This window comes from Bombus vosnesenskii, unplaced genomic scaffold, assembly GCF_011952255.1.
Source record: "Bombus vosnesenskii isolate JDL3184/JDL3185 unplaced genomic scaffold, Bvos_JDL3184-5_v1.1 scf7180000013266, whole genome shotgun sequence".
Lineage (NCBI taxonomy): Eukaryota > Metazoa > Arthropoda > Insecta > Hymenoptera > Apidae > Bombus > Bombus vosnesenskii.
The window spans coordinates 6,154,350-6,298,528 of record NW_022882926.1 but is presented as its reverse complement, the minus strand read 5'-3'; the positions used below and the strand labels follow the sequence as shown (position 1 = coordinate 6,298,528).

General features: G+C 35.1%; 3 protein-coding genes across 4 annotated transcripts; 2 read left to right on the top strand and 1 right to left on the bottom strand.

Annotated features, from left to right (window-relative positions):
* Window positions 1-6,630: 6,630 nt before the first annotated feature.
* Window positions 6,631-14,490, top strand: LOC117230229 (proteoglycan 4-like). The gene is made up of 4 exons (XM_033487410.1): window positions 6,631-6,689; window positions 7,154-7,227; window positions 9,019-10,809; window positions 11,373-14,490. Exons 1-4 carry the CDS (start codon window positions 6,644-6,646, stop codon window positions 13,566-13,568), a joined length of 4,107 nt encoding a protein of 1,368 aa, XP_033343301.1. The 5' UTR covers window positions 6,631-6,643; the 3' UTR covers window positions 13,569-14,490.
* Window positions 14,491-36,327: 21,837 nt separating this feature from the next.
* LOC117243488 (glycine-rich cell wall structural protein 1.0-like) lies at window positions 36,328-124,580 on the bottom strand. The gene is made up of 5 exons (XM_033511015.1): window positions 123,999-124,580; window positions 122,123-122,287; window positions 43,682-43,836; window positions 40,740-41,132; window positions 36,328-37,317 (listed from the first exon to the last, which is right to left on the bottom strand). Exons 3-5 carry the CDS (start codon window positions 43,725-43,727, stop codon window positions 37,187-37,189), a joined length of 570 nt encoding a protein of 189 aa, XP_033366906.1. The 5' UTR covers window positions 43,728-43,836; window positions 122,123-122,287; window positions 123,999-124,580; the 3' UTR covers window positions 36,328-37,186.
* Window positions 44,968-83,898, top strand: LOC117243487 (breast cancer type 1 susceptibility protein homolog). 2 transcript variants are annotated; one of them, XM_033511014.1, is made up of 7 exons: window positions 44,968-45,212; window positions 46,595-46,809; window positions 50,131-54,020; window positions 55,025-55,089; window positions 55,897-56,716; window positions 57,405-57,522; window positions 83,619-83,898. In XM_033511014.1, exons 1-7 carry the CDS (start codon window positions 45,130-45,132, stop codon window positions 83,678-83,680), a joined length of 5,253 nt encoding a protein of 1,750 aa, XP_033366905.1. In that variant the 5' UTR covers window positions 44,968-45,129; the 3' UTR covers window positions 83,681-83,898. The 2 variants fall into 2 exon arrangements, with proteins under 2 accessions (XP_033366905.1, XP_033366903.1); XM_033511012.1 differs by lacking the exon at window positions 83,619-83,898 and adding an exon at window positions 58,348-62,389 and having other exon boundaries at window positions 45,130-45,212.
* Window positions 124,581-144,179: the final 19,599 nt, after the last annotated feature.

Here is a 144,179-nt window from a genome sequence, read left to right as displayed (position 1 = left end):
GATAGCTCTCAATCAGTTCTATTTGACCTTTGATGCACGCTGATTCTTTACTATACAGTGCATGTATAAAATAAATCAGTCTTATTGTTGTTATTGAGAAAATACGAAATATACCTAACCTGATGAAAAACAGAAAAAAATACGAATATAATATTTAGTAATTTCTAAAAAAGAAAAAAATGACGAAACATTACAATTTATCATAGGTATGTTATTATATTATATTATATATATTATTATATACCTTGGGGAGATCTACAGTTCATGGTATATATATACAGTATGTATGTATCTTTACTTATTATAACACGAAGAGAAGTTCTGGAAACTTGTTCACACCACTGTATGTATTTGTTGCTGAAAGCAACAAACTGTATATACTATAAACAGTATAGATAGTTATCCTGAAATTAGGGTAATTTGATGATTGAATTTTTTCGGTCGATTTTCTCTTTTATACCTTTAATTATAATTTGAAAAGGACATTTACAATAAATTTTATTTAATTTATATTCAAATATCTCATATTTAAATGTGACATAAATCACTTTCAATCTGGTACGTTTTGTGGATATGATGAATCCGGCCGCCCCCCAATTTCAAGGTAAATTTCCATGTCAGAATACTTGAAATAGCTTAAAAAAATAAAAAAGTCTGCCAGTTCAATTTCTATAGAAATATTCCACGTTTAAAAGCAACATAAATCACTTTCGACTTTACTTTAGAAATATACTAAATTCTTCAATTGTAAGACCTGTGCGTATTTCTGCATAAATCATTTCTAATCTTTGCGAATACTGTAAATTCTTCGATCTAAAAATAAGTTCTGCCATATTAAATTACTTTGGAGTCCTAAATATCTTAAACAAATGCGATTTAATAACATATGTATAAATATTTCATGTTTAAAAGTAACATAAATTAGTGTTCGAGCCTGGCATTACAAATGTAATACATTTTTATATCAAATTATTACGAAGAATAATAATAATCTCAAGACCTTTGAAACAGAAAATCACCTTTTCTTCTTTACGAATATTCTTACAAAAATATATCGGTACTATCCTAACTTTATTATTTTCGAATTTAACAATACGTTTTTCAAAGGTATTACTGCAATATATGTATACTTTTTATTCAGATAATTTAATTCACAAATTTTCATTCTCACACTTCACGTAGAGTTACAAAAAAGCTTTTTTTTCTTCTTTATATTGAAACCAAGCCAAAAGCTATGAAGCCAGAATCCACGTTTAACGTATCGTTAAGAGGCGAGTCCCAAGAATGCAGACAAGCGTAACGAAGCACAAAATTATTTTTGTAGTTGTTCAGTTTAGAGGACAATATGAATTTATAGAGTTACAGATTTATAATTTAAGAATTTTACATCATAAATACATATATTGTGTAACTTCTCCATTTTCTTATTTTTTTTTCCTTATCTGAAAGCGTTACAATAATTTTACGAAATTTGTCAACGTGACGATATTTCCAAAGAAATATCGTGATGCGTGTATGTACTATAGAAATGAGATACATAGAATTAGGCGTTCCATTAAAAGTTTCGTCAAGATAACAGGAAAATACGAGTATTTTTCCCGACTTCTCTTCAGTGTGAGAAATATTTCTCTTGGCGAAAAAACATTTTTTGGGAATCGAACGGAAAGTCATATTCCAAAATAGTACGAAAACTTTTATGGCACGTTTCCTCTATTCCCTTCAAAATTCAGTTGAAAATTTTACGATGAAAACTTTCGACTCTGAATGCAATATATTTTAAAATGAATTAAAAATTACATTCATATTATTAACTTAAGTCAACAATTATTAATAAGTGCACGATGAAATAATTTGATACAACCAAGAAATGTTTTTTATAGTATTATCATTTAGACATGTACTAATTGATTGTTAATAAATTTATTCCAATATTCATTATCATGCAACTGCAGTTACGATATATAATACTAAGACAAATTAAATTTTCTCATCTGTCATGAATATCCATTATTATTGTTATTATGTGTATCGTATACACGGTATATATATGTAATTTGTTATATTAGCATAATATAATATGACTATATAATGATTGATTACATCTATAATTAATTATAAGCAAACATGTATTGTTAAAATATTATAATAAAACACCCGCATATAGAATAGGCCGTGCCAATAATATAGATATTACTATGTGACGTCATTATAAACTAGTATTTGTTTCGTAATACAAAATCAATATATGCTGCTAGAAAGTTCTTTGAACATGTAATTAATTAATCATGATATGATGTATATTGTAATATTGATATCTTTACTCTGGTTTACTGTATCAAATTGAACAATCATTTTTAAACAATAATTTTTACTAATTTTAATTCGTTATCTACAAAATGTAATTGTACATACAAGTTACACTTAGACCCTGAGATTAAAAAAGATTTGAAGAAAGCCATCAGAAAATTTTGCATTGCATGTTTCAGTAAAATCTATCGGAAACTGCAGTAAAGCTCCAAAAAGTGATAAAGGTGAATTCCATGACAATTAGTTCACACACGTCCAAAGCCATTTAATCAGCTATTCAATTTTCGCTTATTACTATTCCACCCGAGCACTTGTCTCAATAAGCGCTCAATAAAACACACATACACACGCTCAATAATTTACAACAAAATGCTCAATTTATCTCAACAAGAAGCAGCGAGGCTTGATAATGATAAATGTACACTGTATTTCTACCAATTTCCATACATTCGAACCTCCTTAATCACTCACTTGAAATTTCCCAATATTATCATTGTCCCGACTTTTCTCTCAGTTTAAAAAAAGGAAAAAAAAATGTATCTAGTAACTTTGTTGAGAAATTGTATCTATCCTACATCAAAATTTCGTATATGGAGAACTGAAAACTGAGAATTCGAGAATTTGGGTTTTGCCATATACCTGATATACCTGGTTTCATGCAAATTCGTATTTCACTGAACAATTAAAGAAGTGAAACCTACATGGATACAGATTCGTTTCGCATTCTAAATATTAGAATACCTAATTTGTTTTGAATATCTTCAACATATTTACATATTATGACACACGCGTTCGATGCGTTTCTCCACATCCGCAATTCCCATAAATACCTACAAATTGACGATCTAATTCGCGGAACGTTTGAGTTCAAAGGAAGAGAAACTGAAGCTGCCGCGGTCCAATTACACGAAACGACCAGTAAAACTGAACTCTAAATTAGATATTCACCAAACGCGCAGTTGGAACATTTCTTTCTGTGATACTCTCATTCGGTGCAGTGGACCGTCCAGCTACGTGATCCGACCGGTTATTTCGCGCGTTGCAATTGCAGCTGGTAACCTGTGGGTAATTCAAATAACGCGCGCAATTGCACGGTCGGAAGCCGTTCGGAAAGTTGGCCGGAGAGGTTGCACCGAGCCCCAGGGGCAGGCTAATGCTGGTAATTAATTCAACTGGGGAATCTGTGTGAAATTTAAATGCACCTGCTCTATTGATTTTCCGATTTGAGGGCAATTTTCACCGCGTAGGGGGCAGCACCTGATCGCCCCCATAAAATTCGCGCAGACGCGGGAACGCGTGCATAGGCTGGCTGCGAACATTCGATTCGTTATTCGACGATATTTCAGCCACAAAAAAGAAAGAAAACTCGAACGTTGATAAGCGGCGGAAGAGTAGAAACGCAATTGCGTAATGGCCGCGGCCATTGTTTGCCCAGTACTTGAGCGAAAACGTAACTTTCGGATAGAACAGACACCCGATATGGGATGCATCAGGCAAAGTAGATTTTTCGGCCCTCTTACGTGGAAAATTTGTATCTGCCAAAAAGTGAAGTATTTCGGTTTATCTTTTCGCCTATTAATAGAATTAATAGAACGTTTGATTAAATGCAGGCGCTCGATGCACATAGGCACACAAGGCAAAAAGGCTTTGTCTTTTTTTTAATTATGATGCAAGGGAAATGTTTAATGCTAACGTTGGAAAGTGAAATTATAGTAGAATTTTGATTTATATAGAATTAACTTGTTTACCGAGCAAGAATATTAGTTACTCGGTTATTTTAATTGTTTATTTGCCAGATTAAATGTATCTCATATAGGCTGCACCAGGAAATGATGCTTCCTTTTCTTCTTTATGCAGATGAACAGGAAAATTACACTGTGATATTTGCTTTATATCTGTTTACTTATTATTGTAGAATTCTGAAACATTTATGCTACTGATAATGGTATGAAATTTTAACGAACATTTAATTAAATACAAACAGTAGACATAGAAAGCACCAGACAAAGATGTTTCCGATTTTTAGTTCTGATGCGTAGGAAGTTCGTAGCACGGGAAAAAGTGAAATGTTCATTTTATTTGATTGTTTATCGTAGCAGAGATTTATATTATTTGTTGAAATAAAACTTTAATTAGCACTCGAGTAAATGCAGTCGCCTCATATGGAACGCACGTGGAAAATTGTTTCTCCCTTCTTAGTGCAAATTTCTGCGTGGGTGTCTAACTACCGAAGAATTAAATATTCATTTCATTCGTTTGTTTGTTACGGTAGAATTCTATATAAATAAATATGTATTTATTGCAGCTGTATTTATTAATTGCTACTCGATTGCGTGAATCCCACGTAAAGTTTACTGATACGTAGGCAAATTCTACTATTTTAATTTAAAATCTATCAACTGATTGATTCGGTTGAACACAACCGGTTGACATATACACGTGCACCTATATGAAATGTTACATTAACTCGTTTAGGAAACAGAGCTGTTAACTGTCTCGTCTGGAATGCGTCTTAAGAACGCTGATTAGAAATACTACGTCCATTAGAAGCCAGTTCTACAAACACTTTTCACTTGCCCTCCGCGTGAAAAGTGTACCAGTACTTACGCCATAGTTCGGGCCTAGAAAATTAATGAGAGAAAGTCGAGTTTTTCGAAACGATTAATTCATTCCTCATACTCACGCCCTTGGAACTTTCCTGTACAATCAGCGACTGCTGGTTGATCGTATACTGCTGGTAAATAAGTTAATTGATCTATTCCTAACAGTCCATTACGAATAAATCGATGAATAGCGGTTGCCATTACCGTAATGTTGACAAATTAACGAACTTACGACTCGTTGGCTGTTAAACTCGTTAAAATTTAACTTCCCTTAAAATGTTCCTGAAATTTTCATTAATCATTTGTAACTTCATTGCAGTAGTTATATTATAACTGGACTTGTAACTCAATAATTTGCATAACTGAATAACTGAGTGACTCAACCTGACTGGAATTATCATTAAAATTTATTTCAATAATTCGTTAAGCGGAGGACCTGTTGACATCACGATTTTTCTAGTAGTAAATCGACGATTACAATTTTCTGTTGGACACTATATTAAATACGAACTGATAAAATATTTATATTTACATAAACTGGATAATTTCCGTTTAGCGATTCTCCATCCGAGGAATGAAAATTGAAGTTGAATTAAATTATACCCTAAATATAACACTTTTCTAGAATTGGAGTGGAACAATCCACGCTAGAAATATGGCTCGACGTTATAAGGTTAGAGGTTAACTTTGCTCAAGCAGGAAACACGTGAATTCTAGTTCATGGATTAAAATAGTGAGAAAATTGAAAAATATCAGAAGAAATATTCTCCGACCTACAATTTCCTTCCATCGATTAATTTCTAATAAATATCAGCTGCGAAGAACTTCGGTAATTTTCTTCAATAAGTCTGCTAATTACCAACGATCGTTCGTTTCCGATTTCGTGCACAAATGAAAATTGGAAAGGTGGAAATTGAAAATTACAATTGCTCTGCCTAGTTTCATTCGACTATAATCCCTAGCCCATCGATAATAGTAAGAGCAAGAGAATTGCAAAATATTCGAGAGCATACAATGACCGAAAATTTGTCGATCATTTGTCGACCAACATGATCGCTCAATAAGTTCGATTTCACGGAGGAATGACAGCTCGTTACATTAAACGCGCATTTCGCAAAATTAGGAACATCGAGTGATCGAACGGTTGCTTCAACTCCGCAGACATGAATTTTAAAACACACGCTTCTCAAAATAATCAGAAAATTTCTAACTGTCGGAGAAAATATTCTTCGAACAAGAATTTCTTGCGCTCGAATCTCAAACTTCCAAGAAACTGAAATCGCTAGAAGTTTCAATAACTCGCTCAAGACAACGAGTGCCCTCTACATCGACGATCGTTGGAAACTCGTTCGTTTCCGGTTTCACACGAGGATGGAAGCTCGTGCAGCATCAAGTGGAAATTTCTGGATATTACGACCAGCCCGTAAAAACAAAGTGCAGTGAAATTCTTCCGTCTTCTCGCGAGTTTCACTGTTACCTTGATTCAAAGAGAAATGACAAAATAGCAGCGGAAACAGCCGCGATAGATGCAACAACGGCTTTCTATACTTCCTTTCTCTGCATCACGCTACACTTTTCCTGTCCTCGTATTCCGACAATCGAAAGCTATACTCGTTATATCCGATATACTTTGATCTCTACTTTCGTAATCGAGCAATTTGCGATATAACGAGAACGACGTGAATTTGCCTAACGATCGAACATTTTTTTTCTTTCGCAGAACGCTCGTGTAAATGGTCCCATGGTCTGTCACGATGCGGTCGACACTAACGTTGAATTGTAAGTAGATCAAACTTGGACGCGTTTCGAAAACGTATTCGAAAAATGAATATAACCTGATTAGAAATTAATTTTGATATTAGACACGAGATTATCGTTTGATTCGACTAGATGTTATTTGAAAATAATTTCGAATTAATTTATTTGAATAAAATTATTCCTTGAAGCGATCTCGCTTCGAATTATTTCATTTAGTTATCAAGTTAAATAATTTTTCATTTTTATAATAATCATCTATTATGGTTTATTACTTCAAACTACTTATATTATAATTCACTATTTCATTATTATTCTTTATCTTTATTTTGTCCAAGCCTAACGTAAAGCCTTTCTTTGTCTTTTTTGTTCTATTTTAATGTATCTACTTCTTGGATTAATTGCTTACTTACGTTCTTTCTTCGTGAAATTTTTTAAAAATATAATTAACATTTTCTCCATCTGCGTGATATACAAAATACTCACAGGTGTCCTCGCGATGGGCCTCTTTACCTGCATCGGCGCAATCACCGTATCGATAGACCGTTCCGATAACAAACCTGTAAGTAATCGATACCTAAGTAATCGATAAGTAAGTAGATACCTGTAAGTAATCGAGTTGCGGCAATTAATTGTTCTTGCGTGTGCGCAAGCATCGTTGCCTCGATTTGTTTATTTTTACCAGTGTTAACGAATAAATTATGATATTTAAACGAAGAAAATACACACAGGAAGAGAACTTCTCTTTTTTATTAAAACACTTTTCATTTCTGTTGAGTTGATGAGAAATAATGTCGGTTTTTTATGAACTGGAAGTAACAGGATGAGTTTCATAAAAACACTTTTGTTTCAAAGGTAAAGATCATCGTATGAAATTTTACAGTATCAATAAGCTTTATTGGTAAATTGAGTAAAACCTTTGTAATATTAGGTATTCTGATTTTTTTATTCATTAGATATAGAGTATCAACAATAATTTATAATTTCTATAAAATGTTTACGTTTACAAGCTATTAGTAGAAGGCATCAATCTTTCGACTGCACATAATGCGAGGGGAAGAACTTCTCCTTTTTCATGTACAAGAACTGAGTTATGTAAACAGTGACCCTTTTTGTTGAAACTCCTAAAACGTTTAACTTCGAAACTGTTTTAATCTAATGCACACTGCACACGATCCATAACAGTCAAGTTATGTACACTAAACGACTCTTCGTTGGCTGCAAAGATGACGTAAATTTTTAGCTAATATTTATCCAATTTCTTTAATCGATTCTTTGCTTATACAAAAAATTGTTACAAAGAATCCTTCGTTGTAATATTAAGTCGGGTGCTGAATATTTAAAAAATTGATGTTATTCTCTTGTCGACTCAACGTTTTGTCATTATGACAATCTATTTTATCACTATAACAGTTTATAAGACAAAGTTTAGTCATTAGTGTGTTTGAATGTCTAACGTGAAACATCAACTAAATTTACTTAAACACCAATACATCAATTAACCAATTTATAAAACAAAACTTCAATTCACAGGACATTCGATTAAGATAAAATAACACTACAATGGCTTTTACAAAATATCTAATTATCGTATCAAAAATTACAAACATTTTCGCGAAATATTCATGGAAACTAAACATAATTAGACTGAAATCGAGCCGTGTACAATACAATTGGCGAATGAGATACAGCGAAATTGTAAAATCATTTTGACGTTTAAATTAATTTATTTCAAATATTTGATAAACAATTTAATAAAAACCTGAAAGATAGGTAATCAAAATGCCAGTTAAGATTGTAAGAACTATAGTAAAATTATATTATAGAATTCATGGATATTGACATATCAAAATTGCTTTCTAACTAGCGATTTAACGCTAGTCACGTGGAGTTACTTGACTTCCATAAGATCTATTGTGACGGAGAAAATTTATCTCAATTACACCCTTGAGATAACTAAGCGGAGTAAGACGTTTGGAAACATGACGACCAAAACAGTCAATCATGATAGGAATTAATCTCAGCCTCGAACAGTCAATATCCGTAAATTCTACTATACAGGGTGTCAAAAGAATGTGATTATTGTTTTTAAACTACGTTGTGATCATTGACATTAACAAAAACCCAAAGCTTGTGAATAAGAACGAAAGAAATTGTTTCCTATTCTTGTTTCTCGATCTTGTTCACAAAAAGTCATTCTTAAATTTTCCAATAATCATATTTACACGAATGATATTCAGATAACACATAAAGGCTTTATCATTCCATTTAACGCTTCACAACCTCGCTACATTTCATCCGCTAGTTAAATCCAATAAATCCAACACACTACTCCTCTAACTTCACTTCACAGCCACCAACGCGATCATCGATGATTGCAAACGGCTGGCGGCCGTTGACGAACGGCTACGAGGAGACGATCGGAACGAACGTTTCCCCATCCAGCAACCTCGAGCGGAATGGTCCTCTTCATCCAGTTCTAGGCAAGCTTCAAGAACACATGGCCGCCTCTGAAAAACTGAAACCTCAACGGAAGGGTAAACCATCTTCCTATCACGACTACAATCCGCCCAGTATACTAGGCAGCTTCACGGTCCTCGGTCATGCTGCCGCGAAAGCACGCGGCGAAGCTCAATCTAACCACAATCATCCTAATAAACATGTCGCTTCTGAGACGCGGGAGTACACGTTTCTGATACCTCCGCCGAAAGACGCGTACCGTTTCGACCTGGACCAACACCGGAAGCCCATTTTACGAGACAGCTCGACGTACTTGCGACAGCCACAATTTGGCCCGCCAGTGCATCAGCCTCCGGATCCAATAAAGGCTGCCACGTATTTTATTAAAGGATATACCTCCACCACGAATTCTCCGTCTTCACCATCTGCACCCACGAAAAATAGACATTACGCTGAACCTTACGTCCCTCAGTTGCTGCAACCACCCAGGTATCACGTGAAGCCCTTTGAATCTCTAAAGGTGTCCAACAACGCGAAGCCATATTTCCAACCACCTGGTACAGCGCCGGCCAACGATTTTGGAAAGGATAAACGACTATCAGATTACGATCACAGACAGAATCATGACAAGTATCCTGGACAGACTCACAACGATCACGTTATTAACCCAGCTAGTACAGGGAACTTTTTCAGCCAAGTGAACCATCCTTCTCATTCTTTCAAGACGTCGTTCGAGAGAGATCCCGCGTTCCTGGTTCACGAAAGCCACGAAATTAGTTACATCACTCCACCTTCTGTCTACAATCCGTTCAACTTTAGACCTTCGTTGCCTTACGAAACTCTACTTCCTCCTGATGTGTATTCATCTTCTACTCCCGCACCCACTACTCCTCGTACGCAGGAATCGAGTAAATTCCAACAACAAAACAGAGATGCTGTACAGGATTACAAGAGACCAAGTCAAAGTAATACGAGTAAGCAAATAGAGAGCGGAATACAAAGTGAACTGCTGCCGACAGCGGGTGTTGGTAATACCTACTATGTGTCAGAAGCTCAGGATCTAACTCCACCACCCTCTTCATGGCCAATTCCGAAGAACAAGTATCAAACGTCCGACATAAATGAGGTTCTACCTCGATTGAATCCTCCGTCAAAGTTCAACCAAGAGCCTATAGTGTCTAACCAGATCCCACAGGCACCAAAGGTAGTGTTCATCGGCCCTCAATCTCAGCAGCCACAGTTCCAGACTTCTGTTTTGCCGATCGATATTCGACCAGAAAGCGGAGAGACGGAATACGAGACTCCAGAGAGTATTTCACTGAAACATTTCAACGAACAACAATATTTGATCCAACAGCAACTGCTGCAAAGAGATCGGCAAAGATTGGCTGAACAGGAGAGGCAACAGCAATTGGAGATCGAGAAGCAACAGCAAGAGGAGTTGAAGAAGAGGCAAGAGGAATTGAGGCAGCTGTTGGAGCAGCAAAAGGAAGAGGAAGAGGCTAGGCTGGCTGTGGAATCCGCGAGGAATCAGACGCAGGAATTGGCGAAAGTCACGGAGGAACAATCGCCTTACGCGATCCAGTTGGCAGGATACGAGATCCCGAAGGTTACCACAGACCTGACCGCGGTGATTACCGAGCAGAGCAGCCTTGGCGAGCAGCCAAAAGTTCAACAGTCTCAGGTAGTATTTGTTCCCGTGGAAAGAGTGCTTTATAAAATATTTGGCTACTGCGGAACTCCCGGAAACCGACAGTTAATTCTCCACGGCTTTACTTACGAGATTGGGGGACAGGTTGGGTATTGTTTGGACAAGAACAGCTTCGGGGAAATGCGCAATAAAGCAGGTTTCTTATATCGTAGGAAACTTTCGGAATTAATTTTATTGTGCTACGAAATACGGTTTCTCGTATAGTTCGTGCTAAAACCACTAGACATTTGTTTAGAGTTTTTCTTAGTTTGGAATTTGCTTGGGATGGAAGTAGGGTTTTTTGTATTAAAAAGTTATTTAATGATCTTTTTAATAGTTCTTTATTTAGGGAAGAGGGACTTTTAGAATTAATTAATGAGCATTGTAATAAAGATTCTAAAATACTACGTTTCAAATGATTTAATGGAATTGAGTTTGAATCGAATAATAACAAAACTCTTGCCAAATACAATTAACTAATCGCAAGATCAAAGCTACACATAGGTCTTAACCACGTTTCTCAAATTTTCTAACAAACTTTTAAAATTCCATTGCAGGTAACCCAGCCCGACTACGTGTTCTCGGAGCGCCCCACTGGCCAGGGCCAACAGTATCAGGATTACTCGCAGAATCAGCAAGAGCAAGTGAATTATCGAGAACAGCAGACTGATATACGGCCTCAAAGACCGCACAAGCCATCGCGCGAACACTATAGGCGACGAAAACCGAGTACCACGTCGTACGAGCCAACGCCAACGGAAGCTCCGATCCAAGTTCCAGAAACCTCTGCTCCGGTGACGTTGCACGTTGAGGAAGTGCCTATACAGACGACCACCAGAACCACGCCAGAAACTGTGACTCTGGCGACAGTGAGCACGCAGAAACCCAGGACTCGAAGACCAGGTTCTCCAATACGTCGAAGAAGACCAACGACCACTACTTCTGAACCTGTCACTGTACCATCTGCAGAGGACTTCCTGAAGTACGAAAAACAGGAAGAAGCGATACATCACGTAGACGCTACAAAACGAAAACGAATCAAACCTACGCAATCTGCTTTTGAAGATACAATAGCCGAGAAGAAAGCTAATATCAGAAAACGGCCTGGTCATAGAAACAGGGTGAACCCAGGCGAACCCTTCGAAGCTGAGATCGTCACAGAGATCGTGCACACTCCTCTAAACACGTACAAGAATCCAACTGAATCCATTCAACCCTATAACGAATACACTACTCGTTTCGTGACCAATCAACCTAATCAACAATTCGATTATACGTCTCCAAAATTTGCGACAGTGGAGGATACTACGCAGACCATACCGCTAGAATATTACACTGAACCAACAAAGGCAAGACCAGAAGAAGATCCAAACAACGAAAGTTATAAACCGCAACAGGGTTTAGATGTGGCCACGAATATTCCCCTAGAGGATTTGTTTATCAAAACAGAGGGTAATTACTTCGATCGAGCGACGGTGTTATCCACCAGCGCAAGTATAAGTACAAGCCCAAGTACAAGCCCCAGCGTCACCACGATCGCCTCAACGACGACATCCACGGTGCAATCGAGCACGCAAGCGCCACCCTTAAGCTCCTCTACGAGCAGATCCCACAAGATCCGGCCGATCAGGTACGGGAACACGACCAGGCCGCGCTTTAGCATCAAGGACTACAAGAGCCGGATGGATTACAAGAGCAGATTAGCTCAAATTTCGAGCACGGAGCCGTCTGCGACGCCAGCGCCACACACGAAGCAAAGAGGTTCTAGTCTAAAGAGTCAACAAAGTCAGCAGCAGAACATAGAAGGAGCAAGGGAGACGACAGGGAGATACAAGTACGTCTCGAGGGTAAACTATAGGACATCTTCGCCGAATCCTCCAGTGGTGAAAGATCAAGAGTTGGTGGCTGAAGATACAGCTTCTTCGACGACCGAAAGAACCAACCGTTTTGTGCCAAAGAGAAGACCTATCAACGGTAACGTGTACAGAAGCAGAATCTCAGGAACCACCAGTAGCCCCAATAGATCCCAGAATCATTACGAGAGTGACTCTCAGTCGAAGCCAAGCACAGTTAGAGCCGAGAACGTATTTTCTTCGTCGGTTCGACGACGACCTGTGATGAAAAGCAGACTGTCAACGCAGAGGGAGAGTTCGACCGTAGCGTACACGGATAGAAAAGAAACGGAAGCCACTGAAATGGCCGCGGAAGAAACCAGTTTCTATTCGTCGGTCACAACCACTGGCACCACCAAAGTGGCTGCTAACGAGATCCCCGTTGAAAAGGAAGAACCAGCTCCCACGAACGTTCCAATGAGATCGAACGTGGACGAAGAGGTGAACGAAGCGGAAGAAAGTGAAACTGGACTGAGTTTTCACCCTGAAAATGAGAAGCCTGTAGGACCGGTTCATACCAGTACTGACAAAAGTGTAGACGAAAGTCAACTGAAAGAAACTAGTATCACCGAGCAACATTTTACGATGAAGACAGAGGAAACCACGATACCAAACGATAATAAAAGCACGGAAGCTACGACAGCGTTCGAAGTTCGATCGGAAGAGGAAGAATTGTTTGCGAAAGCGTCGCAAAGCGTAGCGGACCTGACCAGTTCTGCTTCTGCTCTTTACGACAAACCTGGAATGTTCAAGGCCGTGTCCCCAGAAAGCAGAGTCATCGCCTCGCACTTCAAAATCCCCACGGACGAGCCGACTCTCCCCATCGAGGCCTTCTTCCAGGAATTGTCGAAGAAGAGCTAAGTGAACACTTTAGAGCTTTTTATCCTTTCAAGAGATCTTTTTCTTAATCGAGAAGGTCGATGATGGTAGCTCTTTAGAGTACCATTTTTAGAGGAACTTCGAGTGTTTCACAGTCTACAATACGTGATCGTGGACGTAACATTTCTTTGTGGAAATTAATCGAGGTATTAATTTGAGTTAAAAGGCGATTGAATGGTGATTTCTTTATTTAAGGAAGGTGATGGTGAGATTAATTTATTTAAGGAAAGAATGCTATATTAAGTATAACAAAAGATGAAAGTCACTCACTTAGACTTTTTAGATTTCTAGATTCATTCTTTTCGTAAAAAGCTTTTATATAGATCCAAGGTGTATCTAAAAAAATTAGCATGTTTGTAGTTAATGAGTTTCATTTCCTCGACAGAGATTCGTTATTCAACATAACTTTATTCGACTCACATTTTTATAAACTCACACTGACCAATTAGAGGCTTCAATATTATTCTTATATAAATTTCTCGATGGAAATTCTATAAAAGATATATGGTTTATTATGAGACATAAATTTCGAAGAAAACATATTAATAGCTTTAGTACATCGTATTCGAAAGATATGGTGATCATTATCTATTTTATACGTTCAAACTTTATCAAGCTCTATAATCGTTAATAGAGGAGTTTGGACTCTCTCTCTCTCTCTCTCTCTTTATTGGCCCATTAAAAGTCAACGATGTATGAATATAATATTTGTTTCAGAATATTTCTCAGTTACTTTGCATTGCTGAATTGTGTCTTCCAAGAATGAATTTCAAGGACTTTCTTGATATCTTTCTCGTTTATATTTCTACCATCTCCTCTTCTTCTTTCTTTATTTTATACTTTCGATCTATATGTAATTCATTTTACGAGAAAGAATTAATTTTCGCAGAGACATCATGTCCACGATCTCCTTTACTTTCATACATCATTTCTTGCGTTGTGTAAAAGAAATTGGGAAAATGGAAAATACAAAGAACATTTATAGAAATGTTATTAAATCGTAAAAAATAAAAATCCTTCGTTTGAAAACTAACGGTTGGAAAATAACGATTCTTCTGCGGATGTAGAAAAAAAGAAACTAAAAAAGAAAAATTCTAAAGAATGCAATATATAGAATATTCACATAAATATTACTAGATCGATTTGTTTGATTCTGAATGAAAATAACGATCATTCTAAGAGTGAAATAAGTTGGACAAATTTGTGGGAATGCAATACGTACAATATGCATAGGAATATCGTTAGATCAATTTTATTAGATATCCTGTGATGAACATTCGTTTTACCATCGGATTAGTAACTTCGTGGAAAAAACATACCAAATGCACGTGCACTCGATTAGGTTTAATTAAAATTATCTTCACCTTAATCTAGATGTATAAATTATTTATTTAAAATCACACGCGCCACGTGACCATTGAATCTCGTTCGATTATCGCGCTGGAGCATCCCTTATTTTTAACGATGGCGTGCGATATAATATTGTTACTTAAGTAAGATGATAAAATAACGGATGCTAACGGGATGTTTCTGTAAATATCAGTAACTTAGAACGTCTATTCTTGTTCCAAGCTAATTCGATGCTCGACGCTGAATGTTATTTAACACCGTATATGTTACGTTATGGATACATTGACGCTGCTGAAAATAGCATTGGACCGTCCTTAATGTTGATAACAATGTTAATATTAATAGATACATGAAATTATATTAAATTATATTATACGTATAATATTACAGAGGGGGATGTAATTTTCGGTATCGAAGTAAATGGAAAATAACGTAGTAGAATCAATATACAGAGATGTAAAAGAGGAGAGAGAAATTCTACGAATACAATAGAACATTGTTCGTGTGAAAAAAGAAATGCACCAAAGAAGAATTTAACGATCCTCTTTCGTCAATAAGTGGAATTCCATGCTTCGTACGGTACCATTCAATTCGTTCCTCTCTTAAACAATAGATTCAAGAAAATGATATTTCCTGCAGTATATTTTCCACTTACTTCGATCTGCCTTTCAAAAAATTATCCTCTTCTGCGTCGTAATAAAAATCGCGGCAAACAACGTCGATGTGTCCGTTTCTACTCGGAACAGTGAAATAACGAATAAGGTCGGTGTATCGTGTTATTTATATATTAATTAAGCAACTCCATGTGTACACTGTAAATATATTATATATATATATACAATAAATATAGAGTACATAAAATATCTCGTTATTTACATTATACGTTTACGTCGTCGAGCGAGGGAATGCAACGTGTTAGGTCACAAGTCGAAACGTACCCAGATAATACGGCATTAATGTTCCAGATTCCATTCACAAATCCGTTTAATGATCCATTTATGAATATATCAGTCCGTTTCAATCGGTAACATGACCAGCCATTGACGGTCGAGTAAAATACTAGTTTGAGTAAAAGCTCCCTTTCGCTATGTAATTAAGTAAATGAGAACACCTTTTAAAGTGTGGGGGTGAGGGGATGAGGGATCACACGAAGCACAGCACGGTCGCCCATCACATTAATTTTCTATCACACTCTGACGAAGACAAAATAGTACTTTACCCGGCTACGTGCATACAATATACATATGTATCTTTATTATAATAAGCGTCTCTTCGCCATGAAGAGGAACGCGTTAATCGAATTATTATTTCCTTACATAGTCCGCATTGATTACATACGAATACTCATTAATAACGTATTACGTGTGTATATATATATATATATAATAGGTGTATAGGCCTACGAAGATTACTTTGATTGTACCTAATTTAGAATTATGCACAGGCCGTACATTACACATCTATTACGCGCGCAACGCGAGATACACTAGTCGACGTCGTCCGATGAATTTCGTTAATTAGTTGTCCTTGTAAAACTCCCATTTTCGTAATTGACAATTAGTTTTTTTTTTCTTTTTTTTTTCTTTATTTCGTTTCTTCCTAATTTGTTCAGTCATCCAAGGTACCCTTGTACAATATTCCATATACGTATATACGATATATATATTTATATATTTATATGTACACACACATATATATATGTATATATGTATATTATAGATAACAATGTATCAAACTATCAGACAAAGTAGGCACACGCATACCAAAGTATTTACACACTGCCCGCGCAAGGATTTGCGCGAGCCAGAAGTGGACGTTGCAGCTAAACTTCCGGTATATGTATATGCACATCGATAAGTATTCACGCGCGAGTACAGTTCTCTATACACGATGACAGATCGTTCAATGGGAGGAGGGGGGGGGGGGGAAGGATCGATGTATCTACGCGTATAGATCGCAGCAACAAATTGCTGCCAGAAGTTCGCAAGGGGAAGTAGAAACGACTATCAAACGGAAAAGCAAACCTGAGATTCGCGAATCTGGTCGTCTAACTTCGACTTTAATCGAGCCTAGAGCAAAAATTTGTGCGTCTGCAATTGAATATTTGTCTTGTTCCTGTTACACGATGCGACGCTGTCGTAAAGGATGTTGGTCTTTCGACAATTTAGCAATTTCGATTTTTATCCTTCTCGTTATAAAGATCTTTTAAATAACATCAACAGTTAAGTACAATTTAGGAATGAAGAAATAAAAAAATTTTTCAGTGAAAGGGAAACGATTATAATTTCACGACCTTCATTTTTCTTCGTCTTTAGGGTGTAAAAATGCGACCAAACAATAATGGACGCGTTATGGTGGTGACGTCAGTAGACAACAATGGGTTAAATTATGGCTTTAATTTTTACAATTCTTACAATGCCGAAATAAATGTCGAGTTCAATTCGCAAGAGGTTAATGTTTATTTTTAAGGAATTGTCAAATTCAACTATATATGAGAAAGAAACGACAAAGACAAAGGCGTCAGACGTGAAAATTTTTACTCTGGACTGTTTTCTCCAAACTAATGCGTAACGATTACTAAGTTACTGTTTTGGTCTATAAACAGATTGGTCCTTGTACGCAACTACGCGGGGGTAGTTTGTGTCGCGAGTGCGACGATGAAACGCTCGACACACGCCTAGGAAACGATGCTACACGCTTATCGATGTACGACACAATCCGCTCGAGAGCTCGTTCTCTCACACTAAGATAATATATTTACTATGAAACCGCAGGCGAAGAATAATCCTTTCGGTCTTAGCAAAATTTAGGGCAGACATGGGCAACTGGTGTCTGTACGGGCAGAGGAATTTCTACTGTAACCTAGGGTAATACGATTTACGAGCACAGAAATCATGAATTCCAGGGAAATATGAAATTTGCATGTGAATTAAGTATATGTAAAAATATTAGAAATTTATTAATACGTTTTAATTATGCAGAGATTTGTCTCTACATTTAGAAACTTATTATATTCTATTTCAACGATATTAGGTAAAGTATATTTAAAGGGTTTGTAACACTCGTTACGAAGAATAACAAACTTTAATGAAGATTTTCTACACTCCATGTAAAAATTTATTGTTCTTTTTTACACTCTGTAGACAAACTGGATCATTTAAGCGTAATCTTCCTTTCTCTTATCTTACGGTTCTAGGCTTCAGAAAGATCTGCAAAAATTCTGTGATACTTATCGTATTACACAGTCCTTTCGATAAGTCAAGTGCTTGAAACTTTTCTCAATGGAAATAAAAATTCTGTTGGATCAAATGCAACGGTGAAATTTCGCTTGGATTATGAATGACCTAGTTTGCTTTGGAAGTTGTTACTATCCTTTAATGATTAAAGTTATTGCAATTTTATCAAAAAATTAAGCTATTTTAAGCGATAACTCAGATCTAATAAATGCGTCTGTACTCACAGTGTTATCATCAACGAACAGACACGAGTTGCCTATGTCTTTTTCGAAACACCAGGATTTTCCAAGCCCACTATCTTTCGTATTCCGTGAAGAATTTTTTAACGAATCGGTTTCACGTGTTCCGATTCGACAATCGGCAAACTACTATCGATTAAAATAAAGATAATACCAGAGAAATACTGAAAAAGTGGAAGCACAATAGCATAATCAGGCTTCGATCTAGAGAAAAAAAGAAGCTGCCTAGTAAATTTGCAACTCAGGATTAATTTTCTTTTACATTAGTTTCTAATCGACATCTTCGATAGTGCTAACGTCGAAATTATATCAAAATACGAGGACCTTCTCCTAGTTTTGTTTACGCGTCATTACAAATTCTCACGTGTCTATGTACAACGAGAATACAAAATGGTAGCAATGTAACAATCAGAACGGTAGAATTTTTTTTTAAAAACGTACTAGAAAAAGGAAGTTGCGCGATATACCGTGTGTGTGTATTGTATATATATAAATACAACGTTATTATGTATACATATAATTCACGGAAATACTTGTCTCCTATAAACCTGTTCTCCATTTGTAGACAGCGTTTTACGATATAACGTAACTAAAGCTGATATCAGGTTTCTGATGCGCTATGCTTAACTATCGTCAGTCCTTCGGCTCGGTCGCTGTTTTCTTCTTCTTCGTTTACTTAATTTACCATCTAAAATCTAAATCTAATTCCGTGCGTGTAGTTATTGACGCGAGCAATGATTCATTTCCTTTATTCTAAGCTTTTACGATGACAGCGTGTCATCAATGATTGGTTTTATTCGGAGGCAATGGGACCACAAATTAGCTTCAGATCTGCCCTGAAGAAGTGAAATTCAACGTCTATGAAACGTCACACGAAACACATACGCGATTACTTCGAAAAAAAACCAATAATATGAGACGCATTTGTCGAATTCGACGTTATATTCGATAATAAAAATTTTGATAATGATTTTTGTAAAATGACAAATCCCTGAAGGAAATTTACTATATTTATAATAAGTTCGTTCTCCCGTTTGATTAAATTCATAAACTTCGAAGATTTCGGTGACGTGCAGATTTTTTCAAGAAAATCAACCTCTTCTATTTCATTTAAACTTTAATTTGATACTTTACAAACAAGATTATTTTAAAAAAGAAAAGAAATTAGGACTTCCATATTCTTGTCTATCCTTTCTTCAAATGGAATTGAAAATTTCAGATAGAAAAGTTCTAGGATGAAGAGATTTCCAATACAATTTTCGATTAAAGTCGTGAAAAATTTCGAGTAGATGAGAATCTTTCGTGTAAAAGAAATCAATATATTTATTTACTATTATTATTATGGACTAAGATTTTGTCCTCTAACTTTCCAGCATTGCAAACGTATAAAAGGTTTTGATATCAGAACTGCAGAAACGAGAGAAGGATAATAAATAATAGAAAATTGCATAGGAGTGACAGACGTAATAAAAATGGCAGCGGCTGTTGGTGTGATTCGTATTCAGGAAGATGCTTTTAAAACGTCAAAGTTTCCAATTTTCAGTTCCCACGATATTAAGTTGAACTGCGGTGGAGGAAAGAGAAGAATTACTTTTCGGCGAAGTATGATACTGTAGGTTCGCAAATATCATGGAAAAGAAAAAATTCCTTCGTTAAATCTGCTGTAAGCGAAAAAGTCATTCTGAAGCGGTCATAACGTCAAGAAAATTGATTTCGCATTATTTCAATAAAATTATAAGAACTTATTGTCCATAACGTAAATGTTATAAAATTACGCATGTATTTCTCGAAATAATTATAAATAATGCAATTCCATTAGTTGGACTCGAAACAATAAAACACTGAATTGATTCGATTTAGTACACCTGAATATATTTTAATATTGAAGAAATTTTGTTGAAGATTAATTTTCCCTTCGAATTATAACTTGTCTGTAGAAATAACGCGATTCGACTTCATACTGTTAATCCGAAGCATTTTAATCCACGACTAATAATCTACTTTCCTCGTCTTCATAACTTCAAGACAAAAGACAAGGAGGATGAAACAATAGATAGGACAATTAGCTGATTTCCAAGTGTTTTAATCTACTTATAGAGTTACTGTTATACAAGAGTACCTAATAAATTCAATCTGTTAGCCCTAGTAACTTATGTCTTGTAACTTGTAAACTTTTTCTAATAAGATTAGTTCAGTCGTGCAAGAAAGTCAAGAAAGTAAGGAAAAAGATCATAGCTCGCCACGAAAAACTCGGATAAAAAGAGCATGAAACACGAAGTAAGTGGAATGCACCAAGTTACCCGCCATACTTCGCCAGATGTTGCAGAATAGGTGATTTATGGTTTAAAAGTGTTAGAAAATTCATGTAATGAAAACTCAGTGAAGAATAACGTAGAATATCACATGACTGAAGTTACTCAGCAGCGCAAACGAAAGCTTTTATCTTAATGGAATATATAAATACTCGACAGGCTGGCGAAATGGGCTTCCAGATCTGTTTTCACGATCAATAAACGTATCAAGGCATTTCTTATTCACCTAACTGAACTTCACACGGTGATATCTCTATGTTTCCTTCTTCAATGCAATATTTATTCGAATATCTGGTTGTTTGTTCCCGTTTCGCTTCGTTCCGCCTTTATTTTCCTATTATTCCTCTAAAACAATACATTTGTGCATTTTCTAAAAGATTTAAGTCCATTCAAATAATCAAAAACCTAGGAATCCTTTCTATTCTTTACACGCGATCGAAATAAAGCGAAAGACGACTTCCTATAATTCTAACTAATTCTTCGTTTCTGAGGTTGAAAATTTGTCAATTTGTTCAAAAGTTCGAACGAACTTATTACGTTTGTGAGATGTGTAATTGGATCTACTTTGGTAAGTAAAACAATTTTAGTGAAAATTCGCTCGGATGAATGTTATACGATTCAGAGGAAACCACGTGGTTTACAATTTTGTATTATTATCAGTTTCTTAAAATTTCAAGATCGTCTACAATTTTTTTAGGTAGAAATCGAATTCTTTTGTGGAACTACTGGATAATATTAAAGAGGCAATTTAGCTGTGTGTATTAAAATGGTCATTAAAGGGGACTTTTAAAGTGCAATCAATAAGTGGTTCCTTTGAAAGTATACAGTATCCATCTGAACCAATTCTTACTAAACTTATTACTACATCGGAATATTTGTAGAAATTCATATTCTTGTGGACATAATTAAACAAAATAAAATGCAAATAGAAATGCTGCAATTAAATATTATACCGAGTATGTTATTTCGGTATATTGTGTATGTATGCATTGTAAATATTTACCATACATGCACGATAATCATCACGTTAAATTTTCCATAAATACACAATGATTATTACGTAGCAGTTATTATCCAAAAGACTCCAATTACATATTTCATGTAATTTATACTAAAATGTAGTATGAAAAAATTCCATTTAATTTAATAATTTAACAGCGTGTCAAAAAAGTTTGTCGATCTTCATAGAATCACTTAATTTCACGAAAGAAAAATTATTTCATTGCCTAAAGCAGACGGTCGTCTGAACAATTGTTAAAAATTGGAAAGAGATGATCGACGAGGCCGAAAGACTGACTCGTGATGTACTTCTAACACTTTCAAGCGGGCCCTTCTATTCTACGACCCTTTTTTTTAGAATTTCCATGTGTGGCTTCGGCGTTGGTCCACTTCAGTACGTTATTATCACTTTGTTTCTATTTTTTTTTCTTACTATTATGTTTTTCCTCTCGTTTCGTTTACCTCATTTTATTTCGGTCGCGTCGATCTACAATTGAAAAATCGAAGCTTAGCTTATCCGAGGATCGTATATCGTCGAAATCGAGCGCAATACGCGTGCAATGAAATATCAACGTCGGAAATTACAGCCAGTTTGTCGGCTAATTTCGTTGATTTCACTCGTTAATCTCGCTTTACCGGAATGATCGTTGTGCCTGCTATCGCTAGAAATGTCTGAAGTACACTATCTCTTCCCTAATTATACCAATCTCAGCGTTGTCTGGATTTCTGAGCTTGTTATACCTTAACTTACGATCGATTATCCTAATCGAATTTCGAGAGGAAACATCGAGCTGTAACGACGAAGCGCGTTAAAAACACTTGTACGTGGAAATAATTGCATTCTGAGCAATAGAATGCTTCGTTCTTAACCATAATTGAGATTTTCTTGCCCTAACTGATAAAATGTAACGACGAGAATTAAATTAACCCAAAGCTAATCTCGAAGAGGACCTAAATCGAACTCCACGAGAGAAACTAAATTTGTCGACGATTAAAAGATCAGAGATAGTACTTCTATATAACGCTTCAAACATTTTCAGAATAAATCTTCCCATAAAGAAATCTTTTATGAGATAATTGCAATTACATACGTCAAAATACACTCGAATTTACAATATTTCTGATCTTTTCACGTACAAGTGTCTTTTGATACGAAGAAAACCACTTCAAAATACCTTTTTCGAAATAGATTTCTCTTAACTACCTTCAACGAAGATCGTATACATACACCATGAGGGAATATGAAAGGATTACTAAAGGCTTAAAAAAAAAAGAAAAAAAATAGGGTAGAGGAAATTGTGCTAGGAGCACAAGTATTCAAGGGACAGTAATCTATGAAGATACATGGAAACTTGAGTATCCTCGGTTCCCGTGATACTTTCACGTAGCTTCAAGGAACATTGTTCATTTCTTGCCTGTGCCTCCATTCACTTTTTGCTTTGAAAAGCTCGGAAAGTCCGCCTTTTTTCTTCGCGCGACATATGACCGGAAAGAATCGCCATGAGAACGAAGAATCGCGTGTCGAGCTTCTTTCATTCGAACCAGACCGAATCTAACTTGCTTAGATTCAATTTACTATACTTTCCCTTCGTACCAAAGACTTGCCTTTCCTGTTCGCTCTACAAAAGTTATTTCCCTCGAGAATCTCTCTTTAAACACCATTTTCTATCATACTGACGAAAATATCAATCCTTAACTAGTAGTATCATTGGATTAGGATAAGCACTTAATTTTAAGCTATTGCAATTTTACTTGACGTTTTATATTTTACGCGACGTTTATCGCGGATACAGAGTGGAAAATATTAAGTAAAATGTATACAGCTTAAAGTTAAACGTCCTAATCTAAATTTTCGTAGTGATCTGCGATACGATGATAGTCGAGTGTCGAAGAGATACGAAACTTTGCTTATTTTTTAAGGAATCAGCTGTCAAGTGATCTAAGAAATAAAATAAGAGAAGAAGGGCGTATACGTATTCGCAGCTAAAAAGCTAACAAATAATTTTAATAAATCTAACGATGTTACTAAAAAACTAAATATAGTAAATATTTAAAGAAAATCTAGCTATGTTTGAAAATTATTTTCGAATAGAAATATCTCAATTACAAGTGAAACTTGTCACAGAAGAACGTAGGAATGCCTTCGGTAGTACGAGAAATCGATCGAAAGAGAGCCAGTGAAAATATTTCGCGAAATATTATTGGAACGAGAATTCTGGAACAACGGGGCAGTTGCATATATTGAACGCATTACAGCTGGAGAGTTCGCAATTAAATTTTCTATAGCGCCGATAACGTAGTAAATATTATTCTTTTCGTCGTGCCAGCGATACGAAATGCCAATCGTATAAAACGAAAGCGTGGCTATTTTTGGAAAACTGAGAAAATCTAGGCAAAATACGGAAGAAAACGAATTCTCTTTTTTCGCAGAAATTTTATAATTCTACAGAGTGACCCGTTTCAATCTGTGTCCCATGTGTGCCTATGCTTCAAAAAGTACGTGTGCCGTGTATCCTCTTTTTTTTTTATCTTTCGTTTCGTATTTTTGTATATTTTGTAGGAATAAAAATTGAATTTGTGAAGATTAAAGGAGGTCGAGGAGGACGCTAGAGTCAAGCAGAGAAAAATCCGTAAATAGCCTCGTGCAGGATATTTAAGCGGGTTAAACTCTTTTTCCAGTCTGCCTCTTGAGATTATGGCTCGATTACTATATACGTTTCTTCAAAGATGCTTTTCGTCGAATTACCTGTAATTACTTCTTCAGATAACTCAGAAGTGTTTTATTAGTCTTATACTGGATAGAGTATGAAAGATCTGTAACCAAGTATAATACAAATCCTATTCATATTCTGCTTTTTAACATTTTTATAATTGAAAGACGCTCTCCTTCAAATCACATACTGATAATTATTTCTGAAAATATTTCAGGAATTTTGTTATTTCTATAGAATATAAAAATCACTTAAGGCTGTGGTTCAAATTTTATTGAAGACTTTCAGTATTCTAATATTTTGCAAAACCTGTAAGAACTTCAAAGTAATTTCAAAATATTACTCAAAATATGATAGAAGAACAGTGAAAATATTGTTGCTTATTTTCATAAAGAATATGTTTACAATTAATTAATATTATTTATTTTGCTGATACTCTGTATTATCTCCTGTCCTCAATTTACATTACTTTTTTCTCAATATTCCAATTCCTCGCAAAGCTCATAGGAGCTCTGAAGCAATTTTGTGTTCCTTTAAATTCAACAGTAGAATATTAAAGAAGTTTGTCTTTCATTTCCATAAATTATTCAGTAAATGATATGTAATCCATAGAATTGTTTCATCAAAGTCTCAAATCTTACACTAAAAGTTTCACAAAAATTATATCATCGCCATGTTAATCACACTTCCAACCATCTAATAAAAATAGAAATTCCACGACCACTTTAAGAGAATCATAAGCAACTTTGAAATTTTTACTCCGGATTCGTCCATCGATTTTGCCCCATAAAATTCTAATGGCATCTGCCATCTCCTCGAATTCCTCCTTCAATATTCAATCCTTTATATCTGCGTACTTTCCAAACTACACATCTGCATTGATATTTTAAAACGGGACACTCCGTATGTTACGCCGGTCGAATTGAATAGCATAAATCTTAACACGTTTCCATAAAAATGTATGTACATACATTATCTCGATTATCTATTATAGTCGAATCTATCGAATAAGCAACATCAACTGCTTTTTATCTGTTATAAAAACGGGCAGAAAAATTGCATTATTGCAATACTATTCAACAATCGTTTTAAAAAGGATTCAATTGCAATATTCCTGACGCCTGCACTCGCTATGTAATTTCTTCGAAACCATCGTATCCTCTTGAGACGATAATAATCCTATACATTGCGTTTGATTGGGGTTATTTAAAAAAGCTTATTTCAATGAAATTACTAAATAAAAAGAATTTACGAAAACGGACATTTAATTTTTGTATATTAAACTGAACATATAACAAATAACATACAAAGAATTAGAAAAGAAAATTTTCATTAGAATGAAAATAGAGATTACAGGAGAAGAATTTAATATACGATCTATAGCTAACATTCTTATCTTTTCTTATGGGGTAGCGATATTAAAACAATAAGACAATTTTATTTACACATTTGCAAACGTGAATGAGTGAATGATATTTCTTTTATTCTCTTGAATATTCTAAAAACTTCTCGTATCTAAAATAAAAAGTCCCGAGGAAGAGTTGAAGAGAAATCTAATGAAAAAATAGTTAAATAAAAAAAATAGAATTATACCTAAAATTAGATCATCTATAATAGCAAAACTGTGTCATATTAACTAATCAAATACAAGTTTGATAAAATAAATATCGGCAAGATGGATAAATAACAAGGGACATTTTCTTTTACCCCAACCATTACGGATATATTTCTTAACTTGCCCTCGACCCAAACACTATCTAATACGTTCTATATCAGTTTCCGTGAACAAAAACAGGACACCCTGTGCAAGCAATCCGCGTATAAGCACTCACGACCGCACGATGAATCATCACGTGGATCATAGTCGAGGCACGCGGCAGATTACAGCGAAATGGCAACGCTCGTTCGAGCGCTTAGTCAACGTTATACGTTGGCTGTGTCAAGTAGTGACAGGCCAACATTCGAAGAGTTTCAGGGTTAAAATTGCGATCGAATTTCACGGAGACAGCGGAACCAACGCGGCGGAAACCGCGCCTTGCCGTGGATCGCACGGCTTAGAATGGAACTTCCGGACAAAGCGATGAATTACGACGAAGGCCCGCCCTCCACGACGGGATTCTCTTTCAGGACCACGGTAACCGATCATTTTCTTTGGCTCAGACTCCATTTGTCGAGCCTGAAGACGTTTTCCCTACTTTCAAGAGAGGGTCGCGAACGATTCGATCTGAATGAAATCTTGCAAACTTGAAGAACAGCCAAAAATATTAGATACCTATCTTTCTCTAACTGAGGTAACTCAAGTTTAAAAGACGAGAACCACGAAGTTCGACTCTTTAAAAGATAACTCGAGCAGGTTAAAGTTAAGGTTAAGGTTAAGATTAAGGTTACAGGATAAAATTATTTGAAGTCGAAATTAAGAGTAACGTTAATGGTGCGATTGCACAGTCGACTTGCAGAGAGAATTTCTTATGATAACTGACGAGGTAGTTATATGTATGTAGCAGTAGGTAAAAGAAATGTTAGATACAAACGGTAAGGACAGTTCGCAGTCCTCCCTCGTTTCGTTAGTCGTCACTTACTCTGCAACGAAGTGCAAGATAGGAGGAAAAGCTTTCCTCCAGTTTCGGTGAATCGATCTTTTTCTTTCTTCGGGGTGTTTCACGTGCTACCTTCACGCACCAGGGTTCAAACTTTCATATCGGATAGTTAAAGGAGGAATTTGGAAGAATTTCGCGATCTCTGATCTGAATAGTAGGTTTAGTAATAGTAAATTAATGTAACTTCAGTTATTAACACTGTATATGAGAAGTGCAACGTTATACAGAGTATTTGCTACATATAATGTACATAGTTGATCAAGTTAAAGAACGATTCTACGCGTAAATATTAAATGTCCAATGCTTAATTGTACGAAGAATTGATTTTGAACATTTATTCGATACGCGAACACCAAATTGTGCGGTAGCTTCGAGTATCTCGATATTCTGTATTTTCAAAATCATAGATGCGAATGAATTCTTTCCTTTAGATACTCTTTATCGTTGTATCATCGGATAGGGTCTTCATTCTAATTGCTATAAATATTTCTGAATGCAAACATGGATGGAAACAAGATATACGTGAAATCAGTGTAAGGCTGGGCACGCAGGAATAAAGTTTCGAAATCGATTCTCTTGGAGATTAAGCTTCGATTAGAAAAATGTTTGTCTACATTTTCAATTTATTTTTGCACATAGAATCATCCCTTAGCTTCATATTATATCGTAGAGAATACTCTGTATATAGAGTAAAAGTGTGTTAATCTTGATTTAGTGTTTGAAAGTTCGAAACAAAGTTGCAACTAACTTGAAGGGATTCAGTGGAATTTAATGGCGTGTAATTCGAGTGCAAGTAATAGATTTTAGTAGTGGCGTAGAAGAAGCATGAAACCTATCGTAGAAATATGCAATTTCAATTTGGTGGAATCGTTGGCGAAGTTTCGAAACACGGTTACAACGTAGTGCTTCTGATTATTATCTGTGATTTGAGTTGCTAATGGATCAGTATGGGATTAGTTTAGTACTGGTATAGTACTAGTACGGCACACGAGGTGTACAGTGTCGTGACAAAAGTATGTAACCGTGATTAAGTGTTTGAAGTTTCGACGCAAGGTTGCGACTGAATTTGCGGATAAAGTTCGTGAAGTGTAACGATCTATGATTTGAATATCATGGTGGCGGATTATACAAAGTAATATTATTCAAAGTGCAATGTTATACGATACCGTAGTGGAAGCATGTAATTTCTATTAGGTGCTGAACGATATGAAATGAAATTATAATTAAACTTGAAAAATATTTTTAAAGAAATTCGATGACCTATGATTCGAGCAATATCGATATTCGTTGTTCGAATGCTTGAAATAAAATTGTAATTACATTCAAGAATAGCCTTAAAAGAATCTGTTAACTCGCGATTTAAACACTGATAGCGTAATATATGAAAAATATTTCTACCGCGATAGAAGTATGCGTTAAGTACGTAAATGAATTTTTAATAACTATTTAAAGTATAAATATTGTCCTGTTTTGTGGCAGTTTGAAAGGAGTATTACCTCTTTTCGTGACTTAATTAACTAACGGAGACCTACATATTTTTATCCAACGTGAACCACACATAAAATTCAAATCTTGTTTGAAGATGCATAAAATGAAATTACAAACCTATAATTTCCTATGTTTGATATTAAAATAATCCTAAACGCCATTCCATTTAAATATGTGATTATGCTTAATAGCATATGACGTACGGTTTGTACGTCAGTCGCGAATGATTTTTATTTATGACGTTGTCTATGGAGTTATTTATTTTACAAAAGAAAAAGAAAAATTATTAATCGTATTAGTACCAGGCAAGATTTCTCGTGGAAAGGAACGCGCGTTAGAATTTTTCCGCCAAAAGCTTTCTAACTTTCGAAAACTCGTACGATTCGTCTGCATTTAGGGTGACTAGAGTGTTTGTTGAACTGATTTACGACGTTTACGTATTCGAGTGAAGCAATATCGCTGGCTGACAAGTTCTCGAAGTTCGCTTACGTCTGTTTGGAAGACTAACGGGATTATTTTATCTGTTAGCGAAGTTGTTACAAAAAGACGGAAGTGTCACTGCCATTTCGCACGGTTCCACTAATTGTGAAAGTTTCTATACGGACGTCACGACGCAAAAAAGGCGACGGTGGGTCTCATTATTAAAATTAACAGTGAAATTAGTTGCTGTAATCGCTATAATTAATCAAAGCTGTAAAACTGATAATTTGCTACGAGGAGAGTGAATCCGTGTGAAACAGACTTTATAATTATTACGAACTGCATTCATTTGTAATTTTAAATATGGGAAAGTTCTTATGATTGCAGCGAAAAAGAAATGACATAGGAAAGTGACATTTACAAAACGTAGAAAACGTGAGAAATACGTGAAAAGTCCATTTTTGTTGATTCTTTATTCCGATGTCACTTGATGGCTAATATAATTGAATAGCGAAAGAGACAACTTTAAAGTCCTTCAAGTTCGCGACAGACTGATGAACTTATTATAATTTTAAAACTGCTGTTTCATACTTTTCCAAGAATCAGACTTCTCTTTTAAAACTTGATGAGAAGATCACAGAAAATCGAAATGACGTTAATAATAAAATGAGAAAAAAATTTCAGCCCTACAAAAAAAAAAATCACAACAGAACAAAGTTAGAAATTGAAAAATGATTTATTCTCGGGATAACCCAAATCCACCACGATCTTTCTTCAAACCACTTTCAACCCTTATCAAATATTCGATCATTCAATCTTTATAAATAACACCTTTCTCTGACCTATCTGTTATACAATATTTCCCCTCGCAAAAAGAATTCTCAATTTCCCCTGAAGCTTCGATATCTCTGTAGCAGTGCTTAATCACGAGACCTCTAATATTTTACTAAAACCTTGTGGATTAATTTCGTTCATAGCGAAACTCGATATGTATGTTCAATTTCATATTGCGGCGAAGAGGATTTACGTGTTCGTAAGCGTACGTTTCCCCCTTTATGCGGCACGTTCTATCGGAATTTCATCTTTCCGGAGGTTGCATCGTTCTGGAGGATACATTCACAGAAATATCGCCAAGCTTCACGGGGCAACGGATAAATTACTCTTATCGGACATACGAGTTTTTCGCGGTCATCTAATCGACGCAAACGAAAGAAAAACTCGATTACCCGAGCTTAACTTCAGCCGCGAAACGTTGGACGAGCAAAAAAGTACCGACACAGCCTTCTTCCCTCTCTGCATTCGTTCCCGCGAGTAAGATCGCAGATAGAAATTACATCCACGACTTTGATAACGAAATCACGCGATAATAGCGACGTTTCACCGATATGAGATTTCATCTTGCGGAGTGTGCTGCTTGAAACGTTGAAAAAGGTTCGTAAGACGAGCGGAGAATGTGAATTTTCGGCTTTCCAGATTTATTAAAATTCTACTCGGCGTTAAGAGAGTTAGAAACTGTTTGAAAAAATTCGACAGATATGAAATTGTACGATATATGTGTTGTACAAATATGTAAGAATATGTGATTTAATGTAAAATTGAAATTTGAAAGATCACGTAATGATAAATTGAGGATAATTAGCGGCCACGTTCCTTTGGATCAGGTTGTTTGATTTTATAGTACTTAATTTTAATTTGCTGTACTTTGTGTTTTACGAGACAAATGCTATTAATATTCTTCGTCATATAAAATACGAAATACAAATTAAAGGAAATATTCTAAAATTAAGTAGCTCATGTCAATTCAATTTTTTGTCCCTCTCGATAACGACTCAACGATATCAATTTAATTCGCCTTTTGCTGCTACTAAAACAGTTAACTAAACCAGATTCTAAACGTAATATCATAGAGAACTTCTGTGTTCTCCGCTGTTCCTATAGCTGTACCTACTCTAAAGATACGAGAAGACGACTTAAAAGAGAAACAAGAGAGGCAGAGAGATGAAAAGAAGAAGCTCCCTCTTCCAGGAAATATTTTTTGCACTTCATTTATGGTCAGCGATCCGACGTTAAATCAGTCGACCGATAGCAAAATGCACAGGCTAACGTGCAGAAACTTTCCTACCCGAAGTTCACAGGAAAAAGACGCGATAAAGCGTCGACCAACAACTGAACTATGATAATAATAATAATAATGAAACGATTTAACCAAACGCCAAAGAATTGAAATAAAGGGAAAGCTTTAAGAAAACCAATAAAACTACCCTGAAAAATGAAGCTAGAAAGAAATATTTTACAGATAAATAAAATTTCCTAGAAATTTAACACGACAACAAACTTAACATTGTTTAATTGGTCATAGTGAAGGTATCGGAGCTTAACCAAAAGCTAAGTAATTTAAATAACACACTATACAATGAGACAACTTTAACTTATAAAATCATCTTCTAAACATTTAAATGCAATAATGATAGTAATTTAATGTTTAAATGGAATTTTCAACAAATTAAAAACAACGATAAATTTAACGTTATTTAATTGGTTATAGAGGAAGTATGTAGTTGAAAATGAGCTTGAAAACGGTACAACCCCATAAATCTGGTCGATCGAACGAGCAGTAGTGGCATGCGTGCACTAGGGTGGCGCAGGTGCATGAATATGTCACGATTAATTCGCCACCGCGTACATAATTCGAAGACACACGGTACTACCGCTGTGACACCGATCGAAGATTGAGTTTCAAACGCGGGCCAGCGATACATGCACTATGTGCGTAAATTTTGCCCGATTGGTCGCAAAGCACAAAGCACCTTCCAACTGCTTTCATTGCGAACGATATCCGAAAGCCTCGCGTTCCCTTCCACGGTTATTAAATTCTTGCTCTGATGAAAATTAACGGAGACAGAATTAAACGTGCAGCTTCTACTCTGCGGTGAAATTCAGTTCTTCTTTTATATCGAAAATCGTTTCTTCTAACAATTTTCGACGATTAATTTTTGACGATTAATTTCTGACGATGGGGAACCTCATCACGGCCTTTGAATTTGATGGAATATTTTTCTAAAATAATTGGATTCTCGGTTTTCAATTTTATAACACTGATACATTTTAACATTCAACCAAAATTGGTAATGGCACCTTCAATGGTCGCTCCTGGTTTCAATAGAATATTTTTGTTAAACAATTGAACTTCACGATCTCGATCCTATACCATTGTCTTTGATTGTTTTAGACAATTTATAAAGTAACTAATCGATGGCGAGTGTATTTTAATGATCGTAATGATGACGCGAAACGCGGCGATCGCCTGTGGATTTGATGGGACATTTTTATGAAATTCCAGATCAAATTGTCGATTTTGTGGGATTATTTTCAGATATTTTAGAATGTTGGAGAAATTACTGAATAGTAGTGAGTGTATATATTACAGTTTTTAATTTTGTAGTAGTATCGTTTCCATAATATTTAAAAAATTGAGAAAGTATACGGATGATGATGAATGTAGTTTAGCGATTAAGATGATTATGGGAAATATGGCGATTATTTGTGAATAGTTGGGTTTTCGATAGTGCAACATTGTTTTGGTATTCTTGTAGAAAATTGGCAAAATGGAAAATTTATAAAATGGCTTAAGAAGTAAAATAATTTTTCAATCATTAACATAACCGACAATCATTCATAATAATTGATGTGATTTCGTTTAGCTTCTTGAATTGAAACAGCTTGTTGAATGTGACTGAAAAGGTAATAAACGTTTCCATAATTAAATATCAGTAAACTATCTTACGCAGAGAATTTACATGGATACAAACTTGGTCTCTGTTTTATTTACGAAATGTGTGACAATTCATTATTAAAGTTTATATTATAAGAAACAATTGTGTGAGATCGCGGAAATGCTCGAACGTTTACAATGAAGGATTACGATGAACAAAGTGTGCATAATTGGTACATAATACATACTGAATATTTCAAAACGCTTAGAATCAAACAATTTTCCTAAATTTTGATTAATTTGATTAGAATAAATTTTTTTTACATTGAATTATCTTCAGCATTATTTCTCCGAATTACTCATGTCACGATCGTATCATACAAATATGTACATTGTTTTAAATTAATATTCCATTTCTCCCTTATCTTTATTCAATTAATATTATATATTTAATACAATTTTTCCTCCCGTATTTTCATACTTCGTACTTTACTCTCTCTAAACAATTGAATGGCAGACAAGGACAAGAAATTATCACCGATCTTGAACACTTGTACGAGTTTTCGTACTATGGCTAGAAGATCGATCGATTCCATCCAAATTAATAGTTCAATTTCTTAGCATTTCATTAGCATCTTAATCCGTCTTTAGTTTGCACTTTCTAATCAACCGACGAGATGATGTTCTAAAATTACAAACATGATTGCCATTGTACATGTATCCTCCTTCACAAAATTAATTCTCGCCAATACTTTAAATCGATTTTCAAAATGATTACTTCAATTCATTCCTAACCAACAAAATGTCATCATAAAATTACTATACTACATTGATATTATAACGTATTATATACAAATTTATTACCCTCCTTCCTATAATTAATTAGCAAGAATATTTTAAGAACATTGATATAAATTACATCCCTGAATGATTGAACGACACAGAGATAATCCGAAATTAACATCAACATTCGACACAGCCTCTCGTAATCATAAAATGACCAGTACATCGGTCGACCATCCCAAAGTTAGTATTTCGATTTAGCAAGTAAACAGCATCCCAAAATTTACCAGACATTAATATCGCCATGCATACGATTATTACCATCATTTCGAAACAGACGATCAAACACCAATAAAGTCCAATTGAACGATCAACTGACTCGATTGCGGCTATTTATGCATCTATGAGCGATTGCAAGGTGGAAAAATTTACAAACTACACATAATATATCCAGCTGTATAATACATACATATATATAAAATATGCAGAAAAATATGATAAATTGCTAGCTATAATGTTCGATAGGCGAAACGAGCTTCTATTTAATATTCAAAGTATTTTCATTTTCCATCGTTGTATTCATAAAAGTATCGAATTGCATAAACGTTCGCAATTTAAACTGCGGGTTCTTATGCAATTACAAGAGACTTGAAGGTGAATAATTCACAAAATCCGCACAATATGCAAAAATATATAAAATATTCAAAGCACGACGCTCTTTATAATATTTCGTAAATAAAACAATTTTCCCCAGTTCCACTTTTCCAATCGTATCGATCAAAATATGAATGCATCGATATCCGCAGTCTGCTTATCACATTTCGATACAACTCGAGCATCTTGTTGTTCATTATAATCCGAGGAACGTTCGAGCACTCACGGGATCCAGTATACACCGAGACAGAATAGAAAAGGTTCGCCCCCTAATGCAGCTTTAAACGATCGTTTACTCTCGTGTGGGCCATTTCGTACAATTTGCGAGGAGGCTGGCAAAAATAAAGTTCGAAGGCCCGGACCCTGGTGCCCGTAAAGCCTCATATCGCGTGTTTTATCCGCCGCCATTAAGTTTGTCCAACGAAGTCGGTAAATTTTCACGGGCGGCGATTAAGACGAAGAAGTAAATCGTACTCGAACTATTCTGTTCTTCTGCTCTTCTCCTCCGTTAGTTCTGTCTCGATGGACCTAACCTGACGTCAATATCGAAACCCATTATCCAGGCTCCAAATGAAATTATTGACCCATTTTGGGAATTCAGCTAACTACGAGCCTCAAAGCGACCATTGCGCTGTCTACGAGCGCGCGTCCTGTCCACACGTCACTAGATCTACGCGAATTAGCCCGCCAATTCGCGAGAATCTTCTTCGATTTCAAGATTTGAGTATGATTATGGTCGAAAACCGTTGCGTTTATGTAACAAGAAGGTGTATGTCGGTGATTAGTAAGCTGATTGATGGTGATGATCGAACGTTAATGACGTTATGGGTATGATAAGATTTAGGTTGATCGATTCTACATCGGCTGAAGCTGAGAAATGGAGAATCGATGAAGAGTTCATACGTGGAACATATGAAAATGGAAGGTTCTCTTGTTTTTTAATAATGATGTTAATCTAGCTTCTTGTCTTATAGTTTAACGCATTCGCTGCTAGTAACATACATACATTGATTTTGATATTTAAATAAATTTATCGACATAACTGTTACATTAGCGTTTCCGTGTGTTCCAATAAAATAAATAATAGGGGTAAATGAGTCCGTGAACAATTAGAACGATCATTGTTATTAAAATAAATAAATTTGTAATAAAGGAAAGAATGCTTGTCTTAAGGATTAATTAATAACAGCGAATGTGTTAATCGTGGCTGTGTCGTTTCTTTTGAAGCTGGGTATCGAAGAATACCTAATTTGTATTTGGTAACTCTTATTCTTCTATTCTATCAATTACAATGAAAATTAGAATTAAGCTTAGCTTTTATCCTGAGTATTTGTACTATTCGAATGATTACCTCCTCCAACAATGTAAATGAGTATCCTAAAATAAGAATTCGAAAGAATTTCATATGGTTACAATATCTCGATTGTTATGTCACAATATCTCGATGTATATGTGTCATGTTTTTTGGAATAAAAAATTATATCGCTTCGAAATAATCGGTTTATGGACTTGCAATATGTCCAATAAGAAATATTTTCGGACCATTCTATTTGATACCCCATATTTCGACATACAATCGTCGTTGAAATTCCCCCTCCTTTGAAGAGAGAAAAAGGATCGATCAGAACTTCACCATCTTCCTTCAACTTTCCCAAAATTTACGTGACCACAACCACATCTTACCATACCCATAAAAAAGCACATTAAACCATCCACACAAAGAAAACCCCTTACTACACCTCAAACTGCATAATCAGCTGTTCTTTCAAAAACCCCTATTCTAAGTTTCTACCACCTATATGCCTCAACCAACTATTGAACGAGCCCGCGAATTAGCCCGCTAATTCACGAGAATCCTTCGAACCGGAAGCTCGAATTCACGATGGAACTACGCCCGAATATTGTCGCGTCCCTATGACGACGATTAAGTGTTGATCGAGTTAACGAGCGAATTATAGCTCACAGACGAACAATGTGTGCGTGATCTAATTCGAGCGTAATTCCACATGGTGTACTCTCCAATTTCGCTCAATTACTGTTTCCTTCCGGTTTATCCTTCAGCTTATGAAAACTTCGATAATTATTCAGAACAGGATGCACTTGATCGATCTCGATCATCTTCAAATATACTGTCGGAATGAACATTTACAGTAACCGTTTCCTATGCACATAACTGCCGATCCAACCAATAAACCAACTTACGTTTAATATACTATGTTTAATAGTATGCACGCTTGTAGTATGTAAATACAGTTTAGCTTTGTTAACGAGATTGATTACAATTTCGAGCAACTAAAAATAAGAGTAAACCGTTAGAACCGGAAACAATTCCTGCGTTGGAATTATTTCGGAATCTCTCTATTAATCCAGCCCAATCTATAACTCAATGACATATCACTTCTCTTACGAATATCAAAAAATGATTATCGTCAGCACGTTAAGTTTAGATCGAGCTATATAAAGGTGCCCATCTATGTCACAACGTGGCGTAATCCTAACTTGCAATCAACTGAAATCCATTGCGAACGTCTCAGAAACTAAATTCAAGGGACGTTACGTACGCAGAAAAAGATTACTCACGATACGGACCTTGACGATTTTCAATGTTATATTCCGAATAATTATCAAAATTCTCTTGTACGAAACGTCGACGCCCTCTAGAGAGCAATGACAAAACGAAAGGGAAATAAAAAGAAGAGTCGAGAAAAAAGACGTCGACGCAATCGGTAATCCGTTTTAGGTTCATAGCACAGCCCTAGCTGCATCCCACGGAGACATGTCGATATTTCGATGAACGTTTGGATTTACGGTCGAGTACCTTTATCGGTGGCGAAACCACGACATTATACGATATTACAGAACGGGGCGATATTCGATCGGCCGCACGCTGCTCGTAATGGCGGCGAACCATGGTTTAATGGTAAAAGGTGTTTTCTTTTGTGCATAAGGTGACGTTGTTCATACGGGTGGAAGCATTGTGTGGTTGTCGTTGATGTCCAGCAACGGTCGTCGGTTCTGCTGGACCAAGTCCTGGAGAATCCTGTAGGAGGGCCCGCGTACTAGTTGTTATCGCCTGGATGAACGGAAGTCTGCACTAGGCTATGCCAGGGTCACCACCCCTTCCGGTTCCGGGGACCAACAGTTATCCGACAGCCAACAGCCCACCACCACCGTCACGAAACCGATCAGCAGCGCTAAGAAGATGTACACTTCCGCCTTGCCTAAGGAATCTGCACCAGGACATCCAGTTTTCACGTTTCGTTTCGACTAGATCGATTTTTTATGAGAACACACACACATGCAGCATGTAGAAAATAAACAAGAACGAAAAACGTGCACAGCGTGCCAGGCTCTCTTTGTGAGAAGGTGAACGATCGACGTGCAAAATGTGGTCACGTGAAAAATGCCAAGATATGACAGAGATGAATTACGGTCGAGGTTTTGAATGGTCACTCGAAGCTTCCGAATGATTTATCGACGATACACGTTGAAAGCGAATCTTACGTGGATCGAAGCGAGCTGGATGGGAGGTTTGACATTTTGGTCGAGTGGAAGCTGTTTCTTTCCGTGTGGCAATTTTTAATTGCATTTTGTGGTTCGTTGATTATTCGGTCAAAATATTACATCTTTTTTCGTATGATAGATTTCTGCAGGCTTTTCCTTCCTTTCGAATTACTGATCATTCCGAAAGTTATCGCAGTTCTGATATATCTGAGCTGAGTGCTGTATGTCACTCGAAAAATATATTGATGGATTGTGATCTATTGATTGAACTAAAACATTAAGGAATATATTGTAGATGTATTATTATTTTCATTTCGTGTACTTCGGAGAGCAAACATAAAAATGGAAAGCTGCATCAGATACAGAATATGCTATACAGAAAGTGCATCAATTGAATATTGAAGTTCTATTTCATCCGTTATATTTTTCTGATTTATTTCCAACAGGTCTTCACTGTGAAATCCTGAATATTTCTTTACTCGGAGATGATTTAGGAAGCAGAAGGACATCGAAAATATCTTTAAACAGTTTATTTTCCATGAAGGTATTTTAAAGGTTGTGATACATCAGCAAAAGTGTATTAAACATTCTAGAAATTATTTTAAATGAAAATGTTCAATTTCAATGATGATTTACAATCTTATAAAAAATAAACAGTCTAAAACTAACATAAACATCTATCATAATTCATTTTTATCGATCGCTATAAAGGCGCAACATATAAGTAGGCAAATAAACCTTCGTTCATGAAAACGATGAAAAATTGAGAAACTGCTCCGAATATAAACTGACTATAATATCTACGATATAATATCCAGAAAAGTGAAAAGTGGTTTCCTATGTCACAAAGGACGCGAGTTCCGAAATTGTGGACAGTCAATAAAACAACTTTTCGACGCTCTTTTTCATTTGAGAAAGCCTGTAAAACAAATTGATATACAGCAGGGACAAAATGTTATTTACACAGTATCCTTTCTGAAATTAAACAACAGGCCATTTTTATTGCCTAGAAATATTTTAACAGAACCGCGAGAAATTGGCAAAATAAATCCATTGATAGAACAAAGTTAAAATGGAGACTAAACCATTAAACGTTTATTTCGAAAAATGAATATCTATAAATCTCCTTTCAATCTATCGAATGTAAAATATCAATTCGTTCTATAAGCGATTTGTAGATGTAAAAATATACCGAATATGGTTTTCGGCGTTCTAGTAAAGAAATTTTTATCAAAAAATGTTCACCGTGTTCTAAAAATCTATCTAAATCACAGAAGTTTTATATGGAGATGAAAAAATTGCGATACGGAGAAGAATTACAGAAAAATTATAGAGGAAGATAACAAACCGACGATTGACCATATAATATTTTTCTAGAATTTCATGTCCAACTTTTGATTAAAAAACAACAAAGCTTAGGAATCGACTTAACGAAGAAACAAATCAAAGATAACAGAGAGCATACATAAGAAACAGTTTGGGAAGTGTACTTTCCACGAGTTTAAAACTAGAAACTAAATTCTCTGTGTATACTCAGGTTCTCCACGCTCTAGTCGCGGTTGTTTCATGCCTATCGCGAAGAAAAGTAAAATTTTAACTTGTGATGAAATATTCGCCTATATAACTCAAGATACATCGATCTACGAGGAAATCTGGAAGTTAAATCAGAACCTAAGATTCGCGAACGAAAACACGCGTACTGTTCATTCGTTTCATGAATTTTTCACGTTCCCTGCTGTACCATCTTCGACGCACAATAAAATTGACAGAGATTCGGAAAAAACGAATTTCACTTGCTGTAATCCTTTTAACTTTCGTTTTAATTTTTATCGAATTAAATATTTGATAAATAAATACAGTCAAATCTAGTTTATACGAACGAGTGAATGCTCAGTTTCAAATATACAAACTCATATAGCGGATTCTTATCTGTCTATAGTATTATGGACAGCTAATTCGAGCTTATCGGGTTATAAAGTCGAGAAGTTCTCGCAGTAATACGGTGAGAATTTGTTCGCGCTAATGAGCTACAAAGCTAACATGAACAGCGTGAAAGTTATACGCAGACATTCAGTAACGCGATCAGTACAAGTTTATGGACGACAATTACTGTTTGATGAACATTTATAGACCGTGTACCGTATGTTTTATAAATGCGGGAAGATGCGCAATAAAACATAAATATGTGAAATGAAATAGGAAATCATTTTCTCGTGGAAATGTGGAATTTTAAATGGCACATGCTTCGCAATTAATATATTCGACATAACAATATATACATCTGTAAATAGAGATCACTCTGGTGGAATAAAACGCAATATACGAAATGAAATTCATTGAATTACTAAGTTATTTTATATTTGGAATAAATAAATATTTGATATTTTATATTAATGCTACAAGTTGTTTCAATAATCTACACATATTCAGGATCACCAGTACGGGAAAAATCGTGTAGGATCTAAAGCAATAATAAAGTAATTGCTCAGGATTTAGCATAAGTTACTAAAAATGTTCTTGACTAATCACAATAAAGACATGCCATATTAGCAGCAAAAAAATGGTTCATATGCAAAATGCTGTTTCTTGCATTCTAACAAGTACACATTATTTAAAGAACATTTTACTATCAGATGTCCCTAATGTAGCTAGAACTTATGCATGCATAGTGAAACATTCCGGATTCCTGCAACGTTAAGACCACATCTCAACGACAATGCAAGGTGAGCTAATAAAAAGTGCTCCCAAATTTTCACATTTCTTGCTGAATACATCACATACGACAGACAAGAGAAAGAACAAGAATGGGAAAAAGGCAAAAGTCTGTACAGAATGACAAACTATTCCATGTGAATATCGTTAAAAACCTACAAAAATTACTTCAAAGAATTCATTGGCCAAACTATTCGATAAATAAGGCAAACTCGCGCAAAGAAACAGTGCATAGAAAATGCTAATCCTACAAAAACATATCAACTTGATCTACCTAAAATTCCTCTACAAACTTTTCCAAATAAAACGTAAAAATAAAACATCAACTATATACAAACACCAACATTCGGCAATATATATTAATTGGGAAAGAAATATAAATGAGATGATATAAATGAGATAAATGTACAGAAGTCATGCAGAACGGAAGGTTTACCTAGAGGTCCCTTCGACTTCCAGAGTCCCTTTATCAGCGTGGGGTCGCCGCGGCGCCAGTCGCGCCACCCTCGGCCCCGACGAGTCGGGCCACCGGGCCAACTTTGACCACCACCGGACCAACTTTGACCACCACCGGCGGCATCACCACTGGCGGCACCACCACTGGCGGCACCACCACCGGCCCCACCGCCGGTAGTTCCTCCGGTCACACCGAAACCAACAGCGCCGCTGCCAGGGCCAGAGGCACTGCCGCCAGCGGCGCCAAAAGTGCTGCTCGCGCCACTGCCAGCTGTGCCACCGCCGGGGCCCGGGGTGCTCGGCGAACCAGCCTGCGGCTGTCCATGGCCCCCCGCCGCGCCGCCACCGCCCTGTGGCAACGGCAATCCCGCCGCTTTTTTTATCCAAAGCAGCGTGAAAAATCAACATACGCCGATCAAATTATTATTGTACACTTTTTGGGTTAGTATCTTTGGGATCGCCTTCGTATCGAGGGAGCAAGTTAAAAAGAGAGCTGTTACGACGGTGTATACATCTGACGATTTTTACGATAGTTGGTGTTGGTTGATATTTGATTCAGTAATTGGTTATGAGATTTAATATGTAGTTTTATATGTAGGTAGTTTTGTATGATTAGGCGAAGACTTTTTTGTTTGTTGAAAGAAACTGACAAGATAATATGATTTTTTAATTCAGCCTGCTACTGTTACTTTGAAAGATTGTTATGAGTTTAGCCATTAATTATCTTGGATTTAATAATTCAGTTACTAAGATACACTATTTTTATTATATATCAAGTTTATACAGTGACTACAAAAGGTATTTATACGCCATTGTGCTGAATATAATTGGATCCAAGCATATCAAAAATTGGTATCATTTAGTGGCACTTTCATGTGATTAATGGAATTTGATACTGTGAAGATGGAATGTAGAATCTGATAAAAGACACCTTCATTCATCTCCCACGTCCTTTTTTTCTTCTCACTCATCTTTATTTCTTGTCTACTCTTTCTTATCTACGATATTGAAATCTATCAGAGTGTCAGAAATGTATTAGAGATTAAGGCAGTAAACAGCTAACGTTCATTTAAGTAGCTTAAGGAATGATAAGACAAGTGATGAAGTTGAGAAGTTACTCTAGCTGTTACTAGTGCATCTATTAACAATAGTATGTATATGTGTGTGCTTGAACTATTGATAAAGTCGATAATAATCGTTCTGGAGGTGAGATTTGTGATAAGTTTCTGAAACAATATGACACTTTGGAACTGTAAGCAACGTAAAGTGCAACTAACTAGTTATTAAGAACCTGCTGAACTTTGAGAAGATCATTACGAGTACTACAGAGTAATGAGTACTCAAAGAGTATTTTGGATGTGGAATATTCAGTATTTGTATATCTTTCTGATTCGAACGAAAAGAAAAATGGAATTGGTTAACAGTAATGCAACCTTCATGTATAGTTAAGTCGAAGAGATAAAAATGAACAGAAATGTATCACCATAGATGTTAATAAAAAATAATGTTATAAATAGAACAAATAACTCGTAGAAGTGATTTTTATGTATACGTGGGAAATTTCATAGCTTTGAGCTTTTGTAAAATATCCAAAACATACAAATTCGATTAAAAAATCGTAAAAAGATATGCGACATATTTTTCCACCAAGTTGAAGACGCTTTACAAAGTCGTTAGGTGTACACACCGTAATGAGGTAAGTCGGGGGAGGAAAGTTGTTGGTAGATAGGATCGTGCTCCTTTAATCACTGCGAGGGCAGTTGATTTCGCTCCCAAGTAAATTTATTCGATAAAGAAAAGTTTCTCGCGAGCGTAACTTGGATTTTCATACAAAGAGATCGTTATGCCTCGTTTGCCATGCCGATAAGTATAATCGCCGAATAAATTTACCGGGTCTCTAGAATCTCTCAGTGCCAGTTTATTTGCATGCAGAACCGCTAAGAAGATAAGAAAAAAATCTATTTTGCAGTGTTATAGAAATGAAATTCATTTCACCCGGAACGTTCGCACGTTTGTCACTGAAATTTTCACGGCACCGTTAATGCATACCTGTTGATGGTCACACAAAAACATTAATTTCATCATACCAAAATGTCGCAAAATATTGGAAGAAAAATAGATTTGCGTAATTTGGTATTCCTCTGTCAAAAATATACGCAATCGTATTGTATACCATTCCAAGTACGGTATCATATACTTTTTTTCGAGTGAAAAATAAAATAACTCAACTGAAGCTTCACTGGTAAAAAAATTACTGCTATACAGTTTGCTTATATATGAATCACATTAAATAAACAAAATCCATTACTTAAAAATTAAAATTTATCGTTCTACATTCTAGTACACGTTTTTCTAACTTTTATATATAATTGTAAAAAATTCATCAAAGGTAAAAATTCAGGCTAATTTAAAAGCAAATATATTGCTATACGGTTCAGTGAAACTTAAAATATGGAAAATTTAGATTGGTTTCAGTTTTCCGCTTTATCCGTGTTTATAACAAAATTTCTACGCTCGATGCACTCTGTAACAGTAATTCCTTTCCTGAACTTCCTTATCGCATAGACGCAGCGTACACGTAATTAATCCCAGAGGAACGAACTTCAACTGCTTTGAATCCGTCTTGACTGCATTAAATTTTTCAAAATAATAACTTTTTGTTTTAAGAAATTTTAACATGGACCTCACGTAATAACCAGTTGTTACATGGTTATCAAATGTAGTCATTTGCAAGAATGCTTACCGATGCAAGAACAAACACCAATTATAACCTTTCCATTAACATCGAATTCAAATTTGGCACCAAAAACAATCGTTTGTTTCTTCCAAAAATAATATTTGCGTCGAAAATTGTGATACTTTTCCATTACACGTTAATACATATATCGCACAATATTCATATATTGTGTTGCCAAGACTTACCGCATAAGCAAAAGAGTAAAGTACTGGCAAGGAAGATCCACCCCATAACGTCATCAACAAGTCGTTTCTGCGAAGCTCATGTTACGCTGAATATCGTCTTTTCTGTCTGTTGGTTAAGCTTGACGATGCTGGGTTAATCATTTGTACGACAATCTCTGTAAAAGAAAAGTATTCGGTTTTGATTAATCATCCTGGCCGGGTTAAACGAGTGTTTAAAACGAAGACTGCAGGAGAAAAACAGGATAAGTTATATTTTTCTTATCTTATATAATGACAGCAATGTTTTAAAATTCTTATCTTATCAAAATTGTTCTTTTATCTAATTTTGAAGTTAAACATATATTTCCCTACACTTTTTGTAATTTAAAAAATATAGCTTTGATAATATTAAAATATTGTTTGTTTTAACGATTATATCTTCGGCTAGAATTAGCAGATTCTTTTCCATTTTTAGCTATTTTATATTAAAATATTCCTTTTTAATCATAAACTGAGACTAAAATAAAAAACAAGAATCTATTTATCATGTTTACCCCTGTGGTTTTGTAACGATTATATTTGTTTGTAACGTAACAATGGCGTCATTGGAAAAGCGAAATGTTAAATTAAACAAAGGTTATACTATCAGTAAATTATAAAGAAATACCTTTGGCGATGTGATTTGCCGAAACTGTATTCTCGACCAATTTCACAACACAGTTTTTGCAAAGATGTTTAATCAGCAGGAATCAATTTAAATGGAAATATTATTCGAAAGGATTCGATTACGTTCCCCAGCAAACCCGTTCAATTATGCAGCTTCTTACTATATGGTTTCCCGCCTTTATCGAGTATCGAAATTTGATACAACAACGCACTCTGTCGTTGAAAAGTATATACAGAGGATGTATCGATAAATCGCATTCTGAATGAAAGAATAATACAAACTTTTTATTTTTTATAAACTGAATGCGACTGTATGTACTTCATAATTTGTATGATTACTCATTAATTACACGATATGATTAAATATTTTAGACTATGACTACAATGAAGTTTTAACGAACTTAATATCCAAAGTAACTATATATGTAGATAAATTTTGACAAACGTATGCAAATCTTTCATTTATCAGAACACGAATACGAATTCAGTAGATTAATCATAAAGTATTCATAGTCTGAAAAATACGAATTAAATACATTGAATATATTAATTATATAATAAAAAATTTTAATTCTATATATCGATTAATTGATCACAGCGCCATCACAAGCACGTGGTTAAAGTCAAAGTAAATCTTGAAGACCTGTTGACAATTTGATAACACAAGTAGTCTGTATTCTAACAATGGCAAGATCGAATGAAAAAGTTTTACGAGATCCCGCGCTTTTGATGTATTTAAACAAAATGAATTTAATCCAATTGTGATAGACATTCGCGATGTGACATTCGTAACAAAGGAAAAGATGATGAAAGAAGTGTTCGTTACTGCTGAAAAACTAGCAGAGGAAATTAGAAATATACAAAAATGTTTACAATGCACAATTTGGTAAGTTTTTAATTGTCATATCAAAATCTATGAAGTAACTTAAAAGCGAATAATTCATACATTTGAAACGCATAATGTGTAATACATGTTAGATCAATGTTCATGTTAAGATTCAATTCATTTTGAGAAGTTCTGTTATAGGTTATATACCTATAACTCAGTATTTTCAATGTTCTATGCTTTAAGTAACCTCAAATAAATAGAAGGAGATAAGTATATTTGTTTAGTTTCTTGACTTAACAAACCATTTCTTTTAATTCCATTTGTACCATAAGTATTGTTTTGTTAAAGACATATTGACTTTAATTTATTACGTGAAACTGTTCAACTCATCATTTAAATGGACTCTAATAAATTCACGGCCATTAATCTTTTATCATGCTTATTTATTATATTAATATAATAGTTTTCATTTTGTATCTATGGTGGAAGACTAGTTAGTAATTAGACTGAATGAAAGCGACTTAATATACATTTAATAAGATAGTTATATTTTATTTTTATATTCCTTTACGCTATGTATGTAATTTTAATATAGTTAGTTTGCTCACTTATGAAACCTTATCTATTACTGATTAAATTTTGTATTTTCTGATTCTAATATAATATTTGCATACTATATACAAAAAGATAAAAGAATGCGATATAATACATACAAGAAGATTAAGACTACAATTAAGGTTTCAACAAATGATATTTTATATAAAGTTAAGAACTGAAGTTCTTTAAATATTTGATCATACATTCTTCATATATTTTTATATACCTATAAAAGGTTACTTAAAAAACTATTATTTAATTCTTTTATTTGAAAAGGCAATGTTCTTTGATTCCATGTATTTTATGACGTTAAATCATTCTCCATAAAGAAATTATTGTATTGAAATATTATTGAAAAATTATATTATATTGCAATTAATATTTTGTATACAGTAAGAACAAGAATTATTTGTTCTTATTTTCTAATGACGGATCTTTTTATTAAGTTTTAAATTTTATTTTCATAGTATCAAATTTTTGTGATCATATGAAAGTACTAGTAAATGATACAAAGTTTAATATACTTGGACCTGATTAATTACTATATAAATGCATACAATAGTGTGCAAATACATTTTGTGACCTTCGTATATCAAACATTATATATACTCAATTTATTAGAATCTGTTATCAAGTTTTATTGATCTTATAGCATTACATTTTTACTTCAGTGATTATTAGATATTTCATTTTGATTATGAATTGTTCAAAAATAAATAATTTTGTGAATTTAAAATATCCTAACATATACTGTTGTCTTTACTAAATTTATTTAATTATTTATTCTATTTGAAATACTCAAAGCTTGCTTATATAATGGATTATGTGCCTCTCTGTTCCAGCTTGAATACCATATCTGAGCCAGTGAAAACCCTTTGTGGGCATCGATTCTGTCGCCAGTGCATTCAAACGCTATTGCAAAGTAAAAATGCTCTCTGTCCACTCTGCAACCGTGCTATACAGCGTCGCAGCATTTCTAAGGACGAACACATGATATTATACATCGATGGACTGCAGAAACTAATCGAAGCGGTGCAATCGGATTCAGGCATCTGTAGTAAGTACTTTCGCCTTATTTAGGAGATAATAACAATATTTCGTAGATAATATCTGATGTTCGAAAACTACATTCTTTTATAAATAAGATTGTTATTACATATCGTCGTTGAAATAAAAAATGTACGATCAAAACACTCGACATAAAAATACTGATTGAGTAAAGAGAATGTTTTAATGTTAATTATTACAAGCGTATAATAGTATAACAATATCCAAAATTTGATGAAAAAGTATTTGAGCACATTTGTTGTAAATAATTTCTGATTGATGATATTGGAGAAAATATTTAGATGAAGACAAACTTATTTATAGTAGATGACTCATTTTGTTTGGCATTCAAGTATACTCGTTGGAAGAAGATGATAAAATGTTGAAGCAATAGAAGTGACACGTTCGTATATTTTTTGAAAGCGGAGAGAAATTTTATTTTTCACACCTTTCTGCAAAAAAACGAAAATCTATCTTTTATGAGGAATACCTTTGTAATAATTAGTTATATAAATAATCGTAAGTAAGATAATTCTACATGTAATTAATTATATAAATAATAGGCTTATATAATAATCACCTTAATACACTATAAACAGTCCTAATTGATCCAATAATAACGCTGCAATAATATATTGCTATATTTGAGCGATAAATTCGAGAATTTCGTACATTACAATATATCTTACATTGATTTTTATGGTGTAATTTATTTCTCCACCGTCCATGCAATACACAATATAACACACAAGATCAAATTTCTATTCATGAAAAAAATAAATATATTATCACGTACACAGTATTACACATAATATAATATGCAAAACAAATACCTTCTGTATGCAAAGTTCTATTATCATAAATGCAAATGAAATTTCTGTATAGTTGTTCTCATAACACAACTCTTTAGAAGTATTTCCTCTTTTTTTTAAAGATCTTGTATAATAATAATGATTTAAAACGGAGCTTATCTATGACTGACTTATAATTTTTATGCTCAAAAAAGAAAAAAATTTCGGTTATGAAATTTCAAATATAATATTTACATTAATCGTCCTGTTAAATAGAAAACGGTAGGAAAAATTCGCGAAGAAGAAATATCGGGAAGACGATAAATTTCTCAACGCAGATCACTACGTTTAAATGGAACTAACGTTCCTCCGCGATAAACTTTTTTCCCTGCAGTCTTAAGTAAAACATGAAGTTTAAAGTACACGTGCTGGTACATGTGCCACAACATCATGTTCACTCGAGTTGCCTATCTGTTTCACCTGTAGTGTAGCCGAATGTTTTCAAAAATTTAGGTCCTAGTGTTCTTTGGTATAGCAACGCATCTCGATGGTATCCAAAACTTCAACGTTTTACGAGCACTCTGCGTTTACGTTCTGGTATACGATCGAACGTAGAGAATTTGCTGAGTTTTGTTGCTTTCAAATGTTATTCATAATGTTCATCTTTTGTTACTTTCCTCTAGATTCTCATAATGCTTTATTACTCGCATGATTTATGTAGAACATGGGAGATGATAGGAAAATGTTTCATTCAAGAATTGGCAATCGACTTCATTAAAAAATACTAGTTTTTTTAACAGGGATGTTTTTGAAAATAATAGTTTTTTATTTGTTTTCTTATTATCTTCTCATTTTATTACCCGTTTCTATTGAAATTATAAATAATAACCAATTTCTATTAATAATAATAAAAAACCAAATTTGCCACACCGATCAAATTCGATTCTGTAAAGCTGAAGAATGACTCTGAACACGTTTTTAAAATTTTATCTCTGTAACAAAAGTGTGCTTTTATCGGAACAATTAAAGCGCTTGATTAAATTCTTGATTAAATTCTTAATTTTATAAAGATATACGTACTTGCTGTTATTCGAGTAACTTTAATTTGAAAGTTACGCATATTTAATAATAAAAAAAAGCAGCTCAGCATGCCCTGCTTCGCGAGACACAGGTCATAGGTCAATTTTCTAATATTCTTTGCTGTGACATGCTCTCAACTCTGACTTTTCTCAAATGCATTAACGTGCTTGCATTCTCTGCTACATGTACATACACGTACATGAGTTTCTGTAAAGCCAAACAAATCTCCTTGAATTTCACTATGAGTGGACTTTACAGGCTGGAAAGAGATTCCGAGGTACATATATTTCGAATGCATGACCTAGTAAGTTATTAATATTTCTAGAATATATTTTAATTTTGCAAATAAATTGCAAGATTGTTTAGTTCCCTAAAAAATTCAGAATTTTAATTTTCAGCCTTAATTTAATTAGGAAATTTACTTAAAATTGGTAAAATATAGAATAGCGTTAATATATTAGTCGCGATAATGAGGAAGAAGATAAATAAAGAATGTTTGCACTGCAAGATAAATTTATTATACGCAGTAATTAAATTATATGTGGACAACAATCAACGGAATATGTGAAGCTATCGAACGCCTCGACGCGTGACTTTCCACACTTGATATTCGCTATCATAACAATTTCCTCTCTCTAAACAGGTTGTCATTTCTACAAGCGTTTCAAGGATTCGAGTGTTCAAAAGTACAAATTGATTTATTGCAAATATTGAAATTCCAATTTCCTCCTTTAAATCTTTTTTCTCGAGTAATTGATCCAAAATGATTATAATTTGATTTAAGAAATTAAGAATGGCAAAAAAATGTATTATCTCTCTTTTTTTTTATTTTAATTATTTTAAATATCCCTCAGCATTGGAAAGTTAATTTCATAATAAAATTCTACGATCATTTTTTCATTGGATTTAAAACTTATTAATAATTTGAAATAATTTATCCCCCTACCTGAGACTTCGGCAAAAGGAAAATTTAAACTTCTGTCTTTACCTCCAGTCAAAATTAATGTTACATTCAATTCGTGATGAAGATGAGGGACATTTCTCTATAAATTCTAATAAAAATTTTAAAGCATTCTGCTTCATACTTTCATCAAGAGTTAATCGTTCTACCTAGAACCTCAATGAAAATTTGAAACGTTCTTTAGGTTTTAGTGCAAATTTAAAACGTGTTGTCCTGGTTAATTCCTCATTCTGGTTAAAGCTGGACGATACTTTGCTAAAGATTTTAATACAAATTTCGAACATTCTATATTAACAATATCTCGGAAAAGCTTTAAAATAGCGTACTTCACTACTTACTACAGCCTGTGAACCAAGACTCTCTTACCGATAAATATGAAGAAACTCTGTATCTCAAAATATTAACCACGAAAGCCAACATTTACGGTCCTAAATAGCCCAGGTGTTTCTCTAACATAAACTTTATCAAGGCCGTGATAAATCCAAAATACCTTTTTCAGTACTGTCTCATTTATCGAGACCACGCTGCACGCAACAAAGCGAATCGTCAAGTAATACCGAATTCGGTAGATGTGACACACAGGAGTTGATCAAACCGAGCTGTTCTTACGTGGACACCAGTCTACAAAAGGAAGCCATTCCCAAAAAAAAAAGAGGTCGACCTCGAAAAAACCTGACATCACAGAAAAACGAAACGGAATCTACGCAGAAGAAAGGCGGCGCTATCACAAAATACTTATCAAAATGTGGTTTGTCTGGCATAGGACAGTTAAATGAGTCGAATGATTCTCTAGACGAGAATCAGTTACAGAGCAAAGTAACAACCTGGCTGGAGAATCTGTCCAAGCAGGAAACGTTAGACAGTCCTTATAAAACTGAAATCGTACAGTCTCCAACATGTGATTTTAACGACACGTTAATTATGTCAGTTTCTCAAAACGATTCACAGATCAAGATCGACAATTTTGACAAAGACGTTGATACGAGGATGAAGGATGACGTTAGTCAACCTGTCAGACAGGTTCGAAGGACATCTTTGAGGAGCGAGAATAACGAAAGCGATTCGAACAATACGAGCGATCGCAGGACGTCTACGGAGACGAAGACTGCGATTGCTTCGTCAAAGCTGGACTTTGATACGATGAATCCGAAGCCGAGCACGTCGAGGATGACGAGATCGTTTGACGATAGTAAGGAAAAGAGCGAAGAGAAATTCATAGACGTTAACAGGACGTCACCCTGTGACATGTTGTCCAGCATGCAGAAGAATTGGTCCTCTGTAGAGAAGTTTGGCAAAGAGATGCGCACGAGGAAGAAGAGATTGAAATCCTTGAACGTGAGCATCGAGAACAAGGGAAAATCTCGGTCAGTGAATGAAGCTACGGCGAACCTGAACAAAGAGGAAAATGCGAAGCCGAAAGTTATCGACGACATAGGTAATGGACGAACGAGGAAAAGAAAGGGGTCGGTGATGGCTGAAGACGTCGCGAATGTCGCCGTGGACGAAAGATTCGACGACGGGATGAAAAGTTCGGCAAAAAGTGATTTTGTTGACGCGAGAGATGCGTTGTCCCCGAGGGATAGAAAGGATAGATCGATGCCAGAGAAAGTTCAGTCGACCACTGAATCGTCCTTTATCACGCTAGAAGAGGGTAGGCAGGTACACATTCGATATTTGAACACCTGTCAGATGAACACGATTATCGGCGTAACATACGAGGATTCACGAGCTGGCATTGAAGCGGACCAAACGAATAATGGCGAGGAAACGATGCTCCCTACAAAGGGACACGTCGATCCATTCGATACGCCTTTCTACGATCGAGATAAGATATTTTCTCAAGCGTCGCTGGTTAAATCAAACAGTGACCAAGGTGGACCGAATCTGCTTGATGAATCGCGTAATGAGGAAAATTGTTCTCCGACACCAACGAAAAAGATTACGATGATCGATGAAGCTGATTCTACCTCAAACTTACAAACTTCAACGCCTCATCGCAGAAGATTGTCTCTGAAGAGAAAAAGTACAGAGTTTAAATTGAATAATTCTCCCAGTCCGATTGTTGATTCTCGTGTTGGTCTGCAGGCTGTTAGACGAGACTTGAGATTTGAGATTGAGCGTGAAAGTGATCAGGCTGATGGAAACGTTGGCGCAGATAAGAGAAGTCCGGAGGAAGCAATTGGAACACAGAAACGTAGAGCTTCTACAGATGATAAACTGGATGGTAAACGTGTCAGAGGCTTGACTGCCACTTCAACCGAGTTTGCAAACAGGAGGCTAGAGAACAGCGGGAGCAATGTGTCCCTGGTCACGTTCAGGAAACTAGGGAAAACTTTCAAGCGTTGCAGAAAACGAATTCCCTTCTTGTATCTGGGAACAACCAAACGGAAAGCGATGGTGGGCCATTATCCAGGGTTCCATTTACAAAGACCGTGTAATCCGATTGATATATTGGGCACGCTGGATTATACAATTCAAGATGGCTTTGGTAACAATGCACTAATCGCGTTGAACGATACACAGATAATAGATGAGGACGAAGGCAAAGAAGCAGAACCTGTCGCGACAGTAAGTACTGTAACTGAAGCGATCGTCTTCAATAATCAGATAGATTATCGTGAAGAAAATCCGCCTCAAGAAATTCAGGAGAAAATTGTTTCAGTTGTTGAGATCCCTGACAGTGTTGAAAATAAATCTCCAGATATAGACGTACTCTTGGTATCTCTGAGTGCAAATAAAGAACCATATCTCTTACCATGTGACGAACAGTGTGCTAAATCAAATAATACGCCGACCAAGAATACCGTAAAGATGATACCATCAGCAAATGACTCCCAGTTACAGTTCCTCTCTTTAAAATCCCCCCCGATCGACATTTCACAGACCCAGAAGCTGATCCACGAAACTGAACCTGACACAGAGACCAACAAAGTCTCTGTCTCTGGAGGTTTCTTACACATGTCAGATCAATCCGATTCTCCCCGTACGCCAGTGAGAAAAAGGAAGAGATTTGATAGTCAAGACAAGTTCTCTAATAGAATGAAAAGACAGTCTATAGTCAGCGACGAGGAGGACGTTTGCTCCAATCACAGTTTCTCGTCAGAGGTCACGTGCATTAGGAACGACAACAAAGAAGTCCCATTCTTCCAGACCAATTTAGGCGAAAATTGTCAGTCCTCTGATCCTAGCAGCAAAGACACGGAAATCGTGCCGGTAAGCTCTAGCTCAAATATTGCAGCCAGCGAAGAAGGAAACAAGAAGAAGGTGTTTAAGAGAATTTTGCCAATCGCCAGTTCAAGCACTGATTCCCCGGACATTGTCTCTCAAGCCGTCTCTCCAACGACCAAGCGAAAACGAGATGTTTCTCCTGAAGTTAGCGACGGAGAGTGGAACGCGATCGTGCACAGCTGGGTCGACGAGAGGTGCAAAAAGAAAGGTAAGTTGGAGCAAACTCGTGATTCCTCTAATTTGATGAATGCGTCTCGCGCGGTTAAAGACAACGCTTCGTTGAAGTCTGGCTCGTCAGATCGTGACAAATCTACCAACAAACTGTCTACGCTGCAGTGTAGACAGCAGTTAGACTTCGCTGGTAGATACAGCGACGAAGGAACCAATTTCAGTGGATCCAAGTGGAGGAAGAGTTTGGAACCTAAGAATTCGTCGATTGCTGTCGAGGACTCGCCTGATTTTGAATTGACGATAGATCGAATTAAAAATATACGAAACAAAACAACGGAACTCATACAGCCGGATACTTACGACGATATCATAGCAAATGCAGACTATGAAGAAGTCATTATAGAGGACGATAATGGAAAGAACAGAAAATCTAGAAGAGAATCGGTCGAGTGTTTGGAGATAGATAGTTACGAGAGAAAATCTAAATTAGCAAGATCGTGTGTTGAAAGTTCTTATTCGTCGAGTAAAGATGTTCTGTGCGTACGTTCTAATGGATCTGATAAGGAGAATAATAACCAGCAAATATCTGGTGCATTGTGCGATAGTGACAATGAGAATGAAGAGATACTGCTTCCGGTATATGTAAATGTGGTTAATGAGAGTTCGAGGAAGAATAGATTACAAGAAAATTCATTCAAGTCATCCGGCAACGAATCGATATGTATTTCAAATAAATCATTGAGACAGGGATCAATGACTTCTTCTTCTCAAAAGCATCCAACGAATGCGAGTGTGAGCAATTCTACAATTAAGGATATGTCCGAACATGATTCTTTGATGGACATCACGCAACATGATCTGATGATTAAACAATTTGAGATGGATCTGTTTGAGAAAAATTATAAAAATTCTAACGTGCCTTTGGAAATGGAAAAGAAGATTCTACAGACGCCGAAGCGTAACAAGAAGTGCTCAAACGCAGATGGAAAGGTTGGTCTCTTCATCTTTTATGAAAGATTCATATACGTATGGATTTATATTGATTTGTACGTGAACGGGAAGTATATGAGTTTCGAAAATTGATGATTAACATAGAGTCATTAAAATTTTAGGTGAAAGTATAGAAAACGGTGATGTTAAAAGAGTTTCACATATTTTTCACAAAATTTGAGAAGTTCTAGTATCGGTAAATTATAATTTATAATTAATAAATAATAAATAATTTATAATTTTTCTGAAATTATAAGAAGTGTCAAATGATATATTTACTTGTAGGACAAATGAAAAATTTATAGTAATATTTAGTGCAATATTTCTAATTATTTGTAGTGCAATAGTATTATTTTAGAATATGATACTTCAGGTCTTTTATTAATCTAAATTATTTATTTTTCTTTAATTATAAAGAGAAATTTAATAAAGGGAGTAGAAGAAGACCGTATATAGTCAAACACTATAGTCATTCCGAATCTAATATTACTTTTAAAATTTGTGTGCATTTCAAAATAATTTTATTCAATTCGCAAATTATAATTATATACAAATTTAAAAAAAAAGATTTAAGGAATATCTCAATAATCTACTGACCGTGAAGATCTATAAATAAAAATGAATGACGATGATTCTCTATGGAAGATTCCTATAAAGAAACTGAAAAGACTGCTGTAAACTAATAAATTCTTCACAGAAAAACCTAAAAGTTGTCTAGAAGATTATGAAGCTTCTATTTGCCAAATTCGAATAACTCTTTTAACCCCTCTTCAACCACCCGCCGCTTAATTATTCTAATTTAAAAAATGATTCGATATTTCCATTTGAGCGTCACTCGTTCGTAATTTTGAAATTTCACGTAATTCAAAACAATCATTTAGAAAGCTTCGTGCTTTAGTATTATTCACGGTGCTTAATTGATAACTTTTATCGTCCATCCGCTACTTAAAGATAAATAAGATCCTGCAGTCTGAAATACTCACTCTCTGCTTTGAAATATCCAGGACGTCGAACACTCGGGTGAAGAAGACGACATTGTCGAGAACACTCCTAACACAAAGACGAAAAAGTAAGTAACACGAGTCTCTCGTAACGTCCATTCTTCTTTCAGTTTTGAAAGGTACATTATGCATTTCAATAACAGCATTACACATTAACGTAATTTTTCTTACACCGTTCAAGTTTTTCTAATAAGTGTTATATTTATATAACAATTGCTAGTTGGAATGAAGATGAAGAACTTTCCATTGAAGCAATTCAATTTTACCTGTTTGTTTACTGAGATTAAAATGTGCATAGAGTTTTACGTGTTTACTCTCTATCAATGCGTCATTCGTATTTTGCAATGATTCACAAAATAATTATTTTTTGGAACGAGGATCAAGAGACTTTCATCGAAGCTGCCTAATTTACCTTCTTGAAAACTATCTGTTGGTTAAAATTCAAACATGCAATAAAGTCTCCTATCTTTAATAACGTTTTACGACTGATAATATAAATATATATTTATGATAACAATAATTTGTAATAATATTACAAATATAATAAACAGAATAACTTCACGTGAAATTACTTTTGCAATTAGAAACACAGCTTCCTCAGTTCTATGTGATTTAACATCGCGTACAAAAGTCCATTAACTAGAAATTTCTGTTCAAAAGCGAAGAAAAGAAAAAGACGTATCGTCCATTTTATTTTATTTCCATTTTATTCGATTTTCACGAAGATCGCTTTTTATTTGGCATATTGCGCGCTATGAAAAGCCACACAGCACATCAATTCCTTAAACCCTTCTAAATCCTCCAATATCCGCTATCAAAAAATATTCTGCATATCAAATCGAGCAATTTTACGCAACCGGTATCACTTTCTTCAGTTTGGGAGCGATCAATTCGACGCAGAGAAGTGTGATATCGTCGTCCTCGGTTTCGAAGACCTTCGAAAAAACATTGCCTGCCAAAATTCTACAGTCGGCGACCGGAAGATGCCTCACCAATATCAGCACTCCAAATTCCACGATCAGCATTCCTCCTCTCTACCAGAGCACCCCGAAAATGCATCAGTCTACCTGCAATAACGCCACGAAGCTTGTTCCTCGCGCGAATGAACCCTCTAACAAGCAGACGAAGGATTCCATTCAGCGAAATATGAATCGAAGCGTTCAGGGAAACACTGTTCAACGTACAAATAACATTGAGGAAAGTGTTCAAATTATAAATAACAGTGAGGATAATATCGTTAAAATTACAAATAATGTTCGAGGCGTTGAGAAAAATATCGCTCAACGCGCACACTATACCAACAGACAGAAGTTCTGTTTTGTATGCAGCGGGCTGACAATTCATGAAATCGATCTAGTGAAGAAGTTAACGCAAATGCTGGACGGTAGATACCTGGCTCAGTTCGATAAGGATGTAACACACGTGATCGTGAAAGCTGACAAAAATAACGGAGCTAGCAACACGTTGAAATACCTGCAGGGTATAGTCCATAGGAAATGGATCGTGAGTTATCAGTGGGTAGTGGATTCGGTAAAGGAGCGAAGATTAGTGAACGAGGAACCGTACGAAGTGGTAGATTCGAAGACTCTCGAAGAAGGCCCTCGAAAATCGCGATGCAGAGAGAAGGGTTTATTCGAGGGATTCTGCTTTCTATGTATTGAACCGTACATCAACGTTTCTATAGAACAGTATCAGGTGAGCATGTTTTTCAGAATATTTCTTCCATTTCGTCCTTTTATAGCGCGAGAACGAATAAAGAATGTTACATTTGTATTTCTCTACAGAATCGTCTGTTGCGAGCGAAACGTTTCAAGCGAAATTTAATCAGCGAAGATATCTTCAAAATTTCGACACGGTCTTTGTCTCTATTTAGTGGAATATTTTCATAAAGAATAAGCATTCTATTAAATAACAATTTTATCTTTGTTTTAAATTTCTCCAATGTAATCGTGATAGTCGTGTCTCGTTATCTCGGTGTTAGTGAAATTAAACGACGTTTCGTATAAAACGTGCAATATATTCACAAATGGTGAACGTTTGAATTCTTGCGTGAGCAACTGTGCCACGAAAGCTCACAAATTTTTCATATTCAACTTGCGGAAAAAATAGTAGAAAATAGAAAAGAAAGGTATAACGAGGAAAATAAAGAAACTAAGGTAAAACTATATCAAATTTGAAGCAGAGAGTATCGTTACGCGAGAATATTCCGCGTTTAAATCACGCTTATAAATTTTAAAGGTTTCGCGTATTATTATGGTTGAATAGTTCGCATCGAAACCCCAATTCAAGAAAGGCGTTTATTTATGTTCCTCCGACCATCCAATCTTGCTATGCCGTTTCAAGTTGAATATACGCCAAGTTTTACTGATATTGTCTCTTTTAGGACTTGCTACGGGCTACGGGTGCCATCGTGGTCGACTCGTTATGCGCTCTAGCCGCTGAGAAGAATTTGATGAAGATCATTTTGATTCAGGCCGACCTTCATGAATTCCAAATTATTGGTAAGATTATCACATTTATCAAAATTAAAAGTGAAATGCCGAGTAAACGTATTCTCAATGGAATTAAATACTGTTAATTAAAAAGGTAAGAATATGCAAAAAGAATGATTTCAATGAATCTTGAAATTATGTTGGAGACAACATTGAATTGATAATTGTTTTTATTAATCATTATTGTAGATGTATATGAATAGTTGTGTAAAAAAATAATCTCACGTCTTAAGATAATCTGATTATCTTATATATAAATCTTGGATATAATCTGATATACAAAGTTGAGAATTATATCTGATTGATTATATTTAATGATTTTGTTTTTTTTTTTTTGTGTGAAATTTGTCAAAAGAAGAAAGATGTCCTTCCTGTATGGATTAATCTACTTGAAATATTTAAATGTCAGATCAGTTTGTAAGTTCTTGATTCGTCGTTATTTTGCACAACTCTTTCTCCATCTTGCACAACTTTTTCTTCATTTCGTTGATAGTTTTTTCAACTTCATCGTCATAAAGGGATTTTTGGAAATCATTTTTTAACAAGCGCAGGAAAATAATTAACTAACCAAAATGCTTTTCTAATTTTACAGTAACTTCAATGTTCTACGAAATATCTGTATTTCATTTTTATCTACTAAAACAAGTTCGGATTGAAATAACCGTTCGCAACAGCAAAGTATCAACAACACACTAATAACATGCAAATTTCAACTATCGTCTCCCACAACGTACAACTTCCTGGGAAATGTATCAACTGAACTAAACTACCCTTCGCCACAAAACTGTCCCGACGTATTAATTATTTCTTTTTCATTTCTTTTCCTTCTCGTAGAATGGTACAAACAGACTCGTGCCATAGCAATCGTCGACGAATGGATAGTCGAGTGTATCAGTCAGTACAAACTGATATCGTTCTATCCATATCTGCAGGAGTTGTCGCGACAGGACGTTCTCGCGCTTGGTTATCCGGAATATCTTGTCGAAGAAGAGACTGGCTGGGATTCTGATAGCACGTGCGATGTGTAGACATGACATTCAGCGGGGCTCCATTGCTTTTAGCATAATTTCATGTCGAGCATTACTCACTTCCGCTCATTTCCATGAATTTAAATCCCTTATCAGTGCCACATCGTTTGAATAATTTGCGCATATTATACCTATGATTTAGTTTAGAAAATTTGTATATTTTTTAGTTATTATATATATTTGGAGAAAATAGTCTATAACAAAGGGAATATTTGTTTTTGCAACAGATTTTGTTCTCGTAACATTGTTTAAGGGTGAATTAAGTTACCATATATGTGGATTTTTGATGGAAGTGATTACGTTTAATGAGGAATTTTTTGTATGTATCGCTGATAGTAATATTTATGGCAGGATATAAGACATTTTGTTATCATTTTTACCACTGTGATTACATATATGAATATTTGATCTCCTAACAAGATCAAAATATATCATGGTAACAGTAAGTTTAACAAAGATATTCTGTTCTCGTTAAATTAATTTAGATTTCCATAACAAAACTTTCATTTAACTTTTTCATCGCATCCATCAATGTTCCACACACTTCGCTAACGAAAACAATCATAATGTAATTACTAACAAAATTATTTTCTTATATTACCAGTTGAAAAAATTATCGATACTTATTAAAAATTTGTTCAATTAGTATGTTAACTTTTGTATTGCATTGATTTTGAACAATTTATTTTACCATCAACATACAAATCAATATTCCAAATTCTGTTTCATACTGCAATAAATACGAAGATCAATTAAAACTAAATAATCAGATCTAGAAATAATCAGTAGTAAGTTCAAGCTTTATCCACAGCAACACAAAAGCATTTCAAATCGTATAAGTAACTATAGACATGTTCTTTTATTTTATTATTATTATATATATATGTGTATATATTATATATATTATTTTATTTTTATATGCATCAAAAAGATATCAGCAAAATAATACCAGCTAAGAATAAAATCTAAATTCATAAGAAAGATAATAAATTCGTGTCTTATCCGCAATACACAATAACAGAAGAGTGCCTCGTAGATCATAATATTTATATTAATATTAATCGTAAATATATTTTTCTACATACATATATCAAAACAATCACCCAAATACGATCAATTTAAAATAAAATCTACATTTGTACAAAAATAATAATTAGGAATACTAATCTCGCGCTTGATCCACGAAACGTAGCAATAGAAAAGAGCAATTCTCCGCGAGACATATTCTTATTTGGATTGTTTTATATTACAACGCGAACTCGAACATTCGCACTCCTCAAAGATAGGGCAGCGGCTCTTTTCTTAAATATTTACAATATTCGCAAACAATACTTATTATCATTTTTCGTTTTACCAATCACCGAACGATCGATATAACTGATTTTTGAAAGCATCTTCAACGCGACGCACGACTTCATATGGTCTCAGCAATATATTTTCTTCTTTCTAAATATCAAGCGACACGCAAAAATATCCAAGTAGAATCAAAAGAAAGCGCACCTATAAGAAAATAATTATTAGGAATGATAAATTCACGCTTCATCTGCCAAACACAACGACACGAAAGAACTCCATAAATCAGTCCACATCCCCTCACAATGCTCATAGTCAGCAAGCCCGAATGCTGTGCGTTGAAATTTTGTAATTACATGAAACACATAAGATGTATCTAGTTGCGAATACACAGCCCTGTTTAGGGCGAGGCATGTGGTAGTGCTTGGAACGTGCAATATCATGATCATGGGTGGATTTAGGTACTGCGTGTTGCGAAGAGCATTCAGGCCACTCACGTATTCACAGATACAGGCAAAGAATATTGATTTGCCCAGGACCACCTGTAGGCAACTCTCGTCTAACATTTCTCATGTATACACATACATAGACACGCGCGTACACCATGTCAGTGGTTATGAATCTAGTCCAATTGCCAGCAACCAAGGAGAAATAATCACTGTGTCCGTTATGCTCTCTATTTCGATGCACTCTAACTGCACAGAAAGATAATCATTGCGATCGATAGTCGTTTGTATTTTCTATTTCTTCTCCTTTCCTGGCTCTTTTCTCTGTTTATTCCTCATACTTTTTGTACTTTTTTTCGTCGTTAATTATTTATTGCGTTTCACGTTTATAGATAGAATCATCCTGAATTTTTCAATTCTTATGATGGTTCATAAATATTGGCACATTTACTGATTTTATACAAAACGTAACAATAGGTGTAAGCTATCAAAGGAACTGTTAATTGACGAAAATTATGTAGTACAAATGTCCAGGATAGCTGGCAAAATTTGTTAAAAATCTCGTGCGCGACTTGCAGAAAAATAACGAGATCGCGCACCATAAATATGAATTTAGTTCACAGCAATTCTTGGGACGCATAAATTAATTTAAGAAGATTTATAATCGAAGAAATTTTCTTTTTTTATTTTTTACTTTTTCCCTGAGGGTTCTATTCTCTACGGTTGCCAGTAGCGGTATAGCTAAACCACCGTGTTGAGTGTTATAACGCGATGCAGCAAGCACCAGACCATCGCTATTTTTCAGAAATAGAATTTTAGCCTTATCCATGTGCCAGAACTCAGGTGGTACGAAAGTAATTTTACGGGTTTGGAATACTCTGTACTTTTAACTTGCACGCGCCACTTCTTCGCTCAATAGCCGAGACACTGTTATAAATCTTGGAGTTTCCAGACGGCCATACGACGGCCAAGCTAACAGTTCCCGCGACAATAACTCGTACCCTCTGGAATATTCCGCAGGGATTGTACATTTCACCACCTCGACGCATACCTCCACACAGCTATACAGCACTGAGATCTCCCTTCCAAAGGCACGAAGTGCAATGGAGCAAAGGGTACGAGACATAAGAAACACCGAAAGCACGCATTTTCGACAGAACTTGCAAACATATTTTGAAAAGGTCAAGTTATATCATCACGTCGCTATCTTTACACTCATACACATACATACGTACACCTATTTTGAGAGAAAATACGTTCAAAAATCAGAATGAATCGATCGTAATCAATCTGTCTCCTGCAGTTGTGCGTCGTGAGAGTGAACACGATTGGTTATACCTTTCGCTCGATTTTACAAATTGGATGAAACATACGAATAATATGCGTATTGGGTTAAGAAGTTCGTTCCGATTTACATTTCGATTTATAATTATCTCGATCTTTCACTCAACTTGAATATTTCATCCTTTCAAAACCTTTGAGGTTTTTCAGCGAAGAACTTTTCAATATGATCTTTTATGTTGATCAAATTCCTTAAAAATCTGAACGAACTTTTCGGTAAGCCAATATAACGAGAAAAGCTCGTGCAACATTCCGCAATGACGTATGTAAGGTTAAATATGTGATAATCGATTTCTTGATAAGTTCATGATCATCATTGATCTGTAACCATGACGACCTAGATTAGTTCATGATATAGGTGCTTGTTCTAATTCTAACAATACGACGTTAACTAAGTTAATATGTTACCGAGGTGCTTTTTGTAAGTTTAGTCTTTAAGCTTCTGTTTTTATGGTAAGAAGAACCTACGTGTATAATTTTGTTTAAAACGTATCGGTACGGTATCGAACAAACTGAAATTATTAATTTTATCTGTTCAAACGTGTTCTGCGAACTTCTAAGAGTAATAAAGATTTATGTATTGTTTAGATTTTTCAGCGTTGTATACAACATTTTGTTTCACGTTTTTTGAAAACATTCCAAAAGTTTCCAGTTAACTGTTCAGTTAATGGTTGTTCAGAAACTTCGTGAAGAATGCTTGCAACGTTTCTTGTTACGTTTTTGATGTCAGAATAATAAGTAATACAGTATGAACATTTCTTATGCAAAGTATTTTTTTACCTTGGTGTCATTTACATAAACTCTTTAGTTTTAAGAGACTTCCATTAGTTTTGTATTACTTGCGCTATATTCTATACTGTACACGCTACGTCTTTGCTTAAAGGACACAAAACTTCTTTAAAGAAAATAGAAGAAATAAAAAGTATTTTGTATATACGTTTGTTCTTTTATATTCTATGAAATAAGAATAAACAATTTTTTTAAATAACATGTTTGTTCCTTTATACTGTATGAAATAGAAAATATCCCAATAATTAAATCAAAGTATTCCTTGCACGTGTTTACTACCACATACTGTCTGCTCTTCGAGTATCTATGGTTCATAAAATTGATTTCCTCGCAAGAAAGGTTATAACGTAAATAATAGAAAAATGGATCGTCTCTTACCACGTGTTGCTTTCTTATGTTAAAAACGAGTCTAAAGAAGAGTATGTAATATCGTGATATAATGTGTTTGCAAAGAGTGGACAATAGAGATGTTAATCAGACAGAAAAAGACGATTGTTGTTCAACCTGAACTATTCACGCCAAACGCACAGAAAACAGCGCAACCCACACTCTCTCGGCAACGCCACTCGCAACCTCTGTCTCCGCTCAACTCACACACAGCTCCTCGACTCGCACTCTGCTTTTCGACTAACGCTCTGGCCGTTGCCGCATTCCGTTGTCTTTTTCCTAGGCCCACCGCACACGTGTTCTACAGGCGCTCGTGGCCAGGGTCACGTAGGTCTTTTCCACGAAACTATGCACTTGAAAAGACCGATGACACATTGATGGGCCCGACGGCGCCTCGGCTCTCGCGACATTGTTCATAGTTCGCCCGATATTTCTTAGGCCTTTCGTCCACGATACTACAAGTATGTTACCATTAAAATACATGTTCTTCTCATGGCAATAATAACTGAAATGTACTTCTCTGCACGATATTCGAACATATCTTTTGTTTATCTCGTTTTCTAAGAATAAAAAATTCTCTCAGTAGTTTAGGAACGTCTATTCTAGAAATTCTAGAATTTCAAACGTATATAAAGCGAATTTAAAATGCGTATAAAGTGAATATTCTTCGGTATTAATAAAACTGCATTTTATTTAATCACATTTAATACAGAGGCTGTGTAATAGAAATCCTGTTATTACGATTCATTTTTATCGAGCAAGCTATTGAAAATGAATCGATGAAAGAGTTTACGTGCATCTGTATATTTTAGATTATTTCGAAATAATTTTATATGTTCGATTTTTCGAATGTTAATAGCATTCACTAACGCAGTAAAAATCGAATCTCATTTCGTACATGTAGTTGTACTTTCAGATTGCAAGCTTCTGTGAACTTCTTTCGATTACTCGAACGTTTAAAATTCTCAGTATCGTCCGTTATGTTATCCTACTGGAATATTAATGATCGTTTCGTACGAAGCCTGCTCAATATCGCCATAATGTTGCTCGAAATGGTTGTCGAATTATTCACCGAATGGAAGGCAGCTATTCTACCATCGTAGTACGGAATACGATGAATGTTTGCGAATCACTCGCGATTGTGCATAGTATTGGATGTCCCTATTGTACGACGTACCGTGTACACGAGTACAGCGTACACGAATCAAGTCTATTTATATTCTAAAGAGTACAATCTTGATACTGCACAAAGTGTCAACAGTTACGTCTTTTAAAATGCCAAGTTACGGAGTTGCGAAGGAAACTCTATTGACATCATCTTCGTCCCTCATTTCATAACTCGTGACTATGTAAGTTTAATACTAAATTAACTTTACGTAAATACGTTAGCAAAATCAGTGATATAATTAATATTTGTACGAGGAGTTTCTATAAGAATATGCAAATTTTATTTCGTATTTTATATCAGTGAATTCAAAGACAACAGTTAATTTTTAGTCATAACTTGACCTCTAATCATCAATAACTTGGAAACTATAAGCAGTCAAACATACAAATCTTCGTATATCTTATGAGAAAGCCATTTTTATTCAAATGAAACATATAACGTCGTGTAACATTCATTTCTTAACTGTAATAGGTCATTGTTACTAATAACTGAAAGATATGCATTGTAATTCCATTTCCGAGTTTAATTTCCTTCTATTATTATCAAATTTCTAAGTAAAAAGAGATTTAATCACCGAGAAGTGTTCTAAAGTTGGGATATAGAAGTTTCTGATATTGTAGCTGACATATTGTAAATAGCTTAACGGTCCATATTCGAAAGAATGAATTGCTAGAATCCGAAAAAATTGTATTTTCAAGTCCAATATATAGTTGAAAAATAGACTTGTAGAAAATTGAGAGGAGATTCGTATCATGGAAGAATCAAGTCACGTAGAAGGTATCCCAGAATGAGATCATACATACACCACAAACTTTATCTACGATAGAAGGCTATAAATATACGTACAAGTTGACCATACATACCAACATACTATCGTAATATTCCTGAAGACTATATCCAATCTTATAACTTTTGTTCGTCGTTTCTTTTCACGTCATTCGTCCTTCTCCTCTAGATTTCATAACCAAGCATTATTTGTATCAGTAATTATTAGCGTATTAATAATAGTAAGTATTAGTAATAATAGACAATAAGCATTAAATTTATAATTTTAAGTTTCACACTACAATCTTATTTTGTATTACGAATTATCTTCTATTTATTGTAATAAATAATAGATCACTCCTGGATAACTAACTTTTTCTCCTATGATTAAAATATAAAAACATCCAACATCCACACATCTAACTTCTTTTTACACCCTACAAAAATTACACGATAATAACTACAGTATTTTCTCCAATAACAAAGATTATATGATAAAAGCTATAGACTTCTCTTAAATGCCTTAATGATTCTTTAAATTACGATTAAGATACCGAAACGTCCAAATTCTACGCGTGTTTCTTACAATTCTCTCTTACACAAACCACAGCTTCTTATATGACACAACGATAGCTGCAATTTTCTCCGATAATAAATATTCTCCCCGAAACATCGTAATAAGCCTTTCAACGATTAAAACATCAATCGACGATCGGAACCTCACACTTATAATTTCCTTTTCTATGCTACAACCGCGCTTTCACCTGTGGCCAGGTTCCTTCGACGACAACAGTCGAGTGATATGCTTCAACGAGTGGACGGATCGGTCTGACGCGCGACGTGCCAATTCTACTTGATCGACGCGTGTCACAATGCGGTCATTTGGGGATGGAAAATGGTCGCGCACTTAATTTGATCGCAATCAGCAGAATGAAACGATAATCAGGAATTAATGGCAGACGAAATACCGCACGACCAGGCCAGTTAAACCGCGTTAAAACATAGCAACGACCGGGCTATCGAAGCGGAGAAAATACGCTTGCGTATGCGAATGGGAAACGGGAGCAATTAACTGCCGAGTGCGAAATCGTGTAAGCGATTCTTGAATAAATAACCAGCTGAGGCTTCGAGGCCAGCAGATCCTAAGGGGGTGCGTTCGGGGAAAATAAGGGATTCGTTCTGAATAGCGAATTGAATGAAATGAATCTTTTAATCTGATGGCTGACTAGCGAGACTGTGTCTTTGGAATTAACACGTGTAGTGTCGCTTAATGACTTTGGCGATCGTATCTGTCTTTGCACAGAACGTACGGGCAAACGTTGAAGATTGACGAATACGTTTACCTTAAAGCTACGGTATAGTGAGTAATAATAAAAAGTTAAAAAAATTGCTATTTGTGTATGTATGTGAAATACTAATATTAGTAACTTTTTTATTGCACATTTTTTATCAACTCGATAATAATCGTGTATTCTGAATATTACGTCTATTCGTCGCTTTATTGAACTTAATTATCAAGTAATTATAGTAAATGGTAAAACTGATTAAGAATTTAACTGCATCATGTCTTTCTCAGAAAACCATTAAATACTATGTTTCTATTATTAATAACCAATAAGAAAGAAACGTCCTTCTCGCAGACTAATAGGTGTTTTAATATATCCCTTATTTTAGTATATTTTTTATAACCTTATTTCCACTTTTTTAATAATGTTGCATCGCACAACGTTTCGTTACTTTACTGTTAATGGCGTTAAGAGCAAGAGACATGCTAGCGATAAGACTTTCGAGCAGAAATGTGAAATTGAAATTATGGTAGAAAAGAATGAAAGTGTGTAAGTGTCCTGTAAATATCCAAAGTCTCTACAGTCACCCAAAAATCCTCAGAAGGGAAGAAGAAACTGGTAGAAATAAAATAAGTGGCTTACTGAGATTGTTAAATCAATTTTGTGCTGATTTATATTATAGTTTTACAATCGTTCACTCTTCGACATAGTTATACTGTTCGTCACCTACCAACACGTTCGTCTGACTTACGGCTATCAGTCCTTGTGTCCGAGAAATCGGTTGTAAATTACTATTGAACGAGATTACGGTTAACAGAGACCCATTCTGCTCATCATGGCGTCGAGTCTCCTCGTTTCGTGGAACAGGTCGTGTTTCCTTTCAACGGATTACAATTACGTGTGCTGAATCGGAAAGACTGAAGCTGGTCGTTCGTGCACTTTCTTTCTCGTTGTGCTAACGACTGTGTAATAGTTTCGAAATAGATGGCTGGAATTCGAGAAACGACTATGAACAAAAAATGTAGTTTTTGAGGGAGAAGTAGTTAGATAGTGCGATAACGAGGATAGAGAGATGATTTGTGACGCGAAGATCATTTCGGATGAATCATTGAGTGATCAATGACGTCGATATTTAATAGAGTTATATTAATGATGATATAGGATGAGTTATTGTACTGTAGGAATTTTGTTTATAACTATTTGAATCTGTTTGGAGCTCGGAAACAAACTTCCACTTTTGTCGGTTTTCTAATTTCGCTATATTATAATTATACACGTAATTGATCATTTCTCAAGAAACAAATGGCTTAAATTAAAAAAACAATGTTCCTAACTTTATTCTGTACTTTTCATTTTATTGTGTGTTTTCAAACATTTTCAAAACGTTGGTCGTCGTAATAATTCCATCGGTTTTCACATAACTTTCAACGACTTGAAATAAATTGTTCAATTTATCAGTTATATTTCTGAAAGACCCACGTCTCTGAAACGAACAGGTTGTTTCCGTTTTCGTTTATGTCATAATAAAATCCACTTTGTTTAATCACGAATTGACATTAAAATCAGAAAATCAACAACAATGTGCTTGTCGTGTTTCTCTCCTGTGATCTCCATTTGTCAACAATGGCACGATAACTGAAAATTCGTTATTCGCAAATTATACGATCGTTTGTACTGCGACCGAAAGTTGGAAACCAGTTTAGGAGTCTTCATAATTCAATCCAGAGCGTTAATTATAAGCTTACCAGCTGGCTATGAGCGCCGTGTTACGGTTAATCCCATTAACCTTGATTACCATAAACGTTATTTTCAGTACGATTTTCAAGGTATTAGATATCGTTGATAAACGCAAATGATCAATTTCGTTTGGTACTTCTCCGACGATAAACAAGCATTAGAGCAATTAGTATGTTCGCGTTAGCACGTTGAACACAATTTTATCTCGAAGAGCGTTATCAAAGCGACGAAAGATAATTGTTGCGTGACATTATCGTACGTATATGATAAAATATCAGAATATAATATCTTCGTTTTGAAATAAAATTTACATCCAGTGATACGTGAAAGTATTCGAATAATCACAAAAATCTCTTGCGAATATATCGTAATGCGCGTTACACGAAATTTCAAATTTTAAAATTTCATTAGCGCTAAGAAAAATTCCATACATGTACGCAAAATGAAAATTATGTTCACTACGTGTCGTCAAAATACAGATAGTGATCTGATAAATATTTCATCCTAATATTCAGCGTATTTGTACTTTATCATTGTACTTTTCATGAACAAAGTACTTAAAAATTCGAAAACAGGATATGTGGAAGCGTACAAACACGAGGAATGGGAATAGCAGTGTTAACAATACTCGAGCATCGACCATATTATCTACCATACATATGGAACAATATTTCAGAACACAGAAAATTGATAAAAGAAAAATTCAATCCAGCGTCGCAAACGAGCTTTACTTTGCCAAAAAACACTTGTGAAAGCCTGAAAGAGACCAAAACATTCGAAAACATTTGTTTAGAAAGAAAAAATATCACTATTTTTTCACTATATTTTTTTCTCTTCTTCTATTTTCCATCCATCATTCTATGTGTTCGCCACTCGAACAGTTGTCCAACGAGTGATCTTTGACATAACGTCGCTGGCGCGTGTCACGTTTAACGGGATCGATTTTAAGCACCGTGAACCGTGCTTGCTCTGATGCTTGTTCTATTAGCGCGATTCAATTAATTTAGAGCAATGCACCGCAGCACACGCTTCGTGGAAAAATCGTGCGACGAAATTGGAAAACAGAAATTGGAACGGAAGCCACGTACGCGCCGAGTCTAACGTTTATACGCCTCTTCGTTCTACATGCACATGCTCTCGCGATATAATCTTCGTGAAGCTAGAATCGCGACATATGTGAGAAGCGTTATTACACATTTTGAAAATAAGCAGATCTTGTCTGTCGAGTCAAGTTTCCTTTCCTCAAGCTGTGTCTTCCGCGTCTTACCGTAAGTATGTTGTTTCGTTTTTAGGCTTTAATTGGCGAATTAAGACCTTGTTACATGCTGTTGAGTGTTAAATTTTCTAACAGTGTCTCGTCTTAGTCAATCGAGAATCTTGAAATATTGGAAAATTGTTTTTCTTCTACGTAACTTATATAGTTCGTATTGTTTATTCGTTCGTTTCATAACATTCTTAACTTCTTTTAAATATTTCACTGTTTCAAGAAATATACAGGGACATGGGTTTTGCATGATTTTACATGTAAATAGACACTAATATTTCTGACAATTTTCTTGAAATTAAATATCACATATTTTACGCGAGTCAAGAAAGCATATTATTTCTATTTGTACATCGATTCAGGAAGTTCTTATCTTCATGAAAAATGTCCAATTTTAGGTCAAATTATACGTATGGATAGGGATTAGCTGGTAGAAATATTTATAATGCAATAACGTAATATATAAATTGTTTGGAGCCATTTTAGTTTGGCTATGAAAGAGGTCCCATATGGAGGACTAGACGAGAGCCACGTATAAACCCCTACAACCCTTTCGTTACAGTAGAAACAGTCGATATTACACCACCATTAAACAGCAAGCCATAAGTGTGCATTAACTATGTGGACGGTAAATACGTAATACAATAACAGTACGCTAGAAGTATACATTAACCACGTGGACAGTGTATAGCTACTCCATAAGCGTAAAATAATTACCATACTTTCATTTCATATATGATAATATTATTCGCATAATAATATCAGTATTAATATATAATTTAATAATATCATTTATTTTTGTATTTTATTTATCGTGATCAAACTGAAGATGTTTATGCAAATTCGTATTTTTGTAGGTATAATTAAAAAGATGGAACTTTATATGTAGTAAATTAGTTCTATCTACTAAACATTATAAAGAATACCGTAGCGTGGATATTTTATGTATTTTTTGCGTATTATGCACTGTGTAAGTTTTTGCTTTAAATTTCCTATAAACTTCGCAGCCTGGTTGATATATATCGTGAATGATTAAAAAATTTGTAAAATATTATTTTCCCTCCGCTATGAAGTTTGTAAATATAAATTATAGATATTGTTATAAATATCGATATACTTTCACGGTAAGACTTTTTCTTTAATTAAACGAAACATACAGCTTTCGAATACAACGACATTTCTCGGACAGTTTTAATGATCGAAGGATATTCTTTCTATTGTTTTTAATAAAATTACACGCTACCTGCCGATACTTAAACAGCTATTGTCATCGAATTTACCGTAATAATTTCATTTAATTGAAATATTATAGTTAACTCACTGTGTCAAGAAACTGGGTTATCCAAAAATAATAAATAACATATTATTGTTTTTAATAAAATTACACGCTACCTGCCGATATTTAAACAGCTATTGCCATCGAATTTACCGTAATAATTTCATTTAATTGAAATATTATAGTTAACTCGCTGTGTCAAGAAACTGGGTTATCCAAAAATAATAAATAACATATTATTGTTTTTAATAAAATTACACGCTACCTGCCGATATTTAAACAGCTATTGCCATCGAATTTACCGTAATAATTTCATTTAATTGAAATATTATAGTTAACTCACTGTGTCAAGAAACTGGGTTATCCAAAAATAATAAATAACATATTCTTGATTAAAAGCGTTATCGAACATTCATATCACGTTTATACAATTTCTACGCATTACTTCCACTTCCTGATTCTTAATGATGGAATCAAAAATAACGCGAAATATACGGTTGAATAATAAATCGAGCACGTACGTTTCGTAGTAAGAGGAACGTTTCGCTCGAAAAGGAACTTAAAAAGATATCGAATGGCTTCGTAAACAGTTTGCTATCTGTTATCGGAAAGAAGATGAAACCTGCGAATCGCGAGTGGAAAATAAATTCCAAAGGAACGACTCATCCGCTGCGAAATTATAAAAATAACTGAAGACCTTTAAAAACGACAGGAAGCGAATTAGGGGGAATGAAAGGTTAATGTGACGGTTATTCATCGCGAGTAATCTCGTTAGAGGCATTACAAAGTGAACTTTGGATTTCATTTTCGCGAATATTATTTCTGTCCAGGAATCAACCCACATTCTCGTGACGAACAGCCTACGGTGTGCATCTGGTAAAAAAGAAAATTAGTCTTTTATGAGACTTATAATCTCATTTCGTTGCAAATAATCGCGTTTTATAGAGTTTCGCTACAGATATTCCTGATCATTGTCTGGGTAGAGACAAATTTCGAGAAGAGAAAGGTGCTTGTAGAATTTAGTTTGATAGATTCAGATTCATTCACACTTTTATTACTGCGGAGCTGACGAGAAAATGCTTTTATTACACGGGGTATATAGTTCGAACTGTAAGCATTTTTCTGGATAATAACAAACAAATATCGGTAGATTTAAAATCATTAACGAGATAATAAAAATATAGAGATATTATCATAAAATACAAGAATAGGATAAGGTCGAAGTAAATGAATAAATTAAACGACTGGAAATAAAGGATACTGGAATAAATAAATTGATACAAGTATTAAATAAATGGAAGACAGCAAAGTACGAAGAATAAGAAGAAAAGGGATGAAGAACTTTAATCTTTGTTCCACGTGAGACTACTATAAAATTCTCAGTCCAGAGAAAATCAAATTCTACGTTGTCTACTAATCCACATATGTCGCTCATCTCATTTAATTAAGAATAACTTCATTAGATATAGGTTAGGTTTGGCAAAGCCATCCTAAAATTAACAAACACTTGCGGGCTTCGTGCGAAAGCGTTTACCCAAGCTTAGATTAAACTCAAACCACTTTACCTTCATTTAATGAAGAAGCACGACCTCCTTGAAAAGAACCAATTTTTTCCTTCAAAATAAACATCGAAGAGTTTTCATCAGAATACAACAAAAAGAAAAAAAATTGAAAAAAAACTATTAAACATCTGCAACCACTCGTCCAACTAACTCTAAAACCAAAGCCTGGCTTCATCACAGAATGAAGGAACTATATCCATTGGGACAAGTTTATTCGTGGTAACATGGCGTACGTCGCGTTGTTTCGCTTAATTGGCGGAAGGACCGGAAAGAAAATGAAAAAGCACGCAACGCGGTGAAAAAAGCTCGTCGAGATGAACAATACGTAATAAACAGTAAAACGAGAGTTTCGTTATTACAGACGTGCCCCTCGGCCTTCGACAGTTTTTCTACTTTGAATCGATTTGAATCGGAAGGTTTTTACCAGCTGCCTGTTTCACGTTCTCGCGGATCCTCTCACCGAGTTCTGATTTTAAAGATTCACGCGCCACCAGATGGAAAATACAGGATTTTTGTCTGTGTCGAAGGTGTTTCTGTTGATCGACATCGTCAACTTTCTTCATTCATTCGATGTCTTGTTTAGGATTTCTTCGTGACGCTACATGAAATGGAGTTTTGTTTCACGAAATAGAATTTTTATTTGAACTTGATTTATGTGGAATTTTTGGGCGGATCGAGGTGATTTCAGTAAAGTAATTTTATAAAGTAGCAGAATTTTTATCGACTGTTCTGTCCTGCCAGAAAATTAATTGGTTAAAAACCTAGCGATTTCTCAATTTCATTAACCACAAGTATTGTTGCTTAGAAGACGACGCAGGAAAACTCTATATATAAACATCATTCTTTAAAATTCATATTGGGATTTAGGATTATTTAGACAACCTTATTTCAACAAATAAACTCATGGAAGTGAGTTATAGATTTGTCGAGAAATCGAACGCTGATTACATATTTATGAACGCCGACTATATTTCTAGACACTGAAATTGAAGGATCCACAAAGATGAAGTGAATCAGTTTGGCTTCTGAGTGGCTTAAATGTACGCAACATTTCGGACAATTTTCTTCTACAATGATCCACCACTACACTTCATTCTCGTAATAGTTGTCTTCAAAATTTCAAGGTAACGATCCCGACACATCTATCCAAGCATTTTTGTTTCACAAAATCTCCTATCTTCGTCAACCATCGGCAAAACCATCGAATAAGGAACAAAGAAGGGAAGAATTACTAAAAAGCGATGGAAGCTTCTCCAGAGCTTTGTGTTTTTTCCATCGAACGCTTCAGACCCTTGCTCTGCTCGTAGCTCGCATCGCTCGAGAAACATTTACCCCGGGTCTGTTTGGACGGTCGACGAGACACGAGGTCTCAAGCCTTGAAGAAGAACGCTTGACACGAATACGGGAAATGAGATGGAAATATGATTTGTAGCTGTCGCCTTGCGGGGTTTATTAGAAGCGAACAGAGAGAAACGTTCGACCGACATCCTCTTCAATTACGTCGTTTCAACTCGGCAAAGAGAAATCACATTAATGTTCGGCAAACAACTGGTCCGCGGACGCGAGTCTTCCAGTCGAATAGTTTGCCAGCCTTTGATATGCTAATTTCCTCGAGATTCTTCTATCCTGGCTGAAGAGCCAATGTCTTTTTCCTTCGTTGCTGTGTTTTCTTTCTGGTGCTAAGTCTGTCCTTATTTAAATCTGATTATAGATGGACTTATACTACTTGGACGATGATTGAATCAGTTCGAGTATTTGGTTCATCGAAGAGATGATTTCCGAAGAGGTTTCTAAGGTCAAATTTTGCTTGTGTTGTCTGTTCGATTGTAACTTTAAGAGCGCGTTACGTAGAAATCATGGAAGTTTCTATAATACTCGACTTATACTACTTGAATGATGATTGAGTTACTCGTACTACTTGCATGTAATGTAAACTACTTGGAAAAAATTGTAAGCTACCGAAATAATGTCTCTGTGACTTGTTCAAAATCTAATTTATTTACGTTCTCCGTACAATCGTGATTGGAAGTGTGTACTAATTAAAAATTGTAGAAATTATCATAATGTTTGACTTGTACCACTTGAATGATAATCGACTACTTGGTTGAATGGAGTGATATTTCTGCGACTTCATTGAAATCAAATTTATCTGCATTCTTCGTACAATTACGGTTTCAAGTGTACTATATCGATATTACAGATATGATCATAATGCTTGACTTATACTACTTGGATGATAATTGAGTTATTTGTATTATTTCATTCAATGTAGAGTGACAGTTTCTGCGACACTTTAACGTAGATTTATTTTGTCTGTTTCATCGATCATACTTTGAGATGTGTATTATTTAGAAATCGTGAAAATGCCCACAGTAATATGACAATTAAAAATGTATAACATAATTTGTATTTTAGTCACGTGAAAGTTTTTTTTTGGAAGGGAAGATATCAATTGTTTTGACTAAAATGTAATTAGTCTGCGATATAATACTCTTTGTTACTCGTGTTTATTTCTCACCAATCTGACGATTCGTTCATTACATCGCTGTTGACTTCTTCATTTTTGTCATTAAAATATTTTTCCAGTGTCTCTAAAATCCGATTTAGAATAACGAACGTTTTTCCTATCATAAAGTTTCATAACGATTTAAACGAGTTACCAGTCTATCCAAGAAAAATCATGAAAAGTATCTCGACACGAAATATACAAGTACGAATTTCATAATTTATATAAGTACAAGTTTTCATTGTACTTATATGTGTGTAATAAAACTTTCCGCTGGTGCGCCAGTACGACAAAGTTATAGTAAGGTTACGAGTTTGATAAATCTTCCATTTCGACTACTTGTACGCCGTACGAAGTCGTGGTTATGCTACTTGCGTTATTAAATTTTCACTTAGGCTTCTTACATGGACGAAGTCGTGGTTGTTCTACTTGCATCATTAAACCGTCTCCTGTACTATTTGTCTGACAAACGTCATAGATGCGTCACTAAAAGAAAATCATTGTGTCTCTTTTATTAATAAAAATTCCTGCAGAGAAAGAAAGGAGAGAGATAGAAAATACGTTCTACTACTTGTGATACAAAAATCGTGATTGTACTATATAGACTGTTAAACTTTCAGTTAGACTTTTTGCACCGTTAAAGTTGTGGTACTGTCAGCTGTACTACTTGTCTGACAAGTGTTACAAATATACCACTGCGAAAAAGTCATTACCACGTTTCTCTTATTAATTAGAACATTTTTCTTAAGCATTTACAATAAGCATTTCATTCGTCATATTTTGTATTAGAAATTTTCAGTTTTATTATTTTTGCGACGATCGTGATTGTATTACTGTTTCGTACGGTTATACTACTGATCTGAGGAATATACGAATATATATATGCAATATAAATTCTAAAATTTTGTGTATGTACTACATCCACGAATCAACAGTTTTAAAGCGTTATCGAAAAGCTTAGAAATGAAAAAGATACTCGTTAACCATCTGCACCTGCTTAATTGATACCAACAAAAAGCATTAAGGTGGTTACAAAAAAGCAACGCCAATTTCACCGTTTGCAGAGAATCTTCTATTTTTACCATTTATACCTTCCACTACCCCTCCAATCTTTTTCCTCCTCCGAGCTTTTCCTATTTCTTTCTACACATTAATCATCCTACTTTTACTATAGAGTGTTCACCTGCTTGTCAAGATTAACACAATTACTTGTCTGTCTTTTGCTACCCCTTTTCGGTCTTGGCAAATTTCTAAACAAATAATTAAATTTCATAATTTGTCCAGTCCATATGAACGTAATAAATATCGTTTTCGATTGGTATATTGAAATAACCGATTGTTCAATCAAAATATATATATTTAATATATATATTATAATAGCCAGTCATTCAGTTTCTACGAACCTAACCAAAACCTAACCAACCTACAATAAAGACAACGAGTTAATCAGTAAAGACAACTTATCAATTCGAGCCAAAAACAAATAAAATAAGATATCAGAATAAAAGACTAGATAAAATAATAAAAAACATACAATAATTTAATAAAATAATATATATTAATGAAAAGAATAAAAGGCTAAATAAAGGCTAAGAGGGCTATTTAATAGCATTGAGTAGCCCTCCATTGAGCTCGCTAATGAAATTGGCTGCCTCTGAAATACCGAACAGCGAACGCTGCTCGCACCATCACCCTCCATATTCAATACACATACCCATATACTTGATCCCATGGAACACCGTGATATGCTTTCCAAGTAGAGGATAAACTGGCACTCAAAACTTTTTCCCTCGATCCAGAGGTAATCATTGCTCGTGTTTCTCGACGACTCGTCAGACGGACGCGATAACAGCAACGAAACGGCGAGATCAGAGCGTGAGCATCGACTCTAGGGGTAGGTAGGCCTGTCTTTAGAGCATCGAGGCAGCGTGTGCCACGGTTGCAGTGGCAAGAGACGTTAGAGGGAGATAAGAGAAGAAAGAGAGAATACAGAGAGGCCGAGAAAGAGGGAGAGACAATGGAATAGAAGGGAGAATGCCAGGGAGGCTTTTTCCGCGAGCTTCAAGTGGGCTGCAGTTAAAAATCCGCAGCAAATTAACAGACGGAAAGCTGGCTATTGTTAATTTTGCCAGAGGCTGTAGGAAGTCGGTAACCGGTCGGACGATAAAGGGACAAAGGGCGTGGAAGGCTGGGGTGCGTTTCGCGGTGAATGGAGGGTTGAACGAAAATCGACCGGCGGAAGGAACCGTGTAAACCGAGGAAAAATTAGGGAGCGTCGGATGGTGGGAAAGCGAAGAACAAATAGATGCTCGAGAGATCGCTACGGGGATGAATGAATGGATGGAAACGACAAACGGGGTGAGATGAATAGGGATAATAGCGAAAATGGCGAAGTCTTCCTCTATCGTTGATGTTTCCTTAGTATCTTTTTGGAAAACTTTGTCCTCGTTATCGGTTAAAGAAATGCGGCTACTCAATGGGTTTACTTATATTTTCGAGGTGTTTCAGGATTGTTGGAAAGGATTGAAAAAGGATTTACATCGAGTTTTAGAAGTTGTTGAGTGGTGTTTAGTTAGTTTTATTTTTGTCCAGTATAATAAGGGGAATAAGATAGTTTTAATGTTAGTTAGTTTTGTCTTATTTAATGGTTGTAAGATGTTTAGAGTAATAGCGGAAATAAGGTGATTTTAATGAAGGAATTACATTGATTTTTTATTTTTCTGTATACAAATTTCTGTATACAAATATTTGGAAATAATGTAACATGATACGTAACGTTATTTTTGTGACGTTTTTATAATTAGAAAATAATATATTTCGTTAAAAATCCTACGCAGATTCACATTCTACTCAAACGATGGAGTACTACGTATCTGTTCCAACATCCGTTTATTGCTAACGAATCTTGCACGGTTTTTATTATCGAGATTAAACAACACGACGCTACGAGCTTCGTGGTTCGTTTGCCGTGCAACCGCAAACTGCCGGCGCAAACACATTGACCGCTATAGTGTTTATCCGTGTGCTCGGAGTTTAGTTAAGTCCAGCTGACTTAAATGTTCGACAAATACGAATGACAAACGTATTCACAGCGAATATTCGACGAAAAATTCGAAAGAACGATTCTTCGAAATTTTTAATCATTTTTATCTCCTCTAGTAATTACTGTGAAAAATGCCTGTTGTTTTATTTATGTTACTTATATAACAAATTATTGTAAAAGGAGGATTATTAATTATTTAATAGAGAATATATATCTCTTCTATATCCTAAACAATATTTTGATCTATAGAAATTTGTTAAAAAATCCGGAGGAAATTTTTTGAATTTCTACCGAAAAGAATTCTTCGTGATGTACAACAATAAAAATTCGTTTCTTCAAATACCAGAGGAAATTCCACGAGAGTGGAAATGATTATAAATTTAAGAGGAATGATTCTTTCTTTAACTACAGTGAAGTTTCTTAATTCCAGAGAAAACTCTCGAAAGCGTAACAACAAAGAATTCTTTCAAGCTGCAGCAAGGAACATCCCTCTTTTTTTCACAATCCTGCTTTCTAAGTTTATTAGAGAGCTTCTTTACTTTCTTAAATCCGCATAAAGATCCATCACAGAGTTCAGACAAAATCATGCAAATGTTAAGAAAAGGAGAATTCTTAAACATCCAGAGAAATCCAAAGATTCTTTTTGCAAAGTCTAACACGATTCTCTAAGCTCGGAGCAAAGTTCGTTAAAGAGCGGAGAAGAAATTCTCGAAAGTCGAGCACAGAAGAATTCTTAAAGATTCATTCTCTAAGCTGAAGAGAGTTCTTTTTGTTTCTTAAATGTCTCATCACGCAAGATACAGAACGATCCAAAACTGAGGTCATGTTTTTAAATGTGCTTCTAAAGCGAACGAACAGACACGAAGCAAAATTCTACATTTTATTACACGTTTACATTTCTCTAGGTTTTCATATACTAAATTCTACAAAAGTTAAAAAGATTGAAAATAAAAGTTAGAGAAGTTAAAGGTGACAGAAATTGAAGTGAAAATATCTTTTTAATTAATTGTTTCCAGAGTTAAAAGTTAGAAGTTATATTCAGACATAGGTATCTTACTATATTTTTACAATATTCTTGTTACATCACATCTTAATTAGCGCAATTAATACAAAATCGATTAATCGCAATTTTAACTCCTCTTTCGCGTCAAATTATTCGAATTCAGTTACAAAGAAGATTCCACTTCCTCTTATTCTCCGGAACGAAAAATCATACGAAGATCATCGTCCATATGTGTCATTAAAAATATCGAAAAAGCCGTGATTGGCTAACTAATAATTTCCTAAGATGAAATAAAGTAGAAAAATGAAAATAAAATGTTATTACCTTGGGAAAAGACCACGTACGTAATTCGAAACAAATTTGAATTATAATTTAAAATTGACATAGTAAAATAATCGTTCTAATTTGGCGCCGAAAATGTTTCGTAGCCCCATCCTTTCACTTTTTCAAAGATAACAGAATACAAATTTTTATCTAACATTCAAGAATTTGTTCATCTATTCGTAATAGCGTCAAAGGAGGTCGATTTACACAACGATAATAATACAAATAATCATAAACTTCTGAGTACGTGAGTTTTGGAAGAACGTGCAATGTCAAAGGCTCGAACGAAATCTCTTTATATGCTTCACGGTGTCTAGAATCGATGATGAGACCGGATGGTATTATCGAAGTCTTCGCTGCAACGTGACTCGCTATTCTACCATGTGTGCCTCCAGATTTACGTGAGTCGAGTTTCGGATAGGTTCGGTATCATTTCGTCAATTTCCACTGAACAGACACGAAAACTTTATTCTTGCGTCTACACACAGTTACAAGATTGTTTGGGGTATTGTTAAATCAGTAAAATGTTTTCCTTCAAGTCAAATGTTGTTGCTGATAACTGAGTGAATCCAGCGAGATTGTGATTCGACGTGTTCGTTTATTATGATTGGTATGAATTTGAAATATTATTTGATATATCGAGAGGTATAAGTTGTGACGAAAGATAGAAGAAAAATAAATGGGGAGAATTTGTAAGAGGAAAAGGAATTACAATAAATTGTGGTAAAGAGGAACGAAGAACTTGGACGAAAGAAATCGATACAGGAAGTACGAAATTACATAAATTGCTATGAATCAGTAGGTACTATAGTTAAAATTTTTCGTTCTAATGTATATACTTATAGTAAACTATACAAGCAATTGATGCGATTATAAATGAAAAAAGAACGAATTTGCGATAGAATAAATGAAGGTACAAAAGATATTGGACAATTTGAACGGAAGAACGAATAAAATTTCTGCAACTATAAATGATGGAAGACAAAAATGGAATTCTGATAAAAGAAATGGGAAGCATAGGAAATGTGGAGCGATTTCAATAAAAGAAGGAGAACTCGTGGTAGATCGTGACAAAATAAGAACAGAAGCAAGGAATTGGAAAACTTTGGATGTACGAAGAATTTAGATAAAGGGAAGAAGGATTGTGATAAACCGAGGTAAAATAAAAAGCAATGTAGAAAATGTACAATAATTCTGATTAGATTTTGCCTTTAGCTTTTAAGAATACGAATATCTTGGGGAATATTTGAAATAATTTAAACCAAATGTTGTGCATTGTCCACTTTCAATTCTCTCAAAAGCTTCCCTTTCTCTTCCCTCATTTCGTATACTCAACTCTTAAATGCAGCAATAATTCTTTATTAACTATTCCACGCATACATACTTCGTAGGAGTTCATCTTTGCTCACTCTTATTCCCTCTTTCTCTATTCTTCTATCTTTCTTTTCCTTTCTTTTTTTTTTTTTTTTTTTTTAGTTTAAATATTTCTTTCACTTGACATAATAATATTTACAAAAGATTCGAGGTAAACTCAGACGAAATTTTGTGTTCACATGATCTCTCTCAATTACACCAAACACTCTTCTTTCAGAGGTATAACTTCATAGACCACGAGCTCATCATTCCCATATCAATCATTCTGAGCCAAACATTTTTCACTCGCTCTACGGGATCCTACCGCTGCACAATCGTGATCGGAATTCGGGTTTGCGTGTTTGCAGAAATAAGCGATTAGCATCGACTGTGAAGGATTTGAAATAATTGGAAAAAATAGCGATCAGCTATTCAACATTAATTATAGTAATTCTTCGCGATGGATTTCAAAAAATTTAAAATAATTCTGACTGCAATTTTTATCGTATTTGTGCTTTTAGAAGCGAATATTAAAATTCTTTGTGAAAAGTTTAAGATGATCTGGTAGAATTGCGAATAGAATGAATGTAAAGGTTTTTTGTTAGTAGGGAAATTTGACAACATTTTTATTCCAATTTTTCATTTCTTCTTTCGCAATTTTAATATTTCTTTTTCCATTTTACACAATACAATAATCGAAGAACATCTTTTGATAGTTTAATTGCCTTTTTCTGTTACCCCTATCCAAAAGTAATTGCGTTCGTTTCATATTACTTTCGGATATATTTTATAATATTCCATTGGCATAGCGAATATTAAGAAGCGTTCCTACAGATTAGATTTGAAAAGAGCGGTGCAGACGTGAAGGAAATTATACTGAGAAACGGTTACTCGTTTCGCATTCATACGTATTTTAAAATTCATGCATACCAAGCTAGGCGAAAAAAGAGAACTTAATATTGATATAAATCCAAACGCAGTAACGAATATCAAATAGCTGTTACACCGTGTAAAATATAAATACCAACTACTGGTTATATTTAAGTGAAAGATGCTATACGATAATCACGTTCACTTAAAAAATGAAATTATTCATATAGTCTGATAAACCAATAATATTTTATATATATATACAGGGTGGTTGGTAACTGGTGGTACAAACGGAAAGGGGGTGGTTCTACGCGAAAAAAGAAGTCGAAAATATAGAACAAAAAATTTTTTTTTTAGTTTTTTTGTTTAAAATTTTTTTAAATCTACAGTGAGATCCGTTATAACGAGACGTGATAAAGTGCACGCGTACCGAGCGAAAATTCAAAGTCGATTTTCTCGAAAACAAAGCCTCAATCGAATAATTTTTATTCTATATTTTCGACTTCTTTTTTCGCGTAGAATCACCCTCTTTTCGCTTGTACCACCAGTTACCAACCACCCTGTATATATAATTTTAATAATAATCATAATAATGTTATATATATAATTTTTCGTGTGACTAGTAACTAATAACACGACTGAAACCCGAAGAATCAGGAACATGTCATCCAACTGCTATGAAAGTTTAAAGTCTAGAATGCTATAACAATAACGTAGAAAGTAGAAGAATAGTATTATCCTGGTAAATGTAACGTAGAGGACAATAACCATAAAGAATATGTCAGAATTGTGTCAGAATTGATCCAGTCTTCGTCGTTACAGAGATTATTATTTCCTTGAAAATCTATCTTTTCGACAAAAATTCAACCTTCTCCTCTCTTTCGTTTGTCTCGAATTTTGCGATATAATTTCAACTTCAAAACTCGAGCGAAAACATTCCACTGCTTTGATCGTAACGCCACGACTTGAAACACGAAAATAGTACGGTATTTTAATTAATTGAATTTAACATCAAGCTCGTTCAAAGTTAACGGTCTGCCTTCCAATTCTACGTTCTTTTCACCGTTACACAACCGTACGAAGAAATCGAAGAAGTGTAACAAACTTTGAGTTGCGAGCCAACGAATGACCAGAGGCCAGTGGTTTATGCACTTTGCCTTGCAACTGTCTAACTTATTCGTGGCTTGCGACCGCTCGTTTTCCACGTTAAACTTTATTATTTATTTTCCCTACGATCTTTTCAAACAGCTGGCGCCATTGTCGCTGCCAATATGTCGTTATTTTCTCAGCGCAATATCTTCGCAGTGATAAAGAATTAACTTTTTGAAAGTGTCGTTGTTACATTGAAAGTTCTTGTACCGGTTCTTCCTTTTGTTAAATGCGTCAAAACCTTCCTTTTGTCAAAAGCGATTTTCATTTTATAAAACTTATGCTGTTGTTGATCACATTTCTGATAAGATGAAATCGTGTTCTAGCAATATGTTCGAATAGTTTCAATCATTCGAGTAAAGCAACAAAGATCAATTCAAAATCGATGAAAATAAAGTAACTTTTCTAAACGTCCTGTAAATTTACAATCGATTAATGTTCATTTAATATGTTTAACGTAATAATGAACTTTATGAAAATAAATCGTGATTTTATTATCTGTATGATTTACTTGACTTTTACTTGTACTACTGGCATGATAGAAATCACGATTGTATTAGGTAAACTTTTAATCGTACTACTTGTACGAGGATATTCAGTGTTGATGCACTTGCATGATCGAGCTTTGGCCGTGCACCTGTCTGATAAAGCGCGGGCTGTACCACTTGACAAGTTTTAACAGTGTTACTTCTCTGACGTATATTGTCGGATCATGTTATCTACATGTACCACTTGCTGCTATCTATCTTCAACATACTAAGACCTAGATTATCCAAATTAATCATCAGACACGCTATTCGAATAACTTTATATTTCATATAAGAGAAAATCATTTATTTTAAGTTTGTACAATGTTAACATAAAATAGGAACAAAAATTTGTTACTACAAATATAATAATTTACTTCGATGATCTTTTCTCGTTCACCAATTTTTTCTTATAGACGATCATCTCGAAATTTTTCATTAATCGTAGTTTCATTATATTTATTTGATTGTTTTTGCAATTGTACAAAGTTAGGAAATCAAAGTGACGTCACATTCAAAATTATCGGAACACGAATTTCCCTGCACTAGAAGAATATTTGAACACGTGACTAAAAATTAGAAAAAAGGAACATTCAATTTACCGATTATTATTAAAACTTAAAAAATCATCCATACAACTTCCACCGTCAAATATTTATCATATCATCTACGAAAATACTTTCCAATTTCTAGCATACTATTTCTAACCTTCTACCCTGACTACTGAAATTTCAAATTCGAAAATTACAAATCGAACCAAGGCAATAAAACTTAGCCAACCAAAGAACAGTTCGAATTTCCTGGTCGATGGCTCTGTCACGCTCAGCTAAACGAGCATACGCACGCGTGACTTTATAAATCGCTGCAAAGCAGAAGGCTTTGAAAGAATGAAGAGAGACCGCGAGAGAAAGAGTTGGGGTCACATACGACCCTTCCATTGGGAATCGCGTGATCCCTTTGAGCGACGCTCGTGTAATTTCTGTTCCAGGGAAAAAGATTCGTCGAAACGAGTATTCGACAACTAGATTTTCGATCTGCTTGCGATGTTAATGAAGGCACCAGCCGCTTGGCGAGAGCTTCGAATAAGGAGGTTGAAGATAAAAGCTGTGGAGCGATGGAAGGGGAAAGAAAGCAGCTTTCGTTGCTTTCTAATGGATCTTTCGTCTTCTGACAGATTGTTTCTGCGATCGGAGATGTGGATGGAGGGTGTTTTGTCGAGGTTAAGATAATCACGCGAATGGTGGCGGTGCTCTGCATGGAAATATAAATGATGTTCATGATGTCGTTGGTGTAATGATGGAGACAATGGCGAGGACATTTTTTGCCCATTGTTTATGTACATGTACACGTAGATTTTTTACGTATTTTTGGATCTACATGTTGATCTATTTTAAACAATTTTAACGCTCGATTTTATGCGATCTTAATGATCAATTTTAAATAAGTTTAATCTTGATTTTTTCTTCATACACGTACATGATATAATTTATTTTGCAAGAGAAATGAGACATTAAAAATCAAGCAGATTATAAGCAAAGAAATGATCGCGTCGAAGAGATTTTTAATTCGAATGTCTGCTAACATGTGTTGCCTGGTGAATAGTTTAACAATTCTATTTTTTCATTCCTAATTCCTATGCTGTAATATTTCCATTTTATTTATGAAAGACAGACTACAAAATATTTTAGTGCGTGACAACATCATAGAATATTTTCGTGAATTACCTGCACAGGGAATAAAAATAAATTGGATGAGAATTAATTAAACAGATAAATCTAGAAGGGCGTAGGAGGGTACACGTCGTGCAATAGAGTTTGTATCTAACGAAGATCCTGACGAACATCCAGTGAAATTCGACGAGTCGTATTCACTAAGTGTGTGGATTAGTGAAATCCCGGGTGATCGCTGGAAAAATCCAGCGCAACTGGCAGCAAAGTGCTTGGTTACGTTCGACAGATGGTGAATTTCCTTTGACCAAGTAATTCGTACAAGAAAATCCGTGGAATTTTATTGGAAAAGTTAAGACAAGGGTTAATAGGTTCTCTTGATTCATTATTTCTTATCTTCCTTTTATTAGGCTATTAACTTTACTCAATTTTCAATTAAATCAAGTGTAAGATAATATCGAAAAAGATTAAAATCTCCAATTCAGTAACATTTTTCCCCATCTTTTTCCACGTTAAAATAAAATCCTCGATCGTTTTGTGACGGAATGTAGAGGCGGAAGAAATTTTATCCTTTATATAAATTCTGTAAAAATCTACAATCCATAAATTTTATGTACTTTCTATCTACGAGTGACTTCATATTGTGGATACAAATTATACGCGTAAAAACAGGCATATTATATTCTATCGAAGAAAATTAAATTGATATTTCTTTAACAATTTAATTTAGCGAATAAAATATCTCTTTCTGTTTTAAACGTCTCTCATAATTAATCATTCTTCGTATTTTCAATAATCTACTACATGTTCCTAATTTTCTAGGGTTTTAAATTTCCAACTTACGCAATTTGCGACCGTGTCCAAAAATCGAGTTCCAAACATTTTGATAAAGTTTAATTAAAACCTGTCAGTCAACCTGGTAATCCTTGTCCGATCACGCCAAACCTTTTAGACAACAGCATTTAATATCGATCGTCGGAAATGTTACCAAGTTTCCAAACAATTCTTTGCGTTATACCGTACACCTTAATATTCATAATCGGGTAATTTTATTTAATTATTCATGATCGGCTTTTCTGTACTTGATACAAAACCAAAATGACGAATATTTTATGCGTTAACAATTCAGCGCATTATTATAACATAGATTAAGAATTGTTATTCGAGAATTTTTATTTGATTATTCAGCAATACTTTTCTATCCTCTGCAAAAGATCTAAATTGCTAATATTTTATGCTTCTATGCTTTCAGTAACACAATACGTCTGATTGCAAAATGAATTCCATCAATTTTCTTTCATTTTAGTATCAGAATCTACTCGTGTAATTCAACCGAATATCATTAGCGAAATTTTACGAAATACAAGTCAAACGACAGAAACACATCGCAATTTCAATAAATCCTTTTATCTAACAGCAACGATTCTTCAAACTGACAGAGAAGTCTTTATATCTGTTTCTATATATCTAGAAGTCTATTAATCCTATTTATCAATCTATCTGTAACCGATCTATTAATATCGAGATTAACGTGAAAGTCTGCGACTTACAATTTAGAACTTATCAGTTCATTAACGTTATCGTCAATAAATTATTACGCAAAAAGATTCAGATAACCTTGCGTATAATCCATGTAGAGATAAAACAATATAAACAATATAGATAGGTGGCAACAAAATAAATAGAAACAATAGGCGAAGCAGCATATGAAATTGGATTACACTCGGATATTGGCGAGCTCGTCGAACAGTTGTTAGGTGGAAATGGCGAATGCTAAATCGCGACAAGAATAGCGGCAGGTATTAAGGTCGTCGTTCTTAGGAAAGCGTGTTTCACTTTTTGAGACGTCGTCCGTGAAAATGAGATTGCATTTCCGCGCAGTAAACGGCAATTGCCCACCAATGTTTCCACTTCTTTCCCCGTGAAGAAAGAGCCTACATAGAGAGAAAATTGTCCGGCTTTATGGTGACGTCGCGAGTCTTCTTCCCTCCTCCTACGTTCCTCTTACGCTTTCGTTTTTCACTTTTGCTTCCCGTCGTTTTGCCCTCCCTATGTTCTATGCTTCCTTGTTTCACAAATTGTTTTCAAGCATAGCACACTGAAAAACGTCACTGGAAGTATCGTTGAACGTGCTCGTTGATTTCTAATAAAATATTACACTCGTTAAATGCTGGTCGGAAAGTTCGTTCCGATTTTGAACTTCTTGGCCGACGTAAAAACTCATATTGAAAAGTTGCTCACCGGAAAAACCTGCGAGAGAGAGAGAGAGAGAAGTTTTGCAAGGATGGAATATTCAAGTTGTATGCAAAATGGAAAATGGTTGTGGAACAAAATAGCGCCTATATAATTCAATAAATGTATATCGAAACGAATTTTCCGAGCGACCATTTGAACCTTTTCAATCGCTTCAAAAATACGTGCGAATTCAGGCTACTGAGCACACGGTCTTCAAAGTATTAAAGAGTCGCCTAAAAAACGCGAAATTTAATTACAGACATTTTACTTGTAGCGGCACATGAGTCAACGAAAGATTTGAATCGCGAGAGACTCATATTATTGTAGTATCGTGGACGAAAGGCCTAAGAGATATCGGGTGAACCATAAACAATGTCTGTTTGATTTCCCTGGTCGTTAACAATGAGATGTATGTGAACGTAAAATTGACTGAATTACGCTTTATATTATGTCAGTGAATTATGTTTATTTTCTTTTCTTTTTTATATCAAGTATTATGTATTATTAGGTCGTCCGAAAAGTTTCTTTCGTTTCAGAAGGAAATAATGGATGCACATTTTCCGTTTTATATTATTTTATCGAATTACGTACGATCCATTTTGTTCTATCGAAATAAGGATCACAACGTTTGATAGATTAGGTTCCATGTTTGTATAAAGATACATCGTTGTAAAAGACGTATCTGTAAAAGAAAGACACTTTCCGGACGACCTAATATAAAAAGAAATATTTCCAAGCATAGGAAGAATCATTTCTTAACTCTCCATCTACAGGATCGTTTTCAACCAGCACCTTTAGATAATTTTTCACGTTTGCCATATTTTTCGTTCAGATTTAACTTCGCTTAAAGAGACTAAGGTAACAGGCTAAATAAAAATTGTTGGGTGATATTGAAAGATATTTTAAAACAGAAAATACTAAAAGAATCTGCGTGCACTTAAAAGACCCAGTATGCAAATGACGTCAGTAAAAGTAAGGTTGCGGGTGAAAGGTTAAAAATTTAAAAAATTGCTGATATTTTGTCCCTTGATTTGCAACTTGGTACAAAACATAAATTAAAAGTAATAGTCTGTAGTAACATCTAATTACAGAATTTCTAGTAATACTCAGGAATTAGTAATATGAGGAGTAAATAGATAAATAAAGAGTAAATTTTCTGCTGTTTACTCGAAATATAAAGAAATCCTGAAACGTTGGAAAATGTTTCACGATAGATAAATAAAACATGCTGGAAGTCTGGACTGTCCACTCGACCGTAAATCTAATCTACCTCCACACCAACGCCAGCTGGAAGAATATCAAGATTACAAACATTTACGCTGTTAACCCAGCTTTAACAACTTTAATAACTTGCCGACAGAACGTTTTACATTAGACATGTTAATCCGCGGGGAAAATAAATCGGAAAATTTGGCGAATCGTACAAAGGCAACGTCGTTGGATGTTTTTATTTTTTCTAATTTAATATTTCTCGTAATAAATCGTTGATCCAACGTTCGAAGCAACGTGGACGGAAATGCACCGCGAATGACGAATTAAATGCCTGGCCCGCTATTTTGGCAGGGCATTAAATCAGCTTTAGGGCGAAAAACAAATCGAACGTGGATGCGGTTGAACTTTATCGTCGCTGTCCACGACAGGAATTTTCGATAAAAATCTCTAGCTGTCCGCCGTGAATCTCATTTTTCTCTCGCTTCACCAAAAAACTGGTTCCTTATTCGATTTCTTTATTAAGAGGAAATATATATATGGTTGTGTAAGAAAGAGATCTTGAACGTGATTTTCAATTGATGTTAAAAGCAATTCTCTGCTGGATATTATGCGGCGAGATCGTGATTTGTAACAAACGTTGGAAATAAACGAAAGCGTAATAAATTATATAGCTATTAATTTATTACAATTATTAAGAATGGAAGATGATGTTATGACTATTGATTTATTATTGTTGTTATTATTATTATTAACGGCGAAGAGAATGTATACGTATAATATTACGAATATTAATCTATTATCAATTGTTGTTAAGGACAAGCATTAAATTAATGCGATATTTACAATTATTATTTGCAATGCGATTATTTACAATTTTTTTAGTTAATTAAATGGTTGGGGTTAGGCTCCCACCTCATCCTCTTTTTTTTTTTTAACATTGTATACGCTTAATATTTGTCCATCAGCACTCGCCTTTCACAATTTTGTGAAATTTGAAGAAATTGTAGGATTTAGAGCAATATATTAAGCTATCCTTTTTAAATCATAAAAATCCTGTTTGTCGGATGCTTTAAAGTGTCTGTTATTCTAATTGTTCTTTCTCATTTCTTTTTTGTATTTTAATAAGCGAAAAAGTTACACTTTGAAATTTTGTAAATTTGAAAACGGCTGCTCTGCTCTTAAAATTAATATCTATAATAAACGTGTTGACTCCCGGTGCCTTATATTTTAATAAAAGTTACTATTAGTATGCACTGAGGTATATACGAGAGTATGGGTACTCAAGCGATTTGCTTATAACTTCTAAGCTCACTGCATTTACTCTGTAACCAGCAACTACGAGGTAACAAGTTGGATCAAATATACCGTCGACTCCTAACCGGCTCATTCGGCTAAAGTACGCAACATAGTCTTAACGCGTTTCGCTACGATAAGCTTCATTCTTGTACTTTTTCTTGCCAACCTGGGTTAATGCCATCCGTTCAAAGGAACGATGTTGCAGTAACAGCATTGTACTGCTGACAACGCTACGGTTAACAGTTTTCTTAAATATACAGCGACGACATACTTTTCGAAGCCAATATACACGATTAGTCATTGGCATTTTATCCTATAGATTTGTCGTTAATCTGTGTGCAGTCCGTTCAGTTTCTAAATATCTTCAATTAAAATAAGTTAATTAATCGATGCTCTGTTTCAAATATTCTACGTCTAAATAATTTAACTGATTAAACTTTGCTAAATAACGACAAAACACAAAGCATTCTTTTATCTCGGAAACTATTGGAAAATTCAATTAACACAACTTTCATTTATTTGCGTAATTGCCAACAAAATGCAAACCAACATGGAATCGGCAAAAATACACGATCCTAAGGATAGAGAAGAATTATCAAACTAACAACTCACGAGAGAACTAAATCTGATTGACGCATCAATCATCGATATTAAGTAAATCTCTCAAATTCACCGATCAACTGTACTGTAATAAAATCTATTGATAATACTAGTACTATGCTTCAAATACATTAGCAATATCGATATCAATGTTTACATATTACTAACACTGAATAATTCTGTTTAAATGGTACCTGATACTAAATGGTTCCATTAATCTCCATTCAATCACCAGCTATTTCGTCACAGCAACTAACGGAAAATCCAACTAAAACGAAATAATTTCAGTTTCGTAATTGGTGAAAAAAAAAAAACGAAAAAAATTCAAAGCGACTGAAAATGGAGGAAAAACACGCGTTTCAAAATTACAGACCAGAGTGCTATCGATCTATTTCACTAGAAAGGTAAATCTGGTTGGTATATCAATCACAAATCACCGGTTGAAGAATTCCGGGCGCATTTCGAGAATCGATCGAATCGTTCACACGAAGAACGTGGGAACGGTTCGATTAATCGTTTGCGAGTTTTCAACAGAATCGACCAGCAAATGTAAACTCGTTACACGGAATTCTACTTGCGCATCGCAATATTACCTAACATGGGAACTTCATTTCGTTCACGATTTTAATTATAATCTCTATTGCCGCGTGATTCGCGCGAATTAAAACTAATGTCGTTCAGCTGCAGCAAATTAAATTCATTTCTGTAGACGCTTTGTATTTTAATGAACTTGCCGAGTCTTCATAGAGAACGTACGTTGTTTGGCAAAATGATTGTTCCACCACTCGTTTCCACGAATCTGAATATTCCGATGTACTTTTCCCTCGCACGTTCCCTGTAGTATCTTGTTCTCTGAAGGATCGTTCCCGGTGGATGGAAATTTCTTCTTCGTGCCGTTCTTTTAATTTTCTTTAATGTCAAAAGCTATATGTATTCGTGCAGCTGTATCCCTTTAAATATCGTCTTTTATGTTTGTTACTGTATTTTCTTATGCCTCTTTTTCTTCTTGTAAATTTACATAGAATGAAAGCTTTCATAAGAATCGTCGGTTCTTTGTCTCTTGTTCCCGATTCAAATTTAGTTTGTATAAACATTTCACTTCCATCGGCAAATTATATTTCATAAATCACACGGAAGCAGAATAAAAATATACAACTCTAACAAATACGTCATTTCACAAGTTTCATCGACTTGATTTATTGGTCCAAAGAATTGGTCTTTCAGTTACTGTAAAACAATTTTCTATCGAGGTTCTGCTTTTGTATAAAAATTCACAGTTTATTCGTAACGAAACAGAAGATGGCGGAAAAATAGTACTTTTTAAAGAAAATCATTATGATATTTCATACGTCGAGAAGCTAATAATAAAAGCTTCAGAGAATTCATTTGCGAAATCTGTTTTCAATGCAATATTTTAGACATCGTAAAGTCAATTTATCACGGCAAATAGATCGTTGTTCCTCGGATGAGACTGAGCGAAATTTTCAAACGAAGTGAAGACTAACGCAAACAACTTAAGAAACTTCGTGGCAAAAATCTCGTTCTTACTTACATCGTACAATATTCAGGAAACATCGGGAATTCAATTCGTTAGAACGGAGAAGTTCGAAATTTTCCGCAAGAGAAATCATCATGAAATCTCTCGCAATTTTTCACCCAAACATTTTTTCACCCTTTTCGTACACACTATAACAGACGTTACACGACCACACAGCAATTTCGACTTAGTCGTTTGAACAGCGGACGTTTATTAAAAATTTCACGTGGAACATTTTTGATTTCGTACCACCGTTCCCACGTCTCTTCCACGTGAATAGCCCTTTGTGCTCAGATTTATGGTTTATTAAACGATTCGTCGGTCGACAAACGAACAATCTGAGCACAATGGCTCGAGAAAGTAGTCGAATTCTCGTAACAACATTTTCTGAATGAAAGCATTATGCGTGTTATAGGAAACTTTTTAACATTTCATTAACACCGTAACGAGACACCGCTATCATAATTGTATTTTTCAAATTTTATTTTTCAAAATTTATTCGAAGGTGATTATCTTCTGCAATCTTCTTGTCAGTCTACGAAAAGAAATGTTAGGGTAACATTGTCGAAAATTGATTAACTCGAAAGAGATTTTATTTTGAATTTCCTACAATATCGTACGTAAGATGAAGAAAATATAAATACAAGAGTAGTGTTTTACGTCTTTCCTTGCTCTTCCTACGTCATATTCTACGATATGAAATTAAAGTTAAAATATCTTTTAAACTAATCAGTTTTCGACCACGTTACCTTAATCCATTGTTTTCGTACAATGGCGAGTAGATTGTGGACGATTTATACGAAAATAAGGAAGGTTTTAAAAAATAGCGCAATTGCAGTATGCATTTTTGCACTTACGAAATATGAAAAGTTATAGTTCATTTAGAACATTCATTTTTTCCTCATACTTAACGAGAAAGACACTGGCAACTAACAAAACGCCCTGTATAGAAGCTACGAAACATTCAGAGCAAGTTATACAGGGTGGTTGGTAACTGGTGGTACAAACGGAAAGGGGGTGGTTCTACGCGAAAAAAGAAGTCGAAAATATAGAATAAAAATTTTTCGTTCGAGGCTTTGTTTAAAATCGACTTTGAATTTTCGCCCGGTACGCGTGCACTTTATCGCGTCTCGTTATAACGGATCTCACTGTAGATTTTTAAAAAAATTAAAAAAAAAATTTTTTATTCTATATTTTCGACTTCTTTTTTCGCGTAGAATCACCCCCTTTCCGCTTGTACTATCCGTTACCAACCACCCTGTATATTTCACAGAGATGAAAATGTATTTAAGCAGTGGATTAACCACTATGCTAATAAGCCTCGATATTCGGTGAAACCACCTTTAACGCGTATTATATGCTTAAGGTAATTATTTACGCTGTATACTAATTTTCAATGAAATATATGTTCGCGGCTAATATCTCGCAACTTGTATACGCATTCGCAAATCGATGTGAAATTTGGCCAGCAAAGATGACATTCGCGTCTAGTTAGAGTATCAATGAAATTTCCAAATATTCTCTACAACGCACACGATATTCACGTAGAAGTTTTCTATGCTAACTGTTCCGATACTTTACCGAGCTACTGCGTATATTTAATCGAGTTACGACACGAAAACGAATGCCAGGCATAGTCGTTGTCGAGTGTTTCGTTGTGTAATTTCTAAATGGAAATATTAAATGGATCGCGTCGGTCGAGCGAATGGCGAATCGAGTGGCAACGTTCACGTCTCGTCGTCACGAAGGAACATCCATCGCGCCATCCTGGATTTCGCTGTTATTGTTCCCTCGATACATTTAATGAAACGCCAGCTACAATTCTGTTTGCGCACGTGTGTTTGTTCCTTCGGGTGAGTTGTGAAGATCAATTTAAGGGAACACGAGCCTGGGGATTTCCTTTGAAATTTTTGGTATTATTTGTACGGAGTTAGGTGATTTGTAGAGGTCGATTTAAAGAAACACGATCCTGGGAATTCTCTTTCAAATTCTCGGTATCATTTGTACAAAGTTAGATGATTTGTAGAGATCGATTTAAACAGACACGAGTCTAGGGATTTTGTCTGATATTTTTCGATATCAATTGTGCGAAGTTACATATTACAAGCTCGAAATAATATTTGCGATATTCTGTCTTTTGATTATAATTTTCCCTTTGTTTCGTTTCACAGAGAATAAAAAGCAATGGAATTCAATACGCGATAGAAATTTATTCGAAAATATTTATCGACCAGTAGAAGTAATTTGTATAATACGTATGCAATGTATGCTTTAAATGGAACTTGGATCGTTTAGGATAAATTAAAAAAAGGGGCGAGTTCAGTGAAAAATAATCTTACCAATTCTATTCGAAACTTTTAGCGTTACTGAGGAGAATGTTAAATGGATCGTAAGTATTTTCATTTCCTTTATGTAAATGTCCCTTTGTTTTCGTTGGGCACGGTGAAATGGGATGAGTGTAAAGGAAAATGATCGTGATTCTTCTTTGTAATTTTCCGGTACTATCCGCGTAAAATGAGATGGAATTGGTTAGAAGATTAATTTACTCTACTTAATGGAACGTGAGAATTTTTACTTCACTGTGCGTGTTAAGTGTATCTGTGTGAAGCTTGTCTCCTTCAAATGAGGTTAAAGGAAGACTATGCTGGGAATATTTCTTGAAATATTTTAGCGCAATTTGGACAAATTATAAAAACATTTAGTTTAATGAATATTTTCAGTAACAATTTCCCGACCACGTTAATTATCGAATTCTCAAAATATCCAAAAAACAAAAAGAAATTCTTTCTATATTCTATATTTCGTCTGCCTTTCTTTTTTTTTTATTATTATTATTTAATTTGTACTTTACATTTAATTTGTCCAGCTGGACATTTGATACATTTTTCTAACTTAATTGCTAAATAACATGTGGATGGCTACCCCCAGCGGAATATCATCTTCGAGTTTGACTATTTTATTTCTTTAGTGAGGTCAGTGGGGTGTTTTCTTTTTAGTCTTCTTTCTACGAGAAGTTTCGTTCGATTGAAGTTATTTTCGCGAAAGATTACACACCGAAGGCAACAACTTTTCAATTTTTCATTTTATGATTTTTATATAGCTGGAAGGATTGAAGCGGCAAATGAAATTTTTATAAGCTTTAAATTGGACATTAACGACGCGTTTACCGATAACTCGAGCAAATCAAGTTACTCGACCGCATTTCCGATTTGAGTTTAATGGCCCTACAAATCTGACGATGTATTATCCATCTGCATGAAACGATCTCCATTCGAGACCAGAGACAATAGATCGTTGAAAATTCATAATACCGAAACGATAATGGCGATTTTTTTCCTTTTTAATATGCACTTCTACCATTTTATTCTGCAACGAAATTATGATATTGTGTTATATATCAGGTAATCTGCTACACGTTGCAGATTTTCATACAGATACACGTTGAACTATTTGTACGAATTTTGATATATTTAAATACATTATGAATTGCGGATGTTTGTGTATTTAATGTGCGAATTAAGCTTTCGAAAATATGTAGCAAAACATTCAAAAATATATAAAATATTTAGAATGAAGCGATGTGTATAATACCGAGGTCTTTATTTCAAATTCTTTCTTTAAAATGAAAATATGAATTTGCATAAAACCCTACAGCTTTCGTATTTATGAATATTTCCATCGATATGTAACGTTATTTTATTTTACCTTTTCATTAGAATCAGCCAGGAAAAAGGTGAAAATTCCTCGTTCTACCAGGAGGAATCTTGGAAAACGACAAAACGAAATTCAATGGATCATTCGACGCAATGTTAACGTGACGTTGTTAACATAAACGAGATACAGTAACTCGCGGAAATGTCGAACAACATTCACAGAAAGATTTTATATACTGGTTAGTTAGTATCTATGCTAAAGCAGACATTTTCAGATTTCATTGGCACCATAATCATGACGGTATGATCGTGATAGTCGTATCTCGTTATGGTGTCAATGAAATTTCAAAATGTTTCATACGACGCACATGACGTATTCGGAAAAATATGCTACAAAGGTGCTTGAATAATTTCGCGAGCGGCTGTATCACGCACTGACAGAAAAGAACGCGGGGAAAATCGCTCGCCGAGCAGTTTTCAATGCGTTGAAAAATAATCGAGACGCTGAAGTAGGGTGGAGAAGTTGTACGCGATGCTTAAAAGGCGTCAATTAACGCCCAGTAAAATGGAACTCGCTCCCTGTCGCTTCTTTTCCTTTTTTTTCTTTCTCTCTCTCTCTCTCTCTCTGTCTCTCTTTTTCTCTTTTTTCTTTTTAGGTGAATGAAAGAACGCGGTGTGTTGAATTCGAAAATATTACGTCCATAAAACTCGAAACACCCCGTTTGGTGTACTAAATCGTTGGTAATTTCCCGTTTTAATGGGACCATGAAAATCTCGTGCATCTCCCGGAAATATCGACATATTCGTGAATCAATTAAAAACGATTTGGTAGAAACATGAATTGTTAATTGGTAGAGTGGACTTTTTTCTTAGAAAAAAAAAGAATAAAAAACATATAATGTTTGGACGTTTAATTTATACGCCAAAATCTCGAAATAAAGCAACAGTGAAAGCAATTAATTCTCCGAAATGTAACTTGCTGTGATCCAAACCTAAACTAAATGTGAGATTTTAAAGTACATCTGAACAAGTATTCTAAAATTCTATAAAAAATACTCGTCCCTGCCCAAAATCAAGAAAAGCTTATTTCAGCTAACCCAAAGAACGTTAAACAATAATTTCAATAGCCATACAAAATTTGAAATACTAAATCCAATAAACGTTAAGCGTCCCGAATATACCAAAAGCTGATAATCGATTTCGATTGAATCAAAACTATCCTAAACTTTTATGCTAAATTTCCACGCCAAGCAATGTGTCCCTAAAAATCACGAAAAAAGCTTCGCTCGCTCAAAGAATATCAAAGAGCGATAGCAGTAGCTATAGAAAACTAGAAACAAATTTTTCACTCGATCCTTTCTGTTCCATTAATTACAGACTTTAATCAAATTGAAAAGCAGCGGATAGGAGCAACGTGTATCCAGCGTGGATTTCGTTCGAATAATTTTTCAATAGCGAGCACGGAGTTTGTTCAAACGGACCATAGGGCGGAGAGAAGGATGGGGACGGAGAGCTCCAGAAGAGAATGCAAATGACACTGACGTACGCGATATTGTGCAAATCGCAGAGAAGACGGAATCGCCGACAACGTGGAACGTATATCCTCGTTGTTGTTTGAGCGACGAGCGTGAAATTTCGCTTTTGAATGTATGTTGTTATAGAACTTGACGGCTGTGTATCCGTTCCACTCCTCCTCGACCGTTTAGAACATAAATATCGCTTCCGGGCAACGATATTTTGTGATTTATAAGAATCCTGTCGAACGCAGTAAAAGAAAGGAACAGAGGAAGAAAATTATTTTCCTTCAGATTTCTTCTCTCGCGGTTCCTTTTTCTGCCAATCGAAGATTGGATTCTAAGTTGAAATTTGACAATTGAGAAAATAGCAGTTTTTGAAGTCCAAATTCTGTGTGAAAGCTGGGTTGGTGTAAAATAATTTTTTTTTTTTTTTTTTTTTGGACGAGTCGGAGATTAAATTTTGGGCTGAATTTTGAAACTATGATTAACTGATTTAAAAAACTAGCGATTTACGAAATTTAAATTGCGCGAGGAAGCTGAGTTGATAGGAATTGTCTGTTTCTGTGAGAACGAGGGATTGGATTTCAGGTTGGGTTTTTACGATTTGAAAAATATCGGATTAAAGTTTAAATCGTGTAAGGAAACCGAGATCGATGAAAAATTATTTTTTCGGAAGATTGAAGATTGAATTTCAGGTTGGAGTTTTACGATTTAAAAAATATCGCTGTGAAGTTTAAATCGTGTAAGGAAGCTGAGTTGGTGGAAAATTATTTTTCTGCGAGATGCAAGATTATATTTCAGGTTGAATTTTTACGATCTAAAAAATTCGACAAATTTTAGGAATTGGAATCTAGAGTAATATGACGAAATATTATTTAAGCTAAATTATACATATTTCGCAATACCTTCCCTTTTTATATTCTTCTTAGAATCCATTTTTCATAGAATAAAATCAATCAATACACTTCTTGTTTCTATCTTTCTTTTTTACATTTCTGATGCAACAATATAAATGCATAAATATTCACATAAATCGGAATGCATCAGAAATAAATGCATATAACTTAAAAAGTTAAATCCAAGTATAATTCTCGTTCGCAAGTATAAGTTGCGAATATCGAACGATAAGAAGACGAAGAAGTAGAAGCAGAAATGAAAAGTGGCTACTCTATTGCAACAGTATTTGTGATGATAGAAGTTGAACGGTCGAAGGTAAATGAAACTTCAAAAAATCACTTCACCTAGAGATTGGAAATAGAATATCGTTCATAGAATGTTATGGCTGATTGCTATAAATGGTTCACGAAACAAAAAAGTATTTAGGACGTCTTTAAACCTTCCCACGCGATCTCATCTTGTTAAATTCGATTCATTGCGTTTCCAATTCTATTTTTTCGATTCTGTTCCATTCTATTTATCTTTCTTTTGAGATAAACCAACGAGGGTAAAAGTTTGCCAATATCAAAGCTCTTCATAAAGCACTTCTACATTGAAATTACTTTCCGCAATGAAAGCAGCGATGACAAGAAACTTTTTTATCTTATTAAAAAGTCAGAGGAATATTTCAATTTCTTGAAGAGTAACGTGCTTGATAATGGAATACTCTTCGTTATTTTGATCAAATCTAGTCGAAAACGAAATTCTTTTCTATATATATCCGTTTGAGTCCCAGAGGTCTTTGAAAAAACAGGGTCAAAAAATCCCAAACAGTCTTAATCGATTGCGAAGAGAAACAAGCGGTGCAATGGCGCTCGTTATATTTGTTATTTTTATAAAATACATCTACATTATTATATTTTTTTGTATTATTTATACTTAGTCCATACCTTTCGGCTTTGGACGACTTTCGGTTTACTATACTACTACGGTTTACTTTACTATTACTATAATTCCATTACATCACTTATGTATCTCTTACACTAGCTCTTCTATAACTATATACAACTGCTTATACTTAACTATTGCACCTTACTTGATCTATCTCTATGTACTAACTTATAACTAACACTTATAACTAAGTGTTCTTTCCGTCTTTGGCTTTTATTTCCTTGCTGTGCTCCCTTCCTGTCGTTCCTCCCCCTCCTCTGCTACTCTTCTCTTCTCTATTATCGCTTTCAATTCTGCCAGTCCTTCTCTAGTCTCATTTAGTGGTTCTACCATGTTCCTTGCCCCTCCTGTTATCTCACATTCCTCTAACATGTGTTTCAAGTCCTCCTCTCCTTTTTTGCATAATTTGCATCCTCTTTCTCCCTCCTCTTTCCAGTGTTCCCTTGCTCTGGTTTCGTTACCACATCTAAATCTTGCTAACATACTTCTGTCCTTCCATTTCATCTTTCCTTCTAGATACTTTGGTAGCTCTTCTTTTGCTATGTTTCTGTAATATCTATTGTACTTAGATTCCCTTATCCTTTTCTCCCTCCCCTCTGTTTCTCTCTTCCCTCTTTCTTCTATGATTTGGTTTGCTGTCATCCTTTCTTGTCCATCTCCTGTCTCCACTTGTGTCCTTCCCTCTCTCGCCTCCTCTAACCTCTTCTTTCTTTTTCTTGCTCTTCTATATTATTATATATGCGTACTATTAGTTTATAAATATTTCAAGTTTTGTTCAATAAAAATTATTGAGAAGATAACAATGAAATACAAAATACCGTCGGTCGTCCGTAACGTTCAAATGTACCGGGACTTTTCGACACAAAATCTAAACAGCGCGATCGCGTTGCTTGCGACTCGGTTTGGCAACTAAGTGATTGCGGATTTTGACATTAGGTGATATTGACATATCCGCAATCACTTAGTTGCCAACCCGATACATTCATGAAATCCTGATGCCTCGTAACGTCAAATAATGAAGCTCGAACAACGGAGCGATTAATTATTACGAAAGACCCTTAATCCACTCTCCAATTATAATTACATACACACAATAATAATCATTATAGTAACTTGCCTCACACATTCTCTATACTTTTACATTTTACGCGTATTCTCATAATCATATATTCCTATGACAAATGGACTCGTAGTTTACTAATCCTAACAATAATACATATAGAATAACTACAATCCATATTCACTGGCAAAAAAAAGGATATTTTTCAATTTTCCACGCGAACAATTTCCATCTCGTGACTCAGAAATCCGTTAACATGAATGTTCCTTCTATCTAGCTTATCAAATCGATCTCAATGATCCGATCAAATCGTCCTCTTACCCTCGACGCATGCCACACAGTTCAACGAAAAAATGTCTCCATTGATCTTTCATCCACAACGTTTCAAGAATCCATCGTTTCTTCGACGAAGAAGCTGGAATCTATATATCGCGGAGGATTAGTCGTCGCGAAGTTTCGTAATCCTCCAAGTTTTAGTTCACAGGATTTCTTCGATTCAACGAATCTTTGGAAAATCCTGATCGCTTCCAAACTCGTAACGTAACTTTCGTTCGTTAACTTTTGATGAATCGATCACTTGTCATTTTCTTATTCGTTTCTTATTTAAGCTGGCTCGAAGAGTATTTCTTATGCTCATTAGCAACGGCAATTAACGGGATCGTTAGCCATCGCGATTAACAAAAGAATTAATTATTGTTTTTATCGAGGTAGAGAGAAAAGTTTGGCAGATATTCCAAGTACGTTAGATACAAAACAATGGCAAGCTTTGCGTGCACTCGACTGTTGCTATAAACTTTGTTCTCTCCACAAGGTAACGAGTACTCTAAACGCGCACGGACGTACATAGTGTACGGTGCTTGCGGGTGTTACACGATTTTCATCCTAAGTGCATGCATTTGTTGACACGTTACGTTTCTGACACGTACTTATGAATACAGGAGCGTTTAGGAGACATAATTTCGATTCTTGGAAAATGTTTTATCCTCTTTCGCAATTATCTCGTGTGAAATTTTCGTTAAAAAATTGTATTTTTTTCCTTTTTTTTTTTTGATAGAACGGCGTGCAAAAGTTTCCAACCAGATCGATTTTTCGCTTTATATTTTTTAAGGAATTTAAAATAATACGTTACTGTACAACAGTGCTCGTGTATTATTCTCGTACTATTTTCTTTCGTCCATCGTACTGTTATGCTCGATGTTATTTAAAATTCTTGTAGATATTTCTGTTCAAGTGTACAGTTAAAAATTCATTCTGTCCGGAAACTTTCTCACGCCACTGTATATTTTTCTTCTTTCTTTTTTTTTTTTTTTTTTTTTTAAGGGAACTGCTTATGAAATCTTTATCTGGTTTTATAAAACTTCTGTGTCAGTATTAATTATGACGTAGAATGTAAAATTTGAATGTTGATCCTCGAGACATTCTCAGGTTCGAAACTGAATAAAATATACGAAACCATTTGTAGAAAATTGGTTTGTTAAAATACTATTTATCGCAGAAGTAAGAAATCTGTCGTCTGATTTACAACAGCGTATAGGTATATACAGTTTCTTGATGGGCTAAAAGAGAAATTTTATTTCTTCGCACGAGCAACTGCTATCTAACTTGTATTTGAATTATTAGCTACGTCGAGGAAAGTTTGCGCATGTTCTCCGGTTGTTCTGTGTGATAAACGTAACGTGGAACAAGATCTATTCAAAGGATGTTCGACGATTGTTACTTAGGAAACGGCGATGTTGGCTGATAAAAATGTTCGATGATATATACACGAGGAGCAGGCAAATTATTTTAAAGATACGAAATGGAACATTTTAATTAAAATCCAACTGTACTCTAATTAAAATTTAATTAATGTTTACTCTTGGAAAACAATATAAATAAAAAGCAGAAGATAAGCACTTTAATAATAACACGAACAAAGTTTGGTCAATATATATCCCGCGCAGGAAACTAGAACGACTTCTAAAAAACGTATTTTCTGTGCATATGAAATCAAAATGTTTTAATTAAAATTTAATTAGATTTTAATCTCAATTTAATTGATATTTATCGTTTAAAAAACAACGGCAATACAGAAAGGAGAGTGAGATTTTATTAAATAAAAATAACATGGATAAAACTTATCCAGTCGCAAGGCACAGTCGGAGGAGAGGCGGATAAATAAAACAAAAGCCTGGGTCTTCTTCATTTCGTCTCTTTCGCTGGTAATCACGAAATGGCGTTTTTGCCAGAAGACGCACAAATGACGCTGGTTTTGATACGACCCACAAGAAGAACAAATCTACACGCGACACCTGAATCCTTGTGCACAGCTGTTCGAATAACAACCATAATTCCAATCTTTCTATCACGTCGAATTGTGGAAATTTTTCCAGAGATTTTTGTGTCACTCTCCTTTGTCTTCCCGAGAATAATACCATTCGAAATTACAATTCGTGTAACACAAAATATTCCTGACTTCCCCTTTCTCATCATTCTTTTCCTAATTTATATGATTTATTTCATAACGCGATTTATTAAAAATATATATTCGATTAATTAGTTTGTTATATGCGAATAGAAATCGTGTGGTTGCTTGAAACATTCGATAAATGGCATATTACTAAAAACGTAGACACGTTATCGATATCATTTATTTAATTTACGACGACCAGGCGAATCATTCCAATTGAGTGTCATTGAGAATGTCTGAAGGCCAGTCAAATCACTTGTGTACTCATTATAGTCCACTATACACGCATGTATGGCTTACTCTGATTGATATTTACACCTAACAAGGTCGGGCGAAAATGTGGATCTAAAAGCCACGAGCGTGTAATATTTGTTGACTTAATCGATTTAACTTCGAACGAGATGATCATTCTTCAAGAATTGAATATTTCCCTAATGATCATCCAAAATTACCCAACTTTGTGCAAGTGCCCTAACACATATGGACGTGATGTATATCAAACGAAACTTTGTCTCAATCATAATACTCCATTAACGTAATTAATAAACTTTGCCTTTGAATTCTCCTTCGACTTTACTAAATTAAAAATATTGAAACTGTTCGGTGATTCCAACTGAACGATCAACGGCACTTATTCCCGAAAACAAAATCTTTTAGAAGTGTCCCACTAAAGAATCTCACAACGATGAAACACACTCGAATACACGAAGGCACAACAGTTGCATATTCAACGAAAATGGATGAATTTCTTTTCAAGCTGGCTATATAAATACAACGTTCTAGCTGTAACGAGTTTCATCGTAACGATGAAAAGAAAGTCAACAATATCCATAAAAGCTTCTAATTGGAATCTTTTCGTAATTGGTGTGCAAACGTCTCTCGAGAGACGCGCTTGATCCGTCACCGGAAGCTGAGGAACAACCGGTGACAATCTATTCTTGTCGCTCGTTTCCGGCCAGACATTTGTCAGAGAAGTTTCTGAAACGCCTGAGAGCGTCGGAATTCGCAGCGTAAATATAGTTTCGGAGAGTGGCAGGACGCGAACGAGACAGAAATTCGATTTTGCCCGCGGAATGTGCGGTCTGCGGGGTGTTCTGCCGGAATGTAGCGACAGAACCCGGAAACCGCGCGCAACTACCCAGCAATCTGGCGCTCTAACTAAGAGATCGATGTTAAGGGATCAGGAGGTGCTTACAGCTTGCAAACGATAATTTGACACGTACGTATGTGTGTGACGTAGATGTTTGACAAGAAAAATACGATTTCGGCTAATTTATTCGCCGGATGTGTTAAAGAACCGACGCGGACAAATTGCATGAACGTTGCAAACGTTGCTGAAGTATAACGAATGAAACTTGCATTTTCAGTAATTTTGGGAGTCTGAAAGTTTGGCAGATTTAAAGAGTTGGAAACTTGAAATTTTGTAATTTGAGGAATTTGAAAATTCGAAGTGTTAAAAACTTGGGATTCCGTAGTTTGGAAGATTCGAGAGTTTCAAGATTTGGAAGTTTGCAGACTCGGAAGTTTGAGGGTTCGAGAGTTTTAAAATTCGATGATACGAAGATTCGAGAACTTGGAATTTGGAACCTTGAAAGTTCGAGAATTTGGAAATTTAAAATTAATACGAATGAATTATTGGCAAGTGTATATAAGATAATTTATTATGTCGTTTTAATAAGTTACAAAGAATATAATAAAGTAATGGGTATTTTACAGGAATCTGTTACACAAATCGGAATTTTGGAAGTACTTTCACAATTTAAACAGACATGGTTCGTTTTATTAATAGTGCGTGCCATAAATGCTTCAAGTCCTTTAAACCTCACAGAATGCTCAAAATCTAAATGAAGGAAGAAATACTATAATTAAATTATTCAATTCTCCACTTTACGTTACGTTGATTGTCTTGCAGTGAAGTATGGACTCAATATATAAACTCTTGTATTAACTCCATAATTCCCAAGAAAATTCATGAAACCACAGCAGTCACGTGGATCGAGAACGACCCAAGCAGTTAAATCCGCTAAGTCCCCTTCAGTCAACTAAATTACTTTATACAGCTAGTGTTAACTAGCTTCAAAGCTAATCCATTGACGTAGAAACACTTTCACAGATACATATTGATCCTCCAGGATGTTTTCTGTATTCAAATTACACACATGAAATACAGAGAGAACGTGTAAACGTATTAAAAAAGTAGAACAACTAAACGTGTCTTTATAGTTTCAAGAAGAAAGTCCAGAGGTTAAAATTCTCGAAACGGTAAAAAATTCAACATGTCCTCGTAGCTTGGAAAAAACAGAAACAAGATAACACGTACACGTAATATGAGATACGGCGAACTGAACAAACCCGAACGACAAAAATTCACGAAACAATAAAAGAAGCGATACGTATTCTTGTATCTGTTAGAAGAAAAAATAGAAATGAAAATGAGCGACTAAAAAAGATCCCTAAAACGAATTGTCATTTTTCCAGAGAAACGTAACGTACCGAAGGCAACCGAGTTTCCCGCATTAACAACGCGTTCCAATTCCAACTGAAGATACATTCATCCTGATATCTCGATCGTCGCGTTATCGCATAACCCGTTTAAAAACTCTTTGCCCTCACCTCGAGATATCCGTTTATTTGCCTTTTCATTCATCGTTGGCGTATTGTTCCACCGTCATCGACAGATACCCGGTCGCGTAATCAACGCGTCGAAGCTGGTACAACGAGACAATGGCCGCCCGCATCCGCGATTCCTCTGTTCTTCTACTTTCGCTCCTCTCGCTCTTTCTCTCTTTTTATCTTTATTTTTATCACGACAAAAAGGAGCGACGTCCCAGGAGGATCGCGATCCCTGTTCGCACGCCATATTTCCATTTAATCATCGAAATTGAAGTTTCCTTCACAAGGAGCTTGTGTTCGAAATTTTTTCCCCGCCACGATCGAACACACGTGGAAACATCTCCACGTTTGACAATTTTTACTTCTGGCCCCGGAGCAGTCCGGATTTTTCCGGCTTCGGAGATTTCTTCTTCAGGACAGGATTGCCGCGTCGAGAAAACGGAGGACTTTTATCGAGTTTCAAGGGCCGCCGTTCGAACGAACGAGCCACGATGTCCTATTTTTATTTCCGCAATTTCGTCGACATCGTTGCTGGGAACGCGCTGTTCCAGTAAAGCCTGTCATGTTGGTCAAGTGTGACTTGCTTCTTCTTTTGCTTTCGAATTATTTTTTTTTCTTTTCTTTTACTTTTGTGTGTGTGTGTGTGTGTGTGTGGCTGTCGAGGGAAATGGAGCAAATACTCGTATTCGAGATTTATCGGATTTTGAAGAAAATTGCTGGTGTAATAGAGAAAAATAGTAGATTGTTTAAATGCATAGAGTTGCAAAAGCGTTTAGCTGAAACGCGATACGTCTGACTGAGATACACAGATCACTCACTGTAGATCGTTGTCTCGATGGAAAAATTAAAAAAAAATTTTTTTTTAAATTTTTTATTCTATATTTTCGACTTCTTTTTTCGCGTAGAATCACCCCCTTTCCGCTTGTACCACCAGTTACCAACCACCCTGTATAACTTGCATTAAATGTCTTGTGATCTCTATATGCACATTCTATATGTATTTTTAATTTCGTTCCAAATTTTACCAATGTCATCGTCATAATCGAGTCTCATTATAAAACTAATGAAATTTCATAATGTTTCGTATAATACACGTAATATAATTCTAAACATTTGCGCCAAGTGTTCAAATACTGAGTTGCTATACATGGTATACGTATATGTATATATTTAAAATTTAATACAGCAGTAAATTCAGTTGAAGCCACGTATGTGTGCCATAATCACATCTTCGGCTAATTCACCGAACCTAACCTGGCTTGTCACCGTCATTACCATCCTGCTTCTCCTTCCACTAAAAACCCCAATCACTTCCACCGACGAATCCCATCAAACGTGCCTTCCAACCCTAAATGGCCATTAACATATTTAACGTAATCAACACATTGACTTCGGCAGACGTTAATTAGCGTTTTACAAACTTCATGTGGTATTCTATAAAAAGTGTTAACTATTGTTAATGAAAACATTAAGAGAAGCAATGGATATTATGAACAAAATGCTACGAATGTGTTTTCATGTGTTACATGCTTCACTAATAAGAAACAGTTATTAATATTTAAAAAATTTTATAATTATTTAATAAAAACCTCTTATTTAGCAATGACGAGACAGTCAAATGTACGAAGTGATTCCGAAAGTGAAAATAATATTAGAGGCAGTGACAGTGAAGTTGATTCTTCTATTATAGAAATAGAAGTAGCTGTGTTTTGAAAAAAGATTATGGAGACCTTTCTGTATCTTATTATTTATAATATATATAGATATAATATATAATGTAGATTTATATTATTATTATTATTATTAAATATTATATTAATATTATCATTTATTAAATAATTAGAAAAATACATAGGAATTCAAGCTATATGCTTATCAAAGCACACGGTCCTTAATGCGTTAAAATTAGCCGCGATAATTACTCCATGTACGAAAATATTCAATTCAAAATTCTCGATTTCAATAGCTTCCTTTTAGAGGTACGCAAACTCGTGCAATATTCGAATGGAAAGCTGATATTTAATCGAGCAACGTCGAGTCATTCAAACATGGAAATGCTTTTCTCAGATACATAGCAGGGAAACGAGATTATAAATCGTTCTGTTGGCGACGTATATTCATGGAAACTCGATGTCATTCGAACAGTCCTGGACATTTCCATTTCTCTAAGCATAAAATGGTACACCAGCTTCCCTCTACTTCTGGCCTTTTTACACGGTAATTTATCAATTATTAATATCGGTGAATCGATGGATCCTAAATGCTAGACTGTACACTCAATTCTTACGATTTAATATACCGCACTGGAACATAGTATTAGGTTGTCCGAGAAGTGTCTTTCTTTCGCAAACGTGTTTTTTACAACAGTGCACCTTCATACAAACGTGAAACCCAATCTGTGAAATGTGCCGGTGTTTACCTCAACAGAATCAAATTGAACGTATGTAATTCGACAAAATAATACACAACAAAAAACATTGTGCGTTTATTATTTTCTCATAAAACGAAAGAAACTTTTCGGACAACCTAATATCTTTCCTCAAAACGTGACGAGTCTTCAGACGATCGATATTAGCGTCAATATTTCTGATTCTCAACATCATCGTGCGTAAGAGACTCTTTAGATTTTAGACGATCGACGCATGTACATTGTCGATAATTCAGCAAAAAAGAAGGGCCATAATCGAATAGAACAAAATACGAGATACAATTGATTTTCACCCATTATACGTAACCTTTTTCCTACGATACGAACAACGAAATTACGAGAATTAAAAATCTCTTTTAACAATTCCTGAAAACGACGAAATATTGTCAGGAATCAAGAATATTGCAAAGGCAATTACCTTGGCGGTATTTTACTTCCGTACGATTTATGGCTAAGGTTCTAGTACAAGTATGGTCGAAGAGAGTACTTGTAACTTTGTGAGAAGGAGCAATCCAGACGTTCAAGGATGGCTAGTGATTCTCGCAGAGAACTTTTGGAAGATGCGTGAAAGACTTGGAAGGCGGTAAGCAACCTGATGTTATATTCTTTGAAAGAGTAGGGCCATTATTCCTGAAAAATCTGGCTATAGAATAGAAATGACGAGAGTGCCCTTTGGTAAAAAGTTTCTGAAACACAGCCTGCCACTTTTGCCACTTACCCTTCGAATATATGCATGAGTGATTCGATCATAAAAGAATTTGTTTATAAAATATTTTTTTGCAGTTTTTAATATGCAAATTCTTCGTAGTGAACAAGCTATTATAATTATGATAAATGAAACATTTATTAAAAAGAAGATTAAGTAACAAAAATAAATTGAGAAAAGGGGATCTTTATTTCTCTGTAATATAATATCCTAATTCAGCTGTCTAACTTACAATTAATTCCAGAGTTGTACCAATATTGTTAAGAACGAGAAATTTTCAGAAATACAAAAATGTCAAAAAAATAATATTAACCTTCCAAATAGTGGAAAGAAAACAATGGAATTTCTACTTTTTACGAAGTATCAGAGACAGAGACTCGAAACGTTCAAGGCAAAATGAAGAAACGTTAAGTAAAATAATCGGATAATTGGATTGTCATTTACCTTTCACGTAACATAATTATATCATTGCAATAATTTTTCTCGTTCGATAAATACCCGCCAAGAGGTACGATAGATGATGTTTCCTCGAGTCATCGTAAGGCGGTATCGCATTTCGCTTTAAAATAGTCATTAGACTCGAGTCAAGTTAAATACACCAAACTAATAATTTACACGTATAAATTTCTAGAACTTCGCTCGCCGCGAACGGTCTAATTCCGAAATTCCACGGGAATCTTCTTCCGCGCTCCATCCCGCTCTTCGCAGCCACATCTCTGAAACGAACACGTTCCGCCTCTTAACTAAACCGGAGAAGGCAAAAGAACAATCAACTGGAGCAAAATCAAGGAACGTCGCTCAACTACATAATGCAAATCAGCCACGTTTAAACGGGTCTCGCGAGCCTAATTAACGCAAGCTGTCATTGTGAAAGCGACTCGAGAGCTCGACGATATCCTTCCGCGTGCGAATGCACGTTTACAATTGCTCATGACGCTAAATCCCCACTGCCTTTGCTAGACACGGTTGTAATTAAGGCCTAGCGGCCGTTCAACGGGATTAAATCGCCGAAAAGTAGTTGATCGCGGCTGCCAGAGGTTTCAGACTGGCGTCTTTAGAAATCCCCTCTCGCGGAACCATCCCTCGTCTCCTCGACGACGTTCTCGCTCGTTACGGGCCGCTATTAACCGTTCTGGCTACGCCTTTCAAAAGAAATCCCCTGCTTCTCCTCCACGACTCTCCCTCTCTCTCTCTCTCTCTCTCTCTTTCTCTCTGGATAATCCTTTCACGAGGATTGCCGAAAACTTGACGCGCTAAAGCCTCTAACTCATTAGGTCTCAGCGCGCGCGTTGCAACCCCTGCAACACACGCTTCGTGGTCTCTCCTCTCCTACTCTTCTCCTTTCGTTTCTGATTTTCGCTTTAAAGATGGTCGTGAATGAATGCAACCGCTGCAATAGAGGAACGTTGAATAATTCTATGGAGGATTGTACAGGGGAGCAAGTGGGGACTGGTAAGAAAATATGACGGAGATTTTGGTCTAGACGTTTGTCAAGCGTGTTTTGTGTGGCAGGTTTAATGGCTAACAGTTGCGTTTAACTGGAGGCTTTCTTCAGGCTTGTGTGTGCTTACTGGATGCTTGCGGGGATAGGAATTTCATCGGGAGACAAAGGAATCTTCTTTATAAGCTTGTACGTTTCGTTCTCGTCGAATTTCTGTAGTCGTACCAGGAGTCTACTACTGACAATGAGCTGGCAAGAAATGTAATATACTTGTTTAATAAACTTATGAATGCTGTAAATCCAAATTGTATAATATTCGTATAAATTCCTGTATCCATCTCGTAGTAGAAAAACAACACTTACACGGTTGTTCCTCGGCAATCCTTAAATAACACCTTTACCAAGCTCCCTCGTAATTTATTCTCTTACATCTGCCAACATCGTCAAAAAATAAGGACCTTCAGATTGTCTCGAACGTCACCAACGAAAAAGATCTCGACGACGTAGCATTCCTCGTCAGCGCCCTGCCTAATGGCCGGTGCGGCATCCGGAAACGCGAAGAGACGAGGAAGAAGGGGAGGGAAGAGACGAGGAACGTTCATCGGCACCCTTTTCCGTCGTTTTTTGTTTCGCAGCTCCTCGAGGTGGGAAGAAAAAAGCGCGCAAAGTATTCTCCGCTTAACGCAGAGCCAACTGTGCGTCGTCGCGCGGCTTCCTAACGAGAAAACGCCCGAAGAGAAAGAGAAAGAGAGGCAAAACGAGACAGTCGGCCTATTCATCGAGCGGCTGCACCTTAGGCGACTGCATTTAGCGATATTAAAGGGCGTCGTTGACTTCGAGGGTCAAGCATTTATTGGCAGCCGTCGCGTCGCGTCGCGACGTCGACGCTGGCGACGAGCGGCGTCTACGCCGCGCGGATACACGCCTCGTAAAGCCGATATTCAGACTTAGAGAAACAGCGAGCCTCGCTCTCAACAATTAATAAACATTTTTATTCGTAGGTTTCCTTCCTGACTCTCATAGGTTCCATATGGTAGCTGTTATTGAATAAAAACAGGGAATTTCTAAGGGAGCGTTTACAAGATCAATATCGTGGTGATTATTTCAGTCCTCAACATTAATATATTGATCGTCTAGAGGGTCTCTTACGTACGATAATGTTGAAAACCTGAAGTACCGACTGCAATATTGGCGATAATATCGATCTGGTCGGTCTGGCCTGAACGCTCCCCAAGGAACGTGAAATGATGTAATAAAAAATGAAAAGCGCGATTGCGAGACAGCGTTCAGAGAGATGTTGCTGTATCGCGGTGAGAAAAACAAATGTGCAAAGTTTTCTGATTAAGAATTTTAGATAAAGAAAACTTAAGAATTTCGCGATTTTACAAGATTTGCATGCCAGGAAGTAGCCTTTGTATAGATGTAAAATTGCAAGTTTCGCGTGGACAGGGAAAAAGAGATGCAAAATGTCCAACGTTCGTTTCCCAGGCTTACGTAGCGCATCCGCACGCTTCTCCCACGGCAGCTAATAAAAATTTTTATTCGTCGACTTTCTTATTTCTTCGTGGCTATCGTAGATTCGTATATATCGTAGGTAGCTGTTATTGGATGGAAAGAGAACATTTCTTAGGAACATAGAGCGTAATAAGAAACGAAAGATACGATCGTATGAAGTGTGCAAAGACATGTCGAAGGATTGCGGGTTAGGAAAGGTAATGTAAACCGTATTATTGGAAATTTCTGTTGAGAATTTTAGGTAAATCAAGGTAAAGAAGATTTGGGAATTTTGCGATCGTGTGATCTTGGTGTGTTGGAAAGTAGCCACTGAATGGATTTAAATTTATGGGAAATGTGAATAGGGGAAAGGAAGAAGTGGCTGCGAAAGAAGATGTAAAAGATTTGGAGATTTCTTTTCTTATCTAGCGGGACTACGAGCCTCGACTCGGAGGCTAATAAAATTTTTATTCGCTTTTCTTCTTTCTTCGCGGCTGTCATGAGTTTGTATGACAGCCATTAGGGCGTGGAAATAACGAATTTTCAGGAAACGTGAAATACATTCGTAAATAGATGTGATTGGGAGAAAATGTTCGAGGTATTGAAGTTTAGAGAATGGAAATGGAAATGGTTAGCGAAAAAGATATTCTAAAATAAGATTATTGTAAATTAAGGAACTTAGAGAAACTCGCGATCCTAACGTATTGCAAGGTTTTGAACTCGTTTAAACTTATTTGTAGTTTTACGTGAATAGAGAAAAGGGATAACTTGTTAGGGTTGTTCTCCAACGACAGCATTTGAAGGTTTCATGATTTTTGATAATTAGAAATTTGGTATGTTAGAAGGTGATCATCGTTCGATCGTTGCAAAGTTAATATCGTTTTAGCTTGACTTGGGTTTCTAGCTCGACGAAGATCTCGAACAATGGAGTTTCTAAGTGTTTTGTAATTTTGATCATCGAAAGTTTAATGTCTTGAGAGGTTGTTGATAGCGATAGCTTTTGTAAATTAGTTGAAATTTATTGAGCGTTTCGAGCAGATTGTCGAAGTATCGTTTACATCGTGTGAACCAGATAACATTCACGTTGTTTCAGAATTGCAGAGTTACGAAATGTTGTTCGAAATTAAATAGTTTCGAAATTTATCTGGAAACCATCATGGCTTTCGAGACACAGAACAGATATAATTATTTTGATGATTGAAACATGATCGATGGTGGTCTATTTTTCGAATTATCGGCTCAGACCTATTGAAGATTGAAGAATGAATCGCGGTATGCTAACAATATGCAGATAATATAAAAGCAATATTGAAAGGCCTTTCTCGATGTGATATCGTCTGAGCGTTGTAAAGCGGCACAGTTACGTTGGATTGGCATAAAAAGCGAGTAGTTATCGTTAAGTGCATACATAAAAACAGCATTAAGGTCAATCCCCGGTTCATCTTTCATGACGTTGTTAATATAATAATAAAAAAAAATACAATGCAACCTGACGCTTATATGCATATAATCGCTCTCACAATATTTATGGAAAATTGTTAATTTTGTTTTAATTCTCTATTTAATTTCATAATGTAGTCTTTAACCTACCTTTCGAGAAAATAGTTATTATCATTTAATAACTTATTTTCTATAATATATTCATAAAAGCTATCAACAAATTTTCGAATATTTTCATGAGACCGTGTATGTAACTTGCAATTCACATGACATTATGCAGGATTGAAGACACTCTATATATTGTAATTATTATAAATAATCGGGGCTTTCATAAAATTCGTGTATTATAAAATCGAACGAATTTCTATTTAAAATCGTGCCAATACGTATTACGCGAGAATATAATTTCGTTGGTAGCAGTCTGGCGTCGCGTCTGACTACAAACGGTTCATTTCCCTTTACGCGGTAACAATCTTGCCCTTCCATTCGTTGTCCTGTCTTTCATCGAACGTGTACACGTTATTTGGTGTAGCGTATTGAATCAGAATTTTACAGAAACATTGCGCTGGAATTCCATTTAGAGTTTCCAACGTTTTATGAACGTTTACTGTCATAAAAGCAGTTTACGATTTTCTTTTTATGCGCCGTACAACTCCCTACGAGAAAATTTCAAGACCGGAAGAACAATCGATCCACGACCATGAACAGAGAAGGAAATATTGTTCATAGAATCGCGGAATTATACGAAAATATATCTCTAAAATAATCGAAGATATTGAATTGTTCGAAGACTTCCAACGAAATTCGGAAGAAATTTGGCGATGCCGTATTTTTATAGAATCGGTGTTTCGTTAAACTTGCAGAAAGATTTATTATTAGACGATCGGGGAAAATATTTTCCAAATAGAAGAGTAAAACGAATTGTTAATATTCTAACTTGGTTAACATTTCGATCGACGTTTTTTTTTCATCGAGAGATAAATGAAGAAGTAATAACTTGCTTCTGTAAACTTTCCGAAAAGCTTATGACTCTCAGCAAAATATTCTTTCAAATAGTTGTGCCGCGCTATTTAGCTTCTTCTCGTCACGAAAGAAGTACTTCCTAACGATCAAAGAACGATTAATTCTCGATAAATATTTTCATCGTAATAGTAGATGTTCTTGCTTCGTTAAAAACCAGATCCTTTTCATTGGCCGGTATTAAACTTTTCTCTTTCATTGGTACATTTCTCGATATAGAATCACGTTTCGAACAAGTCGAAATAAAGCAAACCGAAGACCAACAGTGGAAGCTCGCGAGTATCGTGGAAAATGGAATGAAAAATTTCACTCAATATTTGTTCGACGCTAACCGAGTCAATGGAACGAATAATAGCAAGGAAAAAAAGGTATAATTGATTGGCACCAGGTGGAAGATGAAGATCCTTGTGACTATAGAGACTAAGCTAATTAGATGAGCGAGCGAGAGTTAATCCTTAAGTGGGCAAAAAATCTGGCCGGATACGCGGCGAAGGCCTGATTTGAATTTGAATCCTTTAACGCGTCCTCTGATCTTCAATATCCTCTTTGAATACCTTTGAAGTCCTTAAATTAAAACCCGCGCGAGCGAAACTTGCCAAACCTAGGTATTAAATAAGACCGAAGGAAATCTACTGAAAATCTATCGTCAGCTAAAAGTTAGTTGAACTGGTTTTCGGTAAAATCTACTTCGATATTCGAGCTCTACCTATATCCAAAACAATGAGCGTACAAATAGGTACAAATATTTTCGACAATCCAACTGAAATTATTTGTTCTTTGTATGTCTCAAATATATTCTTCGAATTTACTATGATAAATAAACGTTATAATGAAACATTGCAAATTTTAAACATTAATGTGAAGCTTCGGAGTGTACATTTCATTATAATTGTAATATTATCCTGTAAGAGAAATGGTATCTCTTCTCATCCTGATATATACCGGGTGTACGAAAAGGTCGGGGCGAAACTTATACTACGTGTTAGTGAGGTCAAGTAGGTAAAAGGAATTTGAAAATAGTTTATCGAAGGATTAGAAACTATCACGGATTTCCGGGAAAGTCGTTCTTGGTTTATAAAAGCGTAATAGAAAGAGAAGACCAGCTTCGAGAATGCAGAATGCATTTACAGCTATTTTTACGACAGTAGAAATATTCCAAGGAGTTCGATAATCGTTTGTTCGACAAATGGAGCGCTGCATTCGTACAGAAGGAAGAAATTTCCAACTATTTGTATTTTTATTACAACTGCCAAAGCAATTAAGAGGATATGCAACCCTGGAAGCCTAAAAAAAAATAGAGTAAATATAACGTATCCTTTCGCCTATAACTATTTGGTAAAAGTTCAATATTTTTACTTTAAGCAACATTATCCTTATCTCTGCATTGGTATATTTTTTATTACGTAAAATTACAAAATGGCGATGTGGCACAACATTATCTGACTTCGTATTCAGCTGAACCTTGTTTGCTTGCACCCAGCGGCAAATGCGACCGGGGCTGTAAGGAGCAAAAAAATGTTCTACGAACTTATACGAAAATAAATAATCTCCGACGTAGCGTACGACTTTTTCATAACTTTACCTTGTTGAGGACAAGATTTTATTTTTGAAGCTGAAGAAGATCAACTTTTAATATTTATCAAAATTACGATATCAAGAAAATGGTAACATTGTAGATAATGTTACGCGGAACAACCTATAAAAATTTCAACTTAATCGGATGAAGAATTTCGGAGATCAACTGGACGCAAGATAGCAAAACATAGTTTCGAGAGAAAAATACGTTTAAAGTTTTAAGTTAATCTTTCTCTAAAATGAAAGAGTGCACTCGTATTCGTGTTACGATTTCGCCAATTTTTTAACATTGTAAAATACCGTTTTGCTATACTATTCTATATATATCCAGCCTTGAAAAAAAGCAAAGAAAAAGTTTTCTGAAGTCGACATGTTTGCACACGCCCTTAGTAAAACTTTTTAAACGTTTAATTCAATAAAGAATTTTCGGACATAGATTTATATGAACCTTTTTTATCTACTTGACCTCATTAGTGCGTAGTATACGTTTTGTCCGGAATGTTTCGGACACCCTGTATCTGCACGAAACATATTTTCTCTGTAGATACTAGGGAAGTAGAATTTCAAAGCATTTTATACGGAAAACTCGATTTTCCTCTAGAGTCAAGTTTTTTTTTCATTTAAATTACAGGCAGACTTACCAAACAATTCAGAGCACAATTTTTCACGCTTGCCGCTAAATACAACTAATAACTATGGAGAAATGAACGAACTAAATAATTGGAAATAATCCTCAGAAATAAATGCTTCAACCACACCAGAAGTATATCTTCATCTGCCCTCGTTTAGGGTAGATTTCACTTAAATTACATATGGCTAAAATCACAAGCTACGCTAATAAACAAACGACATTAACCTACATAACAGAAAATAGTAGAATACATTACACTGTCGACGTTAACTACCAAATATAACTTCAAGTAAACCTGAGAATTAAACAATCCAACCATCCGAGAAGTACATTCTCGTTTTTCCTCTGTTTGAGGCTTCACATAAGTTAGATTCAGCGAACATTACATGTTGCATTATCAAAGAAAACCACATCAAACTCAACGATTTCTATCAAACACGCGTAATTTCGAACAAACGTCAGAATTTACGTGTTCTGTGTTAAAAGAATTCTGGATGAGATAGTAAATTTCTGATAAACGGATTTAATATCCTATATCACTGAAACTAAGTTAAAATTGTCTTAAATAAGTAATTACTACGTGCAAATTACTTTAAACAGATAGTTTCTTCGAGCTTTTCTTTAAAACTTAAAATTACAGTTTTTCTTAAAATATATATAGAAGAAGCTCGTGGATATTCGTAGTGTTAGAAATATGGATATTTATTAATTTTACAATTTTCACATATATAATTATAGAATATTAATGGCATAATTACAGGGGAATATTTCGAATTGTATAACTTTAATACTTAGAAGAGAATATAAAAATAATTATTAGCGAGAGAAGCATAAACCCTAAAATATGATGTAAAGCAAAAATTGTAGATGTTTAAACTTTAATACGAAATTTTACCAAGTTTTTTACACGAAATATAGTAGGGGAAATATCCGGTCTAAACGGAAAGTTTCGCGTGATAAGTATGCAGCCTACGTCGCAAAGTACAGTTAAAACGTTTGAAACACCCCTGGAAGCATAGTCGTTAGTGAAGAAATAGTGAAGTCATAAATTATCGTATCATACGCCTCAACGACGTCGATTGATGTCATTCTTTAATCATTCTGAACATCTCTTAAATTGTGGTTACCATCAACATTCGAGACATTCGTAGTTTTCTCCTCCACTGATTTTAAGACCCTGCGGTAATACACCCTCGTTTATTTCTCGTTTAAAGTAAATTTCATTTAAAATTCGCTTAGATAGCGATTCAAAGTGACACGCAGTCTTATCAAGCAATTTACACCGCAGTCTTTACAATTTCTATCAAACATAATCTCGACTAAACTTCAAAATTAAACGTTTCGACTACTATCACGAATAAATGTTCGTTTGTCCATCATTAAGGGTAGATATCGTCTAAATTAAGTTGATTCAAATAATTGTAACGTCATAATTGTAACATCTAACAAACACACCTTCGATAGATTTCATGTATCTCTCATCCTTCAAATAAGAAGACTCTTATTTCACTGTCTTCTTACTCACTGTCCCTCGTTTAGAGCGTAGTAGAATTTTATTTAACTGTATTCGTGGAAAAAACGAACAATTAATATGACTGGAACACAGATAGTGGTACACTGATTGTCGTCGTTTCCTGTGACCTTTTCTATTCAGATAAATAAAGTTCCGGTAATAAAATTTCACTCGAGTAAATGGAGTTTAAATAAATGGAATTCCAGCGTACATCTTAGTTAAATTAAATTCACTGAAAGTCGTACGTCGACACGCCAATCGATCCACGCGAAATAATCGCAAGATCAAGCAAACACACCGTCAAAGTTAAATATTCCGAACGAACAGTTAATACAACTGCAATTCAGGCAATACTAATTCATTCGTTCTCTTCGCTTTAATCTTCTTTTTGTTCCGATAAATAAAGACCAGATAATAAAATTGCATTTCAATAAACACACTAGATTTCGTTCAAATTATATTCGCTCACAGCCCTACGTCAACTTGTCAAACAATTCACATGAAATAATCTCAACGCTGTCAATCGTATACACCGTCAAAATTAAATATTCCAGGCCTCTTTATTCACCAGCGTATGTCCTCGCTCTTTCCCTCATGTTCAAAATGTTTCGTCCACTCGGCATGATATTCACACACACACACATGCGCAATATTCAGGCGAGAAGAGACGATACGTACGGTTCATTGCACACGTACGCATGCTTATAATACAAATAACTTGGTGTCGAGGCTACGCGATATTACACAGCCTACATATGCATGATATCGCGCCTCGAACCAGCGACACCATTGTTTCGGCCAGATAATACGGCCATTGAACGTGTACACAGGATAAAGAAATAAATCCTTAGCGAACGCATATTTCGTGCTGACTCGTTGAATTCATTAAGTCGCCGCTATCGTCCCTGACTGTGAAAATAGAGCGTGAAAAGGCATGCAACCACGATAAGTCGCGTGTACTCGACGTTTACGATCGCGAACAATGCTTCTTCCCGTGTTCATTGGCGAATTCGCTTCTCTTCGATAAATAGTAGTAGAAATTACGAATATTGGAGATATTTTCCTAACTATTGCATATACGTAATAATGTTAACCCCTTAACCTACAACTACGAGCATAGCCCGTAGTACGATGATCTTTTTTTTAAGATTTAAGATTTTTAAAAAAATTAAAAAAAAATTTTTATCAGTAGAATCACCCCCTTTCCGCTTGTACCATCAATTACCAACCACTCTGTATCATATGTAATATAATATATAATAACTTGTTTACGTTTTCGGCCCAAAATTCTCGAACGTAAATCGTAGCTTAAGGAGTTAAATTTGTATGTGAAAAACGCATTTCTGTTTGACTTCCCTGGTCGTTAACAATGAGACGTATATGAACGTAAAATTGACTGGATTACGCTTTATATTATATCAGTGAATTATGTTTATTTTCTTTTCTTTTTTATATCAAGTATTATGTATTATTAGGTCGTCCGAAAAGTTTCTTTCGTTTTATAAGGAAATAATGAACGCAAAACATTTTCCGTTTTATATTATTTTATCAAATTACGTATGATTCATTTTGTTCTATCAAGATAAAGATCACAACGTTTGATAGATTAAGTTTCATGTTTGTATAAAGATGCATCGTTGTAAAAGACGTGTCTGTAAAAAAAAGGACACTTTTCGGACAATCTAATATTATATATTGTTACTATATTTTTGTTATTATATCAGTACGGTATAAATTAAAAAGTCTGACTCTAGCGTAGTGTCCGGACTACAAAATATTCGGCTAGAATAACATTTTTCGGGGATTTTTTGAGATCGCTGGAACCAAAAATGAAGGTTGTTTTTCACGGAAACGAAGGATGTAAAATTTCCGACAACCTGCTGACGTTTGTAATACTCGTGAATTTTGACGATACTTTTTTAAAAATTTCATATTCGTTGTCTACTCTGCGACTTATTCTGAATATTTTTGAAACGTGAACATTGTGTTAGTTTTCGGATGTGTTTTCTAACTGTGATCATACAGAAAACGATAAACGACAAAATTGACAACATTGGTTGTACCATTGCTTATCTTGCCGCTTATCATTTACCACTCTCGTATGATCATGGGTTTCTACAGTTCTTACGCGGGTTTCTACTTTATGGTTAAGGCTCTCGTCGGCCAAATGTTCACGAGGCCGAATTTTCAACACTTTTGAGAAGCATCATTCTCATTTTTGACTGTGGCAACTCAAAAAAAATATATATATGTTTACTTTATTCAAAACTTTATTCAATCTTGGTATTCTCTGTACCACTTTTCTTTACGCTTGTTGATTGTATTGAACCAAAGTGTCGGACGGAAGGAAATTTAAAAAATATTATTTTCTATAACTTCACTATAGTTTTAAAAACCGGAATTCTATTTCACAGCAGCAACCAATAGACGCAACTACATATCCTAAAATAAAAGATTATTACCAACATGGTGAAAGGTATCTAATATAAAGTTACTTGAAACTTTCTTTCGACTTTTCTTACCTATAACACAATATAATAATTCGTTTTTAATTAGCGTATTTTTAATCGATAAATTAGCTAGATTTGATAAGGAAATCATTACGAATATCTCGTGCAACTTTTTACCTTCTCCTCTATACCAAATTCGAATATTCATCGAATTTTAATGACCTATTCTTTCAGTCGTGTTGAAGAAAATACGAACTTGCATATAGATACGCGATTTAGCTATAAACTTGTCAGATTAAATGACGAACAACATCCCAATATCCTATAGTGTATAGTAAATTCTACACATGTTACTTTATGCTCGTTATGAAGGCACTTGTTAGTAAGTAAAATTTCCATTGCACAATTTCCTCCATAAATTACAAAACTACAGACATGGAGCCTGAAATACTCGGCTGTGCGCCGGTTTTACAACAGTTTTTTTTATAGTCTTTGGAATGCGAGGACATTAACGATATGAGAAAACCATGAGACGATATTTGTTTGATAAAAGTTTCTTTCTGAGTGCATAATTCCCATTTGGATAGGTAATGGCGGTATTATTGCTGGTGATCCTTCTATTCCTAGGCGAAGAGATAGCGGCTACTTGCTCCCTCGGCGAAGTTCGAGGGAATATTGCCGAGATGAAGCACGTTTAAGGAGATAATACGTTCATAGACTGGATTCTTTTCTTCTTCGTGGAGATGTACGGGATGACTCCCAAAAGGAGGTCGATATGATTCTTTATTACGTAATAATAGTTCTGCAGAGAATGCTTAGTTTGAGAAATATACTTTATAGTTCTATTCCTTTTCCCGCCTGTCTCCTTCCACTTGTGTGAAATCGCCTTTCGATAAAGATATTTGTCATTCGTCAGAGAAGATATTTTTGATCGTGTAAATCGGAATTTGTAATTCGTGTCAGAGTAACATTGAGCATAGCGATGTTTAAATCTTTTATATTCAAACAGGTGAGAAGATCAAAAATAAAGAAGCACCCGATTATGTGTATGAAGCTTTTATAAATTACTTGTGTAAAGTAATTCAGAATCGAAGATTCATATTGGAATAATATTAAACAATGTCTATGTTCGTTATATTTATGAGAAAAGAAAATGAAGAGTAGTATAATTATATTTCGAACATTTACACAATTTATATATTACGAGAACTTTACTACGTTTGAAGGTAAATTAGTTTCGATGATACAAAATCGAAGATTCATATTGAAATCTCGTTAAACGTAAAAATGATTGAATTTTTGTCTGTAAAAACGAAGAGAGCAATTTATCTACATTTATATCTATTTTATTCATCGAAGAATTATCCTCGAAGAAAGTCCTCGATAATAGGAAACATAAAATGGAAATGAAAGGAACTGTAAGATTATAATTTTCTTAACAATTTTCAATATAAATCTTATCTATTGAAACTATAATCGATGATGAGTAGTTTTATTGACAATGCAGAATCCAAGGGATATCTATTTCGAGGAATAATGATAATGAGGCGTCTATTCAATCTGACCCTATTATCTACTCGTATCGTTGAACAGTTTTGCTCCATAGGTAGCTTTCAAGCGAGTATTCCTATTATCTCCTGCAGCGAAGCCTTTGAAAATTAACAGCTTAAAAAAGAGACATAGAAGAGACAAAGAAGCGAAGTTAATTTCAGTATCGAAGTACTCAGAAACGATTAATTTTTACCGATATTTCCTATGGAATTGATAAATTGATTAATAATCGAAATATGTAAATTTATACATTACAGTAAAAAGTTTATTCGAAGCAGCTGAAGCTTAAATTAAGTATACTTTTTAAGTAAATTTTTTAAGCTGTGAAGATAATTAATAGACAACAAAGAGCTTCTCCCTAATTGATGGAGAATTGCTATCAATCTTCATTTTGAACAATGCAAATTCTTTTATGTTCAAAGTTTCGTACAGCCAGTCTCATAAATCACTTTTTCAAGATATCATTGCGTGATATATTAATTATCACGGCCTGAAGAAGGATGTCCACGTCAATAAACTTCAATAAAATGATCATCGAACCAATTGTCCCAATTTCCCCGTCGTTCAAAAGTTTTCATAATGAAAAATGATCCCTCGTACAAATTTTCACAGACTGAAAAATTACGCCCGATAAAAATATTAACACGGCAAAATATCATCTCGTTTCGTATAATTTTATTTACACGTGTCTCATATTTAATCGTGTCTTCTTTGTTTCAAATTTTATGGGATAAGAATTATCCTCTGAAAATTCCTCTCCAAAATTTTACATAATAAAAATTAGCTCGTAGAACTTAACGCAGCAAGAAACGACTCTACTTTTAACATTTCTTCAGTGAATATGACTACTCTTGGAAAATGTACACAGTGCAGAATATTCTACAAGATGTGAAACTACATCCGAATTACCACATAATGAAAATTATGCTTCCTTTAAAATTCGACGTAGTACGAAGTCAATTTACATCGAACGTTTCGTTTAATAAAAAATCTCCCCTCTCCCAAAATTCATAAGGCCACTCTACTTCTAAAATTCATTATATTAAAAATCACAGTTTCTTTTAACATTACACGTTTATCAGCAACGTATTTATATTTATATACTAAATTTATTTCTAAAAATTACCAACATTTCACGTATTACAAATTTACACTCAAATTCAGAACACCACTCTGCTTCTAAAATTCATTATATGAAAAATCACAGTTTCTTTTAACATTACACGTTAATTGGCAACGTATTTATAGTTATACACTAAATTTATTTCTAAAAATTACCGATATTTTTATTACAAATTTACCCTCCCTTCGTAATTTAATCTAATAAAATTCACCTTTCATTCATCAATAAATCCAACGGACCAACGAATCGCTCTTCGTTCTCAATTTTTCGTAGTACTATACATACTGAAGATTTATATTCCTTTGCATTTTAAATGCAAGTTTCAAAGCACAAAAGCGCCAAATTTAAAGAACTTGCGTTGGAACTTTACGGATTGTAAATTTACCCTTCGTGTTAATAAGGTTGATCGTCCGAAGGTTTTAATCACGAGGCATGCAAACGTGCACGTATCTACCTGTTCATCGGTGGTGCTCTTCAAACGTAGTCTCGTTGCGTGAACACGTGCACCGATCAGGATTGCTCTGACGTTATACGACGTATCAGCACACGTACCAGCTGCGCCAACTCCCTGTTTCTGGGTCGAAGATCCCGATTTACCGAGGTTCGTGCGTCGTTTCTTCTGCAAGCGTGCAAATCGTCGCGATTAGAGATGTTCTTCTTTAAGCATAACGCACGATCTTCTTCCGTACGTGTCTTTCTCCTTCAATAAAATATTCCACGCTAGGATCGCGAATTCAAAATGAACGAAATGGGAACGACACTAGCGCGAAAATAAGAAAAACCGACTTCCTTAAGAAACGAATGAAGAGTCGAATGTAAATTAGAAGAACACGATATGGAACAGGATGATTCAGGTTTCGCTATTGATCATGTTTCAATGTGATTTTACCATAGTCTGAATTGTCCTGAAATTTTAATTATTTCGCGTGTAAATTACTTGAAGTGAAATTATTGTTTGAGCAATTAGACGGTTTATTCTTCTCCACGTTCTACTAATGACTTCCTTTCTATTCTACTTTATTGTTCTGTGAATAATTTCGAACGTGGATATTGGAATTTCTCTCAATTATCATTAATTTGCGTGTTAATTATTAAACCGAAAGTTACATTTTCATTCGCTAGGTTTACCATTATTCTCCGGATTTCTTCAACGATCTTTTTTTAATTCTAGCGTATACACTCGCAACTGATTCTAATTGAAAATTATAATTCCATATAATTCTACTCTGTTCTTCTCTCCTCTACAGTATGGTATTCTTTTATTCATGAGGACAAAGCTGGCTGTTAATACAGCTTTTCAGGATGATATGAGGAGGAATAATGGTAACTGCGACAAATGGTCTGTTTGGTGACAATGTAATAACGCGATAATGGAATACAGTAACAGAGTAATAAACAAAGGATGATAAACGCAAGAAAAAAGAATACATCACAATGCAGCTTCCAAATGACACAAATTATCGTAATTGACACTCAATTTAAGTTGTAATTTCGATAATTGAAGTTTTCTATTGTAACAGTTTTTTCGTAACCGCATTTTCGTGTATTCATATATAATTCATATGGAAATCATATAAACTGACATTTTTATTTGATTAACTAAATTTCATCCCTTTAGATTTCTATAATTTTCGAACGTTATCTTTTCACGGTGTCTTTTAACTATCACACGAATGATTGAAATTATCTTTGTCAGTATATTTATTCGAGTAATTATTTAAATAATCACTACAATTCACATTTTTACTTCGCCAAGCATTATTCAACCTCAAGAATTCACTTAAACAGTGAAAAAGTAAAAATTGCTCCGGGCGTTCTTATAAATTACCCTCTACATGCAAATTAAATAAATCGCTCGAATTAAAGCCATTGTTTCTTCAAACAGTTCAAAAGAATTATCTTCTGGACCGCTAACCACCTTATTGGTGTTCAACTTAACCATACAGCCCACGGTGAAATTAATTAAAACTATCATCTTTAAGTACATTCGTTTAAGATACCGACGAATCTGACGCAGGATCCTCCACAAGCTCAGCCCGATCCACCCTCGAGTTTTAATCGACCTGCTACAATATTAACCCTACCGATTCCTTCTTCATCCAAACTCCATCAATCAGCCTTTGACACGAAGCGGAACAAATAAAAAGCACACAACCCGCCATTTACCAAAAAACTTCACTCGGTTGTTCTTCCACTCCTCTCATCCGGAAGTAAACCCTGCGTTACGCTTCCACAGTTACGATATCCAACTTCCTGTAGCTTTCCACCGAACGAAGAAAGAAAAGAAGAAAGAAGGAGAAGCATGCAATAAACACTTCTTCGATTCTTACCCCTAAAGAATGTTCCCTGCCAGTTGCAACGCTTTCAACCTCCGCCTGCAGAACAATGGACACGCTGCAAGTGACTTGGCCCGCAAACCTTCTGATCCACCTTAACGAACCAGCTCATCCACCTTCTAAAACCTGCGCGATGCACCGCGAATCCTCTCTCTAAACTCAAACTTCACCCATCAAACGTCACTCGCCGATGCATCCTGACGAACGTCCACGAACCACATCGCGAAAGGACAAATCCCCGAAAGTCTTGAGCCTGTCGTCGAGACTGTTTCGCTGTTTCGTGACCAGGTTAGACACACGTTTCCAGGAGGAGCAACGAAGATGATGGAACCGGCCGGCCGGTGTTCCTCGTGGATTCTAACTTGTGGCTCCGCGGGCGAGACAGGGAGAGCGCGAGAGAGAGCGCGCGAGAGAGGGAGCGCGACAGAGGGTGGACTCTCGCCGGGTGGCAGTCAGGTCAGCGACCGTGATCGTCCTCGCTCCTCCGAATGCTTTCTATCGGCGGCGCGCTCGCGACTGGGATCCAGGATTTTGGATGAGAGCCGAGCTCTCAAGAATCAACACGCAGGCGCCAGGTTCTCCATCCTCTTCTGCGAGCTACCCTTTCCTCTCACGCTGAGTTTCCCTCTCTCTGACTCACCAACGCCGGTCGAGTTCGGTGTCTTTGGTTCGGTGTCTCTGTTAGACACGTTGTGGGTGCACGGTAGGGTGGTAGCGTACCTGCCACCTTCCTCTTTCTCTCTCTCTCTTTCTCTCTCGCTCTCTCTCTCACTCTGCTCGGCTTCTCAGCGACTGTTCAGCTCGCGCCTGCCCTGCCCTGTTCCTCCTACTGACGCCAGCCTATTTTACCCCTGTGCGTTCGCCCCTGCATGTGTAAGCAGCTGTTTTCCCGTGCTTTATCTACGCTGCTGCTCGTGTCGGATGTTTTCTTTTTTTTTTTTTTTTTATATAATTCTCCCTTTGTCTTGTTAGTGTTGTTGTTGTTGCGGTTTTTTCAAGTTCGAATAGGTGAGAGAAGTTTCGGGTTGTTCAAGTCGGATCGAGCACGTTCGGAGGATTCAAGGTGAGAAAGGTTCTGCGTGTGGGAAAGGGAAAGTTGTGCGTGTCGGGAGGATAGGTGGTTAGACAGGTGTTTGGAGCAGGATGATAATTAATGAGGGAGAGGTTGGAAGAACGCTGGTTTAGCTGGTTGCTGTGGTTGGAATTGATTTTACGGCGCTTTGTAAATGTTTGTGTTTCTTGGTATTCTGAGTTTAGTTTCCTTGGGTTAGTTTTAGCTCTTCCTAGTAGACTTTTTTTTTTAATATTCCCCTATTTTTTGTGTTTTTTATATCGTGATATTGTTTCGTTATATTTTAGATTACATATTATGCGTAAGTTATATCTGTTGTGGATATTGTAACACGAATGTTTTTGGTTTAAATATTTAAATTGAAATATTAAATTGAGTTCGCGGTTTGGACATTCGGTTTCTTTGATAAATTTTTTATTGTATGTTCCTGTAATTTTGTTACGAGTTACATAAATGTGAAAAACTCTGGAATTGCGATCTGGATGAATTTTCCAAATAAAAACATGAATTTCCAAGTTTCTCATTTTATCGGTTCCGTAAAATGAATTTTTTCAAATTTTCCATTCACCAATTTCACTTTGGATTATTGAAAAAAAGGAAATATATGATAATACAACTAAAATTAGCATCGTTGCTCGTATATGATTATTTTCTCCAGAGCATGAGCGTTTGTTTCGATGTTTATCTTTTGAAGTTCAATACGTTCAATAATAGATCGTGAAAATATGGAAACCCAGTGGGAATTCTTTTGCAGAGAAATTTCAGAGCCGCATTTCATGGAAATCGCGCCTCTATTCGGTGCTAGTCTTCCTCTTTTCGTGTTTCGTCTCCTGTCTATTGCACATACTTTCCTCAGACTGATCAAACATCGACTCGTTCTACTTACGCGTGGTGTATTTCCCTTCACTTGCTTTTCTATATCCTCTTTTTCTACATTTTTTTCTCTTTCTTTCTAATGAAGGCTTATTTTTCGCTCGTTTTATCTTTAATATTATTAAAATATCCTTCTAACTCGTTTTATCTTGGAAAATACCAAAGATAACAAAGAACGACGTTTAAAATAATTTAAATCGATACGAAATAATAACCTTTTCGCCTTACTGTTTATGGAAAATCTTCGCAACGAAATGTTTTTGCAAAAAATGTTCATATCAATTTATCCATATACATATTTTAATAAATACGCTCCGGATTTATATCCAAACATGCAAGAGAATGAATGTAAATACAAAAATATGTAAAATTCCAAGATACATGAGATAAATATTTAAATAAATACAGGAGACAACATTTAAATAAGTACTCGCAGAAAAACACACGAAGGAAACGATAAAAGATATTAAAATACAATATAATAGATAGAATATTTTATATTTTAATAATTCAAGTTGAAATTCTTTTATTATTAATCAGTTTATCGATTTTTGCCTGCAAGTAAGAACATGAATTTCCTTAAGCACTCGTATTTTAATAATAAACGTTACATCAATAACTACAAAACAGTTTGAAACTTGAAAGATTTATTTCATTCTTTTCCGTATAACTACATCCCCGCCCCCCCTTGCTACAATTAATTTACTTATAAAGGGAATCTCTTTGTTACTCAACGATCGAAATAATTTATCCTACGACTTGATTAACTACACTCTGATCGAGCCTCTTCTACTAAAACGATTCTTTTGTTCTCTTCTCTTTTAATCGTTTTAGGTTTCTCACAGATTTACATTCCTTTCGTATCTGCGGGGTACAGATCCTCCTTGAGGGTGGCATTAAAAGATTCAATAAGTTACCCCCTTGACTCATTTATTTTACTGTCCTTTTCTTCCAGTTTTCCAATATTCACTATTCCGTATTTTATCATTGTACTATTTCCAAATCAAATATCTGATAATAAGTCGCTGTCACATTGTTATATATACCTATTATAATAATTTGGAATTTTTATAACTTCATTTTCACTTTTTATTTTACATAGCAACGTGATTTTATTACCATATATTTATACTCGCTGCACTATCATTATTTGCTATTTCTCAAACATTCAAACTGGACTAAATTTCAAAATAGCAGTCATTTTTAATTTAATTAAATACAGACGATGTTTCAATAAATAAATCTGCCCAGGATGAAGAAACTGTGACAGTTTAAGGAACTTTTACAACTTTAGAACTGATAAATTTATTACAAATTCTTCCAAATATAATCAACCAACTGTTCAAGAGACTTCGTAAAAGTAAAACTAATGGATAATTTAATTTAATAAACTAAAACAAATCCTCGTAAAATCATACAATTATTACAAGCGATATGATGTCCCATTTTTACCGCGCTTATACGCAGCATATGCGCACTTTAAAACCATAAAGAAACACGACTTCATTGTAAAAACGAAAATTTTGTATTAGAACTTTTAAACGAATTTTTACACGACTTGAAAAACCTTCGAAAACTTTCAACTTTCAATGGGATTTCTTCGTGAAAAATGCATTTCCGCTGACAAACTAAACAATTTTCATTTGCAGTGTTGTACCAGCCTCGCGTACCACTACGACCATCATTTACACCACACGCTCCACCCTCTTCATCCATCGTAACTTTTTTTCTACAGCTCCATTGCCCGCTCCATCCTTCCCTTCATCCTCCCTTTCCCTTTGCCTCGTGCCATCACGCACCCACACAAAACTTGTTAATCCACTTTCGTCGCCAGGTTACCAGGCTGAAACTTCCGGCAGTTTATGGACATTCGTTCCGCAGGCGGGAAACGAGAGTCTCGAATTATCCTGACGTTAAGCGCTCACCTTTGCCATCTCCGCTCACCTGGCCGCCATTTGTGGCGTCAACCGGACGAAGCGTCAAAGCAGGCATGACGTCTTTCGTTATCGTCGAACGATGCTCTCACGTTTGCGCCGCGTGCAATCCACGTGGAAAACTCTGTGGAATGTGGGCGCGGCATCGATGACTCTTTCCATATTTACTGTCACTTTGGCGTAAAACCAAAGACAAGATAATGGGATACCTGCTTTGAGTAAAAGCCAGTGTATCGTTCGGTTATTTCACAGATCACGTATCGGGTGTACGTATAAATAATCCAAATTTTTTCAACGAAACTCTGAGAACAGCGTCTATCGAACGAAAGCAAAGAAAAAGGTACAGCAAGTTGTTCGATCGAAGTATTTAACGTTGCTTTTCATAACTTTGGGGCATCTGTCAGCCAACTAACGAATTCCATCGCAGGACAATTTTCAATCGTCACGGGACAACATTCAATCGCCAAGTCATTTTTGTATCTCGTCCGCTAATTGCAAGTGGATATCGGGTACAATGTGTTGCATCGATCGGATCACGAATCATTTCACATATAGATGGTGATAATAGGAAGGATGTCTAGTGAACAAGATGGTTGTTGCAGGACATCTAAAACAAGAGTCATTATGACGTCCTTTGTGATTGAAGTAGTTTGTGGCCTAGTATCGTCGTTCGGCAATTTCACAAAACGTTTGTCAGTGGCCTGACCATTTGATCTGGTCTAGCGGCACAGCATTTTTTCATGACGAAATTCATCAACCACGTGATAGACGACTCATAGTTAGGGAAAAGCGGCAACGAATAGTTTGATTGAACAACTCGCGATATACAGGGTGGTTGGTAACTGGTGGTACAAGCGGAAAGAGGGTGATTCTACGCGAAAAAAGAAGTCGAAAATATAGAATAAATTTTTTTTTTTTAATTTTTCCATCGAGACAACGATCTACAGTGAGATCCGTTATAACGAGACATTATAAAGTGCACGCGTACCGAACGAAAATTCAAAGTCGATTTTCTCGAAAACAAAGCCTCGAACGAAAAATTTTTATTCTATATTTTCGACTTCTTTTTTCGCGTAGAATCGCCCCCTTTCCAGTTATCAACCACCCTGTACTTCTTTAAATAGATTTTGAGATTCACTGAACAAAATTGGGTTGTTCGTTTATACACCTGATATTATACTTCGTTTTAAATCTCAATTATGCTTGGCTGAATGTGATTAACGCGTTGATGAGCTTGTTTCTTACTTTTTATCGATCCTTACTTTCACTTTCGCAACCATTTTATCCCCTCGTTTACGTAGAAAGATGACGTACATGCTGTATGACGTTACAAGTAACATATACCGACATATACACACCACAGGCGCGTGTAAAAAAGTTTAAGATCAATGTGATCTAATATAAAACCATCCTTGACCTCGCTTAAGGCTAATATAAATTTAATACAATACAATACGAAGTTCGTTCAACTTATCTAGAACGCTCATTCATGATTTAAAAGTACAAGTAGATTTGAAAGTGCAAATATATCAAATGAGACAAGTCTCGTTTTAACTCGAAATTTTCTTCTTATGTTCGTCCCTATCGTTAGCTTCGAAACGATATTTATTACGCCATAGTCTATTAATTACGGAAAATTAATTTAACTTTTTTATAATACTAAAGGTAGACTATTACTTCAATATTTACAGAATATTTACACTATTAACAAAGAAGCTATACCTGAATAAAAATATATCGCAACATTTGTTATTATGTCTTATATTTCACACATTTCTCATCTCTGCAAACGATTCCCGTTGTTAAAACTTTCTATAATATTATTTCTTTAACATTTTATAATATTTTATGATATTACAACTTTCTCTAAATTTGCACTAAACGTAAATGTATGCCCGTATGTCGAATCGTAAGCGATAACAACAATAATTGTGAAGCTATATGAAATTGAATCAGAATACTGAATGTATCTTTTCCTATTCACTGTTCTCATTATTTTTTATTAAAAGAGTTATGACAAGGACCGGTATCCTTTCTACTCGGTTTCCTGGAATAGAGCCGTAAAATAAGCTGACAGGAGATTGAACTATTGGAATCCAGAATGTATTATGACGTCAACTCGATTGTACGTCGGGTCACCTTTCTAGGCGCTTTCTTAGCCATGACACTTCTGGCATTTCACCGGGCGCCTCAGCGTACATAGAGATGACCATTTACCACCATAAACTACATATTTTCCAAAGTACGTAACACGTTCAAAAGATTCGAAATTACTTGATTTTTTGACACTGTTTCGATCCAGTAAGAAGTAGAATTCTATCTGGATTTTCTAGTATTAGGTGGTCCGAAAAGTTTCTTTCGTTTTATAAGGAAATACTGGATGCACAACATTTTCCCTTTTATATTATTTTATCGAATTACGTACGATCTATTTTGTTCTATCAAAATAAAGATAACAACGTTCGACAGATTAGGTTTCATGGTTGTATAAAGATGCATCGTTGTAAAAGACGTGTCTGTAAAAGAAAGACACTTTTCGGATAACCTAACAATAATTCAATTTAGTCAACTGTTAAGATAATCGTTATAGCTACAGGTTCAAAGTACAGAGACAAGTATAATATCGATTCGTTGTAAAATATGGAGAGCAAAATAAAAATTATGAAATTAAAAGGAATCTTCTGTAACATTTCATAAATGAAATAATAACGTAAAATAAAAAATGACATTTTAAAAGAAAAAAATGATTTATGGAAATTCACAAATGGAAGACGTACATAAAGTAAAAGTAACAAAATTTAGAAAAGAGTGTTTAGAATAATTCATAAGTAAATAAAAATAAAGGAATATATAATATATAACAAAAAATAAGAAATAAATTTCATAGGTTTTTTACATGTTTTACAAATTACAATGAATATTTGACAAAGAGTGGACGTATTGAAATGAATATCTCCTTTAAATTTTATGTGAATTAATTGCACGGTTTCGAATGAGCGTAATGAACGGATGATCCTTTTTAAGTAATTTTGATCCGATTGGTATCAGTACAAAGATATTCTTCGTTTTTTATTGCAACGTAATTCTCTTGGTCACTAAAAATTGTAGAAGATATTGCAACGAGCGTACATTAAGAAAAATGTAGAATTGGCAAATTAATTATTCCCTAGTAATTGGATCCTGGGGAGAAAAGAAAAGGTAGGGAATTAAGACCCATTCTTTATCTTCGATTGAACTAAGCGTACAAAGTAACATTAAATGTGTAGAGCAGTGCTAGAGAAAGCAAATTAAAACAGTAGAGTAGAAGAAAAGTTTCTACATTTTCTACTGAGAGATAAAACGTATTCAAAACTTTATATTATATTATTGTTTCGTTATCACGCTGTTATGGAATATTTAACACCTTTAAAAGTTTTGGATCAAGGCAAGTAACTAGAACTCGTTTAATCTTCCCTCGGGGAACATAGAGAACAAATTGAAAGAAAAGAAATTGATAAAACGGTAGATCAAAAATTAATAAAAATTGCTACAGTTCAATTATCAAAATTAATATAAGAAATATACAAATATTTTATTTATTTTCCATAAAAAGGTATTTAAAACTCGGTCGATAGCCTTCCAACACCAGGCTATTACATAACGTCCAAAAGGAAAAAGTATGACAATACCAACTCATCCATCAAAGTAGTAGGAACAAAGGTGCAGGCAAAAAGAAATTAATAAAACAATCGAAAGATCACGTTGCCGAGTTCCCAAAGAAAGTTGTCGTTCCAAAAAGAAAAATCCCTAGAAACACGTCCAAAGTAATAATCCTCTATGAACTGTTCAAATCGCCGTGAAACTTTGCTCAAACTCGCGGTTCCACTCTGATACCGAAACAAACTGTTCGTCCAACACTCGAGTTACGTTATCGCTTTATAAAAACGATCTGCGAGAATCTAGTCATGCGTGTTCGCGATAACGTTCGCGAAATACGAAAGGAAAAGAAACGAAAGGAGACGATTCGACGCAGTAACGTCTCAATCCCGTCTATTTTTAGTTGCACACGGAGGAAAGGAACGTTTTCGTCGGATATCCTTATCCTATATTCGTATCGATTGCGTTCACGATTGCGTATGACAGGTAAAAGATAGAAAAAGAAAACGTTGCACGGATTAGCGATGTGGAGAAGCGGAATATTTTATTCGGGAAACGAGAAACGTTTACGGCAGATTCAACAGAATTTGGAATTCGATGAGCATCGAATTAGGTGAGCATCTTTAACGCGGTTAAAACGAAACGAAACTTTACGTATTTGTGCGTTTTGTGTATTTCACGAGACAAAATATATGTTTTACACAAATTATACAGGGTATCGCAAAATACACGGTCCATACTTGTAGGATCGATCATATAGAAACGTGAAAATGACGAAAATTCACGTATAGAAATGTCGTTTATTTTTCGAGCCATAATCAATGCTGATAATGCACATAATACGCGAAAATATATAAAATATTCAAATTATAATACTCGTTATAACACTTGCTAGATTATATTGGGTTGGCAACTAACTACTGATTGCGGATTTTGTCATTACCACCTAATGACCAATGACCACCTAATTACCATCAATCCAATATTACACTCTTTTAATTGCCTTCGTAAAAATACGAATTTGCACGGATATCTAAAATCTACACTTACGACGTACCTATGCATAACAGATTTCTACAGGTGTTGAAATATTTTCATGGATCGTCACATGTAAATAAGAGAAAGAACACGATTTGCGCGAGTTTAACAACCGAGTGAGTTCACGCCGGATAGGAACTAAGCTGAATAACTCAGGTTTAAGAAAGTTTATTCGAATGGAGGAACTGGAACATTTGGCTTTTGTACTAACCTGCGAAGGAAAAGCGTGGATTCTTGGATGCTGGCACCTTGGACGATCAATCTGGGATTGGTTCGGATGCCAAAAGTGATTATCATCTCCGCAGGGATTGGGTTGTGGTAAATGCCGCGTGATAGAGGGTCGAGATTAGGAAAGCTACAAATAAACCAAGATTAGAGGTGCAGCGAGGAAGAGAGCGACTGATGAAGTTAAAAAGAAAAATGGCTAGGTGGACGTGGGAATTTTTCAAAGTCAAGGCCAGAATTCCTACGAACCTTCCAAAGTAACAGCGTTTCCGAGACTTAAATTATTATTAATTAGGACGATACTTTACAATTTGCTCGGTATTTCCGAATTTTGTCAAACTACAAAATGTCATCTGAAAAGGTAAAATATTAAAAAATATTTTTATGTGTTGCGAATATTTTATGTTCTAGGTAGCTTTTATCGTATATTAAAACTGAACTTAATTGAAACTAAAATAAAAAATGGTTCGATTTTAATACAACATTTTAATGTAACTTTTTAAATTATATTTTACCTTTTTAAACAGCCCTTTTCGATACACCGAAAATTGAAAAAAATATCGGAAAAACCGAATCGTAAGATACTGATTTTATTATACATCGAGATAATTTAAAAAGCGAATTTCACGAATTTTTGTCTATAAAATTTAATAGAGAGGAAAGGAGAATAGGAATATCTTGCGGCTAAGATTAAACAGATTTGACCGGTGAAAATCTAAAGAAGTTTATGAGAACTTAACCAACTGGCGGCTAAAGTAATAGCAATCACAAGATACGAAGGTAGTTCAGATTTTATTTTACGTTCGATAATAGATAGAATAGACGTTTTTATAGCTGAACTTTTCGACAATGTACTACGAAAATGACTCGATCTAACTGGAATTCCATTTTCTTCCTGTAAATAAAGAGGGGAAAAAAGAACGAGATCCTGCACTTTGGTACAAGAAGGGTAAACACTCGTTGAATATTTGTCTTTTGACTTTCTTTCCTAACTTTGCTCGCAGGTACGTTCACCAATGCGTATTCATGAATCGTGCGGACGAAAGTTATTGTGTCTTTTAGGTTGAAACGAGTTTGATGTCTAGATCTGATAAAATCTGAAGGATGCGATAAAGAGGTGATGAAGTACGTGTTTCAGTGTATACGTGTCGAGGTGAGCATCCTTGAAGACGGTCAATTCGTGAACAAGGAACTTTCAGGAGGAATATTGGAAGGTTTGAAGAAGTGTTTCTGGGCGAAAAAAGCGACGAAGATAAAGAGCAACACTTGAATTCATTTATCACTTTGTATTGTTGGGAAAATAGTTTGGTCAAGAAATTTCTACTTGGACAAGTTACAATATTTTTTAATGGAAATAAATAATTGCGATTATTGATATATTTGGAATTTTCTGTATTATATCTGTGAATGAATTTAATTACTTATCGAACAAAAGTCAAATCTTATATCAATTTCAAAAATATTATCGTAATATATTTGTAATAATTTTTATAGTATTATATTTATAATATGTTATTAATATAATGTAAATTAAATAATGTAACAATCGTTGAAAAATAATATTTCTTAAACAGAGGCGCATAAAGTTATGCAAATACAGAGAGCGTTTTCTTAAAATTGTTACAAAATAGAAAAAAATATTTACGTTTAAAATAATTACATGAAACGAATAAATCTGAAAACTTCGATTAAATAAATATAAATAATCCTAGATAGTTTATACATTTTTAAGTCTGTATAAACGTATATATAATATAACAAAATATATATACAAGATAATTGAAGAAACTGGAATTACTTGCGGATATTGTGTATCTCTTTTCTGGTTACGATAGATAAATAAATATTGCAGAGAAAAAGTAAATACAATACTTCCAAGAGGATTATCTTCGCAGGACCATATTTTTTACACAAATATTTTTCACAAACAGCACCGTATATTTTCTTTTGTGTCATATCGAATCCATATGTTATTCTATGTAGAAAAACTGTTACAGTAAATATAAAGACGTCTAGTTCACGAGATATATATTTTTAATATTTTTATTCGACAAGATATTCACCTGTTTGTTGCATTTTTTAATAATTAACTAAAATTAATCCTGAATGGAAGATTGGAGAAAACTACAAGCGGCGCAAGAGATTAAGTGGAATGGGTTGTTTATAGTCCGACACACGCTATCGGTCATAAACACTGGACAGTTGCCGACATTTAATACGAACTGTATGCGTTTCACTGTTTTTATTTTCTAGTTAATTTATCACAAATTTCGTATTTTATTCAAATATGTGTCTTCCACACATATGATCTTATTTATTCTTTTACAAAAATACTTTTTCTTTAATCATGCTAAACGTAACTTCCAATCGGAACGAAGGTAGGAAATTATCTGTTATTAACGAAATATTCTATGGCTTTGCGCTTGATTTCACATTATTATGATATGTCACTTGACAATATTTAATTAAACTCGTAAAAATAAAAAATGCTTCGCCCGTTATCGAACATTTTCGAAAATTAATTTTAATGAAACAAAACAGGAGAAATTAATACCTCTTGGTACATTCGTTAACGTAAACAAATTTACAAATACTCTTCATCGAATTTTTCAGGAAACTAATCGTTTTTTTTTATAACACTCTTAATTTAAGATTGCAATTTTTATTGTTTATCAACGTCGTTAATAAAATGTAATTCGTACAGTTGATCGTTAAAGAAAGTATTGGATTCGCTAAAATGTTGTTGAAATTATAAAAATTACTGAATATTAATATTATTTAATAATTTCACTATATAATGCCAATGTTATGCTTCGCAGAAACAAAAGTTCGTATCCTCATTCATTACGCAAACCTTCTGCATGAAAATTAAACTGACGCAATTAAAACTTTCAGCACAAGTACGTGCACGTAGGCAAAATAGAAATTTTGCATGAATAGCTGCATCTTACGATGCTTAGCAGACCTAACCAGTTATTAGAAGGCGATTTTACACGCGGCGTGACACCTATTCACGGATACGAGACAGAATAAAAGCGATAAATCCCCGGACGTCTGCCATGGACCGATATATCCTCCGACTATGAAACGAGAAGCGTCTTAATAACGGTAATTAAATTTCCCGCCACCGGATAGGGGATTACATTCACTGACAATCGTAAATTTCGAGCTGTCGTGACAAGCGTGTACATGCGTCAGACATCTCGGTTGGTTGGTTCGTCCTCGACGAGAACATCCTGTTGACAAGCTTGTAATTACTGCTGACGTTACGATGATTTCATTCGATCCGTAAAGTTACTTCCAACACGGTCATTTGAACGATTGAAGACTAAACGTCTGAAATTTCTACAATCTTTCTTTCTCGTTGCTTCGATTGAACTGAATCTTTTACGGAAAATTTGCACACAAAATATATGGCGATATTTATATCGATTGTAGACATCAAAATAACGAAGCAAGTTTATTACAGAAACTGTTACGCCACGAGGCTTACCATAGGTCGTGTCCCTAACCGTGGAACTATAGCGTCGCAGACGGATCGTCTTATAGGACCGGCGAAATATATAGAATGTAGCGACAAACGCATAGTCGTCATCAAGCAGCGAGTTCTAGAAGCATCGATTCTGCTTCGGTCCGTTATTTCATCTACACAAAGAAGGTGGCAAACGTGATCATAGACGTGAACGGTGGCGTGACCATAGTGGGGGTCGTCTCCGGAGAGAAGACAAAGAAAAAGATCGAAGGGCAATCAGTATCGTTTGAGGATCCAAACGGAATGCATCGAGGAGTTCTGAGCAATAAAATTAAAGTCGCTTAGTCTAACGAATATATCAAGAAATATAAAAAATTCCTGTATCAAACTAATTGTATTTATCCTTAAATAATTTGTGACGTGCTCATTATAATATTAAATATTGTTAAATATACAAGTTTACATTAACCCTGTTAATTCAGTGTTAAACTCATTTGAACCACCTCTGTTATCTTAATCGAAACAGGGGAACGACTAATTCGCGGCATCGATTATCAGAATCGTAGCGAGAATTTACGCCTCTCGCTGACGCGTTTTCCTCGCGACGGCGTCTCTTCGCGAGTGGTCGAAACAGAAACGTCGTCTGCGATTTATTTTCTAAACCATGAACAATAGTATCTTACGCTAGAAATACACTGGTATCAATGAATCAGTAAAATCTTCCTCTCTATCCGACTCACATTCCATGTTCCTTGCTCCAATGTAATAGTCGGAATCCTATTCGTGTCGTACGTCGTTTGTTTCAATTCCTGATATTACAAGCGAATGCTGAGAACTGAGAAGTCTCGAATATGTTGGCTGTATGTGTGTTCGATGCTTTAGGTCAATGTTAGGTAAAACAGCGCCACAAGGCGCTTTAATGTCTCTGTTTTTGTCTAATTTGTTTTTGAGAAATTAATACATCTTTTAGATACTCTTTTAATATTGACATTATATTTTTCTTAATATTCAATTTTCATAATTTATTTTGATAAATGTCCTTCTAATTATTTTTATTTATCACAGTGTTTCTGCATATTGTGACAATTTTTCCGGTGAAAATTGTAATAAAAATATTTAAAATATAAAAAATAACCGCACCAAATCTGTCGAAAACAAAGGAACCGTGCACTGAAACTCTTTCGAGGCTGTTTTACCATCAACCTAAAACGTCGGACGCACATACAACAGCCAACTCGTTCGAAATTTCGCGTTTCTTGCCCCATCTCCTTATTAGCATACAATTAGCATACATTACGTATTACCACAAGTATACTAGTCATAAATAATTTCAAACTAGTGTAGTATCATGGATGAGGAGCCTGGGGGGGTGTTGTGCGGATTATAAACAAGCGGTTGCTGAGCATGTACGTAGTGAGGCTAAGACAAAAGACAAAGGGTTGCTAGGGGACAATAAACGAATTAACAGCAGTTGAGATGTCAAAGAGTGCGGATTGCGTTGATAAGGGTTCGTTGATTAATTACTTAGTTGTGTTAATTATTATAGTTTGCTGCGATTAGTTCATGTTTAACGAACATTATTTTCTGTTCAATTAACACCTGTTCAATCCCTTTATCATTAATAAACTAATTATAGTAGTTACGATACTACACTAGTCTCCTCTAAATACAACCCAGAGCTAAATCAAATAAATTAGAAAATTAATTTCTTCAAATAATTCGTACTCCCTGACACGAGCTTAAAATTCCAATCGAAAGTGCCGGTAAGTCCAAAAGCGGAAATATATTCACCGAGGTGGATCACAGAAATAGCGATCGCTGTGTAACATTTAGAACGGCGAGGAAAAATGAGGAAGGAGAACCGGGCTAAAAGTTAAGCAGAGGAAATATTCATCGACTGAACGACCCAGAAATATTTATTCGCCTCTCGTTTCGGCTACATTCGGAATTAACGTAAACACTGGTATCTCGAACAGGCCGCGATTACTCGATCCTCGAGGATCGTTGTATGTAGCCCCGTGAGATTCACGGGAATACCAGCCAACGCGGAAACGTAAAATATCCTGCGAATTTCTGGCGCGTTGCATGCTTCATTCTTTCTCTTTTTTTTTCTCTCTCTCTCTTTTTCCTCTTTCATTCTATCTCTCACTTTTTGGTTTCGTCTTTTTCTAGATTTTTCGTCGTCCGATACGTCGAGTAGATAGAGAACGGAATATTCCACGACTTTTTGTATCGTTGCGTTGTAATCTCGCATGCAACGGAGCTTCCATTAAGGATTACGCGGCACGACCACGTTATTGAAACAGGAAGCGGCGCGCCGCCGAGTGAACGAGGTGCCGGTAATCGAACCGGAGGTGCACCAGGCATTCATAAATATTTGAACATTTGCTTCGATTTCTGCTAAGTTTTCGGCGAACTTCTTCTTGCATAGAAAGAAGAAATCTTGAACGTACGAGCCGATCTCTTCGGGACAGAATTATCAAAATTATCAATGAAAGGTGGAATTTCTGACGAACGAATTGAAATGAAAAATATTCGTTACAGGGGAAAATACTGGTCTTTATTTTGAATGTGGTGTATATCCATTTTCCTTTTGTTAAAAATTGTGCATCCTAATCGCGGAAATAAATTTATAGGAACGCTTAGATTACACTTAGAAATGATATCAAAATTATTGAGATATGTATAATTTTATGTGCTTGACCAGATCAGCTGCGTAGTAGTGATACTTGTATGCGAATACAAGATTAAACTACAGATTAAAACAAACGACTATTTTAAGATTTAAATAATAAGTTGGCCAGAAATAAATTTTCCGCTTTTTCAAATGTTTCGAAAAAATCGACTTACACCGGTTTTGAAATGAACTGTCCGTATAGTGGCTTGATCAAAAATTATTCAAACACTCAGAGAAGTTCACCGTTTCAAATCTGTAAAATCTTGGTTTGTATCGAATTTTCTGGTAGATTTCTTTTTATGCAGGAAAGAAGTCTTCAACGCGTATAGATTTCATGCGAACAGGGTCATCGATGATTCGGATATATAAAACTCGTATCGAAGAAATCGATATAATGCAAGAGAGCAGACGAACAGACTCTTCTTCGTAGATTTTAACAAAAACCATTAAGATTCTCGGAAACTCAGTGCAGTAAATCTGATAAATTTATGTGGGAGGTGATGAACTACTCATCTTGAACACTCTAGTGGTCCTATGTAGTGTTGAGCCTTTCTGCTTCACTGGCGCAGCACAATGTGAAAGAAAATTCATGGAAGTACACGACATACACGAAAACTTTCATTTTACAGATCACTGATCCTATTGTTACGAAGAATGGAATAAATATTATGGATCTAACATGACTGCTTCGCTATATATATTAAGTCGTCCGAAAAGTTTCTTTCGTTTTGTAAGGAATTAATGGAAACACAACATTTTCCGTTTCATATTATTTTACCGAATTACGTATGATCTATTTTGTTCTATCAAAATAAAGATCACAACGTTCGACAGATTAGGTTTCATGTTTGTATAAAGATGCATCGTTGTAAAAGACGTGGGCTGTAAAAGAAAGACACTTTTCGGACAACCTAATATAACACGCAGCTTCTTTATACTTCAAATTTTACAACAATATATTTGCTAATTTAAGTGGTACGTACGATTAGGACAAAATCATTGTTCAACTAAGAGCATGCTGTAGATAAAATGTTAGTAAATGCATTTAAATTATTGGAAATAAGACTTATATATATTTCTTTTTTAATTTTTCAAGGTAGAAAGACCAATAATATATAAATGTTCTATGATGGAAGGATGTTGGTAAATATGTACATGAACAAGCTCTTCTTCATCGTTCTACTACAGGAAGCTCTTCATCTGGTCCCTATTTTTCCTTGTCAGGGCTAAATAAGAAATAAAATAGTAAAACGCGATGATAAAATTTTCTGAATACAACCTTGAGAGGTTTAAAAGCACATAAGTATCATCCATGATGTCTCCACGTCGAAAAATGCTGAAAAATTTGCAGCTCTGCTCGTACCGAAGAAGCTTCTAAAATTGATATTAAAATTCTATTCATATCTTTAAAGTGTACACGTATAAACGTTGCTGTAAATTCACACTCAATTAATATTCCTAGCAATAAACTTTGACGCTTTTCAATACGAAATCTACGAGTATCTCTTTTTTCTTCTCCGAAGAAATAGAATTTAAATATTGTAATAAAAATTGAAACTCACGAAGCTTTCACTGCCTGGATTGTCTGTCACTGTTCACAGTGCTATACTTAACACTGATACATTAACGCTGCTTCATTTAACATTGAGACTCTCGGAAAAGAGCTGTGTCCAGAAGAAAAAGAATTCCGACGTTTTTGCCAGCAATTGCAATTGGCTCCATCAGAGTATCGCACTGATTCTGGTGTCCATTTGGGAAAACAATTTAGAAATGCTGTTCGACCGATCCGGAACTCTCAATCGGAAGTCCTCGCCATCCTGATCACCGTTCCGGAACAGCCAGACCTACATAGGAGACTGTTTTTCCAGGCGCACGCCAGAATCAGCATGGCTAACAGCACTACGTGCAGTGGACAACAATCTAAACTATCATTGTGTCAGTCTGTAAATAAGTGATATGTACGTGAATAATAATTTCCGCGAAAATCGATAGAAGATTAATAAAAATCATCTGCACGCTAAAATGTAATCACTTGAAAATTAGGTCACTCGTTCGTTGTACATTCCTCTCTGTCAATTTTTGTCAAACAATGTTTTTTACAGTCTGAGATATGGAGAATTTGCGCAAAGGTACGTGTAATTTTTATTTCCAATTTACAAGTTTCTTTCTTCCTCTAAGGAGAAATTTAAAAATCAACGGCTCGGACTATCCCGTAATTTTTTTCTGCTACAAACTGGATTTTCTAATTTTTTTTTTTTTTGCTGATATCCATCCGTAATAGCTTTTTAATTGAAAAGCGAATTTCCGACCACCGCATTCATTCCGAGAGAATTTTAAAAGTTACGCAAAAGCTCCGTTCTTTACTAAACGTCGGCATAGATTGATCTGCGTACGAACTTACGAAAAAGTAGGAAGATAATTCCTACTTTTGTTTATTTTACATTATTATTATTATTATTTCTATAATTTTGTTTATTGGCGTTGTTTACTCAAACGTCGGTGTGTTTAAACAATGAAAAAAATATTGAAGATATTTCAACCGAGGCAAGGAATAGGAAAAATACCAACAAAGCTTCGATAAACATACTTTTGTTTATTTTGAATCCTCTGATGTCGAGTTTCGGGAAAACTACAAATTATACGCATTTTTTTATCTTTTTCCCGAACCCTCGTTCAAATTGCCGCACTGTGAAATGTAAGAACGCGGCCTACGAACATGCGAACTGGTCCTGCGAACATGCGTATCCGATCTGCGAACATGGACGCGAATGTGGCCTGTAAAAGTGCGGATGTGACATGCGAACGTGACCAGAACTTCGATTTTTGTCCCGAAACCTCATTCAAATGCCGCACTGTACGACATTCTGACGAAGCTAGCTGAAATATTGACGAAACGTCGGAATTCTTTTTCTTCTGGACACAGCTCTTTTCCGGAAGTTTCAAGCAACGTTAGACGAAGCAACACTAACTGTATCATTGCAAAATGTCAGTTTATTGAGTTTCTTTTTAGTCAGAATGGTGTACCCTATATATCATACAAATCTCGAACAGTTTCATTTTGACCCTGTACAATACATAGACTGCGGATTCTTCTAAAATATATATAAAATAATAAAATAAAAAATATATATAATAAATAAAATATGTAAAAAGAAAAAATATATGAAATATATAAAATGTAGTTCTTTGTGTAATATTAGATTGATAGAACAATTTTCTATCGAGATCCTATTTTTGTTAATTATATCCTCGAAAATATGAATTTTCATAAAAATCCATAATCTACGATAATAAATGTCAAGAATGTAAAAATCTGTCCACCCAGTAATTTTACCAAAAAAATCTTCAAATGCCCGAAAGACATAAGAATCCACTGCATTGATCCATTCGTCTGTGACTGAAAAGTAAATTGTTAATAACGTCGCTCAGAGGAAAATGAAAGATGCATGGCATTATGGAATAACTAAAATAGGAGGATTACGAGTGCAACATAGCCGTCCACTTTCTGACATTTACAGTGATAACACGGGCCGTAATAGCACGGCTGAAGTAATAGCTTCTCTCGGCTTCCATTTAAACACCACGGATAAAGCACGTGGACAGCGCGTGTCTGTGTGCGGCTCATGGTTTATCTAATTATAAGGTCGCTCGACTTTAACCCTTTTGTCGCTCCCTTTCAACCAGCCACGTTTCTTTTATTAATTTTTCTTTCATATATTCCTCTTCACTTTCTTTTAAACTTCTTTAAACAAATAAATTTGATAAACGTTACCGAGAATTACCTACGTTACCTTATCGGAACTAAAGTGAACTTTTATGGAATATGAGAAGTATAACGTGATTTATTATAAAATTGATCGTAGATGTCTGTCTTATGTTTGTTTATTCCAAGATTTGTGGTTTAACTCTTCAAGAAGCAGACCAGTAATTTATCACAATGTTACGAAAATACTTCAATTTTGTTCGATTTCATAAAATCGTATATGGAAGAAACAGTGACGGGAATAATAAATTTAACGAATTCTTGGAATTCCCTTTCATAGTCACAGTGTCGAAAAATAGAATTGGAGAATATAAATTGATTGGAAAAATTGAGAACGAAGCGTTGCGTTAATCCAACGTTGATCCTTAATGGCTAATGTGGTTTAGTTAGAATTTTACTTTTTGCATACATAATTCTGACTAATTGTAATTAATTTAGTATTAAGTAATTAAATTTTTATAGCTTGCGGTATAGTTATTTATAAATTACTTGCAATACTATTTACAAACTTAATTAGAAATCGATTAAGACTGGCTGAAAATTGTGTAGTATCGTGGACGAAACGCCTAAGAGATATCGAGCGAACCATAAACAATGTCGCGAGAAAGCCTAAATGCCAACAGGCCCATCAATGTGCCGTCAGTCTTTCAATCGAATGGTTTCGCGAAAAAATTTAGTTCACGTTAAACAACCATCGTTTCCTGTTTAACCAACACCTATTTAATCTATTTTAAATAAACTAATTGTAGTAAGATCCTACAATTGTTATTACGGAAAAAAGGAAGCCTATATCGAAATTCACGCGTTACGAATTAAAAAACGAATTTGAAGGAGAATACGTGGTAAGTTATAAACTAGATGGCCTCGTTGATAGCTTTTTTCATTAAATCAATATTAACGAAGAACTGTATTATCGACGAAACCGCCACTTGTCACGGATCGCGACATGAATTGCGTGTATCTGACAATTTATTTATGTATATTCTTATGTAAATTTCTCTATTATTTCATAAATTAACTAGTGAAATATTATTTCTATATATATGCTATAATATATAATATGATAATACTCAATCTTCCTCTCGCGGGGAAATTTTATAAAAATCCAAAACTTATCCAAAAAATGACAATGAGAGCTGCGCTCGTCGTAAATAAACAAAAATTCAATAATAAACAAGATTATACACCAATAATAAATACCGTATGGCTAATAAATTTGTTCAACAGATTATTGTTAATTTCATTATACTCTTACGTTCGAAGCTTACATTTTTAATTTTTAATTTCATCAGTTCCTTAAAAAAATGTTACTGAAATTTATATCGTGTTCTTTTTAAATTTCTCTAGATCGCTTAAGATAAATATTATACAAATTTATATCGCGTTTGCAGATGTTAATACGAACCTTAACGCGAGGTTAAAAGCTATCGGTGACGTTTGCCGTTGTTAAGAGCATTCGTCAAACTTTTGTTGCGTCGAACGGCC

Coding starts and splice junctions, on each gene's coding strand:
- LOC117230229 (XM_033487410.1), top strand. CDS start 6,644: ATGGTCCCATGGTCTGTCACGATGCGGTCGACACTAACGTTGAATT. Junction 6,690..7,153: donor GTCGACACTAACGTTGAATT/GTAAGTAGATCA, acceptor AAATACTCACAG/GTGTCCTCGCGATGGGCCTC. Junction 10,810..11,372: donor CAAAAGTTCAACAGTCTCAG/GTAGTATTTGTT, acceptor ATTCCATTGCAG/GTAACCCAGCCCGACTACGT.
- LOC117243488 (XM_033511015.1), bottom strand. CDS start 43,727: ATGGGGTGGATCTTCCTTGCCAGTACTTTACTCTTTTGCTTATGCG. Junction 41,133..43,681: donor TTTACTCTTTTGCTTATGCG/GTAAGTCTTGGC, acceptor GGATAAAAAAAG/CGGCGGGATTGCCGTTGCCA. Junction 37,318..40,739: donor GAAGTCGAAGGGACCTCTAG/GTAAACCTTCCG, acceptor GTCCTGGTGCAG/ATTCCTTAGGCAAGGCGGAA.
- LOC117243487 (XM_033511012.1), top strand. CDS start 45,130: ATGATGAAAGAAGTGTTCGTTACTGCTGAAAAACTAGCAGAGGAAATT. Junction 56,717..57,404: donor TTTCTATAGAACAGTATCAG/GTGAGCATGTTT, acceptor TGTCTCTTTTAG/GACTTGCTACGGGCTACGGG. Junction 57,523..58,347: donor TCATGAATTCCAAATTATTG/GTAAGATTATCA, acceptor TCCTTCTCGTAG/AATGGTACAAACAGACTCGT.